Here is a 144,179-nt window from a genome sequence, read left to right on the forward strand (position 1 = left end):
ATCTCTTTCTGAACAAGCCCTTTCATCTCCAATGAGATATTACCCAAGAAGCTTGCTGGAATCTATGCTCCCTTTGATCAGAAACCTTTCTCAGTCAAGGCAACAGGACAAGTTTATTTCTGCCTGTGCCTGCCTGATGAGTTGATGAACTGTTATGGACAGAGATTGCACTAGCATAGAAGAATACTGAAGGCAAGCCCTAAGGAAATTAAGAGTTAAGAGTTTCAATTATCCTCCATATGTCCCGCATCCCACTAAAATGAATCCAACACGCAGGTCACTTGGGCAGAAGTAAATGAAGCTGCAAAATAAATTATGTTTAAAGACTTCACTCTATTTTTTACAATCCTCTATTAAGAGGTAATTGATACATATATACACACCAGGCAGGGTCGTTTGGAAGCCGAAGACTTTATGCTTTCATCTCACACTACTGTCAAGTTTTAGCAAATTAGGACAAGTCAGCAAATAAGAACAACTTTCGGTATCAGTAACTGCAACTGGTAACAATTCACTACCTTTGTACCAGAAGACAGGCGAGAGGTAGCAAATACATATAACAAATTCCTACAGGTAGTAGTTTCTTGCACCCAAGAGTATGAGAAACTGCTACCTGTAGGAATTTGCTGCATCAGCTAGGAGGTTTTTACAATCCCTTACATATGAGTAACGGCTGCAGGTAGCAAATTCGAGCACTGGGGTGAAGAGGAGCAGCCTGCCTGGGCTGGGGCCAAGGGGGAAGGGCAAGTAGGAGGAGGCTTCGGGGAGGACCGTGGGCGGAGCCATGCTGAGCTGTTTGGGGAGGCACAACCTTCCCTAGCCTATGCGATGCACCGCCCAGGTATTTGCCACTCCTTGCTTCCAGGGCTCCTAATGGTGGGACCGGCTTAGGTACTTGCGTGCAGTCCTGCCTCTGTCCCTGTGACACACCCAAGCGGGCCGGAATCCCAGAAATGTGCTTTCATCTTCACAACTTCTCTGAATTTGGGACCACCGGCTCTGCACCTCCCTCCCCCCATTCCCATTGGCTGGCTGTGCTGATTGCCACCATGATTCCTATCTGCGATTGGCTATGAGGAAGCAGTTCCCACTCCCTTCGCAGCAATGAGCTTCCAGACTAGTGCCTGCTGGGTCACTGAGGAGCCAGACGTGGGCGGGGCCAGGCAAGAGCCAGACAGGGCAGGGCCCGTTGTGAATTGCCGGCCCCCTCGCCTGACGGCAGGGTGTCTCCCCATGGGTAGCCCCACCCCCTTGCCCAGCTGTGCCTCTGGGAGCCTCTGGAGGGGGGAGGCAGTGTCTCACCAGGGCGAGGGTCGGGTCCTGGAGTGGCGCTGCAGCTGAGCGAGCCGGGGTCCATTGGGTGTCGCTGTGCCATGCAGTGGGTGCGCTGCTGTCTCCCTAGCCCGAGATGGGCTCCATGGGTGGCGAGTGAACCACCCGTTGGGGGAGGCTAGGCCCCTACCAGCTCTGCCCCCCTGACCAAGGACCCCCCCCCTCCTCTGCCGGAGCCAGGCCCCATGGCCACCAGCCCTGCCCGAGCGCCAGGCTGGCGATGCGCTGCCCCCCCCCCCCCACCCCCAGCTCCTGAGCACAGGGCAAGCCGGGGGGCATTGGCTGGGCACAGATCACAGAGCGGGCGGGCAGTGCATCCCCCCCCCCCACTGCCCTCCCAACCCGCTCAAGCACAGGGCAGGCAGCCCCAGCGCCTCTGGCCCCTTTCCCCTAAGCGCTGGGGTGGCATGGCCCCCGTGCCCGGGAGCCGCCCAGCGCTGGGCAGACCCAGCCACCCCAAGTCCCAGCCGCCCTAGCCCCAGCACGCTTCCCTGAAGAGGAGCAGCCTGCCTGGACTGGGACCAATGGGGAAGGACAAGCAGGAGGGGGCTTCGGGGAGGAGCATGGGCAGGGCTGTTTGGGGAGGCACAGTCTTCCCCAGCCTATGCGACGTGCCCCACCCATGATGGGCTACACCCTTCCCAGCAGAAGCAGATTTGCTCTTTGAACCATGAGGCCAGTTGCTGCTGGAAATGAGGTGGGGAGGAGCGTCTGGCATAGAGCACCGCCTGCTGGCTTGGCCCACTCCTTCAGCACCCAGGAGTCACAAGCAGAGCAGGATCCCACTGCAAGCTCTGAATACCTTGGGTAGTGGCCTCATCAGGCCATATTTTCTGTCTGCAAACCTACCCTGCAGCATTTACCACCTGCCCCCATTATTGGTAATCCCATTGAAGAACCTTATCAGTTTTAATTGAGAGCCACCACTGCAGACTAACCACTCAGACCAGCATAGGGGGTTAGCCAAAGCCTTCACAAAACAGGGGCTGATCTTTAATGACCCTGAAAGAGTTAAAGATCTGCATTCCTGTAACGTGTTCTATCAAGGAGCAAAAGAGGCCACTTTGGAGAGATCAGTTTGTAGAGCCATACATGCCTGACACAACAAATTCTGCATCTTTGCAGAAGGTTACACTAGACCCTTCCAGTCCCTTCTAACCCCATGAGTCTATACTTGTTAAACAACTAAACAGTAGCCCACCTATGCTGGTGCAATTGTATTTTAGTAATGGTGGTGGTGGAGGGGAATTCTGCAACCCTTTCCTGTGTCGACAGACTTATAAGAAGTACATTATTTTAGTGGAATGCATTAAGTCAGGAAATGCGAAAAGTAAGGTTCACATAGAAAAGTTAGCTCAATCATTTCACACATTTTGTATGGTGTACGTAGAACAAAATAAAAAACAAATTACATTTTTAACAAGAGAAGCAGAAATTGAAAATACTATATTTACATATATGTACATACATTTGTAATAATGGACATTAGGAACTGATATTATTATTATTATATGTTATGTACCTTATAATTTAAAATCTCATTAGATAATTTCAAGTAATCAGATTGTGCTCATAGCTGGTTTGTATAACCATGTGCTCCTGTTACTGTTACCTTCATCTTCCCCTATTCCCTCCTTTTTTTGTTACTTTCACTCATGTCTTGTCTTAATATAGACAAGCTTTCTAGGGTAGTGACTGTCTTTCCTTATGTTTGTATGTTGCCTAGCATGAGGGGGGCCGAATTGTGATCTGAGCCTCTAGGTACTACTGGACAATAAATACAATAACAAATATAGGAGATCCTGTAATTGGATCTGTGCAGATAGGCCCTTATTTCCATATGGTGTCACACTGAAATCATAGGCACCACAATCCATCTGCTATAGAATTAAGGCCTACATACATTATATGGCTAACTTAATGTTTCTCTAGAAACTTTAAATTTTGCATTTATTTGAATTATGTAACCTTAAAGTTGTATTAATGCAGGATTTTTTGCATGTGAAATGTTTAAATGTGGTATTTATACTTATATTAACAAGATGAAGATGTAATATAAAATAGATTACTCTGATTTTAAAATGCTGCTTACCTGACCCCAAAGTGTCATCCCTTTTAGAGAATTTCGGTGAGCAAGAATGTTTTTGTGGAGATTAAGGTTAACAATCCTGCAATGCTGCTGCTTTCCTTTTGTCCCCACAGCCACATCATATATATCTGGCATTTGCCCTTTGCATTATATTCTGTTGCCTTGGTAACACAATACTGGGTGCTGATTCTGTTGCACATAATTTATTTGATTAAACTTGCCTTTTTTTCTCTTTAAAATGGTCCACAAACAGAGCATGATTTGCACAAATGTATTTATTATCAAAATGATTTTCTCATTGAGTTCTGCAAATACTTTTTGGATGGCAGATAATTTTTAAATAGTCCTTTAACACATGCAATATTTAGTATTTGAAACTGAAGCTGCTTTGATTGGACATGTAGGTTTTCTCATTGGATTAATCTAGTTTCTGGTGTAAATACTTAAAATTAATTAAAAATTGCTTTTAGTTAATGTTCTGTGGTGGTAGCTCAAAATGTGTAGTTTCAGTGAACAATCTTGTGAGTAAACTCACTTGCTAGAATATTTGCAGAAAGCAAACACAGGAAGGGTATAAAGAATCATAATGTACTTCTTTATAAATTTGGTGAATTATTTCTGTAAAACTTTTGCATCATTTGCCCACTAAATTCAATAACAGAAAAATACATTTAAAAAAGATAGCATGGCAAAAGTCGGGCTACCAAGAGAGGATCACACTGGTTTACATATGTGATGTTGTGGCATTAATAAATGCATGCACCTAATAATACTGCATCATTTCTCACCAATGAACATATATAACATGACCAAGTTTTAACTGCTAGGTGTTATCTGTATATTTATAATGCCTTGAAACCCCATTCTGCTAGATGCTGTACAGACACATAGGGTGCCACGTTCCCATCCCAAAGACCTTCCAAACTATTTAAGACTAGATACAAGCGAAAATAACAGAAAGGTAGAAAAAGGGAGGATGTGGGTAACAGTAACTACACTCTGTTCTTCAGTCCATCTGTCAATTTGATTAATTGAATGGAGCATTGAAGATACACTGATTTGATTGTAAGGCACTTAGATACTAAGGTGATGAGGACCATAGAAAAGATGATAAATAAAAATAGCACATATTTGCATATAGTAGCTATGCACATAATTTAAAAGAGCTCTTTTCCTCAGAAACTGAATTTGAGCAGCTGCTGTGCCACCATTGTAGAATCATTTATATTAGCCAGTTGTGGAAGAAGATGGTGCCAGCTTTCCGTGTGTTCCACAATTGCCTGCCTTCAAACGTAATCTGCAGCCTTGCTGTGTATAGTACAGAACAGCACATTACCATCACTCTGACATTTTTTCTTGCCAAACTCAATGACACAGTCTTTAGGGGTGATTTTTAAAGCTTTCTGCATCTTTTCATGACTTTAATTACTCACATCTGGAGGCTGAAGTGAAATTTGAAATGCATTAAAACATGAACCCCTATCCGCCATTGAGTAACCTCTATATACTGGAAGCAGTTTATTGGAGTATGTTTAGCTATGTAAATTTAAAGCGTATTCAAATATCAACCACAAGGGGGGAAGGTTTAATCATTGAATAAGTGACACTGTTACCCTAAAATTTAGACGCCAATTAAATTATGTATAATCTACATATGATATAATGTTATCCTTATTGGGCATTTTATCCCACATCTTATTCACATGTGTATGACAAATAGCTGGTGAGTTATGAAAACCCTGGGGAGTTCTAGTGAAACAGAACTGTCGTCTAATTACTGTTATATGCAAACCAAAGTGTCCTGATACTGTCACCACTTTAATTATATCAATTAGGGGAAGTAAATTTTAGGGCATTTTTAAACTCCTTCGGAGGTTTTTCTGTAAGCCTCTATTAAGGTGCTGCAAAGTATCTCAGATCATTCAAAGCTAGATCTCCCACTATAACACTGGTACTTTCAGTATAATTTAGTTAATAGTTGTGACGTTCTGTACCTTGGGGGAACACCCTGCACCCCCACGTTCATCTTACAATATGATTGTGTGGTATCTAATGCAAAGTTTGTCATGTCAGGTGTGTAGTGCTGGGGAGGAGCCAGTGGTCGTGGTACATGTAGGTACCAATGACATAGGGAAGGGTAGGAGAGACGCCCTGGAGGCCAAATTTAGGTTGCTAGGAAAGAGACCGAAATCCAGGACCTCTATGGTGGCATTCTCAGAAACGGTTCAAGTTCCACGCGCAGGGCCAGGTAGGCAGGCAGAGCTTCAGAGTCACAATGCGTGGATGAGACAATGGTGTAGAAAGGAGGAGTTTAGATTTATTAGGAACTAGGGAAACATTTGGGATAGGGGGAGCCTATACAGGAAGGATGGGTTCCACCTAAACCAAAGTGGATCCAGACTGCTGGCACTTAACATTAAAAAGGTTGCAGAGCAGTTTTTAAACTAAAAGATGGGGGGAAGCCGATTGCTGCAGAGGCGCACGTGGATAGGACAGAGACTTCTCTTAGAGGAGAGTCTATTGATAAAAAGAAAAGGAGTACTAATGGCACCTTAGAGACTAACCAATTTATTTGAGCATAAGCTTTCATGAGCTACAGCTCACTTCATCGTGCATTCAGTGCATTCACGAAAGCTTATGCTCAAATAAATTGGTTAGTCTCTAAGGTGCCACTAGTACTCCTTTTCTTTTTGCGAATATAGACTAACATGGCTGATACTCTGAAACCAGTCTATTGATAGAGATTCTCTAGGTTTTAGTCAGGGGGAGAGGATGGAAGAGGACAAAGTACGGGCCAGATCAGATGAGAAACATAAAGAATCTGACACATCAGAAAAGGGCAGACAAATAAACAGTGACAAGTTTTTAAAGTGCTTGTACACAAATGCTAGAAATCTAAATAATAAGATGGGTGAACTAGAGTGCCTCATGTTAAAGGATGATATTGATATAATAGGCATCACAGAAACCTGGTGTGGACAATCAATGGAACACAATCATTCCGGGGTACAAAATATATCGGAAGGACAGAACAGGTCGTGCGGGGGGTGGGATGGGGAGGGAGTGGCACTATATGTGAAAGAAAATGTAGATCAAATGAAATAAAAATCTTAAATGAATCCACATGCTCCATAGAATCTCTATGGATAGTAATTCCATGCTCTAATAAGAATGTAACAGTAGGGCTCTATTATCGACCATCTGACCAGGACAATGATAGTGACGATGAAATGATTAAGGGAGATTAGAGAGGCTATCAAAATAAAGAACTCAATAATAGTGGGGGATTTCAATTATCCCCATATTGACTGGGTACATGGCACCTCAGGACGAAATGCAGAGACAAAATTTCTCGATACTTTAAATGACTGCTTTTTTGAGCAGATGGTACATGAACAAGCGGAGAGGCAACTCTCGATCTAGTCCTGAGTGGAGCGCAGAATCTGGTCCAAGAGGTAACTATAACAGGACTGCTTGGAAATAGTGACCATAATATAACATTTAACATTCCTGTGGTGGGAAGAACACCTCAACAGCCCAACACTGTGGCATTTAATTTCAGAAATTTAATTTCATTTGCAAAAATGAGGAGGTTAGTTAAACAGAAATTAAAAGGTACAGTGACGAGAGTGAAATCCCTGCAAACTGCATGGACACTTTTCAAAGACACCATAATAGATGCTCAACTGAAATGTATACCCCAAATTAAAAACACAGTAAAAGAACTAAAGAAGAGCCATCATGGCTTAACAACCATGTAAAAGAATCCCAGTGAGAGATAAAAAGGCATCTTTTAAAAAGTGGAAGTCAAATCCTAGTGAGGTAAATAGAAAGGAGCATAAACACTGCCAAATTAAATGTAAAAATGTAATAAGAAAAGCCAAAAAGGAGTTTGAAGAACAGCTAGCCAAAAACTCAAAAGGTAATAACAAAATATTTTTTAAGTACATCAGAAGCAGGAAGCCTTCTAAACAACCAGTGGGGCCCCTGGACGATTGAGATACAAAAGGAGCACGTAAAGACGATAAAGTCATCACAGAGAAAGTAAATGAATTCTTTGCTTCAGTCTTTGGGAGATCCCCAAACCTGAGCCGTCTTTTGTAGGTGACAAATCTGAGGAATTGTCACAGATTGAAGTGTCACTAGAGGAGGTTTTGGAATTAATTGAGAAACTTAACAGTAACAAGTCATCGGGACCAGATGGCATTCACCCAAGAGTTCTGAAAGAACTCAAATGTGAAGTTGCGGAACTATTAACTATGGTTTGTAACCTCTCCTTTAAATCAGCTACTGTACCCAATGACTGGAAGATAGCTAATGTAATGCCAATATTTAAGAAGGGCTCTAGAGGTGATCCTGGCAATTACAGACCGGTAAATCTAAATCAGTACCAGGCAAATTAGTTGAAACAATAGTAAAGAATAAAATTGTCAGACACATAGAAGAACACAAATTGTTGCGCAGAAGTCAACATGGTTTCTGTAAAGGGAGATCATGTCTTACTAATCTATTAGAGTTCTTTGAGGGGGTCAACAAACATGTGGACAAGGAGGATCCAGTGGACACAGTGTACTTAGATTTCCAGAAAGCCTGTGACAAGGTCCTTCACCAAAGGCTCTTACGTAAATTAAGTTGTCATGGGATAAGAGGGAAGATCCTTTCATGGACTGAGAACTGGTTAAAATACAGGGAACAAAGAGTAGGAATAAATGGTAAATTTTCACAATGGAGAGCGGTAACTAGTGGTGTTCCCCAAGGGTCAGTCCTAGGACCAATCCTATTCAACTTATTCATAAATGATCTGGCGAAAGGGGTAAACAGTGAGGTGGCAAAGTTTGCAGATTATACTAAACTGTTCAAGTAGTCGAGACCAAAGCAGACTGTGAAGAACTTCAAAAAGATCTCACAAAACTAAGTGATTGGGCAACAAAATGGCAAACGAAATTTAATGTGGATAAAGTAAAGCACACTGGAAAAAATAACCCCAACTATACATACGATATGATGGGGGCTAATTTAGCTACAACTAATCAGGAGAAAGATCTCGGAGTCATCATGGATAGTTCTCTGAAGACGTCCACGCAGTGTGAAGCGGCAGTCAAAAAAGAAAATGGGATGTTAGGAATCATTAAAAAAGAGATAGAGAATAAGACAGAGAATATCTTATTGCCCTTATATAAATCCATGGTGCACCCACATCTTGAATACTGCATACAGATGTGGTCCCCTCATCTCAAAAAAGATACACTGGAATTAGAAAAGGTTCAGAAAAGGACAACTAAAATGATTAGGGGTTTGGAATGGGTCCCATGAGGAGAGATTAAAGAGGCTAGGACCTTTTAGCTTGGAAAAGAGGAGACTAAGGGGGGATATGATAGAGGTTCTACAAAATCATGAGTGGTGTGGAGAAAGTGAATAAGGAAAAGTTATTTACTTGTTCCCATAATATAAGAACTAGGGGCCACCAAATGAAATTAATGGGTAGCAGGTTTAAAACAAATAAAAGGAAGTTCTTCTTCACTCAGTGCACAGTCAACCTGTGGAACTCCTTGCCTGAGAAGGTTGTGAAGCCTAGGACTAAAACAGGGTTTAAAAGAGAACTGGATAAATTCATGGAGGTTAAGTCCATTAGCTATTAGCCAGGATGGGTAAGGAATGGTGTCCCTAGCCTCTGTCAGAGAATGGAGGTGGATGGCAGGAGAGAGATCACTTGATCATTACCTGTTAGGTTCTCTCCCTCTGGGGCACCTGGCATTGGCCACTGTCGGCAGACAGGATACTGGACTGGATGGACCTTTGGTCTGACCCAGTACGGTTTCTTATATTCGGAAGGCTCATAATGCACTGAGCATTATTGTTATAGTAATGTAATGTTATAGGTTGTAATTTCATGTATGTAGTTATGAGGCTGAAAATGTGTCTTCATGGCTTAAAACAAGCCCAGGCAAAAACTCTCCAAGAACAGAGGGGCAGTTCACACCTCATCAGGGCATGTATGGGACAAACCAAGCCCAGCCTCACAGGAACAAAGGAGACTGGCCTAGGCAGCAACAAAAGAATCTGTTAGACTCTCAGGGAGTCACCCCCCTTCCTTTGGTCAGTTTGGGATTATGATAAGGTAATGTTCACCTGACTCTGAAGGGGGGGGGGGCGCAAAGCCAAGAGGGAAGAAAGAACACCATAAAAGGGAGAGACGTTTGCCATGCTCTTCCTCTCTCTTCCACCTCCATCTACAGACATCACCACCAAGCGACTGAAGCACTGATCAAAGGGGAGAGCCTGTCTGAAGGGCAATCAGCCAGCCTGTGGTGAGAAGCATCTAAGTTTGTAAGGGCACTGAAAGTGCTAAGATCAGCTTAGAATGCGTTTTGCTTTTATTTTATTTGACCAAATCTGACTTCTTGTGCTCTGATTTATAATTACTTAAAATCTATCTTTGTAGTTAATACATTTGTTTGTTTATTCCACCTGAAGCAGTGTGTTTGGTTTGAAGAGTGTCAGAGACTCCCCTTGGGATAACAAGCTTGGTACATATACATTTCTTTGTTAAATTGACGAACTCATATAAGCTTGCAGAGTCCAGGGGGCATAACTGGACACTGCAAGACGGAGATTGCTAGGGTTGTGTCTGGAACCAGAGACATTGGCTAATGCCATTCGGTTTCACAATCCAAGCAGCGGCTGGCCAAAAGTGCCCACTCACATAGCTGGGAGCAGCTTACATGCTAGAGGCTGTGCATGAACATCCCGGGAGTGGGGGTTCTCACAGCAGAGCAGGGTAAGGCTGGCTCCCAGAGTCCAGGATTGGAGTAACCTAGCAGATCACCAGTCCAGATAACACCAGGGGAATGTCACAATAGTTAATATATGTTTTTATTTTTTCACAAAATGTAAAAGCTAAAGATTCTCTGTAAAAACACAAATTCCACGTTTTTCTGCAGAAAATGGATTTGCAGGATCCCTGGTAATAACAGAACTTGTTGGGACCAAGTGTTATTGGCACATATAACATGGGGCGAGGGAGGGAAATTACTTTTGTACCTAAATGCAGAAGTGACAATAGCAGAATATGAAGGACAAGAGAAGCAGAACATAATGTCATTCCCATTGTCCAGCCATACGATTAAATGTGACTGAAAATGGGGTTAAAGACTTTAAGATCATAGAAATATTTGTCAAAAAAGAAAAACAAGGTTTTTAACAGTGAGAAAATAGTGCCAAAGCATTATCAGTGATGAGAGTAACTATTTCATTATTTCAAAGCAATTTGTAACATAGTACAGCAGTGCGCGCATCTACTCAGTGTCAAGGACATGTAAAGTCATATAGTCATGCAACAAACTGATGACAGAAAAGGATTGCGCTGTACCTAAATGGCTAACTTAATTAACTGTGTTGTAGGTTCTCTATATTCTGAGACGCATCTTGGAAGAAAGTCATACCAAAGGAAGATTCAAATGTTCAGTGCTTTTATTTCACAAATGCATGAATATTTCAGCAAATGTAGTAGCATCACTAAGGCTATGTTTTAGTCATGGGTATTTTTAGTAAAAGTCATGGACAGGTCACGGGCAGTAAACAAAAATTCAGGGCCTGTGAATATACCCCTGACTATATACTATATACCCCTGACTAAATCTTGGGGAGGGAAGGTTACCTGGGGGTGCCTTGGGTGCTGGGGAGGGCCGTCCGGGACCCCGGCGGGGACAGTTGGCAGGGCTGGCAGGCTCCCTACCTGGCTCCATGCCTCCCCGGAAGTGGCGACATCCCCCTCACTCAGCTCCTAGGTGGAGGCATCGCCAGGCAGCAACATGCGCTGCATCCACCCTGACTGCCAGCTCTGCAGCTCCCATTGGGAACGGTGGCCAATGGGAGCTGTGGGGGTGGTGGCTGCAGGTGGAGGCGGCATGCAGAGCTGCTTGGCCAAGCCTCCACCTAGGAGCTGAGGGATGTCGCCACTTCTGGGGAGCCTCCCCCCTGAGGAAAGCACTGCCCAGAGCTCTCACGCCCTTCTGTGCCCCAACCACCAGCCCCCTCCCACACCCAAACTCCTCCTGCTGTTTCGGGGGGGGAGTCGTGGTGACTGGAGACTGCCCCAGTAGCAGTCAGTGCGACTGGCCCGGGGGCCACCCAAGCTGTTCACGCAGCCCCTGGGTGAGCCACACCGGCCGCTGCAGAAGTCCCGGGGGTCCCGGAAAGTCATGGACTTCCGCAACTTCTGTGACAAACTCGCAGCCTTAATCATCGCTAATATTTTTTCCACACAGCAGTGAGGCCCGAAGAGCACATAAAACTATGGTATATTAGTGTTACTGACCTATACTCTTTATCAGATGTTGAAAAAGAATTGTAAAGTGAGAAAAAAGTTCAGATATAAATGTGTGCCAAATCTATTCCTGGTGTAACTCCATTAATTTTAACAGGTTTCAGAGTAACAGCCGTGTTAGTCTGTATTCGTAAAAAGAAAAGGAGTACTTGTGGCACCTTAGAGACTAACCAGTTTATTTGAGCATGAGCTTTCGTGAGCTACATGAAGTGAGCTGTAGCTCACGAAAGCTCATGCTCAAATAAACTGGTTAGTCTCTAAGGTGCCACAAGTACTCCTTTTCTTTTTATTAATTTTAACGAACACTGTCTCGAAGTCTTTCAATTTGGGTACCTAAAAACTCAAGACACCCAGAATTAGAGGCCACCTTTGAAAATCTGCCAACATACCTTCTTTGTTGTGTCAGTCTCCCCATCTATATACTGTGGTAATATCTACTTCTCATGGTAATGAAGGCTTAGTTCATGGAGTCACATGAAGGAAAGTTGACCCAGTAAAGCTACCCTGTCTTGCAAATATAACTAAACTTTAACCTGTAGTTAATGGATTACTAACATTTATTTATAATACAGAAAATAATATATAATTAAATAAATACAATAAAATACACCACCAAGTCTGTGCAAACATAATGGCTCAGTACAAAATAAATATTAAATTTTAATATTGACATTTAAGATAACCACTAAAATATAAACCCTTTTATGTTGCCAACATGTCATAACATTTTATGTAGCATTCCTAAAATATTAAGATGGTTCAATAAAATAACTAATAGATATTAAAGAAATTACATATATTAGCTGACTGTATATTATATTAATCATGCTGTATGTTAATTTATTGACATACAATATGTCAATATTATAAATTACTTGTTTTGGTTGTACTGTTTAATGTTAAATACAAATAAGACCGTATACATTTACATGCAATTTATATTCTTTCAGACATGATAGTATAATTCTGTGAAAATACAGGTAATGTTTATTATTCTTTAGAGCAATCACATTCTCCAGTTTAGTTCTGGGCTTTCTAAAAGAATGTGCTTTATTCATAATGTATTGAGAGTCTACAGAAGTCAAAAGAAACTAATTACAAAAAAGTATTCACATTAATTTTGTGATTTTTGTAATTAACAGTTTTATAAAGCATACTCTTACTCATACAAGTAACTCCTATTTGAGTAGTCTCATTGACTTCATTGAGATTACTCACATGACTAAGGACTACAAGAATTGCAGGAATGTGATCCCTTATCTTTTGAAGCCATGTTTTTAGTTTAACATGCCTAACCATTGAGCTCAATTCTGCTCTCAGATATAATTCTCTGAATGCAGGAATTGGGCCAATTTACCTTTTTCTCCCGTACCATTATAAGCCTAGTAAATTGTATAGCTACATATATATCATATCATATTCTAACAACTCTTTGGAGGCAATGGAAACTGTAAAGTAACTGATACTACCACATTATCACCTAATCATTGGATAATTCTGCAGTCCTTAGTCAGGCAAAGCACACATTAAACTCCATGGGAAATGTAGCTGATTAAGTACTGCCAGATCTGTTCCTTTGTAATTATTTGTCACCAATGTACATATATCAGGATTCTGTGTACCATCATTCCTAGTATCTGTAGTTGGGATTTGTAATACACATGACCACAAACATGAGTAGGGAATTGGATCATAAACACGTTATAAGTGAATCTAAATGTGGTCATGAGGAACACCTGTTATTTCTTTTATATGTTTTTAGTCCCCGGTCATTTTAATTACGCAAAGGGAATCACAGTGGTAGACAAATTCCATTTCTGGATGCACATAAAAAAATTGTACTGCCTCTGGAAAATTTCCTTTAGTTTGCCAGTCGCTCCAAAAATCATTCAAAACTTGAATTATATATCTCTTTAAAATAATTCTGCATTATGACAATAGTCATACATTAAATAATTGTCATAAAATTCCTTTCAGCAACTTCATTCTGTTTAATGCTTGATGTTGTGACAGATAAGGCAATTTCTTGCAGTATGCTTGGGGGACTTTACTGAATTAAGATTAAGTATTTTTGGAGTCCATTGTATTAAATGAATGGTTTATGTATTATTGTGGGCTGTGATTGTATGTAACCTCTCAAGGGGGGAGCTATGACAGGTGTGAGACCGAGGGTGGTGGTGGTGGTATCAAAGGACTATATTGAACAATGTGCCCGACAAAAATGGACTTTTGGAACATGTGTTAAGTTGTTTTCCTGGGCAATAGCTAGGGGGAAGTGAATGCAAATTCCCCACTTCCTGTTTGCAAAAACTCAGTCTTTTGAAGTCATACCCTGATACATGAGCCATTGTCTGCTGATTACCTGTTATATGAGGCCAAGATCAAAGGCCCAAGTTATTATAAAGGAAAGCCTGAACTATTCATGGCTCTTCTGGTTCTGAACCTGGGACAGTGATGAACTTGTAATGCACAGGGTAAACTCAGTTGTGAATTTTGAACATGTATATAGATTCTTTTATATTTTTATGTTTTCTCTGTAATGCTTTCACTTTAACAATAAATGTGCTTGCTTATAAAAAGCTGTATGGTAACTTATAATTTTGGACAATTATGCTGTTCATAGCCTCTGGAGAGAAAGCAAAGTGCAGAAGTTGGCCTTTGGCCTTTTAGGTGGTCTGGCTTACTGGTGATATCACAGTGTAGGCAGGGAACTGTGCAGCCTAGAAAAACCTCAGTCATAAGTAAGAGAGATGTGGGTCTTTGCCTGAGGAGCTGGGAGCCTAGAAGGGGAGCTCTTAAGGGTACCATGGAGGGGGAATACAGGTGCTGTGGTCCTGACCTGTGACAGATGTAGGATATGTAAACATTTTTAAATAGTTGTGTAGAAATGACTGAGAGAAATGTTGCTAATTCATGGGATAACAGAAGTGGGGAAATTAGGAATGAAGTCAAGGCATATGTTAAACTGACAAATTATTTTACCTCACACATCCATTTTTATCACTGAAACATTGGTGTCAGAAGGGCAGAACAAAAGTAACTGCTTAACCAAGCCACATGTCTTACATTTGTCGTCTCCATACCCTTGTGTAACACTGATGTACCTAAAGGTAAGTGCTACTCCTCTGAGAGGATGCATTGTGCAATTTACTAGTTGTTTATGCTTTAAGGACAGCAACGTGCTCTCCATAGATGAAGAAAAGTTAAAGCCACTTAATGCACATGCGTAAAATGCTTTATGATCTTTAGGCAGGACATAGCATTGTACATGGTTTAGCCTGGAACAGTGGGTCAAATCATCTGCTGGTGTAATTGCATTAACTTCAGTGTAGCTGCACTAGCAGAGAAATTGGCCTGCTATTTTAAAACAAACAACATTCAATTTTTAATGACTGCATCTACTACCACCTCTTTTTTACCTGTGCCTTAAATTTTGCTTCCCTCTTGAATTATAGTTATGAGCAAAAAAAAATCATTTCAGTCAGCTCTTTCACGTGGTTTCATTCTTATCAATTATACATGGGTTTTGTTTACAGATATTTTATTGGATTTAAAGACATTTCTTAGTCATTTTTAGATATGCAAAATGTAGCACGGCTTTAAGAAAATATTAAAGGAACGTATCTATTTTCAAATAAAAATCTGAGTGAAGCATCATTATATATATATTTGACAAAATACATATATAAATAATGGTGAGAGTTTTACCATTTGGGTTATGATTCCATCAGATGCCCAAAGCAAAACAGGATTAGGCCTAAACAGTACTTGGATAGAAGACCTCCAAGGAAAGTCAGATTGTTATATAATAAATACTATTTGTGATTCAGTTGGTGTCATTCTTTCCCCTGACTCAATGCTGACTGTAGCCCACCAAGTTGCTAGTGATGGTGATAGTTAAAAATACTATGGGCCTGATTCTCTATTCCCTTGAACCTGTCATTTACACCTTGATAAACTGCACATCCAACATGTCCTAGCATTTTACATCAATTTTACTCACTTTACATGGGTATAAACTATGACACAAGGACAAAGCAGTGGAGAATGAGGCCCTATATTTTTGATGAGAAGTGACAATTAGGTTGTAAAAACTCATGGTTAGTAAGACTCCATCCTAGATTTTGCAAGAATAGTAGTGTTAGCTTCAGTGTCCTGATCAAATCTGAAACTGGGTTATTATACTATATAGTTACTTATACTTTTTTCCTTGTGGTTTCATTTTGATGCTTTTCACTTTTCCTGAATTGTTCTGAACATTTGCTTTGCATTAAGAATCAACCGCTGTGTTCTAACCCAAGTGACAGTTGCTTTCACTGGGAGGATTGTGAAGTACATTATATTTAACCAGTTTGTAAATACTTTGGGGATTATCTAGGAAAAAAAGTAGTATAAAAGTAGATGTTACCTTCTTGACACTAAAACCTCAATACCTATAGCAAACTGTTTACTATTTTTTGTTAACAGAATTTGACCTAAATCTTATTACAAACTACAGATTTATTTAAAGAACAGTCTCTTTAAATTTACAAAATTTCATTTATGTTCTTATGAAAGTCATCTTGGTAAATATTGGCTAACTTCATATGGCTGTCTGATACCAAATTATTAAGCAGTGCTATTTTTGTTTTTGTCTTTATTTCCTTGTAATAGAGCAAGTAACATCTGAGAATACCTGGCACTGACTGGTGCAATCTTGATCTAAGACTGATATGATAAAAGTGGCCATTATGGCCTGCACATAGGGGAGACGTCAATTGCAGCTAGACTCACGGGGATTTGGTAGGTTTAACCATTCTATAGTCACATGCACTGTGTCTCACTAAAATCACAGGAATCCAACTGAAGAATTAAAATCTTATTTCTGCCATTTAAAATATTATGGGGTTTATAGCCAGAGAAAGACAGTGTGTATTAGGCACTTCTGGAAAACACTTTCAATAGGATGTGTGCATGAAAGCATAAGATTCTGCTTTTGCCCTCCTCTTTTTTGCAGTTAGCACTGCCCTAAAAATATTAATATAATTCTATGAACTACCTGTGTTAAGGCCCAATCCTAAAAGGCCCAGGTGGACAGAACCATTCACCAGCACAGAGCCCCACTGACTTCAATGGTGTGTCTGCATAACCAATTGCAGGATTGGGGCCTTAGATTGTATAGTTCTTGAAACAGAAATATTAGCCACAAAAAACAGCCACAAAGAGATAGTCAATTCCAGACATTAATACTGACTTGACCTTTCCAAAATGCCAGCCCAATGCACATGTGGTATTTTCTAAAATTATCCAGATAGTCTCAACTATCAGAAAAGATTTCTATAGCTTTTCCCCTGGAATTTTAATCTTTTTACATTGCTTAGGCAGGATACATGCTATAGCCAAATGCTTAGTATAATTCTGTCTAGCACAGCATGAGTTTACTGTTTCAAATATATTCTCACTATAGTATACATTATTCATTAGGGCAAATTCAAGTAGCTGGGCCGAGCACTGGGAAGAAAAGGAATCTTTCCCATCCAGGTTGTAGAAAATTACAGAACCCTTCTGTGAAGGCTACTTTCAGGCTAATACCCCTCCACAGGACAGATGTCTGTCTTCTTTCCTTATTTCCAGTCTTCCCGTGCTTGTCTCTGCGTGCAGCCCAGCAATGGGTGTGCACACCCTAATTAGCACCTCTTCCTCTGTGAAAGATCCACTTTGGAGGTGGGGGAGCTAAATTTTCCCCATGACCTATATGTAGATTAATAGGAATACTAAAAATCCATTGCAAGTTTAACATTCTTATTATAATAGCTTACTATGTTAAAAAAAGCTAAGCAATATACTTAGTCTAGTGGTTACCATATAGTATTTCTACACCTAAGGTGGATTGTGAAGTACAAAGGGAAAGTACATATCCTGAAGTGTCTTTTAATTCAGTTAAAACACACACTATTTACAATTTAAAAAAAAAATCAATTACTTGACTTTAGAAATACTTGTCCACTTTGATTTTTAAAGTGTGGGTTTTTTGTGTATTTTTCAGTATTGTATTTGGTATTTTATATGCACTGAAACACACACTCTTCCAATTCAGTTAATTTAAGCAATAATATCTAGAATCTGTGATACAAACTACTGCAGAGGCCAGCCCAGTGACTTAGGGCTGGTCTACACTAATGCTGTAAGTCAATCCAAGTTACCTTACTTCGGTTTCGTAAATTATATAACTGAAGGTGACGTAACTTAGATTGACTTACAGCAGTGTTTGCACCGCGCTATTGTTGATGGGAGATGCTTTCCCGTTGACGTAGCTTCTGTCTTTCGGGGAGGTGGAGTACAGACGTTGATGGGAAGGCACTCTCCCATGGACTTAGCGTGCCTTCACCAGGCTCACTAAATCAATACCGTGGCATCGATCGCAGCAATGCTGATTTAGCCAGTAGTATAGACATGGCTGTAGTATGTAGCACTATACACTTGACAGATGGAAGACCTAGTTATGAGAGCACCCTCAAGAATCTTGCTCTTTTGGCCTAGCTGTGTTTGACAACACTGCCAAGATGGACCATCTGCAAAGGTGCAGGAGGCTGCTGTGTGAATCACACACCATACAGCAATTGCTTACAAAATAGTGTCAGTCTCAGAGGTGTCTGACAACAGCTTCAGGATGAAGACAGACAGCAAGTACAGGAGTAGGGAAAACAGGCCACAATGAAATAAAACTGTAAAAAATCATTATTCCCTTCACATTAAAATACCAGAGTCAATCAATGCCTTGTGAATGTGAAGCCCTCTTTGGCATTTGCTCTTGTTATTGTCAATGCAGCAAGAGTAAACTGACACAATGATGTCTACAGCCCCTCTGCTCGGGTTAAACAAAAAATTCAGCATATTTCTACACCATAAGTTATGAAGGAAAAATATCAACACAATTTTCTTGCTCAGCGATTTGTCCATGGGGGCATTCAGGAAGATACAAGTAAAAGTGCATAGATATTACAAAATTAAACCCCTATTACTATACTTCTTGAAAAGTGATGTTGCTCTGCAAATTATTCAAACGACATCTGAAAAGAAGTTGCATATAAACCTACGTAAAAGTTGATATATATGATTACCATAAAAACAATCAATTCTACAACATAAGTTGTCAACAGAACATGTTTATAATATAATATAAACTATTTGCAAAAAACTATAGCAACAGCTAAAAATAATATGTTTTAAAAACTTGTGCATTTAAGTAGACTGTTATAACTCATAATGTTTCAAAATGCTCCAGAGCACACTGCCCTACAGATGACCATGGGTCTCTGTATTTATTAAACTGAATCGTCTGACAATGAAACTCAGTTAAGGCTCTTGGCATTGGTGTGACTTCTTCCCACTCAGACCTGTTGCTATGGTAGACTTGGACTTCATCTGTAATTTCATCTGGAGCATAATCACCACCTAGTATGTAAATTTTATCTTCTATTCCAACTGCTCCTGCATTAAAGCCAGCACATTCAAAAGATCCTTCCCCTTTCCAAACACAAGTTTCTGGACAAAAACTATAAACCTTGTAGGTGGAAAGGTCACATATATACAATGTGCAGTTCACTGGAACAGCTTTGATTAAAGTTGCATGAAAAAAACTGCCCAAACTCTGCTACAAGCTCAGACCATTGATCAGTTATAGCATTATACTCAAAGAAACAATCCAGAGATGGATTAAAGGCATCAGTAATCTCTACTTCAGCACCAAGGACATAAATTATATTTTCACATGCACTTGCTTCTGGATAGTATATGCCTCTTGGTAATGGACTTACAGATTTCCATTCTTTGGAGAGAGGATTGTAAGATTCCACATCCAAAAGACTTCTGATGTCTTGAGCTCCTTTAGTCTTTCCACCTATTATAAATAACTGATTTAGAGTCATGACAGATGTGTGCATAGTCCTTGGTTTTTTCATAGCTGACACTACGGAGAAATCATTGCTGACTGGGCAGTAGCACCAAGTCTGGTCAGTGGCATCATGAAAGGGTTCAGCAATATGAAGTCTAACAGTCCTACAGCAGTTCCCTTTGCACCCACCAGTTATAAATATTTTTTCTCCATAACTAGATAAACTTGACCCTGGCAGATAAATTATGTGTGTGTGAGGCAGTTCTCCTCCATTTATCAGTTTTGATGTCTATAGCAAAATGTGTGTCTGTTTCTCCATTTTCTTCAGTCTTGTGAACAAATATATATTTTTCTGTTGTTGAAGGACGAGCATCTGGAAACAGGCCACTGGAGTTTTGTACACTTTTTAATTGCATCGTTGATTATTCCTAAGCAGTCAGTGCTCTGAAGCAAATATTCTTCAGAATGCAACAAGTCCTTCAGTGTCTTTTCAGGTAACTGATGTAATCTCACTTTTTTAATCAAGTGATGGAGATGCTTCTGTCTTGTTTCTAAATTATGTTTGGTCCACTGTAGGACAGCTTTCAACACAGATTCTTCCTCCGGAACATATAGCTCATCTGCTTCAATACATTTTTGTAATATCTCAAAATTCATCTCCAAGAAATCACTTGATTTGAGTAGCAAGGAAAAGCAGTGCTGTGCAAACTCTAGTGCATGATCAAACAAATGAACAGAACCATAACTTTCTGATATAGACAACAATTGTAAACAGTTCCCAAGATCAACGCTTTCTATTAGAAAGTCACTGCAAGCTTTGGAGAGGTGTGAAACTTGAAGAAATGATGACAACTGGAAGAACATTTCCACATTATCATTTGTTATCTCAGTTTTTCCTGTATAGGCATAATCGAGAAAAGCCTTCACTGCCTTGGGTGATAAATTACTAATAGTAACATTCCCATCATCTCTTTCTTTCATGTTAACCTCAAACATGGCTCTGCAGTAAAATACAGGAGACATATACACAAATTAAATAACATTATAGATCTAGCAAACAGAAGACAAGAAAACACTATACTGAAAAAAATCTAGAAAAAAAATCTAGATCAGTGGTTCTCAACTCGGGGTACACATACCCCTGGGGGTACACAGAGGTCTTCCAGGGGGGTACATCAACTCATCTAGATATTTGCCTAGTTTTACAACAGGCTACATAGAAAAGCACTAGTGAAGTCAGTACAAACTAAAATTTCATACAGACAATGACTTGATTATACTGCTCTATATACTATACACTGAAATGTAAGTACAATATTTATATTCCAATTTATTTATTTTATAATTATATAGTAAAAATGAGAAAGAAGCAATTTCAGTAATAGTGTGCTGTGACACTTTTATATTTTTGTCTGATTAAGTAAGCAAGTAGTTTTTAAGTCAGGTGAAACTTGGGGGTGAACAAGACGAATCAGATTCCTGAAAGGGATACAGTAGTTTGGAAAGGTTGAGAACCACTGGTCCAGATGGTGCAATAAAATAATACAGCAGACAAGCTGAGTGGGCCTAAAATATGAAAGGCGTCAAAGGTCAAGACAGGAAGCATATATTAGATATGATGGAAAAGGAGAAGCCAATGGAGGAACAGAGAAGGGTGACCTGATCAAAGGGATTGGCTAGGAAAATGATCTTGGCAGCAGTATTTTTAATAGATTTATGGCGGGGGAGGGAAAAGACTGCAGCTGTCAAGGCCAGAGAGGAGGAGGAAGTTGTCATAGCCAAGACATGAGATGGTAAGGGCCAAGATGAGTTTTGACAGTGTGGACAGAAGGGAAAGGATCAATAGTTTAAATATTATGTTGGAAGAAGTAGGATTCAGGCAAAGCCTTGATGGCGGGTTAAAAGAGAGCGCTAATATCCAGGTTACAGACCTCAGCAACTGGGCAGATAGTGGTGTTGTCCACAGTTATAACAAGGGGTTGGGGATGGTGGAAAAAATCAGGAGCTTAGCTGTGGCCTTGTGGAATTTAAGTTGGCATCCACAAAGAGATGCCAGAAAACAAGGCTGAGATGCAGGATTGGATGGAGGGAATTAAACCTGGGAGCAGAAAGGTAGATTTTGAGTCAGTGTAAAGATGATAGTTAAAGCTATGAGCAGATATCACCAATCAATAGGGTATAGGAGAGAAAAAATGAAGGGACCAAGGGCAGAGCCTTGTGGAACCTCTCCTCTCCTCTCATCCCATGATACATTATCCTAAATGATTTAAACTTAAAATGTCACTGTGACAGGTGGAGCTTTTCTAGAACCCACACACTGATATACCCAGGAGCAAATACAATCCCAAAATAAAGCCCCTCTCTTCTGGGATACAAGCACACTCCCATTGTAAATGTTCTTATGCTAAGTTTCTGCTTGACAGTCTCCTGTAATAAGAACACCCTTTCCCCCATTCTGGTCCCTGATCTCTTTGTGCCTGGTTTATAAACCAACTGTGTCTGGCTGTCTGGCAGTCCCAAAATTTAAGCAACTTCCTGCCTAGCCCCTATATTCTGCCAAACAATGGAGAGGGAGAGATTTTTTGAATATGATTCTTGTGTGGTCCCAGTGTCCTGTGTCCTCTAGAGAGGGAAGCTACTATGCAGCCAGTCACAGTCACATCACAATAAGATCACAACTCCTGCACTGAACCCTCCATACACGCACACTTATTGTCACCAAGAGCATGTCTACACAGTAAGCCTCCCAGCCTGGGTCAACAGACTTGGACTCATGGGGCTTGTGCTACCATGGTCAAAATAATTGTGTAGACAGTTCTTTAAAGTTGCATCTGGAGCTCAGAAGCCCACACTGTTCCCTAGGCCTCAGGGCCCAAGCTGCAACATTTATGCAGTTATTTTTAGTGAAGTAGCATGAGCCTGAGTCTGTTGACACAGCCTGGGAGGCTCACTGCTGTGGGCTGTGTAGACATACCCCAAGAGGTTAAGTTCCAAGAGAAAGCAAGTAAGGGTTGAAGCACTCTGTGGCACTTCACTAAAGTGAAGAGAGTACACAACCGGCAATTATATTCAGACTTTTTATAAGCCATTTCCATTCCACTGTGCTATGTTCTTTCATTCTTGGGACAAAATTCAGCTCTGGTATGAAAGTGTGCAACTCTATTTCAATTACTCCTACTTGTGTCAAAGCTGAATTTGGCTCATGGTATTCTGCAATATTTAAAAATGACATTCTGCAAATTGTACTGTAATTTGCTTTGATTATGTTTGGATTACTCAATACATACTAGCTAGCATGGATTAGTGAGATGCTAAGGTGGGGAGCTTAGGATCAGTGACGTTTGCATTATAATAACTGCTGGTTATTAGACAATGCTGGTGACATCACATTTCCTGTAGACCAACAAAGAACCATAGAAATGTAGGGCAGGAACGTATCTCAAGAATAATCTAGTTCAGAGATTCTCAAACTCGGGGGCAGACCCCTCTGGCGGGGAGGCATGAGAAGCTTTAGGGGGAAAAAACATACAGTGCACATTTTACCCACAGCAATGAATAACTAGCAAAGCTGATTGCTCCAGACATACTAGACCCTCAGATGGCACGGTGCATTTGACTCTAGATGATGCTGTGCATTATGAGGGATATCTGTTAAGCTTGCATAGCATTATACAAAGTCATTGCATCTGTATGTTAATCCATTTGCTATAACATGGTGTGCACATTTCATTGTAAGCAGTGACCACAGTTGCAGTTTTGCTCTTTTTACTATGGATTGTTGGCTCTGTTTGAATCATTGCCTTACTGTTCTTAATATTTAGTGAGGGTTCTATGTTGATTTTTTTTGTATTGGTATATGTACTTGTGTGGCGGGAGGGTGTAAACTACTACATACACAAAGAAGGGAGGTGTGATCAATAAGTATGAGAACCACTGATCTCGTCTATCCCACTCTGCTGAGGCAGGACCAAGTATACTTAGACCATCCCTGACACACGTTTGGCTAGTACGTTCTTAAAAATTTCCAGTGAGGGGGATTCCACAACCTCCCCTGATAACCTGTTACACTGCTTAATTATCCTTATAGTCAGAAAGATTTTCCTAATATCTAACCTAAATCACCCTTGCTGCAGATTAAACTGATAACATCTTTAATGGACATGGAGAACAGTATAAACAAGTCATTGTCTGTATGAAATTTTAGTTTGCACTGACTTCACTAGTGCTTTTTTATGTAGCCTATTGTAAAACTAGGCAAATATCTAGATGAGTTGATGTACCCCCTGGAAGACCTCTGCGTACCCAGAGTGCAGACCTCTGCGTACCCAGCATGCAGAGCTGCCTGGCCATGCCTCCACCTAGCAGCTGAGTGAGGGGGATGTCGCCACTTCTGGGGAGCCAATCAGGAGTGCCGCCCAGAGCCTGCCTCACCCTGTCCTGTGCCTCAACCTCCTGCCCCCTCCTACACCCAAGCTCTGCTGCTTGCGGGGGCGGCGTGCGGGGGCCCAAGACTGCCCCAGCAAAGGCCAGTGCGACTGGCTCAGGGGCTGCCTGAGCTGCCCCTGAGCCAGGTACACCGGCCTCTGCAGAAGTCACGGAGGTCACAGAAAGTCATGGTATCTGGGACTTTCGTGACCTCCGTGACAAACTCACAGCCTTACTTATCACCCTATTATCTTCTAGGTGCTTACAAACTGCTTAGTAATTTGTTCCAGTATCTTTCCAGCAACTGAAGTTAGTCTGACTGGTATGCAATTCCCCAGGTCTTCTTTGTTCCCCTTTTTAAAGATAGGTACTATGTTTGCCCTGCTCCAGTCCTCTGGGACTCACCCATCCTTGAAGAAAATCACTAAGGGTCCTGTGATTGCTTCATCTAGTTCCTTGAATACCCCAGGTGAATGTCATCAGGCCCAGCCAACTTGAATACATATAGCTTATCTAAATATTTTTTAACTTATTCCTTCCCTATTCTGGCTTGTGTTCTTTCTCCTTTGTTGTTAATATTAATTGTGTTAAGCATTTGGTCAAAATTAACCTTTTTAGTGATGACTGAAGCAAAATGCATTAAACACCTCTCTTTGTGTTGTCCATTATTAGCTCTCCTTCCCCACTAAGTAGTGGACTTACACTTTGGACCTACACTTTGCCATATCAACTGCCTGCCCCACCTAGGTTCTAAATGAAACCATGAAAAACTAAGATATTTAGTGTTGCTCCTTTCTATCCAGGTCTACAATACAAACTTACATCGGTATAACAATGTTGCTCAGGGGTGTGAAAAATCCACACCCCTAAGCAATGCAGTTAAACCAACCTAACCCCTGATGTAGACAGCGCTCTGTGGATGGGAGAGTTTCTCTTGTCCCCATAGCTACCGCCTCTCATGGACATGGATTAACTACATTGATGCGAGAAGCTCTCCCATCGGTACAGTAGCATCTTCACTGACGCGTTGCAGCATTTTAAGTGTAAAACTGCCCAGGCTTCTACTGCTGAGAGGAGGTAGGATGGTTTTAGGCAGTCACTGCTCCTGTAAGCAACTCTGCTGTAGGAGTGAAGAAGATCCAGCTAGTGAAGTGAATAGAAATAAACATCCCCTCTCTTATCATGCCTCCCTTCTTCAACAGTAGTTCTTGAGAAACATGACTTCCTTTGTGCAGAATTCAGGGTATTTGAGGGAAAGAAAAATATCTTGAACATCAGCCTTATTTTTGCTGAAGTGGAAGAATGAACCATAGCTCCTTCAGCTTCTCATTCCCTCCCCATCTTTACTTATTCCCATCATTAGCTTGAATGTAGAGCAGTGCAGGGGTAGCAATCTTAAGAACTGCTGCAGAAAGAGGCGGAAGTAGGGTTATGGAGGCAGCCTTTCTAAAGGCCTCCTGCTACACTCAGTATGACCAACCAGTTCCCCTTCACTCTTGTAGGAGCTAGAATGAGAATTTTTTTTCTGTTAAAGGAGGTCAAGTGGAGAAACTGGGAGGAGGGACAATCAGCAGTAAGTATCCCAGGACTTGAGTTTATGCCATGGCAAGGCTGGGCAGCAATGTTACTCCTTTTTTGATCTCTGGGAAACGTAATCTCACTTGTACTAGTTTTGCTTTTCATAACAACAGAAGTACTGAAATTTTCTGCCTCAGTGAACAGTAAACCTAGAAATCTTTCCGTGTAGATTTGCAGGTTTGTGCTTTACTGAAGCACAGGTCAGCCAGGGTCTTTTGGCAATGAAGATCATCTATATTATAACTGAAAGGACTACATCCTGTACATAGATGAGTGTTAGTTATTCATTAATTAATTTATGGCTCCAGTTACCACAGGGAAGGCCACAAATTTGAGGCTGGATTTTGCGTTTAGTTGAAGTTTTTGAAAAATTGCTGGGATTTTTGTTTTTTCAGTCATACATATGGCATTTATAGATTCATTCATAGATCATAAGGCCAGAAGGGAACACTGTGATCATCTCGTATGACCTCCTGAATAACACAGGCCACAGGACCTTCCTGGATTAATTCCTATTTGAACTAGTGCATATCTTTTAGTAAAATATCCAATCTTGATTTTAAAATTTGCCAATGACACAAAATTCAACACAACCCTTGGTAAGTTGTTCCAGTGGCAAATTACCCTAACAGTTAAAAAAATTGAACCTTATTTCCAGTCTGAAAGTGTCTACTTTCAACTTCCAGCCATTGGATTTTGTTATAGCTTTGTCCACCAGATAGATGAGCCCATTATAAACATTTTGTTCCCCATGTACATACTTATAAACTGTGATCAAGTCACCCCGTAAGCATCAGTCTACTGTCTACTTATCTGAGAAACCCCTTGTGAAGTTTATTCATAGAATCATAGACTTTAAGGTCAGAAGAGACCATTATGATCGTCTAGTCTGACCTCCTGCACAACGCAGGCCACGGAATCTCACCCACCAACTCCTGTAACAAACCCCTAGTTTATGTCTGAGCTACTGAAGTCCTCAAATCGTGGTTTAAAGACTTCAAGGTGCAGAGAATCCTCCAGCAAGTGACCCGTGCCCCACGCTGCAGAAAATGTTATGGAAAAATGTATAATAATAAATATATTCATGATCTACTTGTGGGCATTCTACAATAAGAATGTATGAGGTATAGGGTTTGGCCCTCCCCACATTAAGTCAAACCATATTTTGTGTTGTGGACATTCAAATACAGATACAGAAGACATGCACAGTCTTCCCAGTGCACAATATTTAATTAGGATTCTACATTTACATTTTAGAATGCAGACTGCTGTATGCACTTCAGACAAAGGGTCACTCCATTTTTTGGTAATATGCATGACTGGACCTGAGTTTAATATGAATAATTACTTTGCTCAAAATGCTGAGAATAGATATGTCACTTTGATTTACCTTAATTTCTGTGGTTATATTTTCACACCAAGAATTTAAAAATAACCACTCTCTTCAAAATTACATTAACAGTAGGCTTACCTGAAAAAGTCACTGCATGCTGCTAGTACACAACGATGACAGGGGATTATTTCATCTTTCACAAGTATTTTAAAGTCAAAAAAGATATTATTTTCTCTGAAACTTTGCAGTACATTTAGAATTTGCTGACCATGATCTTCAGCTACTAAGGAGTTGATTTTCTTTTCAGGAACAGAAATTCCACTGCAAGTTGAGATGCTAATGAAATCCTGTTGATTGTCCATGGTTTCTTCAATACATTCCTAAAACTGAAATGGAAAAATAAATCACTGATTTTATAATGTTATTTCAAAAACAACTTAATGCCACAAAAAAATTCTGAATGAAAGATTTAATATGTAAATAATGTGCATCACTGCTAAGATTTGTCCATTAATGAACCTTTTCACTGGGTTTACATTGAATCTAATAATTTTACTCCACAGAGTTGATACATAGTTCATTAAATAAATGAGGCAATAGTTGCTACATGATTTTCCTTTGTATTAGTTTATAAAGTTGGAATTTTCTCATTTCTATGGCAAATGAAAATGACATCGTATGGCCCAGATCATGACTATCTGTGCACTCATGGAGTGGAATAAGGTAGCAAAAAGAGCCCCTTACAACCCTGCATTTGCTAGGCTTAACATGCAGGTGGGGGCAGTGAGCAGCTGTACCTAAGCTACTTAGTCCCCTCCTGCACATGCAGAGGCAGGGAGTGGAAGAAAACTTATTTTCCACCCTGCCCTTATGTGCTAACCCGGGGTAGGCAACCTATGGCACGCGTGCCAAAGGCGGCATATGAGCTGATTTTCAGTGGCACTCACACTGCCCGGGTCCTGGCCACTGGTCCGGGGGGCTCTGCATTTTAATTTAATTTTAAATGAAGCTTCTTGAACATTTTAAAAACCTTACTTACTTTACATAAAACAATAGTTTAGTTATTTATTAAAGACTTATAGAAAGAGACCTTCTAAAAATGTTAAAATGTATTACTGGCACGCGAAACCTTAACTTAGAGTGAATAAATGAAGACTCGGCAACCACTTCTGAAACGTTGCCAACCCCTGTGCTAACCAGACCCTGTTAAAATCATCTTGGTTTTTGATATTGTTCTTTCCACTCAGCCCTGAGAAAATTCAAGCAATCTTCATGGCTATTCAAAAATTTGTATGTCATAAGGTAATAGCTATACTCAGTGTTATGCCTGCAGAAATATACTAGGAATGGTATTCCAGATTTTTATTGCCATTAAAAAAACCACAAACAGGCCTAGCTCTATCCTGAAACAAACTTTTGATTTGAAGAACACAATTCAGAATGAAAAAGCTCCCTCTTCACCTCTCTACAGGTTTTGGAGAATCTGCTGCATATCCCAATCAAGAAATAATTCCTGAAGTTCACAGAGCAGAGGAAACATTAATTTTATGAACTCGCCTATTGCTGTCATCCAGAGTCTTTGCCAAACTGATTGTCACTCTGATCTCCAAAGTAAGGTCTGGGGCTACCCTGGAAGCTTACATCAGCATAACTATGTCTCTCAGGGATGTGAAAAATTCACATCCGTGAGAGACGTAGCTATGCTGACCTAAACCCCGATGTAGACAGCGTTAGGTTGACAGAAGAATTCCTCCTTTCAGGGAGGCGGTTTAACTACAGCAATGGGAGACTCCTTCCAGTCACTGTAGTGAGTGTCTAAACTGACGCTCTATGACAGCGCAGCTGCAGCGATGCCACTGTAGCATTTTAAGCATAGGCATAGCCTAAAAGATGAAGGAATACAGATATGCAACGACTTGAATGACAAAGGCCTGACCTACACACCAAGTTGCACTGGTTTAATCACAGACATGTTTTTAAACCAATTCAGTTAAACTGGTGAAACTTTGTGTGTGGACTTGCTTAGTCTATTTAAATCGGGTTCATATTGGTTTAGCTTGCACCTGTAAAATTTAGAGTTGCAAGCTAAACAGCTATCAGCAGTTCGAAAGTAACATAAGTACCATACATATAGTGGTTTGCATTGGTAAAATTAATTTAACTTAAATCAGTGCAACCTCTGTGTAGACAAGTTCTTACTGGTGAAAGCCCTAACATTCAAGCCCAGTGCCCTTAACACACCCTGGGCTTGATTCTCATGCAATAAGACCATTTTACCCCACTCTGGCAGTGTAAATGGTTAAATTATATTTATACCTACTTAAAGGCCTCTTTATGCTGCCAGAGAAGTGCAAGGTGGCCTTAGGGTAAGGGTATGTCTACACTACAGTGGCACAACTGCTGTGCTGCTATAGTATAAATGCTTGCTACATCAACGGAAGGGCTTTTTCCATGGATGTAGGTAATCCATCTTTCCAAGAGGCAGAAGAATTCTTTCATCAATCTAGCTGCATCTACAGTGGGGGCTAGGTGTACCCCAGGCCTAAATGAGAATCAGACCTCCTGTTTAAAGCTTAATGCTATAGATTTTTTCTTTCAAGATTCTGCAGGAGACCTCCACAATGTTGACTGAAAATGACAACAGATAATAGGCCACCTAAATTGCCACAGTGGAATAAAATATTCCAGACTAAACCCGGAACCCACAATAATTCTGAATATTTTGGGTGCAAGGGCTATCCATCAAGGTCATATATTCAAGCTAAGCCACCCAGCAGTCTTCTCAACAGAAGATGTCTGCCACAGAAGAGGAGGAGTTGGACCAATCTATATTTTTATCTACAGTCAGGTGGCTCCAACCACAAATAGATCTCTGTGGCTCCTGGAACAGAAGAGATCCACTGATCTTGCTCCCAGCACTGTCACCCTTGCACTTGGAAGAAGGCATCTTCTCCTTCCCATGGTTAGACAACCTTATGTATGCATTCCTTTCCATTCTAAGCCTGGGTTACTTGGAAAATATAGAAGAACAAGACCACTATTTATTCTGATAATTCAGAGACCCCAATGTCCACAAGCCATAGAGGCACTTTTTGTATGCTATGGCTCTGGATACCCAGATTGTTAGAGGCTGAGATTAACAGCCTGCCATCTGAAAGACTAAATCTTCAGGGATGCAGCTATTCCAGTGAAATGATAGACTTCCCATTCAAATGTAGAAAACCATGCAAGCAAATTTGGAAGACCTGTTTAGCCTGATATAAAATACATCTCTGAGGTTGCCTGGTTATGTTCCTTAAAAGCAAGGGTAGCATTCCTTTTGACAAAAAACTTTATCAAAGTTCTTTCAGAGTTCAGGCATTCACATTAGGATCCTTTCTCCCTCTGCATAAAGGAATTAGCCTCCTATTACACCCACACATACTTTAAGGCAGACTCTCAGCTACTGTTTTCTTTCACCAATAGGTAAAATATAATGGAGAATACCACTGGAACCAGCAGCAAGGAAAGGGAATATACACTCAAACTAGTAGTATCTTTTCTACTAACAAAAGGTAAAAGAAAATGTTTAACTGCACCCAATCCGTGTCCACTGATCAAAGATCAGAGGAAAAAATGGAACTCAAATACGGTTTTACAAGCAATGATTAAGCCACCATTTCAGCCCTTATAACAGCGGTGGGCAACTTGAGGCCCATGGGCTGCATGCGGCCCATCAAAGTAATCTGATTGCAGGCCGTGAGACATTTTGCTGATGTTGACCATCTGTAGGCACAGTCCCCCTCAGCTCCCAGTGACTACGGTTCACTGTTCCCAGACAAAGGGAGCTGCGGAAAGCGGTGGGCCACAGGTTGCCCACCGCTGCCTTAGAAGTACCCTTTTTTCCGTTGACACTCAAGTGCTCTTTTCTAAGCGGAATCACAACAGCTGCAAGAGTCAGTGGTTTGGGAGCTCTTTGTGAAAGAAACTTTATTTTCTATATTTCATCACATCACTTTGCAGACAATCACTCAGATGTTCTCCTGATTTTATAAATACGAGGAACACAGTTCTACTTAAATCAGTTTTTTCATGTTTTTTCTGTGTGCAGGCCAAAATACTAATTTGAATATCAACTTCATATCCTGGATAGGGACAGGCCTTTAGATTTTACATTAACAAAACTTGAATATGATGAAAGACAGACACAGACTTATACAGGAGTCAGAAAAAGGTTGAAAGGCATCCAAGACAACCATCTCCAGACAGATCACAATAGAAATGCATTAAAGTTACAATTCCTCCATCAAGCCTCCTGCTAAGAGCAATGTGATCCATTCCACAAGGTCTACTACAACAGTGGAAATGAACAGAACTTTAGAATGAATTTTTTGGGGATAGAAAATGTTTCTTATTCTGTTTGTACGGTGCCTAGTACAATGGGGCCTTGATCTTAATTGAGCCATCCTAGGCGCTTCCAAAATACAAACAAACAATCTGTAACTCAGTGTTGTCTTTCACACATACAGCTTTCAAAGGTTGGGCTCTTTAGGGTAGGTCTACATTACTATTAGACACCTGCAGCTTTCCCATGCCAGCTGACTCAGATTCATGGGACTGAGGCTAAGGGACTGTTTAATTGTGGTGTAGAGCAGACATTTCAGGCTCAGGCTGTAGTCTGAGCTCTGGGAGCCTCCCATCTCACAGGGTCCTAGAGCCTAGGCTCCAATTTAAGCCCGAACACCTACACTGCAATTAAACAGCCCCTTAGCCTAGGCTCTGTGAGCCTGAGTCAGCTGGCATGGGACAGCCATGGGTGTCTAATTGTAGTGTAGACATTCCCTTAGACCGCCTTTACCCTATAATATACTACAAACAAATAACCCCGAAGGAACCATCTTTTCCTTTACCCCAGATAATATTATAGCCTAGAATGTATTCTCTCTTTCCTGGTTGGTGAAAAAAAATCACTTTACTGCTTGAGAGTTCCCAGCAGCTGTCTGCTCCACACAGGTGGATAACTTCACTAAGAGAAACAAAATTTATTCACAAAGACACTTCCTCTGTCACTGAGCTTTCCACCAATCTGGGGGACCCTTCCTACCAGATATTAGTTTAATAAAAAAGTATTCTTAAAGGCTGATTGTGGCACTCTGCACCCTATATTCATCACAGTGGTATGATTATAATGTAATTATAATTATGATGCACCTTGTACAAAATGTGTCATGTGAGGTATCATTGGAAAAGTTATGATTTGCTGAATATGATTATCCTATTTGTATGCGTGTATCATTTTCATATCAGGAGTTATGAATATTGGCGATGTATCTGTATTTCAAATGTGGTTACACCTGGGTGACACCCACTAGGCAAGATGCTTTCAGTCTGGACAGCTGATTGTGAAGGGCCTATTCAAGGTAATGGGCCATTAAGGGAAACAATAGGCCATAGGAGAATCTTATCCCCCACCTGGTGAGCCTTTCTGGGAACACTTCAGACAGTCTATGGATAATAGCTGCTATGACTCAGCAAAGCATGTGACCAGATCACATGACACTGAATTCTATTTTCATACCTGTATTTTTTTACAAACTGGGCTGGGAACTTAGCTTGGAGGTAAGGGTTCCTGCCATATGGAGAGACTATAAAAGATGGGGCATGACATTATCTCTTGACCTCACTCGCCACGCAAGAGAACACTGGAAACACCTGAGGAACAATAACTGAACTGGGGGGAGTGCTCGTCCCAGGCTAAAGGCATTTCTAGCCTGTGAATGGGAACTTGGTGGACTGCTTTTATCATCAGTCAGGGTGAGTTAGTGCTAATTCAAATCCTATCTATCTAGTATATTAGGCTTTGTTTGCGTTTTTGTTTAATTTCCTAGGCTTTGATCTGTTTGTTATAACTTGATGATTACCTGTTCTGTTCATTCCCTCTGGGGCACCTGGCATTGGCTACTGTCGGAAGACAGGATACTGGGCTTAGATGGACCTTTGGTTTGGCTGTTTTTATGTTATCTCTTATAATCACTTAAAATCTATCTTTCTGTAGTTAATAAACTTGTTTTATATTTTATCTTAACCAGTGTGTTTTAAGTGAAGTGGTTGGGAAAATCTCAACCTGGTAAAGGAAAGGCTGTTGCACATATTTCCCACATCGGGGGGGGAGTGAATTAATTACTACACTTGCATTGTACAAATCTCTGTGCAGTGCAAGTTGGCATAATTCTGGGTTTATACTCCAGTCGGGGTTCAGAGCTGGGAAGTTGGGTAGGGGCCTCCAGTTTGTCCATGAGTGGCTTAGGTAAAGCACTCAGATAACGCAGTTGGGTATGTGGCGCCACCTACTGTCATGTTGGGTGATGATAAGGCCTGGAGAGGCTGTCTGGGTCACCAGCAGAGAGCAGTGTGAGAAAGGCCAACCCAGCTGAATAGTTAGGGGGCACAGCGGTTCCAACGGCTCCCAAACTTCACCCCCAGGGTCACAACCTGTCACACAGATAACTTACAGTTTTCTACATCTTAGGGGAAAAGAGATGCCACCAACTAATTGGTTGGCTTTTAGTTCATGCTGTAGAGGCTCATGCACTAAGCTCCAGAGGTCTCAGGTTTGATCCTGCCCACCAACGACTGAGGTCTGTCGGCATTACATTGGCATAAATTTTTTCGGGGGGGGGGAGGGATAGCTTAGTGGTTGAGCATTGGCCTGCTTAAACCCAGGGTTGTGAGTTCAACCCTTGAGGGGGCCATTTAGGGGTCTGGGGCAAAAACTGGGGATTGGTCCTGCTTTGAGCAGGTGATTGGACTAGATGACCTCCTGAGGTCCCTTCCAACCCTGATATTCTGTGATTTTGTGAAAGAAATATGCTGGGAATTTAGAGAAATATCTACACTTTATGTGGGATGGAGAGAATTTTAATTTTCTCTTCTTCTTGGTCCTCCTATTTTAATATCAAATATCATTGCAAAGTAAAACAAAGATTATTTAAACATATTTATTACCTTATTAAAGCATAACTGCCTTTGCTGCTGCTAGAGGTAGTTTTATAGAAACCCATAAGTCACTCTATGGGACTCCAACACTTTAAAATCTGACACTAAAAACAGACTGTTTCTACAATTTTACAGGATATTTCTCTAAACTAAAAATATTAAGTCATTTTTTCAAAATGTAAGTTTTTTAGAAGACTGATTTCCTTGTTTTGTGCCAAGTATTAATAATTGCTTTACCTTGGTGTGAGCTCAGTTACTTATATGTAAAAAAACAGCAAACGTCCCCATCATCTCTTCATAAATAACTGAACTTTACAGCTATTAATATTCTGTCAGTCATTTTTTTTTTCAGGTAACAAAACGTATATTGGTGACATTCTGAGATATTTGAATTCACAAAATGGCATTTATCAATATTACATGTTAGATTTAGTATTAGACAGAAGGGAAATAGACACGCTTTAAAGCTTTTGGTTATTTAGAACCGCTTGAAGAAAACAGCATGGTACCAGTATGAAGCACTGAAATTGCATTGATTCCTGGGGGTGTTGCAGAGATGGAAGATTTCCTCTCTGCAAGCAATGATCTTTAACTGCATATCCTAACATGATTATATTAGTCTACTGTTGGGGCGGCATTAATGCAAGTGTGCAGGGGCATTAATTGCATCCTGCTACAAAGGACCGTGACTCTTGGCTATGTGCATGAAATAGTGGATGGCTTTGCTGCAATGGGATTCCCTAACTGCGGAGGGGCGATACATGGCATGCATATTCCAATTTTGGGCCTGGACCATCTTGTGACTGAGTACATCAATAAAAAGGGGTACTTCTCTACAGTATTGCAGGTGTTTGTGGATCACTGTGGGTGTTTCACTGACATTAACGCAGGGTGGTCTGGGAAGATGCATGATGCACACATCTTCAGGAACACTGGCCTGTACAGAAAGCGGCAAGCAGGGCCTTTCTTTCCAGACCAGAAGATTCCAAGTGGGGGGATGTTGAAATTCCCAGAGTGCTCCTGAGAGACCCAGCGTACCCCTTACTCTCATGGCATGGGAAACCTGGACAGCAGCAAGGAGCACTTCAACAATAGGTTGAGCAGATGCAGCATGTGCCTTTGGCAGATTAAAAGTGCACTGGCACTGCCTTTATGGCAGGTTAGACCTAAATGAGGAAAACATTCCAATGGTCATAGCAGCCTGCTGCATGCTCCATAATATTTGTGAGACTAAGGGTGAAAAGTTTCCCCCGGGATGAAGAACGGAGGCAGATCACTTGGCTTCTGAATTTGAACAGCCAGATACCAGGGTTATTAGAGGGGCATAATGGGGGGCAATCTGAATTAGGGAGGCTTTGAGCCAACATTCTGACAATGAGCATCAGTAAAGTGCCTTTCTATACGGCACTCTGCCAGGCTTTGTTAACTTGCCACCTTGCATGAAAATTTTGATGATTCCTAACCATGATTTGTAGTCAGCAAATGATCAAATTGCCACTGTGTATTAATTACAGCCACAACCACTGTGTGAGGGAGACAAAGACTGGTTATCTTTCAGAAACTGTTTTTATTAAATAACAATTAACAACACACACACATAAGGCTTGGTGTAAAGGGAGATAATCGTGAAGGGAAGTGTAGCCAGCTATCATTTTGGAAGCTGTCAAAAAGACGGAGTGAAAGGGGTACCGCGGCAGGCCGGGTGATTGCAAGGAACGTGTAGGAGGAGTTTGGGGAGGGCATGGAAAGTGGTTCCATATCAGCTGCAGGAGGGACAAGCATGCATCTCTTCAGCCTGGAGAGTAATTAGGGACTTCAACATCTCTGTTTGCACCTCCATTACTTTTATCATCGGCTCCTGGCCCTTTAGAATGTGCTCCTCACTCTCCTTTCTATCCTGCCTTTTTATTTTAAATTTCTCCTTGAGGGTCTCTCTCCATTCCCTGCATTCTCTTTTTTTGCTCTCTAAGGATTGGAGTGCCTCTTGGAACATGTCCTCTTTGCTTTGCTTGGTCGCTTCTTTATCTGGCAGAGGCGCTCCACTGGTGCGTAGGGGGTTCCCCTGAAGGCCACATCTGCAGAAGTACAAGAAACAATACACAGAAGCATGATTGTTGGTTCATGCAGGGTATTCAATCATTTCTTGTTACATATCAATCACTTTCTCACTGTCCCTTTGTAAGCACACATCTCAGCAAACACCTGAAACATAGCAAGTTCAGCCTGGGTGGGGGTTGGGCATTCAAGATAAGGCAAATGGTCTAGGTGTTTTATTAAGTGGATCAGTGCAGGCGATTAGGGACAATATTGTAAATTCTACCACCATTTTCCACAGGCGGGAAGGTCACTGAAGCCGATATCTCACTCCTGAGGGTGAGCAAGGATGCAAGGGTGCCTCTACTGCATGCATGCGGCTTCAGACACGGTGCCTATGCTGCTCATCTGCGTGCCGCTTTGGTCTGTTTACAAGTGATTGCCAAGTGGCAAGGGAAATTTTCCTACAATGCGGGAAGGAACAAAGCAGCTCTGCCAAGGAACCTTTGGCAGAAGATTGGCGAGTACCACCAGGAAATTTTCCTAGAGATCTCTCTGGAGGATTCCAGTGAAATCTTGGTTTTAACAGTGCATTAACACATTGTTCCACTACACTTCTTAGCCTCAGAAGAGAATGTGGAGCACGCTCAAACACAGCTAATCTTGCACATTTGTATTCCTTCACCCACTGCTACAACATACAGAGCAAAGCACAGCTCCACCTCACATAACTGAGCAGCATCAACTCAAAAAGATTACTTACCAGGGCTCTCCTCTTCTGCATCACATGTGCCAGAGATGGACTGTTGGGGCTGCATAGACCCCTCCAGAGTGGAAAAGAGGTCCTGACTCACCCTGCCACCGGACGACCCTGCCGTGTGCTCTACGTTGTCCTCCAACTTGACCTCCTCATCCATGACTTTGTCCTTGGGGTTAGGTCCACTATCTGCCACCCCCAATCCTGCCGAAGTATCCACGGGGCTCTTGCAAGTGGAGGTGGGGGTCGCCAACACAGATGGCGTCCATCCAGCTCCTTACAGAAGCTGCAGGTCTTTAGCACAGCACCAGAATGTCAGTTTGCCCCCCTTGCTTTCTGGTACGCCTACTTCAGTTCCTTTATCTTCGCACAACGCTGCACCACGTCCTGTTCATAGTCCTTATCCAACAAATCACGAAAAATCTGCCAGTAGGTATCTAAGTTCCTATGGAGTGAAGCTAGGGCTGCACAGCCTCCTCTCCCCACAGTGTCAGCAGATCATACAACTCAGCTGTGCTCCAAGAGGGAGAGTGTTTGCTGTATGGAGCCATCATGGTCTGCGGGGAAGATGCAATATGAGCTCTATACACCCAGCAAACAGGAAGTGGAATTTCAAAAATTCCCAGGCCTTTAAAGGGGAGGGGGCGAATGCCTGTGTATCTGGATGCACAGCAGCAGATTTCAAACTGCTGTCCAGAGCAGATAGGATGGGTATTGGGGGACACCTCTTAGAAGCTATTAACAGCAACAAAACCAAGCGCAGTGTCTACACTGACACTTTGTCTATCTAACTTTGCTGAAAAATGCTCTATGCCTCTCAGGTGGTTTTATTTTGTCAGCAAAGCATGAGAGTTTTGCCGGAGGAAGGAGCATTGTAGCGTGTACACCTCCAATGTTTTGTCAACAAAAGCTGCCTTTTGCTGACAAAACGGTGTAGTGTAGCCAAGGCCTTAGGCTATGTCTACACTGCGCGCCTTACAATGGCACGGACGTACCATTGCAGCCGTGCCATTGTAAAGCAAGCTGTATAGCCGCTCTTCATCACAAGAGAGCTCTCCTGTCAACAAAATAAAACCATCCTGAACAAGGGGCGGTAGCTTTATCGCTGGGAGAGCATCTCCCGCCAGTGAAGTGCTGTGCACACAAGGACTTTTTGTTTTTTTAAAACTTTTGTTGTTCAGCAGGGTGTTTTTTCACACTTCTGAGCAACAAAAGTTTTAGTGTAGTGAACAGAAGTGCAGTGAAGACACTCTGCTAGAGATCTTGAGTGGGGAAAAAATGATCATGGGAAATGAAACACACTTTCACCTCCAGAGATAGATTGTGAAGGCCAGAGTTGAAACACACCAATGGAGCAGTTTGTTGCCAATGGACTTCAGTTTCTGGAGCTGTCAATCTGGACCCTATCAGAACTATTAAAATTCATTCATTTTAAACAAAGAAACATGATCTTGAGAAAGTAACAAAAGGTGCAGTCATTCATCATCCCTTTTCACAGGTACCTCCCTCCCACAAGTCTAATGCTGGCATTGGGCTTGACGAACACTGCTTTTCTGCTCTCTCAGCAGGATGGATCCTGCAATAGCAGCCACTCAGGGGAGGAAGCAGCTCTGGGATTATCCATCAGTAAGGTTAAGATTCTGTCATGTATATTTTTAGTAGAAGTCAGGGACAGGTCACAGGCAACAAACAAAAATTCACAGAAGCCCATGATCCGTCTCTGACTTTTACTAAAAATACCCAGGGCAGGGGACAACCAGAGCACTGCTGGGGTTTTCAGCTGCTCCAGCCCCACTGCTGCTCCTCCTGGCCCCCAGTCATCTGTTCGGTGGCTCTGGGCTGACCACTGGTAAGATGTTTGGTGGTCAGGGCTGACTGCCGGACAGCTCTTCTGGTGGCCACTATTCCAGCAGCACCGGGGCTGACAGCTGTTCCAGCCCCGCCACAGAAGTAGTCCCGGAAAGTCCCAGAATCAGTGACTTCCGTGACAGAATCATATCCTTATTCATCAGGAAAAACTGGTGGAGTGAAGCATTACAGTGTGAGATGGTGTGGGTGAGTGGGAGGGACTCTACACTTGCACAAAAGTGGAGTGTGAGGGTGGAGTGGGCAGACTAGGGACCGACGTCCCCAGTACTTGTGGTTGTGCCTCCCCCTAGCCCATTTTTCAACAGCACCGTGTCTCATCCCCTTCCCTGTCCGTTTGGTGCCCAACCCTCGGGGCAGCCATGGAGAAGGGCAGGGCTTGCACACCTGGCCATGCACCTGTGCTTGTGGTCAGCGTGGGAGGCGTTGGGGGATTTCCTAGGCACTGGGTATTCCTGGAGGAATTCGGCACCACTGTGCATGCACAGAATTTATGTCCCCTGCAGATTTCTCTGCTTCCCCTGCAGAAAAATGACTTTCTGACAGGGAAGCAAAGGGAAACCACAAAAGCGGTCATACGACCCTCCCCAGCAGTATGTTTCGGGTACCCAGGGCAGCCGGCAGAGTGGTAATTCACTGTGGGGTAGGGGGCAGGACTGGGAAAGATCTGGGTGGTGGTTCCTCCCCTGCGCTGGGCTCAGCTCCTAGTCCCGGCTGGGCTGGGGAGGATGGGACTTTCTCTTCCACTGCATGGCATTCGGGGCCGGGTCACACCCACCCCCAGATTTCTCCCCTGGCTGCAGGAAGCTCTTCAAACTGCCCCCCCACCCCCATGCTTCCTGCACCCATTGCTCCCCCAGTTGCAGGGGAAGGCATCACTGTAGAGGGAGCTGCTCCCCCATCGGCCCAACCCCCATGTATCCAGACCCCCTCGCACCCAGATCGTCCTACTGAGCCTCGCCCCCCAAACTCAGAACCCCCCCTTGCTGAGTTCTATTCTCCCTGCACCTGGACCACCCCGCTGAGCCATCCGCACCCAGATCCCACCCCATCATGCCCCAAACAGCTGCACCTGGTTTCCCACCCCACCACACCGCCCCAGCATCTGGACCCCCCACTGAGCCTACCACATCCAGACCCCCCCTGCTGAGCTCTATCCCCCCACACACCCAGACCCCCCACTGAGCCCCACCCACCCTCACCTAGACCCTCTGGAGACTCCCATTATGGTTGCAACCAGAACCCCACAACAAGCTCCTGTGCATCTGGATCCCCCCCCCCCCCAGCCACCCACACCCAGACTGCCCCACACAGAACCCTCTCAACCCACACCTACGATCCTGCCTGGTGCCCCTGCCACAGAGGGGACAGGCCCTGTCCTTGCGTCGTGTCGGGCTTGGGTGCAGTCTCACTGCAGAGCCCACGTCCCCAGGGGGAGCTGCACAGTGATCTCCCATCTCTGTGCCGACAGCGGCCTATGCGCCCCAATGCCATGCTGGAGCTGCCACATTTATTTGACAAATAAAATAGGCAGAATTTTTCAGAACTGTATATCATTTGGCACAGAATGCCCTCGGGAGTAACTGGTTAGTTGTGACTACAAAGCAGACAGCCTGCAAAGGGGGTGCTGCGGAGCCCCCGCCCCAGGAGCGTCTTTCCCCCCCACCCCCGCTTTGGCGGCCACTAGCTCAGCGAGCCGATTCTGACAGCAAAGCCGGGCGGGCTTCAGCAGTTGCCACTGCGCATGTTCGCACAGCTCGCGCATGCTCAGTAACAACACGGCGCTCATTCTGAGGGGAGGTAAATTCTGACACTACGGGCAGACTGGGGCTGACCGGGGCTCACCACAGGAGCCAACCCGCTGGAAGGGGTCACCCCCAGCGCCCACCCGCAGCCGCCGACCTTTCAGAGACCCGTTGCTCCATCTTCGCGCCTCCTTCTCACTAACGCGTAGACACCCACCTGCAGCCAAGAGCAGCAACGCTGCGGCCTGTCTTGCCGACCCGCTTATGCAGCCGCTGCACGCTAATTGGCTCAGCCGGCTGTCAGTCCCTCGATCCCTGTGCTCGGAGTGGCTTCTCGCGTTGTCCTGGGAAGTAACCCCGCCCTCCCGTCTTTCCTCCTCGCCCGCCCCATCACGGAGCAGCCGCCATCCCTAGTGGGCTGGTGATTGGTTCATCGTCCCGTCACTTACACGCTCGCTGGTGGATGATGTGTTCCGGAAACTCGCTGAGAAAGGGAGCTGCGCGCCCCGGGCGCTGGTCCCAGGGGCGGGAAGGCACGCGCCCGGTTGAATTTTTCCCCAGTACCAGGAACGCGCATTGCGCATGGCCCCGAGTCGCACGGGAGCGCGCTTGGTGGTCTGTAGGCGGGAGCCGTTGACGTCCACGTGCCGGGTGAGGGCGGGGCTAAGACGTCGAGCCAGTGACCCTGTCGCCTCCGCCCGCCCAGGGCTCCTGCCCCCCTTCATTCGGGGGGCTCACACCAGCCCCCGAGTGGGAGGCTGGGTCCCGTCCCCCCCCCGGCAGGGCTAAGGAGATTTTGCCCCGGGGTTTTCGAGGAGACCGTGACATTCCCCTAGCGGCCAGGCGCGCTCCCGGACCCACCCGCGGAGCAGCCTGGAGGCCTGCGGGCTCCCGAGAGCTGGGGCTCGCTCCCCTCAGCCGGTGGCTCGGGGCCGGTGGCCTCCGCCCAGCGATTCCTTATGGGCAGCGTGCGCTGGGCCTTCCCCTGCGCCGCCTGGGCCCCGCGCCGGGATGAGTGGCTGCTGGCCGCCCGCCTGGTGCAGCCCGAGGAGAAGGACCGCGTCCGCCAGTTCGCCTTTGCCCGGGATGCCAAGGCTGCCATGGTAGAGGAGGCTGCCGCGCTTTATGGCGATAGCGCCGGGGGAGGGAGCCGCGTGTAACAAGGGAGTTACGAGGGCAGGAGGAAACGCGAGTCGTGTATTTAACGCAGCGCCAGGTTTTGAGCCGAGTGCCTCTTATGGTTATTAAGAGCCCTGGACGTGCACGGTGCTTTGCCTGTGTAAAACACCAGGTCCCTGCCCCCGGCTGCTGGAAGATACGGCAAAACCTGGCTTTTCCTCCAGCTGAACCTGCGGCAGGGCAGCCGGAGTGTCCCGCTGCCAGCAGCCGTAGCCAGCACTCCAGGCCCGACACTGGCTTTCTGAGAGGAGTTCAGAGTGTTCGTGTTAATTTATAAAGCTCGACGGGCATGTCCGTACTGGCACTGCATTTAGGAGCAAACCTCCCAATCCTGGTCTATAGACTTGCAGTAGCAGCCCCCCTCCCTGGGCTTGAGAGACCCAGACTTAACCTGAAGGCAACTATACGCAGCTGTTTTTTAGGATGCTAGTAAAAGGCTTACAAGCCCAGGTAGCACAAGACTGTGGCCCTGGGCTGGGAGTCTCAGTCCCAGGTGCAGTATCCACATAACTGGCTTAGGTCCTTCATACCTGAGATACTGCTTGTCTCACCATGACATGCTGCCATAGTTTAAATCAGTCCTGGAAGTCCTGGAGACAGCTGCAGGCTGGGCTTTTGCTGTAAAAGAAAAGGGACTGCTGGCAGGGTGTTCTCTAGTTCAGGGGTACCTCTTTCCTTCGCCCTCCCCTAATCCAGAGTAGCCCAACTTTTGACCTTCAGTGTATGCTGCAAGGCACATCTTTTTTGGAGGCAGTTTGAGGAATCAAATACACCAAACCATGACCAGTCTCTGTTGTCTTACCGGTATTAGTTATAGCGGGGGGAGGGGTTCTGTCTGTGGACTATCCACAGACAACAGGTCACAAGGGATTGTGAAAGAATTCTCTCAACCTTGTTGTTTTATAACTTTTTTTCATGAAATAAAAACCAGCAAAAATGTGAGGTTTTATAACTAGGAAGCATACTGTGTAAGAATATGAACTGTGTATCTTTTAAAGTTCTGCAAAGGTGAAGTTCAAGCTTTATATCAACAATTTGAGTAATAAATTATAACTAATTGTTTTATTAATGATCATTTTTATCATTTTTAACTGTTCTACTTCCACAAGCCCTCCATTTACCTTTTAAATGATTTTTAACAAAAGCAACATTAATAGGAAAGCTGAGAGAGAGAGTTTTAAATAAATGCAAAGAAATATTCACTATTGCAGGCGGGGGAATAAAACATCCTCAGCAGAAAGGTGATGAGCTGGTGAAAGGAGGGAAGTTCTATTTCAGATAATACGAATCTTTAGAAGGGGGATTGCGTTGTATTGTGCTGCATAAATTATTGATACATCACAAATAAATGCATGTGTAAAATGTATCTGAGCTGGTGAACATTTTAGCTTTTTTATTTATCTCATGCTATGGTTTTTGTAAATAGCAAGTTTCTTTAAGTACATAACTTAGCCCTATTTGCCAAGTAAGTAAACTAGTTGGTATTTCAACAGTTATAAATTGTTCTTTGTACATGGCACAATGGTTCCGTATGCATAATTTTAAACTTTTTTTTATTTCATAGGCTGGTCGTCTGCTGATAAGAAAATTAATTGCAGAAAAACTGTGTATACCTTGGAATGAAATACATTTGCAAAGGACATCAAAAGGAAAACCCTTCCTGGCGAATGACATCCTCGGTAGCCATCCCAGTTTCAATTTTAATATCTCTCATCAAGGGGATTATGCAGTTCTTGCAGCTGAGCCTGAGCTTCAAGTTGGCATTGATATAATGAAGACTAATTTGCCAGGTAACGTATTACTGTTACCAAAGCAAATTTTAGAGAGTCTAACTATTGAATATTTTAAGGTTTCCATAAAAGTTAACTGAAGTCCTTGCAATTTAGTGTTGTTGAAATAGAGAGAGTTAGCCAGCACTTTTGATTTTTTTTTTTTTTTTTTTTTTAAAAAAAACATTGATTTATTTGTTTTATTGCTGTGAAATCTCTGAAGTATATATTGCGCTTTTTTGTTGCATTTCTGATTGTGGATCTTTCTATTTATCTTTCCAAGTTTGAAATACAACCATGGATCAGTAAGGCCTTGATCCTGCAATGAAATCAATAGGGGCAGGCATCTGCAGAAGCCTCATTGCAGGATTGGACCCTAAAAGATTTTTAAAATACTAAGCTTCATAGAAGCTTCCAGTTAGCTCATTCATTGGCATACATCTGAAAGATAACTGGGTTGTAGATTAATGAAATGCAGGACAAAACACTATAAAAGGAAACTGTCTCAATGCATTCCAAAAAAACATGCAATTTTATGAAGAGCACTTCATAAAGATAGCTCAGCTTTAAATATGACTGGATTAAAGGAGAGAGATACTGGAATTTACATCAGCAACTTGTTTTTCTGGCATTTATTCCCACTGTACTAAAAACTGCTTCAGAAAATTTACAAGCATAACAAAAGTGGTCTGAAACTATGGATATGTTGTATCATTTCTTGTGAAGAAAGTTTTTTTTCTGCAGTTTCTCCACAGTCTTCAGTTTGTCCAGTATTCTGTGTCACAAGAAATAAAAAATAATAACTTAGGTACAAGTGATCATGACATGATCACGTTTATAATATGTTAACAGAATAAAGTTCAGACCAGTAAAGCGCATATTCTCTCACCCACAGGTGCTTGGTGCTTTAAAAGGGCCAGTTTCATAAAGCTGAAAACAATTATGAGCCAAATCATCTGGGAGGAAGAATTTAATCAGAAAAATGTGAATGATGATTGGGAATTGCTTAAGAACACTTTACTAGATGCCCAAAAAGCCACAATGGAGGAAGAAGGCTGTATTGTTTGGGGTTTTTTTGTTGCTCTTTTTTTAAAAAAAGAGCAACTCTAGAAGGGAAGTGAAGGCAGGTGAAAAATAATATATAACAAATGAAAGAAAGGGGAAGTTAATAGTAATGAATATAAATTGGAACTTAGACACTGCAGAAAATTGATAAGTGAAACAGAGGGATTCAAGGAGAAATCTATGGCCAGCAGAGTTAAGGACAACGAGAGAGATTTAAAAAAAAGAAAAGTATATTAGGAAAAAAATCTTAACAATGGTATTAGTCCATCATTAGATGGAAATGGTAGAACCAGCAATAATAATGCAGAATATGCTGAAGTTTTCAATAAGTATTCCTTGTTCTGTATTTGGAAGAGGAACAGACTGCTTAGTCTCATCATATGATAACACTCTTTTCCATTCCAGTAGTGTCTCAGGTGGATGTTAAACAGAGGTTACTAAAGTTAGATATTTTTAAATCAGCATTTCTAGATAACTTCCATCCAAGAGATTAAAAATCAGCTCTTTTAAAAAAGTTTTGGAACACTGAGGAAGTTCCGGAAGGCTGTAAGAAAGCTAATGATGTGCCAGTATTTAAATAAAAGAGTAAATGGGATGACCTGTGTAATTATAGTCATGTCAGTCTGACATTGATCCTAGGCAAGATAATGGAGCGGCTCATACAGGACTTGATTAATAAAGAATTATAAGATTTTTATGGAACATAGATTTTTGTCAAACTAATGATATCTTTTTTTATAAGATTAAATTTGGTTGAAAAACACAACAGTGCAGAGGTAATAGTCTTAGATTTGTGTAAGGCATTTGACTTGGTACTGCATAACATTTGATTAAAAAACTAGAATGATATTAATTTGGCATATATTAAATGAATTAAAAACTGGGTAATTGATAGGACTCAAAACGATAGGGTATCGTCATCTGGTAGGATCCTGCAGGGATCAGTTCTTGGCCCTACTCTATTTAACATTTTTATCAATGGCCCAGAAGAAGACACACAATCATCAGTGATCCAGTTTGCAGATGCTAAAAAAAATGGGGGAGTGATAAATAGTAGAGGACAGGTCACTAATTTACCGTGATCTGGATATCTTGTTAAATTGGATGCAAGCAAACAATATGGCTAAGTGTGTGTGTAGGAACAGAGAATTCAGGCCATACTTACACCATGGAGGACTGTATCCTGGAAAGTGGTGCCTTTGAAAAAGATTGGGGGCTGGGGTGTTGGGGAGACACTGTGGACAAAAGGGCTAATATAATCCTTGGATGCATAAACAGGGGAATCTTGAGTAGGAGTAGAGAAGTTATTTTACCTCTCTATTTGGCAGAGGTGCGACTGCTGCTGGAATACTGTGTCCAGTTCACAATTCAAAAAGGATGTTGATAAAGTGGACAGAGTTAAGAGAAGAGCCCCAAGAATGCTTAAAGGATTAGAAAACCTGCCTAGCATTGATAGACTCAAGGAACTCAATCTATTTAGCTTAACAAAGAGAAGGTCTACCATAGAAAAGTAAAACATGATCCAGTGGAGCTATACAAATTCAGACTGGAAATTAGGTGTATATTTTTAACAGTGAGGGTAATTAACCATTGGAACAGTTCATCAAGGGTCATGATAGATTCTCCACCACAGGCAATTTTTAAATCAGATTGAATGTTTCTCTGAAATATATGCTCTGAAAGCTTCCCCAAAATAATTCCATGACCTGTGTCATACAGGAGATCAGGTTGGATCTTTTGGCATTGGAATCTGTGTTTATGTATGCGAAAATATTTTGTGAGAATCACACCATCTATGTATACATAATTTAATAATGTTTACGTAATATTTATAAATATGCACTGAGATTGGAGAAACAATTTATTACGATGGTCAGTTTGGGGTTTGACAGATCTGGCCTTGATATACAGAAACTTGAAATAAGGTCTGGCAATATCAGGGTTCTAACCCTGTATTTGCATGCAGCTAAGTCCTTGTTTGGGGCTCAGTTCAGTCTCTCAAGACCCAGACTGTCAAGGGGAGGAGAAGGTACAGTTCCTCAATAGCAGTAATTGGAGGCATTATGCCTTGGAAAGATATATTGCCTCCTGAGAGAGAAGGTGGATAGGCAGCACCTTGCCATGCCTTTTAAAAAGCCTTTCTGTTTCAAAAGGCAGGGGACAAGGCCCCACCCATACACCTTCCTCACAGGGCTAGCTTGCACTGCAAACAACATTAGTTGGCCCCTTTTCTTTGTACACAGGGAAGCTGACAGATTATATGTATCCATGAAGGCTATGGCTACACTAGCACTTTTGTCGGTAAACTTACGTTGCTCAGGGGTGTGAAAAAAGCCACACCCCGAGCAACATAATTTACACCTACAGATGCGCCAGTGTGGACAGCGTTCTGTTGGCAGGAGATGCTCTCTCACTGACATAGCTACTGCCACTCATTGGGGGTGATTTAATGATGTCAACAGGAGAGTGCTCTCCCATCGGCATAGAGAGCTACACAGGAGATGTTACAGCAGCACAGCTGCATCGGTACAGCTATGCCGCTGTAAGGTCTCTAGTGTAGATATAGCCTTAGAAGGAGCTGTGCAGGTGGGGGCATTCTGTCCTCTGCTGATTTTAACACAGTTCTGTAAAGCAGGCACGATTTACTGCTTGGCACTTTGAAAGATTTTCCTTTTAATGGCATAGGCATTCATGTTCTCTCTCCTCCTTTTTTCTCTCTCTGGTTTTTATGTAGATACTGGTGTATACTGTGGTTTACAGCCATTTAAAATCCCTGTTTGCTACCTTGTGTTTAATTGTTCAAAGCCTCTCCATTCTAGAGCAAAGCAAAAGATCAATGTGAATCACTAACAGATTGTTGAAGTCATTGTTTTTCCCTTCCCACATCCATTTCTAGTATGTAACAGAATAAAAACAGTAAAAGTATAAAAAGACATCTAGATGGCAGTTAATGTCAAGATTAAAAACCACACCCTAGACTTTCAGAAAATCGTTTTAATAAACGACATTAAAAGAGCAAAAGCCAGATTAACATGTACTGATTAAATGGCGTTTTAAATGCGTTTTTGTACTCTACCCAACTGGTCTTATGAAACTAATTGAACTGTTTTGTTCTAAAAGCAGCAGATCTTTGCCAGAGGGAAGATCGGAGGTTTAATTTCACTTTTGTTTCTCGAAGACTATCCTCACCATTTTTCCTGCCCTCAAATAAGGAGGGTATTCCAGTGTTTAAGGGAAAGTTTTATGAGCAGCTTCTCAGTTTAATAAAATTATATATTACTGTTATTTAAAACTGCAGGAGTAGCTGAAACTCCATAGTATCCCTTTACCATCTTCCTTTTTACTTTTATCTGTTTCCCCCCATCACCACCCTCCTTTGGATTTTGTGCTCATTTCTTCCCTAACCCATCTTGTTACCTCCTTTTTGGAAGAGTTTCCTAATTAATCATCTCTCCCTTCCCTTAAAAATATATGGTGAGGAATGTTCATCTGGTTATGGAAGGCCAGATACACCCTGGTCCATTGCTCATTTAATGAGCCAAAGCAAGTCACTTCAAAACAGCCTGAGGTGATCCTTTGCTTTGTGGCTGAATGTTCTGACCCATGTTCCTGCTATTCATGGGACCTGATATGTGCTTTCATGCATTCCATGTCTGTGCCTTCATTAAAGGGCTATACCTGTGATATAGTGTCAATGTCAATACTAATAGTGCATTGTATCCATATTAGCGACTCTGTGTTGCGTCCTCTTCTGCCTCATGTACACACTTGTGCTGTATTGCATCATTGCAGTTGCACTGCCTTTTGATTACCTGTCCCTCAGTTCCCAATATAGCAACATGAAGCAGTGGCTTGTGGGGTATTTTGAAATCAGGAACACTGTGTGAACCCTCGGGAATTGTTGGAGAAGTGGACAGCTTTCCATATGTTACTAATATACTCCTATAAATATCAAAGTAGTGGGTCCATTTCTTCTCCCTTTTCTAAAAATAGAATTTTTTAAATTTCCCTTTGGTCTTCTAGATGCTGAAATAATCTCAGAGGGATGTGAAGGAAGATCTGTTTGAATTATATTGAATAGAGTTCTCGAAGTGCTGTAAGGGACAATGCCTCATTAATAGGGAGATGAACTAGAGATAAATCTGTTTCTTTTTCATTCTAAAATTCAGTACAGTTAAATATTTATCATCTGTCTTCCTATAATAATTGAGCTGTCAATATCCTTTACACATTTCTTTTCACTGCCTCTCCCTGATAAAAGAAGAAAGCTTTAACACCTGCTTTGCTGTCAGCATTTAACTGAATAATAAAGATTTAATCAGTGAAAAACAAAATGTATTTTCATTTTACATTACAGAAATTACAAAACATAGCTCTTTTGATAGGAAATAATTTGTATAATATATGAGTTCCCACCTGGTTTTATCATATTTTACCACTATGGATTTGCAAGGGGAAACCATAATTTTCAAAGTAATTTAAAAATAAACAGATTATTGCTATATCACAGTCCTTTCCAGTAAACACTTTAAATCTCATTTATAAATAACTACAAAAATATTTGCAGAAAGAACGAGGAGTACTTTTGGCACCTTGAAGACTAACGTTTATTTTAGCATAAGCTTTTGTGGGCTAAAGCCCACTTCATCAGATGCATGCAGTGGAAAATACAGTAGGAAGATATATATACAGAGAACATGAAAATATGGGGGAAGAGTACCTAGAAGTCACCTACTACAGGACAGGCCCACCAAAGAAAGTAACAGAATGCCAATAGCTGTCACCTTCAGCCCCCAACTAGAACCTCTCCAGCGCATCGTCAAGGATCTACAACCTATCCTGAAGGATGATCCCTCACTCTCACAGACGTTGGGAGATGTTAGGGGGCTTATTCCTTCACCCACTTACTTCCCTGGTCCTTCTCGCATGAACAGAGAGCAACAATACCCAAAGTCCAAAGGTGCAAACAATTCGATGTTTATTGGGGTGAACTTCCAGCAAGCATGATTCCAGTTTCCTTCCTTAGTATCTTCCTTCCCAGCTCTGACACCACAGAGCCTTACACCTGTGTCCCTGTTCCCATTCCTGTCCTTAGCCAAACATTATTCCAGTTTCCTTACCCCCATTCCCTGGTCCCATTTCCCCCTTTAGCAAAACATGATTCCAATTTCCGCACCCCCATTCCCTGTTCCCATCTCCCGCACCCACACACCCATCCCCTCCCACCCACGCCCACTCACTTCCTCATTGACTACAGATTATATAGTAAAACTTGAGTTCTGCTTAGCTATACCTTAACCAATAATTTTCCTGAAATTTAACTAACCAAATCTAACATTGTAACATGATTATGTAACCAATTATATCCCACCACCTTAATTAGTTTACACCCAGCAAAATTAATTATACAGCAGACAGGAACAATCACAGAACCAGACAGAGATTATACAGACAAACAATAGCAAAGTGGAAACTATAATGACAAGACAATACAGAAGTGAGGATTTCACATCCCAGCTATTGATAAGTGAGTTCTTGCCAGACAGGATGCTATCGAACTAAGTTTTCTTTTACATTTTCTAGGCACTTCCCTTTCTCTGGAGGTGATCGGAATACAATCCTGTCCTGATAGTGCCTAACAGCCCAATAGCACCTTATTTCAATGTGACTAGTTTGGAATGTGAGGATGTGACTGTTCGCTTCCTAGCTTATGGCTGCCTCTGCTGCTTAGCCAAAGGCCTTAGCCTAAGAACAGGGCCTCAAACTATCACAGTAAGAGAAGGCCCTTACACCAGCAGACAGTGATTTTGATTCTTTCTTTTATACCTCTAGAACTAGCCAAGTGATAAGAATACCCCTAAATTCATAAAGTACAGGCCTTTGCAGACAGGCCTGAATATCTATAGCCTAACAGGAGACAGGCCAGTCCTCGCTTACAGACAGCTCCCCACCTGAAGCAAACACTCACCAGCAACCACACAACAACAACACTAACCAGGAACCTATCCTTGCAACAAAGCCCATTGCCAACTCTGGCCACATATCTATTCAAGGGACGCCATCATAGACCTAATCACATCAGCCACGCTATCAGAGGCTCATTCACCTCCACATCTACCAATGTGATATATGCCATCATGTGCCAGCAATGCCCCTCTGTCATGTACATTGGCCTAAACGGACAGTCTCTACGTAAAAGAATAAATGGACATATATCAGATGTCAAGAATGATAACATTCAAAAACCAGTTGGAGAACACTTCAACCTCCCTGGACACTCAGTTACAGACCTAAAAGTCGCAATTATTCAACAAAGAAACTTCAAAAACAGACTCCAATGAGAAACAGCAGAACTGGTATTAATCTGCAAACTGGATACCATTAAATTAGGCTTGAATAAAGACTGGGAGTGGATGAGTCATTACGCTAACTAAAAACTATTTCCCCATGCTAATTTTCTCCCTTCTGTTACTCACACCTTCTTGTCAACTGTTTGAAATGGGCCATCCTGATTATCACTACAAAAGCTTTTTTTTTTTCTCCTGCTGGTAATAGCCCACCTTTATCAGTTGGTCTCATTAAGAGTTGGTATAGCAACCCCCATTTTTTCATGGGGTGTGTGTGTGTGTGTGTATATACACCCCTACTGTATTTTCCACTGCATGCATCTGATGAAGTGGGCTTTAGCCCACAAAAGCTTATGCTCAGATAAATTTCTTAGTCTCTAAGGTGCCATAAGTACTCCTCCTTCTTTCTGCTGATACAGACTAACACGGCTTCCACTCTGAAACCTGCTACAATAATATTTATTAACCTCAGTGGTGTAGTATATTTCAGTGGACTGACCCACAATACATATTCAGTATAATTCAGTTCTTCTACAGTACATATAAAACATTAGAAGATAGTTAAATCAACAGTATTAAGGATGGCACTTGAAACTACAGCCACAGTACACTGAACCATTACTAATAGTTTTCCAAGTCACAGTTTGTCGAAGGACAATTTTCTTTTATCGGCATCACACAAGACATGTTGTTACTGCTCTCTTCTGTGTTATGAATATGTGCCTTTCTCTTTAGGGATTGTTGTAACTGAAAACTCCACAAAGTGGTGCTGTTGCCCTGTGATTGCCTTTACTTGTTCCAGGTTCATCATGTCTCAGAAATTGAAGTCTTACATGTGGCCATCTATAGTCTCATTCTCTTAGCTGACTAGGACAGAGGGTTTAATACATCTGTACAATGTACATGGAGTGTGTTAAGATGCTCTTTGAGAACTGTATACCTTTTAACTGAATATAAATTATGTCATTACTGCATTCTAGTGATTGCCATACAGAATCTTTTATGAGGTCAGTCGGTTGTCATTGTATTCAAGTTAGTGTTCCTATTTTTATAATATCCCCAGGTTGCACCAACCTGATAAGAGTTTGTTGTTGTACAATCACTTATTTTATATAGTATCTTTGTGCAAAAGTATCATAAAATGTTTGACATGCATTTTGAGAAATGTTGTACACTTAACATGTTACTTATATATGCTTAGGTATTACTTTTTCGCTGTTTTGTCTGTTAAGTCACTGGAATAACAAAACAGACCTTTTTCCTCCTTCTTACTCTTGCTACCTTGTAAGTATCTCTGAAATGAGACTATCAAAAGAAATAGCCTTGTTAGGGAGTGCAATGAAAGAAAAAGAAATAGGTCTGCAAATGCAGAATAGTGATGATTTTCCAGTACTTGCAGGTTACACAGGATTACGGAAGACTGATCTGCAGCTGTTCTATATCACCATTTCCTTCCTTTTAGATTTATGTGTTATAACAATGTAACAGTAGTGTTGATAGAGGAAATCTTTTCTTTATGCATTTTATGGGGTTTTTTTTTGTTAATCTGCCTACTGATCTAGCAGGTTATGGTTGTAATAGACTCACCTAGTCTAGACTGATAGAATGCAATTGTTTAACTTTCTAAGGTTCTTAGATTCACATCATGTTCCTAACTTACTTGATTCTGGACACTCACTGCATTTTATTTTGTTTAAGATTGTTTTAAGGTGAATTCTTCAGTCATTTGAGAGAAGGCATGCAGTTCTGTTCATCAGCTGATAGAAACGGAAGTAATTGCATACAGATCATATTCCATGAGAGGCAGTGCATCTCAAATGATTTTTAGAGCATGATAAGGGTTCTCAAATAGTTACTAACGCCTGTGAAGAAGTTACTTGGGCTCTTGACTTGCCTTTTAACCAAGGGGTATGAACTGCTACAACAGCGAATATTAGCTTGGTTTAAATAATGTGTGGGATGCTTATAAACTAGGGCAGAGTGTCACATACGTCAGTTTTTAGAGACTTTTAAAATAATCATACATTATTAAAGACCATGTTTAGCATTTGAAATATTCAGAACTTTATTTCCCTGCTGTGATAGTGAATTTATTTATAAGTATTGCCATGTATTTGGTTAAATGGAATTGTAGAAGTAGATCATTTATCAGTTTTTATTCCTGGTCTTCTCTGTGCTAATTAGAATCTTCCCACTTCTCTTAGCTATCACATAAATGTTACTTAGCTCCTGAAATCTTCAATCTTAGATTAATTCCAGATCCAGGTGTTTGAGTCATATAAAATTGTATCTTCCTTCTCCTCTTCTTCAATATTTTTGATTTATGTTGGTAAAGCTTATTAGAGTTCATGAAAAGCTAGTTTTTGAAGTTTGGTCAGCCAACCAGAGCAGGATTTGTAGTTTGTGAATTCTGCTGCCTGTAGAAATTTAATTTGGGATTAAAAGTATTTCTTGAGATTTTTCTTACAGTAGCCAAAGTGTCATCTGAGAATACCTGATATTGTGAAGCTTGCCTTTCTCTTGTAAATGTAGAGTAAAGTGAAATGGACACAGAATTAAATTAACTTTTAATGGGTTTTTTTCCTTCAGATTTTGTCATTGAGGTGAGACCACAATAACATGGATGTATTTTTTTTTTTGAAGATTTACATGTATCCTGAATAATGAATAAAAATTACGTCAAACTTTGTATAGAAAGAATACAGAAGAATACCTGACTTCCATTCTAACTACGAAAGGAAAGAAAGAGAGCTTTATATTCAGCATGCTAAAAGTGGATTTTTGATCCCTTTAAGAATCCTAAAGTAAATTCAGAGGGTTGGATGCACCTGCAGTGTGGTCAAGGCATTTGGCATGGGATCCAGCACTGTTAGACTTCTGTTGAGTTTTTTGAATTTCTAAAAAAATTATCACAGTTTTTCTTTGCTCTGGGTGTTCCTTGATCCTAGTAGAAATGTCAAAAAGAGAATTTTTTCTAAATAGTGCATTTGTCCTCCCTCTGACTTTGATTCTACCTTCATTAAAGTTTTAATTTATTTTAGGACTTATTGCCACGCTTCAGTACTTTCAGTTAGCATTTAACCTTTGCTGGAGGAGATCTATTAAAAAAATAGGTCAAACTAATATAATAGCAATGTATGCAAAGCTGGGTTATTTGGTCTCTTGCCTTAATAACTGGAGGGTTGAGTTGTAGAAGTTCAGAATGATTTATCAAGGAAGGAAATCAGAGCTTAAGAATATGTATGCAAATGATCACTTTTAATATCTACAGCAGCGTTAAATATGAGGCTCTTGCAGAGTGTCTGGAATGAATTAAAAAAATCATATTTGGCATGAGTCTTCTATTGAGTAAGAAGGGAGAAATCTGTTTGTTTCATTGAAGATACTGATAAACAGACATTTTAAACTATTGTACATAAGGAATATATATTGCACACTAGCGTTATTATTATTACCTCTTAGAAACTTCATCCTAGCTTACTTTAGCACTATATCTCTTCTACCAATGAAATATTGTTTTTAATTATGGGATTAAAAACAAATTTGCACATCATTTTATGTGATGAAGCCCGATGTCCCCGTATTTAGTAAAAGCAAAATATTCGTATATACCATGAAATGAAAAAAAAAGAAAATAAAATTCTGTGATCTTTTGTCTTTCTTTTTAAAGGCAGTTCATGCTGTGACTTTTTAATAGTCATGAACACTGAGTGCATCTTAAGATGTTTTTAGAGGGAGGTAACTGCATTTAAGAGATTGAAATTTGCTTATGGGAACGTAATTGCAGAAATAGTGGAATAATTGTGGAATAGTTAGGAGGGTTGAAATGGATATTTGGGGAAAGGAAATGTTGAAAATGAGGAGTGAAATAGTATTAAATAAGGTAGGAGTGGAGCTGATGGAAAAGGCATTGAGTAAAAAGAAGAGAGACTACGGGGATACTTCTGTTGATTGTTAGTGAGGTTTTTCTTCTGCACACTGATTTATAGTGATGATTTGTTGCCTCTAACTTGTCTTTTCAGTAATTCAGTTCTAAATGTTCAGATCACCAAAGTAAAAGCAAAGCTAGAGAGAACTGGCTCTGTTTTTTTCTTACAGAAAGCTAATAAATTATCAAATAAATAATTTAATTTTTGGTAAACTGTTGGCATAAAACTCTACTTGTGTATTTGGTGAAGTCTGCCTGATCAAAAAGATGAAACAGCAGAACCCCAGATTAACTCACATATGATACAAATTGCAGTTTTTGAACAATACAGTACTATCAGTTTCCACTAGGAATACTGGCTTCAGCTCTACAGACTTTATTTGTTGCAAGAAGTTTGGAAATAGTGAACGAATCTTTATTCCTGCATTGTTAAAAGCTTCCTTTCGAAGTGATCTGTCAAGAGAATACAGTTTAGGGCTGTGACTTATCAATTTCAAAGTTAGGACACAGTATTTTAGAGACAACTGCTGCTTTGCAGGTTGACTTGTGGAGTGGCAGGACCATATCTTAAAAGTGTAGCATCCCTGTTCAGAAAGTGAAAAGATTGAGCTTCAAACTGGATTCCCCTGACGTACTTCATCCTAGGGGAAACTTTGATTTTTCAACAAGGCAAAATGTTAAAAGCTTTCCTTGGAAGAGTGACGTGTTGCTACTGTTATGGTAGTTTTTCAGAAATGCTTACGATCAGGTAACCTTTTGATACTTGCATAATATTAATGTGCACTTTTATTTCTTATATGATCATAGTGTATTGGACAAGGCCATCTGTTTTGTGCATCTGTCATTGCAGTGTATAATGTAGATATATCTTGTAGTCATACAATTAGAATATCTAATCATGAAGTGCAAAAAGAGAATTGTAACTGATGCTGCATGTTTTGTAGTAGTTTCATTTGTTGGTTTGTTGATATATATTCAAGAGTTTTTCAGTAAGACTGGTTTAGTGAGGAAGCCATCTGGAGATAGTGTTTAAAAACAGCATTCTACCACTGAGTTGAGAATTTTTCCTTCTGTGCCATTGATGTGCTCCCTGAACATGTAGTATGTCTGTCTAGATTCTGCCCCTGTCACTGTGCTATTGAAGTGCTTTCCACAAATAAAATGACAATAATAATTTTCTTTCCTGTTAGCAAGGCATAGGATTGGGTTTTGTTTGGGATTTGGTGGATTAGTTTTTTGTTTGTTTGCATAGGCATGAAAGTGGGGGCATTATTGTGTAAAACCTTGGAGAAAAGGTGAGTTTTGCATTTAGCTCTAAATGCATGGAGGATAATGTTCATTATTTTTTCATGTGGCAATGAGTTACATATTCTTGGACAGGCTCCTATGAAAATTCTTACTCCTGCAGTCACAAGGCCCCCTGGAACAGTTTCATTGTTGTAGTCTAACATAGCTGCAGTGGAAGACCATGGTCCTAGTCAGTCTCTCTCAAGTAATTAGGACTTGTCTCATGCTGGGCTTAAAAAATCAGGACAGGGACCTTTACCTGGGCTCTGTACAATGGAGAACAAGTGGAGAGAGTGGCTAATCAACATGATATGTTGCTGAGCAGGCAAGCTGATGTGTTCTGAACCGCCTTGAGCTTTCTCATGGTATGGAACTTCATTCTTAATATATCTGGTAATCAAATAGATGTTACAGAAGCATGAATCCCTGTAACCAGATTTGGATGGGAATGAGTTTGGTAGATCTTTCTTATAGGAGTATCTTGGTGTTGGATGATAATGGTTCTGATAACTGTCAACATGTCTCTTTTGTGAGTATAGTAGATGTTTTTATTAAGGTTTTTATTTCTGGATGGTAATTTACCAAAGTAGTTTATCTTTCAGGGTTTTTGCATGTGTAGCAGGACTTAGTAGTACACAATTTCATCAAATGAATAAAAAGTTTGAGAGAACCTGTTAGCTTGGCAGAAATATTGTAGTGTAAGACTACAGTTCTTCAGCAATATCTGGTCATAAGTGACGGATGCCTCTGTCCTAACAGTATCTTACCTCCACACACACTCAGAGAGAGAGAGAGACAGACAAGGGGAAGGTCTTGCTCATCTAAGGTATGTAATGCTTCCAAAAACCTGTCATCCAGCAAGGAGTTCTGAGCATGTATGACACTTTTGACATCTGCAGTCTCCCCCTGCAACTACCACCATGTTGCTTTGGTAAAAAGTCTACTCCTTTAAATAAAATCAGCTGAACACCATTATATTTACTATAAGTGTTGAACAACAATCAGAGCTCTTGCTATCTTGGAAAAAAATGCGATTGCTCTAATCATGCTGTGGAAGATGCTAATTTATTCATAGAATTTAAGACCAGAAGGACGATCTTGATCATCTAGTATGACCTGCTGCGCGTCGCAGGCCACAGAACCTTGCCCACTCCTGTAATAGGCTCATAGCCTCTGGCTGAGTTACTAGAGACCTCAAATCATGATTTAAAGACTTCAAGTTAGAGAGAATGTACTATTTACTCTAGTTCAAACCAGCAAGCCCCACATTGCAAAGGAAGGCAAAAAAAAAATCCAGGGTCTCTGCCAATGCTATCTGGGGGAAAATTCCTTCCCAACCCCAAATATGGCAATCAATTTGACCATCAGCATATAGAGGGGACTCACCAGCCAGACACCTAGGAAAGAATTCTCTGTAGTAACAGTAACTTCCTTCTTCTGATGTCCCATCTTTAGCCATTAGAAATATTTGCTAATAGTAGTTATGAACGGACCTTATGCCATTAAAAGCAATTGCATCATACCATCCCCTCCATAAATGTATCCAGCTTAGTCTTCAAACAAGTTAGATTTCTTCTCTCTCCCCCTCGCCCCTACTCCCCTTGGAAGGCTGTTCCAAAACGTCACTCCTCTGATAGTAAGAAATCTTTGTCTAATTTCAAGCCTAAACTTATTCATGGCCATCTTATATGTGTTTTTTCTTGTGCTGGCATTGGCCTTTAACTTAAATAAACACTAGGCAGGGAGAGGAGTTATCCCTCTCCTGTATTTGTAGAAAGCAATCCTATCTCCCCTCTGCCTTTGTTTTGTTACGGAGCTTGGCTTGTTTAGCCTAGTCTCCTCTTGTAAGGTAGGTTCTCTATTCCTCTGATCATTCTAGTAGCCCTTCTCTGCACCTGCTTCAGTTTGAATTCATCTTTCTTAAATTATTGGAGACTAGAATTGCACACAGTATTCCAGAGGAGATCTCACCAGTGTATATATCATTAGTATAATGCTAATAACACTTCCCTGTATCTACTGGATATATCTCACCTGATTCATATGAGGATTGCATTGGTCTTTTTCACAGCCACATCATGTTCATGCCTCCTATTCATCCAATGAACAACCAGTACTCCCAGGTCTTTTGCTTCCTTTGTTGCTTCCAATTGATAAATCCCCAGTTCAGTCCGTAAATCCATGATTTTGCTTTATTAAATTTCATCCCATTTTTATTACTGCAGTTGTCAAGGTCATCCAGATCTTCTTGTTTGATATTCTGGTCCTCCTCTGCATTGGCAATACCTACCCAACTTTGTGTTGTCCTCAAATTTTATTAACGCACACCCACTTTTTGTACCAAGGTCATTAATGAAAATGTTAAATAAATTTGGTACCAAAACCAATCCCCGGGGAACTTCACTAGTAACCTCCATCTAGCCTGACAGTTCACCTTTCAAGATGACCTGTTGTCTCCTTTTTAACGTGTTCCTTACCGCCTTTCAATTCTTGTATTAATTGCCGTCTTCTCCAATTGAACTAATAATTTCCCATGTAAAATTATATCAACTGCTTTACTGAAATCCAGGTAGATTAGATCTGCTGCATTTCCTTTGTCTAGAAAATCAGCTTTCAAAAAAAAGAGATCAGGTTGGTCTGGCACAATTTACCGTACATAAAACCATGTTGTATTTTATTATCCCAATTATCATTTACCTTTGTCTCTATACTGTTCTCTTTCAAAAAAAATTTTAAGGCCTTGCATTCAACTGAGGTCAAATTAATGGGCCTGTAGTTTCCTGGATCACTTTTTTCCCGTTTCTTAAATATGGGTACTGTATTTGCAGTTCTCCTCCCACAGAATACAGCCTTGAATTTATGGATTTATTAAAAATCCTTGCTATTGGGCTTACAATTTCATGTGCCAGTTCATTTAATATCAGATGGAAATTATCCGGCATCCCTGATTTGGTCCCATTAAGCTATTTGAGTTTGGCTTCCACCTTGGATGTGGTAATTCATCTTCCATATTCTCATTCCCATTAGCCACCTTGCCACTGCCCCCAAGCTCCTCATTACCATTATTAAAAATGGAGGCAAAGTATTCATTTGGGTGTTGGGCAGTATCTAGATTATTTAAAATCTCCACCTCATCCTCTGTGTTTAACAGTCCCACTTCTTCTTTCCTTATTTTCTTTTTAGTTATATGGCTAAAGAACCTTTTACTGTTGGTTTTAATTTCCTTTGGAAGGCCCAACTCTGCTTGGTTTTGGGCAGGTCTGACTTTCTCCCTGTACTTTATGATCTCAAAGAGGTAGCTTTCCCTGCTGACCTATCCCCTCCATTCCTTTTACACTTTCTGCCTTCTCTTAATAACATGTTTGAGATGGTTGGCCTACAAGCCTTCCCTACCAATGTTTTCCCCTTGCTTGGGATACAAGCTTCAGATAGTTTCTGCAACTTTGACGTAGAATAATCCCAAACCTCCTTCTCATTCAAATGCTTGAGTTCATCTGTCCAGTCCACTTCCCTAATTCCCTTAATTTTTTAAAGTTTGCCTTTTTGAAATCAAGGATTCTTGTTGAAGACCTATTTTTATTTATCCTTCCATATAGTTGAAACTGAATTAACTCACCACTCGAAACGAGGTTGTCTTCTATAACTAGTTGGTCTATGAGATCCTTGCTACTTACAATACTAAATCTAAAGTGTTACTGGTTCAGTGAGTTTTTGGTGAAGAAATCTGTCAGCTGTTACATCTAGTAATATGTGGGCCTGCCATTATTAGTAGCGCTTGTCCTCCAATTTGTATCTGGGAAACTGAAGTCTCCCATAATCTCACAATTCCCAGTAATATTTTTTTTTTTTCATTAAAAATGTTAGAGGTCTCTAGCCAAATCCAGATCAGATCATCACTTGTGCCAACCTCTATCCCAGAAGTCTTTCCTTCTCTACCCAGGTGGAATCCATCCAATGAGAACAGTCCTCTGTGAATGCCTCCCGGTAGTTGAACATCCCTAAGCTCTCGTTATAGCACCATTGTCTGAGTCATCTGTTGATCATCATAATCTTGTTTTGCCTTCATTCTCCTCTAGGGACAGGTAGAATCCCACTTAAGATCACCTGAGCTTCCATTTCTTTAAGCACCTTCCCCAGCCTGGCATAGTCTTCCTTGAATCGTCTGAGTGAGAATCTAGAAGTGTCATTTGTTCCAACCTGAATAACAGTGAGTGGATTCTTTCTCATTCCTATTAGTATCCTCGTTAGCCTCAGGTCCACATCCTGTATCTTTGCTCCTATCAGACACCTCAATCTTTTGTTCTCCAGATCAGTTCTGGCGACAGTCCTGTCTGTTCTTCTTGGTTGGGAGTCCCTAATCGCATAGACCTGTCTCTTCCTGGCATTGATGAAATTCTGTGGCCTTCCCCCTTCTTTTCTCTCTGGCTGCAAGTCCACTTGTCTTCTGTTCTCATTTACAAACTTCTGCAAGTCATCCTCTATCCTCTTTGCGCTCCAAACTCTGGCTATCTCCATTGTCTCCTCCCCTTTTGTAGGACTAGCTGCGTTTCTCTTCCTTCTTACCCTCCCATCTTCTGTTACTGACTGCCTCTACCCTTAATTTTCCAACTCATCAACCCTGTTCCTCAACTCAATTTCTCCTTTTCTAGCCAGTCTTTTTTCCTCTGCCTTGTTCTCGTAGTTACATACCACTTTCTTCATCCAACCTTCTAGTCTCAGAGTTTTCTAATCCAGCATGCATCCAGAAGTCTTCAGGTTTCCCTTCAGCATCCTTTCTCCTTTCCTCCATCATCCATTCAGATCGTCTTCAAAACTCAACCATAGTTTCTAGCTGCATCTCCGAACTTCAGATCATGCTATCGTGTGCAACAATGTTCACGATGCAACATTTCCTCATTATATTACCTTTCTCCTGAAATACCCCATGCATACCAACCTCTACTGGGCTTGGCCTTACAAGCACTTGAAGGAAGGTTCTGGGAGAATTGTGCTTTTTACCAATGACCTGGTTACCAAGTTACCAAATCTCATATTCTATTATTGATCATTTGCCTTTTCTTTTAGTTATCCACTGTAAGCACAAAGAAAAGAAGAAGCATGATGGCTTCATGAACCACAAAAGGAAATAAAGACTTGTTTAAATACTTTTTGGAAAAGGGGAGAAAAATCACACTGGTTTGATCATTCCAGTAAACTCCTGAATTGTTAAGCTGCCCACCTGAAAGTATATGTTCCAAACAGATGTTTAGCATGGCAGGAACTAATAAACCAGACTACTACCAAAATTTCAGAGTATCTGGCATTTTTGAAAGTTTACTGCCAAGAATTAATTACACATAAGTGTACTCCTGCTGAAGCCCATACACCATGTTTAATAATTGGATGGTGACAGAGATATGACATTGTGTTGAGGTTAATTGCTTATGCCCTCTCTTCAGTGTTAGGAGGGGCAACGTGTCAAACTTGTCACTATGCCAGTATAATTTGAGGGGTGGGACAGTTCAGTCCACTATAATGTGGCCCTTCACATTTAATGAAGGCTGTACAAAAGGCTTGCTTAATGAACATAGATTGACTACTTTGCTAATGCTGGCTCATGAAAGTTTAACAGTTTGTGTGATATTACAATAATTATTCATCTGTATTTAGGATTATTAATTCAGGGCCATTGCTAACAAAAGACCATACGTCTTTTCCATAAGAATAATATAGAACAAATATGGGTCAACAAAATGATTTAAATTAGGTTAATGTATCATCCAGACCATGAGAATGACTAGGACAAAGAAATATCCCAGTTGATCATATTTTGACTGGTATTAGTAGGTTCTGTGCTAGTCTGGAATAGTTAACTGTAATTTTTTTTTCATTGTGTGGGATTAATCCAGTTTAGCATTACAGGCACCTGTAGCTCTAAGAAAAGTGGTCACTTGGTGTGTAATGTTTCTGGAAAGAAAGAAAAATAGCATACAGCATTTTCTCCTTGCACAGTATGATTTCCTTATTGGGGAGAAGTGTTATTAATTGACTTCCCAGTGAAAGTAAAGTTTCCTTATGGGAAACTAGCCTTCTCAAAAATCTAATGTATTTTCTTGGTTTTCAATATGCTGTTAGGAAGCTTGAATTTTACAAAACCTAAGTGATTGAGGCAGGGACATTTTATTTCCTCGTTACACAATTATCAGATGAAATTAATATTTCTTTCATTACCTTCTAGAAAAACCTATTCTTCTGGCCTAAATATAATGTCTGACTTTGTTACGAACTTTTTCAGTCTTAACTGATAATTTCCGAGAAGTCTGAGCAAAGATTATACAAGCCGTATTCTGCCAAGGAATACTCTTAAAATGTTTCTTTTCAGAGACTGGGTGGTTGGGACAGCTAATGAGATATAAAGCTTTTAACCTCTGGTTCTTTAGTCTGAATCTGGAACTACAATAAGTACTGACCCAAAATAGTTAAGCAGCTGATTAGCTGTGAAGTAGACTGTGGGAAATAATTTCATTTTTGTCCAGTTTTGAATGGTCAGGTATATAGCAATATCTTTCTTTCATCATTTGATTGAAGACTATTTACACTACATACCTAAAAGATTAAATAGGGACAAGTAGGATTTGAGCCATATTATCTCTGAAGTTGTTAAAATCATGCATGATATAGACCCTCAGATGTATTGTCATTGTCCTAAGTTCCAGATATTTTAATTAATGTAATGGAGATACCACTGTACATTTTCCTTCAAATCTGGATTGATGACTCTAAAATAACAGAAAATATTACCTTATGGGTGATTAGTAAAGAAAATAATATTAGGCTTGTACTTTTAACATTATAATCTTTAAAGAGAGACTGAAAGTTTGGGGTGAAGTGGAGAAGGGGGTTTTCTTCTCTGCTTATTTCTTTAAAACGTAGACCTATCTGGTAGATCACTTTTTCCTGGTTGTACTGCAGGACCTTTTGATCTCCTACAAAGCATATTTTTAGGGTGCCCTATCTTTTACAATGATTAACAAAAAGTTAATCTGTCATTGAAGTTAAACAGATGTTATCACAAACAGATTTAAGCACAAAGTACGTTTAAATAGTCTGATCAAATAAAATTCCTTTCTCCTCCCTTTCAGTTCCTCAGCTTTCACTCTTGCCTCTCTTGTAATGCTGTTGTTTTCACTAGTTTTTCCAGACTTCAAAAAGTCTTTAGGATAGCCAGAACCTGAATTGGTAATGTAAAAAATAAGGAAACTCTTATAGTAGGATTTAAAAAAAAATAAAAATGCCAAAAAAGGGCACAGGTTAATTAAAGAAAATTCTTTGCAGGTTACCTCTTATGAATCTGATGAACCTTAACATTACCAGGCAAGTGATGTTATACACTATAAGGAATTGATTCTCATCTCAGTTATTCCAGTTTTACATCGGGACCTCCATTAACTACATGTGACTTACAGTTCTATTGTTGTGGGAGGAGAAGCAGGCAAAAAATGTAGGTTAAAGAAAAGTTTAACTTTCTTTAAAAGAAAACAGAAGATTTGCACCATTTCTTCTGGGTACAGAAGTAATATCTGAGCTTCACCTCCTGGGTTTGCACAAGAAGCTAAATAATAAACCTCTTTAAGAACAGTTCACATTCTCAGCAAATAACAAAATGGAGCCCTGATGTCTTTGATCTGTTTGAAAGACAGGAGTAATATTTTCTGGATGGTAAAAGTTAAAGTGAGTTGGGGAAGACCTTTAACTTCCAAAAACAACGAGGAATCCTTCTGGTACCTTAGACTAAGGGTATGTCTACACTATAAAATTAGGTCAAATTTATAGAAGTTGATTTTTAGAAAGCAATTTTATACAGTCGATTGTGTGTCCCCCCACTAAGCGCATTAAGTCGGCAGAATGCGTCCACAGTACCGAGGCTAGTGTCAACTTTTGGAGCATTGCACTGTGGGTAGCTATCCCGCAGTCTCTGCTGCCCATTGGAGGAATACAGAAATCGATTTTAAGAGTCTATTAAGTTGACAAAACTAGCTTTGTTGTGTAGACGGGTGCCGGGTTAAATCGATGTAATGCTGCTAAATTTGACCTAAACCCATAGTGTACACCAGGACTAACAAATTTATTTGGGCATAAGCTTTCGTGGGCTAAAACCCACTTCATCAGATTTGTGGAGTGAAAAATATAGTAGGCAGGTATATATATTACAGCACATCAAAAGATGGGAGTTCCCTTACCAAGTGGGGGGGTCAGTGTTAATGAGGCCAATTCAATCAAGGTGGAAGTGGCCTATTCCCAACAGTTGACAAGAAGGGGTGAATATCAACAGAGGGAAAATTACTTTTTGTGCAGCTTCCGGATGCTTATCAATTTAACTCTAATTGTATTATTTGCAAACAAAAATAATATCTCTGAAATAATTATATATTGTAGGAAAGAAAACTGTTTTCTCCCTGAGATAGACAAGATGACCATAAAGGTCTTTTCTGTCTCTAATTTCTGATCCTGTGATTCTTGAGCAACTACGAATACATGAGTATCTGTCCAGAAGAGTTAGTGACCATTAGAGATGCAATTATGTTTTTCTAATTGAAGGCATCAGTAACACCCTCAGCTAGTATCTCAGCCTGACAGCTTCAGTTCTGTTTAATCATCCCTGAACCCTGAGAGAGCATTCCAAACTGAAACTCACGTAGAGTATACCCAGTGGCTGCAGCTGAGACTACTTGTGTGAGTATGCCTTGCAGAAATGGGCTCTGGATAATATATTCTGTAGGAGCTACTCACCTTGAGTAAGCATTGCAGAGTCAGGCCCACAAAAAGCAATATACCTAACATACACATGCATTCAGCTAATCCCTTAAACCATGCCATATATGGTACTGCTTTGGAATGGATTAAGAATTCCCCATGGAGGTTTATGACCTTGTTTGTTACTATTGCTTTAAATCTATGAGAATCCTTTTTCAGTCCTGCTTTGAGTTATGTAAGCAGCAGGAGTACTGTTGCAGCCTTGATAATGCAGAACTTTAGCATCACTTTGCTAGCCTAATTATTCTTCACAATCATAAAAAAATTCTCAAGAGGGTTTCTACTGTATTTTTGCAGTGTAAAATATTTGTGATTCCAAAAGGAGTCTGTTTTTAAGTTAAATAGCAGTCTCTTATTGTCACTGGATTCCATTGCATAGGTAGTAGATTTTGCCTTGAGAATTCCTCTATTTTTAGTCTGGATTCATTACTATCTTTAAAATATTTTATGTACAAAAATGCCTTATGCATACATACACATAGTGCTGCCAAATTTCATTTACAAAGCAGAGGGTTTTTTTTTAAATAAAAAAAGCAGATGTACTGCATGCATATGCAACAAACAGTCTCAAACCCTCAAATCGTGGCTAAATCAAAGGCAGCTTACACCGAAATATCAAGAGGAAAGGTGTTTTGGGCCTCGTAAAACCAGAGCATAGCAAAGCTTTACTGAAACATGGCAACATAAGGCTACGTTTAGTTAAAAATAAACTACCTGTTAATTAAATGGTCCCTACTGGAGGCTGAATTTTTTGTGGCTCTTTGTAATTCTTCATTTGAGCCTATAATCCTCCATTTGTGGAAGAAGGTCTTGTTAGAATTTTTACTTTTAAGGCACTTTGTCTAGTAGCTTCTCAAGTATCTGAGATGGTAGTACGTGCTTAAAAATGTATGTTTGCCTTGGTTTATTTTTATTTTCCTTTAAGGACAAGGTACCCTAAGTACCATACTATTCTTTGCTCACAAGCTCCCCACTATTTCCATCAAAACAAGAATTGCCCTTTCTTCAATATGTATGACTTCCACCAACAATGCTGAGTATGTCTGAAGTACCATGAAATTCTGTGTGAACAGAACTCAAATTTTTCAAGTGTAGGAGTTAAATTTATTTTGATGTAGCTCATGAAAATGTTTCCAAACAGTCAGGATTGTGTATCTGTGAATCAGATGGGGTCAGCCTTGTGCCCAGATGATTATAACACTTCTTGTGAGAACCAGCTCCACCTCCTGGATTGAAAGGAGCAACGCTTCCCTTGGACAAATCTGCAGAGCTGCTGTATGGTCATCTGTGTATACATTACATGTATGTAACAAGAAAAGGAGTACTTGTGGCACCTTAGAGACTAACCAATTTATTTGAGCATGAGCTTTCGCTGTAGCTCACGAATTTGGTTAGTCTCTAAGGTGCCACAAGTACTCCTTTTCTTTTTGTGAATACAGACTAACACGGCTGTTACTCTGAAACATGTATGTAACAGAGTAGATATCCATGCAGATTGAGCTTCTGGCAGAACTTTTCTAGCTTTATCCAGTATAGAGTAGGGTATAAACACTGCTTGTGTAGTAATGCAAGTCTAACCAAATAAAGAGCCTCTGTGCTGATCACACTTATTTAGAAGTAAGTCCTCTAGGAATCTCTGTTCTTCTATTGCTAAGTAAGAAATAATATGCAGCTAGAAAACCTGCTTAAAATGTACTATGCAGATGTGCAGTTTCTGGTCTGCTGTAAGTAATAAACTATCTGAAAATTTACTTGCAGGAAATAATTCTTTGCCTGCAGCAGGATCCCCCTTCTCACCAGTCTAGGCTGGGAAGGGCTTCTCCAAGGGTTCTTCACTGCCCTCTGCCCCTTCCCAGACTAGGTGTTGCAGCAAGGCTGGGGGTGCAGCAGAGGAGCTGTCATGTTACTCACAGGATGGGAAGAGTAAGACAAGTCACACTGAGCTGCCGGCTTCTTTCTGCTCCCCTCCCCCCTCCTGTCAGAAAGGTGGCAGGTTGATGAGGGAGAGAGCTCTGCCTGCATCCTGCAGCAACCCAGCCTGACCGGCTTCTCTATCTCAGGAGACAGAGCAGTGGGGCAGGCAGCTAGTTGGGGAGGGGTAGGGAAAGCTGCTAGTTGGGGAGGGATGCCCTCCTGACCCTTCTCTGCTCTCCTTCCCTCTCCCCTGCCACCCAAGGAAGAGATGAAGCTTCTTGCATCTGACTGAGACTGACTCCAACCCTGGCCAAAATCCCATCACTTACAAAATATTCTTGGGTTGCCAGCACTGACATAATGTTAAAATTTAGACAGGCAAAGTTAAGGTTCTCTAATTGTGTGTCTATAAATTAAAGTATTCATTGACAACTTTCCAAATTTCTGCATATTCAGGTGTTTTTGTAAATGGGAGATAGTTCAATGGCCTTAGATTTAAATCTAGCAGTGTTTTTGCTTTGGAAATTTAAGTTTCCATAAATTGTGGTTCTGTTTTTGTGCTCAAAGTAATGTTAAGGAGGGGAAGTATGTTTATTCATTAAAAGGGGAGAACACCTGCATTCTCTCATCCTCTGGCCCAGGCCCTGCAGGAAAGTGTGAAGAAACTGATTGGGACATGGAACAGTGTGATGGTGATAAAGAGCAGGGTGGATTTGATTTAAATCAAATAGATTTAAATCACTAGTCAGGAAGACTCTATTTAATCATGGATTTCTACATAAAAGTGCATTCTTGTTGGTAGTTATAACCTTAATACAACTCAGAGAGAGATGTAGGTTTCAAATTTAGAAGGTGTACACTATACATTTTTAAAGTTATTTTAAAATCACTGCTGGCATTATAGGTTTTCCCTTCTAGTGAGAGAATGGTATAGTAGATCTCAAATCAATTAAGGCTACACTCACGCCTCAAGACTTCTGGAATATGCTGCTCAAACCATTTCACTTCTGTTTCTACTGCCTGTCCCTCCCTTCTCACATTTATCTCCAGACTACTTCTCCTGGTCTAGATCTATTCCGCCCCCAACATTGAACTTTTTGAAACTTTGCACTTTTAGAGAGAGGTAAGGGATTGACTTTATGTACACAAATTTGCAGAGGGACAATGGGGTTGAGATCTGTTATTTCTCACCTCTATATATTTCTTTATTTATTTATTTTAAAAACTTTTTTTTTTTTTTTTTGCTGTTAACAAGCATGTTATCTCTGGAGAGACAAATCCAGTTTGAGAATTGCAAAACTAAGCATCTCTGATGGTATCGTCTAGACTGAGCCCCATTGGGTAGATAGAAAGATTAACCTAAATCTATACAGAAGCCCCTGGAACCCTATAAGATTGGGTCCCTAATCCATGAATTATTGGAACTCATTTACAAAACTTTTCTTAAACATTACATGAATATAGTCTCATACTATAGAATTAGAATTTATAATCCCTATTCCATGATGAGATATCTTTGAGCTATAATGTGTCTTAATTAAAACTATCTTTAGATAAGTTTTTTCCTCAAAAAGCATTTTATCAAAAAAAATCTAATTTAAATAAAACTGATTTTTTTTATTTATTTTTTTAAAATTATTGATTTTTAGCCACCCTGATTAAGAGAGAATGAAGGAGCCTGGCCCTAGGTAGTGTGGCGGGAACAGGACTGGGGAGAGGCCACCACTGGGCTGGTGTTAGGAGTGAGAGTTGACTCGGGACAAGGCAGAGAGGGAAATGAAGATGAGGAGGAGGAGGAAGGAAGCGGTATCTGGGGCTTGTAGAGGAGAGTGACAGGATTTTGCAGTGGAAAGGAAAAGATTGTTGAGGATGAGAGGCCTAGGGAGCATGTCAGGGGAGTGAAACTGAGGAGATGAAGGAAACTAGGACCAAAGAGAAGTAGGGAATCTGAGGGGCAGAGTGTGCATGGGGTCTGGATGGGGAAGGGACAAAAGGAGTGGGAGAGGGAATGGCCGGCAACAATCTGAAAGTCGCATGGATGTGGTGGCTCTGGACTGATGGAGGTGAATGAGAAGAAGAAGCTCTGAGAACTGAGGGTGATGTTCTGAGTAATCGGATTGTGAGGGAGCTGGAAACTGCAACTTCAGCAATTTCATGAACTCTATAGGGCTGGATTTCCAGCTGTGCAATTTCTGGGCTGTAGGGGGAGACTGCAGCCCAGTCCTTCACAGTTCTTAAACTGTGGAGTCTCTGGAGCTGGTATTATTGTAGTTTCGTGATCATGAAAGAGATAAGGGGAGGTGAGGGGTTGGGAAAGGTGGTCCATAAGACAGTCTTTCCCTTACCTGAGGTTTTCAGAACTCCCAGCAGGGGCAACAGGAATAAATCAACAGGAACACAGCAGTTCAGTCTGATAGAGCATGCTTAGTTGAATGAATCTTATCTAAAACTGTAGTTTTAGATTTAAGCACACACAAACATGGGCAATAGGTTTAGATGTTTACCTAATATCTGGAACGGTATTGAGTAATTAACAGCAGGTTTGCAGTGGCCAGTTGCTCACCCTCCAGGGAGAAATGGTGTCAGGAAAAAATCTCAAGATGACTTCAGAGGACTGCTCCCAAGTACAATCTATTAGTTAATCTTTTATAAAACACATAGGTCATAATGACCCCTACTAAGGCATCACTTTTCTAACTTTCAATAAACTTCATATCAGAGACATCTAGACTCAAGGTTTTCCAACCACCAAGGTTTTTAGTCTCAATTGTTTACTTGTTTGTCCTCTCCTCCTAGCAGAAACTATAGCTAGTTTTGACTGTGCTTTTAAAAGCCTGTCTCCAAATTAACCCTTAACTACTTGGTGTTCTATTTCATTGTTTCAGGATGGCTGAACGCACATAATATGGTTCCAATTAGCTTGATCAGATTCTTGGGTATACACCCCCCTCAAATCCAGGGCATCCGTCCATAAGACAGTCTTTCCCTTAAGATGTAGTCCATATTATTATTGTTTATTTTAATTGAGAATACAGTATCTGATCTAGGTGGATCCTTTGCCTGACGAGGCTTTTCACCAGCACATTAATTTGGTAGTATGGCACGCCTCCAGTTTTAACAACTCCCCCCCCCCCCCCAATAAAAGCAGGACTTCTGGCCTCCTTGGGTTGTTCTGGATCTTTTCGTCAGTTGGTTATTACAACTTCTATCTATCTGTCAGAGGACACTGCTGCTTAGCTATAATGTATTCTTGAACCTGGTTAGGGCTGCCATTATCACCTCCCATCCAAAATATCACTCCTATGTAAGATGTTTTGCAACTAATAATTTGGTTCTTGCTAAAATGGAAAGCAAAATAGGTCAGAAAACCTAAATGTGTGTTTTAGTGTGAGGTATACTTTAGCCATATTAATTAATTGAATACAAATTAGTGAAGACATTATGACAGTGCCATAGTATTTATTACTGGCAAAAGAAACCCCCAGAAATGAGGCCAAAATAAAAATGTGTATTTAGGAATATACAACAACCTGTCAAAATACCTTCAATTTGTAGAATTTTCTTTATGTAGATTTGGATTATCCCTGCTAAAGTAAATAGATTGCATTCTTCCATGTCCATTTACTCATCTCTAAGACCTAATGGGCAGATTGCTTGATTAATTATATGTGTCATGGGTATGTAGCTAACAATGCTGTGATGTCCGTTGCTTCCAAAATATCATTGAAGTGCTGTTAACCAACATAACTTGGGCCCTGTCAAATTCACAACTGTGAAAAACACGTTATGGACCGTGCAATCTGGTCTTTTGTGTGCTTTTACCCTATACTATACAGATTTCATGAGGAGACCAGTGTTTCTAAATTTGGGAGTCCTGCGCCAAAAGATTTTCAGGAGGGTTGCAAGGTTTAGGGGGATCATAATATTGTCACCCTTACTTCTGCGCTGCCTTCAGAGCTGGGTGGCTGGACAGTGGCAGCTGTTGGCTGGGCGCCCAGCTCGGAAGGCAGTGCCTCACCAGCAGTAGCACAGAAGGAAGGGTGGCAATACCATACTCTGCCACCCTTACTTATGCACTGCTGCCTTCAGAGCTGGACAGCCAGAGAATGGCAGCTGTTGACCAAGAGCCCAAATCTGAAGGCTGCAACCACCCCCTATAATAACCTTGCAACACCTCCCCCCTCCCGCCCCAGCTCCTTTTTGGGTCAGGACCCCTACAAATACAACACTGTTAAACTTCAGATTTAAATAACTGAAATCATGAAATTTACAATTTTTAAAGTTCTTTGACCATGAAATTGACCAAAATGGACTGTGAATTTGATAGGGCCCTAAATATAACTGCACATTCTGCAACATCTTACTGCAAAGTAAAATTAAGACTGGAATGTAGAGGAAAGTGTTTCAACCACGGGAGAACTGTTATTGAAATCTATGGCTGCACTGATTTTTAAATGAAGACTTTTATCATTTTAAATACATTTGTGAATACAATGTACAATACATTTTCACCCTCATGCTTGACTATTTAAACATATTTAAATGTTAACTTGAAGAGGCTTCTTGTTTGTGCTCACATAACTGTATCCTGGACTTAATAAAGTCTGGTGCAGAAGGCCTAAGTTAAAATTGATACAAGGTTAGCAGAATGCTCCTTCAAGTTGCAGTTATACTGCAACCTGCTCACTGTGCTCTGGCTACTATAAATCATCCTGTTCATTCGGAGACAGACATGGTGACATCAACTTCTGAATCCCACCGCCCCAACACACATCTTGTTCCTTCTAATGGAACGAGAAGGGACTACTTTTAAAATTAAATTTTTATATTTAACGAGAATTTGGAATAATGGGTCTCAGCCAGTGTGGGTACAGCATTTGCATATTGTATGGTTACTGAGCTATACCATACAATGATGATGCAGATCATACGCAGAGTGCCGGTGAATGCACATGTGAAACATAAGTGTGTAGTTGCAGGTCAGCTATTGTACAGCATCCCTGCCCTTCAGGTGACTCAGACCATCTCATTTTAGTACAGTGATAGGTAGATAGAAATACTGTGTAGCATATTGATTTATTAACATTACATTAAGGAATCAAATATAGAAAGCTGTGTGCCTATGCTGACTATTTTCACAGGTAACTAATGACAGGGTCAACAAAATGATTAGATGCTGTCATTTTAGACTGCTGAAGGTGTGGGATATTTTTTTATGGCTTTATTCCTCAAATATGCATCTTTTAAAGTTAGCACTTTAGCTGAGGAAAGACTTTTTTTTGCTCTTTTACTGTCCTTAAAATGTATAATTTGTCATAGTAGGCTTTCATCAACATCTGTACACTTTTAATATGTTGGCTGTATTTACATTTCTTTGTATTGACTACAGCTGCATTTACAGTCTTGTTTAGTTTTGAGATTTTCAAATAAGCTTAGTTCAGAAATATTTTTTCCTAATGAATGTTGTACTATGACAGTTATTTCTTGGAACAGTAGCATAAGGCAATTCATTTGCTTATAACTGTATTTTGTATTAAAATATTTGTTGTAAATATTTCTGATTTTACAGGGAGTGGTTCAATTCCAGATTTCTTTCGCATTATGAAACGACAGTTTACAGAGGCAGAGTGGAGGGCAATCAAGTCCATAAATAACGAATGGATTCAACTGGATATGTTTTATAGGCACTGGGTAATATATTTTTCTTTTTTTAAGAACACAAAGTATAATCTCTCAGAGAACACACTTTATCAAAGCAGTACTTAATGTCATGATGTAAAACTTCATCAGTTGTACACACCGATACAATTATCGTTAGATTACATCCTTGGTGGCTCAGGCTACCTATAGGCGTGTAAGGTGGTCTGTCCTGCAGCTGAAATTCTTAGGAAAAACTGTGGCTGGCCTTAAGCATACATGAAAGTATAGTAGAGAGATTCCTAGTTCATTCATCAGGGGACACAATCTAGCCCTTGATTATTTCAGAATCGTAGGTCATTTTGTGTGTGTGTGTGTATTATATATATGCATATGCATTACAGCACCATAGATTTGTACTGTTCCTATAGATGAGTAAACTGCCTGTGGATGGATTCTGCTCTTAGTAATTATACCAATGTAAATCTGGAGTAATCTCAAACTTACACTTGTCTAAGAATAGAATTTATTTGACCACAGTTTGTACCTTTCTACCTTTCAGTGTAGATTGAGTGATGCGCTACATGTAATTGTTGCAGGTAACAATTTTAGCCATTAAAAGCAACAAATGTGAAATAAACATATGTCATTCTGTATTTCAGGCACTAAAGGAAAGCTTTATAAAGGCCATTGGGATTGGAATAGGCTTTAACCTGCAAAGGATTGAATTTAATGCCTCCCCATTGCAGCTGGAGGTAGGGAATGTCTACAAGGAGACAAAAATGTTGTTGGATGGAGACAAGGCAGAAGGGTGGACTTTTGAGGTAAGAAATCTACCAAAAAAAATTTCTGTAATATAGTTCTATCATACTCTAGTGGGCAGGCTCCCATGCCACTACCCATTATAACTGCTGAGAGAGGAATCCATGCCTCTGCTGCTCTTGATCCCTGTAGTGTTTTCATGCTCCTAGAACCTCAGCAGGCTGCAGCACTGATTCCTTCCTTGGTCTCTCTGGTGTATTTTCTTGGCACTGACTGTCTGCTACCACTTCTTAGAAATAGGGCTCCTCCGCCCACCTATCCCAGGCTTCAGGACAAGCACTGTCTCCAAACTACCCCAGTTACTTCAAGATACTCCTCTCCCAGATTTTCACCCCAAAAGCGTGACACTTTTGGTTCACAGTTTAATGCTGTCTAGGGAATGCAGCTGTTGTGAAGCAGTTAATGTGCAGAGAGATACTTTGCTCAGAGTTTAACACCTTTGTACTTCAGTTATTTAGAGCACATGAGTACAGATCATACAAAACAATAAACATCTGAAATAGCAATATCCCTCACGTTCTATCTCACTCTTCCTTTGTCAGTCCTTGGGCAACATCTGGAAGGCAGGCAGACTGGGTGTTGTCTGCTCATGCAAGCTGTTGTGTGCTAGCTGGTCCCTCTCCTTCATGAAGCCCCTTCCCAGCTTCAGTGACCTTACCTTTTCCTGCCCCATCCGTCTCCTTTCTGACCCCTGTTCCTGTACATTTCTTTATCTTAAACCCTTTCTGGTCACCTGCCCTCCTTTGTTCTACTTCTGGTAAGTTTCCACTGCTCCTATCTTCCACTCTCTTTTCAGAGGAATCAACAAAACTGATTTTTCTAAGGATACAGCACATCCACTGTCCCAGATGTTTTCACCTGAACAGGGTCACTTGCATTATGGTTGCACTGCAGCTGAGACAGGCATCCCAAAACGGGCAGACATTCTCTCACTAGCTCTCCCAGTTAGCATGCTAAAAATAGCATTGTGGATATTGTAACAAGGGCAGCAGCTCAGGCTAGCTGCCTAAGTCCAAACCCACCTGACCCTCTGGGTCTGAGCTTGGGTGTCCTAGCCTGAGTCAATACCCATGCTGCTATGTCCACACCTAGAGCAGAGCTAGTGCAAGTCTGTCTACCCTGGATCGGAGGCATATTCCCAGCTAGAGCCCTGTGCAGAACTAGTGTAGAGCCCCACAGGATCCGCTGCCATAATAGCAGGAGCAGTGAGTGAGATTAAAGAATAGTCCCATTCAGGGTTCTACTCCCTGCTGCAGTGTAGATATACACTAAGTCCAAAGCTCCTTTTATAGTATCTGGTTCATACATGTTACAGGACTTGTCAGCAGTGCTGGACCCACCTGTATGTAGGCACTCATGACAGTAGATTTTCATACTACAACTTCACAATATCAAATCAAAATTCTTAAATTGTACAGATATAGCCTCAATTCGTCACAATATTTATAAACAATCTGAGACTGTACATTATGGTTGTGTTAGAGTTCAGTTTGAACTGGAGTTTTAAACCGGATTGAAAAGATAAAGACCAGAACATTAGAATATAAACTTTGAGCACTAATGGAATTTTTCATGGTAGTTTGAGGAAAAAAATAAATACAGAAAAAAGAAACAACTATTTTTGGTCATCCACTTCCCTCCCTCTCCTGGAACAAGAGAGAGACTTCCTCATCAAATACCCTGTTATCCTTGTGAAAAACTCCCTATGCTGAGAGGGGAGACCAGGAGTTCATATCTCACTTCTTGTAATACTTGAAATGTTTCCATTTTGAAGACATTACCTGCAGCTTTGTAAATCATGTGTGCTGGTGGAGTTTGCTTTAAACAGCGAACTTGTGATATACATCTGTTTTAAAATTTTATAAACAGAAATGAATGTACCAGTATAATTTTAAGCCTTGTGGGGTGCCAGCTGACCTCTATATTCTTGACATGTAGACAACTGTTTTGTGCATGTCTAATGACATTTAGGCTTGCACTTTTTAAAAACTCTCCTTTTGCCAATCTGTACCTAATGTATAGTGTGTCCTGGTTTCCAGAGCGTCATTATGTCAGGGATTCATAGTAATCTGAGCTTTATATAAATAGGTAATCTTGGAAAAGATTGTGACCAATTTTGTAGTATATAAAACTTCCATGGTAGATCTAACAATATGTAACTAGTGTAGTCTTTTCAGTCCCATTGGCTACTAATCCCATTAACTATCAGCATTAATTAAAATTAGATTGAAGGAATAGTTAGTTTCAACTACCAATCTCCAGCCTAAAGTTAAGCACTGCTTTTCCTTTGTTTTTTTCTTCCCTCTTGCACTTTTCATACTTTCTAAATGACATCTTATTTTTGTCCGCCTGTCCCATTCTCTCCTCAGCTTCTTTCTGTGCATTTTTTGCCCCATTTCTTTATAGATAGAGGGCTAGGTCTCCCTTTTTCTTGTGGCTATGGTAACATTTACTAATTATTTTTTATACTCGATACAAACTCTTAAAAACCTTTTAACTTATAGCCCTGTTGTATGGACTTGTGAGAAATCTAGTGTGATGTTCAAATCATTCAAGTAAAAGTCACCTTGCAGATGGCATATTGGTGAGATTTCTTACTTTGTGGCCTCTGTTGTGTTGTTAAAGTGAATCAACATCCTCTGTCAAATGACAAGATGTTTGTTAAGGAAATTATAGCTTATCTGATTTTCTCAGAGGAGATATATCTAGAAAAGCAAGCCTTGTTATAGTCTGGTTATTCTCATGGTTTGGGTGTTTATTTAGTCCCTTTTTATATCAGGTATAATTTATCAAAAATACAGAAGAAAAAGAAAGCTTGTTAATTTTTTTTCATTTTATTTAAATTGTGTGTTCTCTTAAAACATCATAAAAGTTACTTGGGAGCATAAAGTCAAGAACAGGTGGAGATCTTTCCGCCACATCACTCACACATGAATGTTAGAGAAAGAACTTAATCCGGCAAAATCTGACACCAAATAGGAAATATAGTTTTTCCATCTCCAAAAATAATGAGGTGTCCTACCCCTGTTGATCATTGTCCAGACCAGTGCCACAGAGAGATTCCATTTACATTACAGGAATAAACCTCAACCCAACACCTGTTAAATCTTGTCCCAGCTCTTCCTAAGTGGTAAACGTTAAAAGCACCAGGGCTTTTATTGACTGAAATAGCCACTGCCTCATGCAAAGAAGGATTTTCCCTTTCATCTTGAAATACAAGACAGACTGACCTACAAGTAGAAACCCACCCTGTTTCCTTGGGTCAAACCTTCCATTTCTGAGCAATGTCACAGAGAAGATAGCGAAAAGCTGCCTTCAGGTTCACCTTAGTGAAGCCAGTATCCTAGCTTGACGCACACTGGGTTCAGGGCATGGAATGGAAATCGAACTAGTGGCACAAATGGATGATTTCTTGCTGTTGATGGATAAAGGGCAGACAGACATTCTAATTCTCTTGGAACTCTCTGCAGCTTTCAAGGTGGATACTTCTTTGTAAGCAGTACTTCTTTGAAAACTTGATTTTTGTTGTTTAAATTTTTTCTTTTAAAAATAAACCTGTTTAAAACAAAATCTGAGTTTAACATGAAGTATGTTAAGGCCTAAACTACTAATTATAATCTCAAAACATTTAAATAAAAAATAAATAAATACACACACTGAATCCATGAGCCTCTTTTAAAAAAGTGAGTTAAAGGCTGCTGTTTTATATAAAGAAAGAGGCAGGGGAAAGATGTCTGAATTTTGAGGTCAAGCTTTATGGCGCAAAAGGTCAGTCTACTAAATTACTTAGGCTGTCTCATTTAGAAGAAGTTTAGATGAGTAGGAACTTAAATTCCAGTCACTCAGGAATATTTGACTATTTTCCCAGGCTGACCTGAAATCAGTTTAATTTACTAACAGTTAATTCCTCTGTAATAAGTCATTTATTTGTGAATGACCAACATGTTTCAATAAGATAATGTATCCAAAATATGTAATTTAAATGTTTATTTAATAAATTTATACTGTTGTGTATTTAATTAAATTCCAGTTACCATCCTAACGGAGCTTGACACAAATCATGAGCAAAAAGTTAACTATTTAGTAAATAAGCAAAAAATCATTTACCATAGTCTAACATACTGAAAATGTATCGTTAACAAGCATCTAAAAATATTAAGGTATATAATTGCTTAAATAAATATTTATAGTGTACTCTCCTAGATAGCAAAAAGTACCAAATCTAGTATAAAAACTGTTTATTTGTAAATCAACATGTTTTAATGGTTAAATCAGCCAATGAGAGTGCACCTTTCTTTAGAAAATAACTCAAGTACAAATGGAAATGCTGATTAGAATCTATTATTTAAAATGAAGCTTTCCACTTGGTGATTTAAAATGCCTTAATTTAAATTAATCCACTCTGGTGCATTCAACACAGTCAGTCATGAGTAAGGCTATGATTTAATCATGGATATTTTTTAGTAAAAGTCACGGACAGGTCACGGGCAATATACAAATTTCACGGCCTGTGACCTGTCCATGACTTTTACTAAAAAATATCCCTGACTAAATCTTTGGGAGGGAAGGGCGCTGCTTGTTGGAGGCCAACAAGCATCTGCTCCAGCCGCCCCAGGACCACCTGCTGCTGAGACAGTGTCCAGGCGGCTAGCCCTGGAGCTGCTCCAGCAACGGCTGGTATAGCTGACCCCGGGCCACCTGAGCAGCTGGCCCCAGAACCAGTTGCTTGGGTGACTGGTGTCAGCCACACTGGCCTGTGCAGAAGTCACGGAGGTCACAGAATCCATTACTTCCGTGGCCTCCCTGACAGACGTGGAGCCCTAGTCATGAGATACTGCTTTTTTCATGTGAGAGGGGTCCAGAGGAATTCACTGAAGTGGTTTGAGTCCTTTCTGGAAGGATGCACCCAAAGGGTAATGATGGCATTTGTGCTCCCTCCCTTATATCCCACAAGGATCAGTTCTCTCTTTGGTCTTATTTAAGATCTATGTGTAAGCTAGTAGAACTTGAGACTCAGGTGTCACCAATATAAAGATAATACAGAGCTTTTGCTATTTTTCAACACCTCTGATAATACTGGTATCACTGAATTGGCTCCGTGCTTGGCTAACTTTTGCTCACGCATGGAGAACAGCTGATTGAAGCTGAACCTGAGCAAGACTTGAGGTTATGCTGGTGGGGAGAAGGAAACACTGAAGAATTTGCAGTCACAGTGCACTCTCCTTTGGTTGAAAATGCACACGGATGCCCTGGGGGGAGGGAGAAATCGCACTCCAATCTTGCCTTCAATAATAAAATAATGTAACCGACATTAAATATTTTTTTTCAATTGTCACATACATTTCTCTTTGTGGAGAGGAATGGAGAAAGATCCACATATGACAGATGCTAGTTATGTTGCTTAATACTTGAGCTTTCCAGAGGATGAAAATTCTGTTTTGCAACAACTTCTAAAGCTTCAAAAAAAGTTTCACTTCTGCATTGTAATGAAAACAAAACGTTTGGAACGTTTTCACAAAATAAATTTCATAGAAATGTCTATTTTCAGGTTGAAAACCTCTCTCTCTGGTAAGAAGTGACCACAGAGCACTGAACGTCAGAGATTTTCCTGTCAAAAACTTGATTAAAATGGATAAGTCTCTGCAAAATATTCTGGCTTTGACAAAAAAATATGTTTTGTCAAAAATGTGCTGACCAACTCCAATGAATACACTGCTGGAAGACACTTTGATATGTACATACTACCACAATATAATAGGCAGTATCTAAGAACTAGACTAGAATGGGCTTGGGCTTCTGTCACTCAGCACTTCCTGCTGAATACATTCCTATGTTAACTTGTATATTTTATTTTTGTTTAGGGGTGAAAAATTAATCATGACAATAAAATCTCCTTGAGTTTTAAGAAAAATATCAAGTTACTTGTTCAAAAAATAAAATGCATTGCCGCCTAACCCTTTGGGCTTTAGACTTTTAAAAGCTAATTAGAATGTATACAAATATTTATCACTTTTGTTTTAAGAATATTTAAATTGAGCAAAGTATATTGTCTTGAATAATCATGCATATATGAGAATAAGTCAGACATTATAAAATCTAAACATACCCATGTTTCCTTTATATAAAATATAAGCAGTGAGCATTTGTTATGCTACACTTTGGTTGAAACTCTTGTTTGGTATTCTCTTTTGGTGAAATCTCAAGATGTACATTTGCATAAATAGTGTTCAAGAATTACTGAACTAGTAGGAAGTTATTCAGAACAACTTTTAAATATTTTCCCTATGAGCCTTCATTCTTGTAGTTTTTTAAAAAGGCTTCAGACAAATATATGCAAAAGGAGATGGATTTATTTTCTATTACATTTCATAGACATAAAAAAACCTTGAAACAAATCAAGAATTCTCTTAGAATAAAAGAGTGAGGGAGGATGTAATTGCTAAAAACTAAATCCATTAAAGACCAAAAATTTTGAAAATGGGATTGTCAGTGTGGAAAAACATGCCAACTAAGTCTGTGCTTAAATGTCTGCAGTGTCTAGTTCATCAGCTCTATGAAGAGATTAGTTCCCAAACTAATATTTTGTTACAAAGCAGCATTGGGCTACACAGGAATCACAAGCAAATATAAATATATCAATCTCAATGTGATTTTTGTGGTGGGCTTGATATATGTTAAATGTAAAATTTACATGCTTTAATCCCCAGGGTTTAAAAAAAAAAGTATAAGCTTAGTAAAAATCTGCACGTGGAAAACACAAATTTCCAAAGTGCTCCTTCCTGTTACTCTTACTCCAAAATGAAGCCTGTTATAAACACTCCATTTAAAAGTGCCTATAGACTTCACAGAGGATTCTGCTCTTAGAATATATGTTCGGATAATTTTCTAGATGTAAAACCCTTCCAGTTATGATGGAAAAAACTTTGTAAAAAGGGGAGTCTTGTATCAGACGTTGAGTAAGTATATTCCCTTGTTAGCTCATACTACAGCTAGGCTCCCTATATTTTTTCACCAGCCAGGAGTATTACAGATCTGTTTCACAGTTGATGGCTTACGTACATCTCAGGACTTCTTAAACTTCATCACAGGGCTGCACTGTAACATTCCCCAGGGCACACTCTAGATTGCTGTGCCCCTTAACTCTCCACTCTGGGATGCCTTTTACACTGCTTTGCTGTTGAACAGTAAACTCCTCCAGGTTCAGCTCACTCACAGCCACTAGCATGTACAGTCACTCCCAGCTGAGTATGTGAATGCAATGCCTAGCCATCCATGAATTACACATAGGGTGGCACCTGCATATCCCCAACCTCAGCCTTGCTCCCCAGAAATGTGTGTCTTATACTGTTCAGTACCCTCCTGGACAGTATAGACTCATAGATAGTCTGTCATTCCAACATTGGAAATGATTATGCACCAGTCTTTGTTCTCTCAAGCAGAGGTTTCCCTAAAGACTTCAATCAAACACACCAGTTTAGATAAAGCTATAAAACAAGTTTATCAACTAGAGAAAGATAGATTTCAAGTGATTGCAAGTGGTAAGGCATAAAGGTCAGAATTGGTTACAAAAGAAATAAAAAGGTAAGCATGCAAGCTAATTCTTAATCTTTACCAAGATAATAGGCTTAAAAGCAAAAGGTTTGTCTCTGTATGAGCTGAAGTACATTTCACAGGCTGTGTCCCTTTCCAGCATGGGCCCCACTCCCCTTTTGTTCAGTACTTTGAGTCGTCGTCATTATGAGCAGAGAGATGGAAGAAGAAGGGGGTGGCTTGGGATATTTTTTTCCCCTGTCACGGGGTCACTCACCCTACTGGCGCGTCCTGCTGGGTGTTTCGGGATTTAGCTCAGTCCCAACAGGCGCACCCTTGGATGGTGGTGGCTCTCCCATCCTCGCCTCCACCTGCAGACCCGTTATGGCTCCTTTCTCTCGGCATCTGCCTCGTGGCACAGCCCTCCGGCCATATCCCCATCCAGTTTCCCCCCTTTCCAGGAGACTCCTTCAAGAGTCCAGCCACTCCTCGCAGCGGCTTGGCAGTCCACAGCCAGGCTGCTCCTTCAGCGGCTAGTGGAGGTGGGCCCAGGACTGATCAGTACTCCGAGCCACAGCCCAGGGTCCCTGCAAACAGCAGCTTCTTGCTGCCTCTTCCTTCCAGCTCACTGAGCCACTTCCCTACAGCCTCAGTTCCTTCTGCTCCTGCCTTTGGCTTCAGCTCCTTTGCCCTCTTCCCAGGGCCTTGAGCCTGTAAGTCCTGGTAGCCCGCCAGGAGCCCTCTAGGAAGCTGGTGGTCTTCCTAGAGCTCCCTACAGCAGACTCCTTGCTCTCGTCTGTAGCTTCCTTTTATATGGGCTGGCTGGGCCCTGATTGGCTGGTCCAGCCGACATCCTAATTGTCTGCAGCCACTGCCCTAATTGGCTGTTTCCCCTGCAGCCACTCCTTTGGCTGCCTGCTGCTCAGCCTCCCTAGGCTAGTTTTAACCCGCTCAGGTCTGGTCCTACTGGATCCCGGGAAGTGGGCGGGCGCCCCGTCACATCCTCCCCTTCTTATACTCCAACGCTTTGTGCTGGAATAATTCTTGCTGGGTCATGCGGGCAGGCAGTTCTATTTCGCATCTGAGCTCCAAACTGTCCTTCAGATGAATTGTAAATTTCTTGTTTACCTCCCCCCTGCTGGTGAATGTCCGATTGAGTGATAGCCCACTTGACTTTGTTGATACCTGTCTGGGATTGCCAGTGTCTTTTTGTCTCTGAAAACTAGTTTGTGGGTCTTACCCATAACTGCAACATGTTTCAGTAACAATCATACAGCAAAATATTGTAATTTTACATGCAGTGATGTTACACACATGTCAACAGGATAATAATATTCAGAAGATTATGAATTTTCAAATGATACCTCACAAGGCGTAATTTGTACAAAATATAACCATATGAAAGTATGGGGTACAAGGTGTCACATGCACACAGGACCAATTTAGAATGTTCTGTGTTGGTGGGATCTTATTAGGTTAGTCTTATCTGCAAAATAGTCTGAGAGCAACCAAGGCTTGGATTATGCCGTCCAGGTTAATTAGTTGATTTGCTATTGAGAATAGCTCTGTAGGCTGTGGTTTTGTGGCTGCAGTGACAGAGGAGAAGAAGGTTCACTTTACTTCCCTTGGTGTAGTGGCATATTCATTGTGCTAGTGGTACTGTTTGGCAAGTGGGTATATGGTGAGGTTTAACACTGAAACTCTAGCGTTCTGCCTGTGCACTTCAGCTAATGTCAAACATTAGTGAACCTTTTAGTCCATACACCAGAGATGATGACTTGGGACCGAAGTGTCTGCAGTTGTGGTCATCAGGTGATAATTATGTATTGACAGTTTGTTTTCATTTTGGCCTTGTGGTTGTGTAGTTTAGCTTTTTGGGTCCCTTTACCCAGGATTTTATACTATTTATTGAGGCCCTTTCTCCTATTTTGTTGCTTTTTGGGAACAAAAGTACTGAGGGATAACGCCTCGTGTATGATGGAGTGATTTAGCTTTTGTCATTGCCTTCTACTGTTCTCTGTAGATTGCTGCCCAGATCCCCTCCCACTGCTTTAAGGACAGTTCGTCCAAGAAAAAAAAACTATTTCTTACCTTACCAGTTTTCCCACTGAAACTACCTGTCCTTTAGTTAGATATTAGCAAATGTGCTTGTTTGTTCTTTTACAAGGTAGATTGATTTTAAATCAAAGTGATTTAAATCACCAGTTTTAATCATAATTTAAATCAACAAGCAGGAAACCTTGATTTAAATAATTGATTTTAATCTTGTTTTGCATTTGTACTTTTTAGTTATTTTCCAAAGAAAAGTTAATTTTCATTTGTTGGTAACCATCAAAATATGTTTATTTGCAAACAAATATAGCCTTTACACTAAATTTGGTACTTTTGTGCTAACTAGGAGGATATGCTATCTATTTATGCAACTATATATCTTACATGTATACATTAATTATGAGCTTATACATTTATTTAAGCAACTATATAGCTTAATTTACATTTATTCGGATTCTTAATATTTACTTGTTAGAAAATGGTGAATGATGCATTTCTCATTTACTAATTGATTTTTTTACCTATGATTTGTGTCAAACTATTTGGATAGAATTTCAAGTTAAATTAAAAATACACACAAAGAGCACTTAGTGTTATTAAATAAAAAAATATCTTAAATGTCCTGGGCAGATAAAACGGTTTATCAAAAATGGTTTGCATTTAAAACTGATTTATTAAGCAAAGGGAGCATTATCTGTAGTTAATGAATTGAGCTGATTGTTTCTGGTCACCATTTCCTTCAGGATTTTAGACCTAGCAGATCTCACCCTCTCACGCCTAGTTTTATTCATAATATGGAAGAGGAAAGCAAGATTTCCTGTTTTTTCAGCTCTCAATTGGTTTCTTAACTTTGAATGATGAACTAGTCATTAAATTGAATTAGCTGAATAAACTGAAATGAAAAAAATATTCTTTCTGCACCTGCAGAAGATGCTACTGCTGTCAAAAGATGGATTAGCACTCAGCAAACGGTGGTACCATGTGCTTAGCCAGTGACTTCCACCAGTTCAGTAGTTTGACTTTCTTTAAAACTTCAACAGCAAACATGTACTGCTTAATAATAATTTTGTATTTAATTTAAACTATTTAATGTTTTCTAATGAATAGGATTTAACATAGGTTGTCAGTTTCAACTTCAATTTTAAATAGATTTATTTAAAGAAAACCCCGGTATTTAAAAGTAAAAAAAATCTGATTTAAATTAAATCCAGTTTGTTTTTTTTAAAAAAAATCATTGATTTTTATCCACCTTGTCGTTTTTTGTTTTTTTTTCAGTTAACCAGAATTTAAAGATACATTTTTAAAGTGCTTTCTGCATGTGGGAAGAGTTAGAATGTTTTCAAACTCAAGTACAGAGGGGGGAATTCCCGTCTGTTTGCACAGATGGGAAACCAAAAGGGAAAAAAATAAAGCATCAATTAAATTCTCTTTTGAATCAAGCCCTAGTGTTCTTGGTAAATTCAGAAATGATGTTATGTGTAATAGAAACAGCAACCTCTTTAGGGAATAAGTAAACATAAATTAGGGGATTAAGAAAAAAATTGTTACAATAGCATTTGTTTAGAACAAAAGCCCCATTCTGCCATTCTTAAATTGAATAGTACTTTGTTGCAGAATTGGTCCCATTAATTTCAGTAAGATTGCTTGTGTTAGAAATTACAAGTATAACCAAGATTTTTTTTCTCTAACTTTCCATAATTGTAAAAATGTTCTTGTATTTTATATTTGGTGGTGAATACCAGGTTGTGCCCGCTACAGATACTCATCCCCAGTTCCATCTGCCTTTAATAAGGAATTCACTAGAAAAAAATCACTACATTTTGTAGTGATTATTTCCCAAGTGCATTTCAGATATGTGGATGATGGATTTTTAACTGTGCTGAACTGCAGCATACAGAAAATTTTATATACTAAATATTTAGTGATCATCCTTCTTCAGTCTTAATTCACTGTATGTGTGATACCAAATTCTGAACTTTGAGCTGTGTTTAGAAGCAAGATAGAAACTGCAGTGAAATGTTGGGTTTGAATTAAAATAATAAAAATTTCTGATAATATTAATTCTGTTGATTGTATAGAAGGCATAGAATTCAGCTCGCTCATTATTGTGCTAACACAGGTAAGTATCAATGACAAATTTTCGTTGCTAAGGTAATCAGATATAACAGAATACACATAGTGAGCAGTTCTGTTGGAACAAGATGCCATTTTTATGTAAGCATTTTTCAGAGTAGAACTGCATTTCTGATTGTGCTGGGAGTTGGGTTCAACTAACAGGTTGTGGTCCTTTTCAAGCCCCAGCAAGCACTAGAGTCAGAGCAATTCAAGGAGCACTTTGCTTTTGCTCAGAGGTGCAACAGATAGTGCTCCACAGCACATCTCCTGGTTTGTCAAGAGGAATACTGACCTGCACTAGTAGGAGCTCTGTTGCAGAGGGGTACTCCTTTGCTAGTCTCCCTATTCATCCTTGTTTAGTTTCATGGTTTCATGCCTCCATCAAGGCAGGATTTAGCCTATAAGTTGGCTTCCTCTTCATATGCATTAAGTGAGGTAACAAAATAAGAAAAGTATACATATTATAGGTAATACAGGTGGCACTGGACATCACTAACAGCCAGTTACACAGACAAGATACGGTAAATTCACATGTATTCACTGAGCAAAACTTAGGTTGCTGTTCATTTGTTTTAAAACTACAGTGCGTTAGATTTGGGATTTCCAGTGGACTAGAGGGTACTGGTAAATGCATTCTGCCATGTGTTCTAAACTCATCAGTCTTTCCCTCAAGGACATGTAGGAAGTGAAAGGGGGAGGGGTTCGAAATGCGGTGATAAAATCTAGACATACAGTAATTTAACAGTCTAGACAAACATGAAGCTTTGCTACCTTATGGAGCCTTATAAATTCTTGAGCAGAAGTTGCTCAAACAATGAATTCTCATAGACAGCCATTTCACCTTTCCAAGAAAATTACAGCTGTGTGTGCTGATGATAAGGCCTGATACATCTGCAACAGAAATCCTTCTGCTTAACTTATTTTTGGGTTTTGTGTTCAAGAAGGGAGTAGAAAACAGGAGAACATAGTATAGCACTTCACTGTAGGCAAAATGGATCAAAATATGGTGTTTTCATTCAAGAGGGCAAATTTCAAATATGCTACAGCTCCCTCACTGTTGTATGTACTATTGAAGATTGGTAGCTTTTTTTTTTTTCTTCCATTTTAATCGTAGCCAAAATTAAAGCTTTTATTTTACAGGTGAGAACAGCGGGTAAGCAGATGCCAGTAATTTAGTCTTTAGGCCAAGAGTGGGAGGTTCCGTAATTCCTACGTATCTGTTAATAGAAGACTCTGTTTTCTCTGGGAATATATCTTTCAGTTTATGCCATCTCTACTTCAAACAACTTGAACTCTTATTTCACTCTGAAGTATTAAATTTTCAATATGGGTTTAGACCTTAGCCCTATAGTTTTGAAATGATTAATTGTATTATTTGTTGAAACATAAATACTTAAATTTACTTTGAAGTGTAGATTTTGATAGTTTTTTAAAAGAAGAAAAATGTCACCTTGAAAAGCATTTTGTGAATCATATAAATTGGAGTAATCTTGAAATGTACTCTGTCTGGTCCCTGTGTGAAACATTTAATGTCTGAATTTGAGGATCTCTCTAAAACAATGGTTTTCAATCTTTTTTCATTTGCAGATTCCTAAAAAATTTTGAATGGTGGTGTGGACCCTTTTGGAAATCTTAGACATAGTCTGCAGACCCTCAGGGTCCACAGACCATAGGTTGAAAACCACTGCTCTAGAATAACAAACATTTTGATTCTGCATTCGCAGTTTATATTGGGACATCATGATGTGTAAAACAGAGTTAATTTAAGTTACTGAATAAAAAATTTGCAAATTTCAGTCTGAAATTCTGAACTCTGCTCTGATAACAATGTTTAAGTAGACAAAATGAACCAGTTTCTAGAAATCAATGTCTGATTGTATCCCAGTCATTTATTGGGACAACCAAAGTGGTTAAATTGAGTAAAGGTTTTTTGACAGAACATACTGAATAAGAGATTAATTGTTAAAGCTTCCTCGGTAGCTCTTTCCCATTGTGCACATGTATTACAATATGGTCTATTTGTCATCTCATTGTCTATTTGCAGTAATGCAAAATGGTAATATATGCTTCCACAGTTGTAGAAAAATGGGTAGTTTCTTTGTGGTCCATTCTGTTTTTCTGAATAGCATTTCTGTTCTCCAGTGTGGTATGTCATCAAACAATGAAAAAATGTTCTAATGCATACTAGTAAACAGACAAACTTAAGCTGACTGAACTTGACTGAATTTTCTTACCTTATTCAATTTCAAACTTAATACTATATTGGCAAGTATTTTTGCATACTGTTTCCTTTAAAATATACATAAAGGAGAAGTTAAATATATGAAAATATTTAAGTGAACTTACGAACAGGTTTTAAAAAGCGAGAAGTCTTGTAGAGACAGAAAAGTAAAACAAAAACCTTATTTCAGCCTTTACTTACAGCATTGTTACTATAACAAAATCATTCTAGTAGCATTGGATAGTGTCTGAGATCAAGGGTGTTGCTGCTTACATCTACTCCAACTAATAAGGAAGGCAAGCATCTCAACTTCTTGGGAAGGAAAGTCTTTTCTGTCTCTTGCCTGCAATTCAGGGTAGCCAACTATCAAGTACGGATGCCTAACTATGGCTTCCTGAACGATGCAAAATTTGCAGACTTCACTGACAAGCTTCCACATCAGGACAGAGCTCAGTTCCATGTTCTCACAGAGGAAGGCCACATGGTTGCCAGGCACATTTCAATAGCAGCAGATACATATTTCAATAGCTACCACCATTGTAATGTGCAGGGAATCATGACTTCATGCTTTGGGGTTTCCCAGGGAGGGTTCTGAACACCATGGAGGACCTGCCCTTCAATGAGACTCATCTGTTTAACCACAAGACAGACAAGTCCTTTACACACCCTGAAGGAATCCAGGGCCACCGTCCACTCCATGGGAATACATACACCTGCCTCAAAAAGAAAATTTCATAGGCAAGTCACCCCACTAGAGACAGAGGATTCAAAAGTCTCATTTCCTTGCACATTCCGCAGTGATTTCTTCATATCAATCCCAGTTCTTGGCTAAACATTATTTTTGACAGGGGCGCAAGAACTGCAAAACAGACCTAACAATTTGCACATACCCTTTGGGGATTGTCTAGCACTCTTTTTCCATACCTGGAGTGCAGTAACAGACACATGGGTGCTAAACATCAGCCATTCTTGCTATACAATAGTATTTACATCTCTCCCCCTCCAAATCTCCTCATGAGAGTGGATTGCCACTCTTGTGAGGAGATTCTCAAAGAAGAAGTAGAATCCCTATTGCAGCAAGGAGTGATAGAGCAGGTTCCTCTTCAGTACCAAGAGAAAGGTTTTTACTCAGTGCACTTCCTATTACCCAAGAAGGAGGACTGCTGGAGACACATTCTCGATCTTCACCATTTGATTCACAAACTCAGGTTTCACAAGGTCACTTTGGCATCTGTAATCTCATCCCTAGAGAAGGACATGTGGTTTACAGCCCTTAACATGAAGGATGCAGTCATATTCATGATGGACTCCAACCTCTTTCAATACAGAATACTCCTTTTCAGCCTTGCTACCGCCCGAAGGTCTTTACTACGGGATTCTCTATAGTAGCACCAATATCAGGCATTGTGGCTTCACTGTCTTTCTCTGTCTTGACAACTGGCTTCTCATCACCAGGACACGCCAAGACGTCAGCTTGTCAACTTCAGAAATGCTACAACTCCTTTCCTTCTTTTGAGCAGCATAAACTCTAAAGTCCTCACCCCAACGCAGACTGTGGACTTCATCTGAGCATCCTTAAATTCAATCATGGCAAGGACTTTCATGCAGATGGACAGAATCCAGGCGATGAACAATCTCAGACCAAGTCAAAAGCAGCTGTTGAGCACATGTCAAGATTTGTCTATCCCTCTGGGTCATATGAATTCACACATTTACATCATGCTGTTTGCCAGGCTCCACCTTCTTTGCCTGCAGACGTGGCTTCAAACAGTGTACTCACCAAACCTTCAGTCCATGACCACCATAGTAACTGTCCCTGTGAAAGTTGTTATCTTTGCCACAGTGGAAGAATCTCCACTAGATATGTGTGAGCATTGCCTTCCTTGCCTCTCCACTGAACAGGATGATCATTACAGATGTGCCTCCCTGTTGAGTTTGGGAGCTCACATGGACAACGGCACAGTGCAGGGCACCTGGACATCTCAAGACTCCAGGATTCACATCAGTATTTTTTGAATTTGCAAGCTGCTCAAAGGGCTTGTGAAGCCTTTCTCTTGTTCATTCAAGGACACCATCTCCTCCTAATGTTGGACAATATCATGACCATTTTTTACATGAACAGTCAAGAAGAAGTGAGATCCATCCCTTTGCGTGCAGAAGCAGTCAGTCTATAGAACTGATGCATCAGCAATCAAATCACGCTCCTACTAGTTTACCTTCCAGGGAACCAGAACATGCTAGCAGACTCTCTCAGCAGAAATTTTTGCTGTAGACTATGCTTGGGAGTTGCACGATTCTGTCTGAACAATATTTTCCCCCTGTAGGTGACCCCAACAGGGACCTGTTCGCCTCTCAAATGAACAGGAAATGCAGTGTATACTGCTCCAGCGGGGCCTTAGGTCCCCACTCTCAGGATGATGATCTACTTTTTCCATGGTCAGACTATCTGAGATATGACTTTGTTCCATTACCACTCCTTCCTCGAGTCTTACGGAAGATTCGGCCCAACAGGGTACAAGTCACTTTTAAATGAGTGATGGCCCCATCTTTAAATTACTCTTTGTTTTTGCCCTAAATTCCGATATACATATATATCCAGTATATATATCCCTGTATTCTATTTCAGACATATAGTAATGAAAATTAATATTAATATACTATCTTTTTTTTTCTTTTTTAGGAAACCCGATTGGATGATCTCCATCATGTTGCAGTAGCTCTGGGGAAACCAGAAGTATTTGTACAGAAGGATTTTAACGTAAGATGTTTTGAGTTTTGGTCTCTAAAATAACTTGCCGTATGAAATGAAATAAAGGTGTTACACAATTTGAATAGAATACTAAGTATTTTGGTCATAAATGTCATTTTTCCCTGTCCTAAAGCACAAGCTTTACAATGAGCATAATGGCTCTACCTATCAGGAATCATGGAGAACAGCTAGTCAGCGTCACTCCAAAGGAGTTAATCTGCCAATTTCACTTCATTTGGTTCATTCATCCTGGAAACAGAATTCAGCTCATGTGGCTTCTCTAGTCTGACTCACCTTTCCCACCTTCAGTGGATGTCCTAGAAGTGCAACTCTTTGGAGCCTCATACTTTAAAAATTCAGCCATAAAGGGCAAACGACTCTTCCCGATCCACAGCCTGTGGTGTTTGTGGGTCTGGTCTCAAATCTCTCGCAGTCATCACAGTGATAAAGAGCAGGGATTGTATGGTCTTTTTTGGTGCTCACTCAGTCCACCTCTTTGTTTCTGTTTAGACCAACAAAATTAAAGGACATTTTATCTAGGAACAAAGATTGTAGGTCACAGTTATAAGATGAGGGCTTGTATCCATGAATACAGTTACCCTGAAAGGGAGTTAGGGGTCATGGTAGATAACCAGCTGAGTGTGAGCAGTCAATGCAGTGCTGTAGCTAAGAAGGTGAATGTGATGCTTAGATATATAAGCAGAGGAATGTCTAGTAAGAATAGGAAGAGGTGGTGTTACCTCTGAGTATGGCATTAGTAAGGACATTACTGGAATACTATGTCCAGCTCTGATGTCCGCATTTCGAAAAGGATGTCGTGAACTTGGAAAGGTTTCAGAAAAGTGCTACAAGAATGATTTCAGGTCCAGAAAATATGGTTTATAGTGAACAGCTAAGGAAGCTCTCTCTGTTTCTCCAAGAGAAGGTTGAGGTCACTTGATCAGTCTACAAGTTTTTACATGGGAGAGAGACTTAGGATAGTAGACAGACAGCTCATTAATCTATCAGAAAAAGGCATAAATATTGAGTGGTTGAAAGGTGAAGCTAGACAAATTCAGACCAGAAATAGGTGCAATTCTTTTTAATAGGGCCAATAATTAACCATTGGAACAATTTACTTAGGACTACTTACCTAAGGATGTGGTGGATTCTCCACTTGAAGTCTTTCAATCAAGACTGAATATCTTTCTCAAAGAGATGCTATAGCTCATGCAGAAGTTAAGGGCTGTTGCAGAAATTATTGGATGAGGTTCTTTGGTCTGTGTAATGCAGGTGATCACAATAGATGATCATAATGGTCCTTCAGGCATGTATGTATATGCCTCATATATATGACATTGGATTCTTTTGAAAAGCAGTGTCAGTCGGGGCACATATGACACACTGTGCCTCTTCCTCCTCCCATGCAAGGGCATAAAGGGTGGAGCATCCGGAACCTTCTCTTCTTACTGTCCATGACAGAAGAATGGAATCTAGTGAGTGTTCAACCCACTACTTATACAGAGCTTCAATCTCACCCTTTTCTTGACTGATTTGATGAAGAGAATCTATAGTCACCTTCTTATCCCCTTATTAAATTAATTTGGACATTCCATTTTTTAAAAAAAAGTCCTCTCCCACCCCTCCACACACCCCTTTTGTTAAGCAGCATGATGTGTTTCATGTTAATATGGCAGACCCTAAGCCATTAGGTTTCAAACCCTGCTTGTCCTGTGATGTTCTCATCTCCTCTGCTGATGGACACAACCATTACCTCTTCTTCCCAGGGGTGTAGCCACAAATGGGCCTGGCCCACCCACTTAGCATCCAGGCCCACCTATGTCTGAGCAGGGGTGTAGTGCTGCCACAGTGGCCCAGAGCATTACTTGGGCACCTGAAATCCAAGACAGAGCTATGCGCCCACCCTTCAGAAAGCTATGCTCTGGCAGCTCTGCCATGCCGTTTTCTGAGCTGCCCCATGTGCGTGCCCAGCTCGGCAGGTGAAGCCCTTTGTCTCGGAGCACTAGGGCTAGGGCGTGGCATCAGGGGAGAAGCTGAGCTAGCAGAGTCTGTCATTGCCCGTCCACCTGAAAGTCAGGGCCCACCCAAATTTCCACTTCTAGCTACGCTACTGCTTCTGCCTGGGGGAGAACCACATCTCAGACAGGTGAGAAGTGTGTCAGTCATTTTCTTCCAGGATGCGCAAACCGAGGAATGTGAAGCTCAAGTTACATCTTCTTGAGCAATCCAGGTGTGTCAATTCAGACCCTGAGGAAATGACAGCTGCCAAAGTGGAACCAAAAGAGTTTGGATCAGAAAGTGCTCCCTGGAATAGGCACCAGAGCCTGGGATCAGGCAGTGGAAGAAAGGCAGTGAAAAGGACACTGGCAACCTCAGCGCAGGCAACCTTAGTGCTTTGGCAGCCTCAGCGTCACAACTGGTGCCTACACCCTGATCGTGGGCGAGTGATGCCAAGAAACAGTCCCACCTGGAGCATAAGCACAGCTCTGAACAACAAAAGGACCATTGCACAAGGAGCACATAAAATATCACTCCTCCAGGGGCAAAGCCTCCAAATCCTCCACCAAGGCAGGAATAGCATAGGGGGGAGGAGCCCTGGTACTGCTCTTGGTATCCTTGACCGAACCAATGACAGATCCAAGATATACCTCTGCAGAGACCCATAGATCCAGTGCTCCTAAGTGGTGATCAGAATTAGATATGATGCAGAGGCCACATCAGCACATGGCACTGTCATTTGAAGAGGGTGATTCATTGTCACCCTTACCAGTTTACTCCTCCTCCCCAGCTATAAGCAGGGTTGCCTCTCCCTCGCCTTCGGAGAGCAACTCCAGTTACCTGAGGCAGAACCCCCTTGCCAAATGCTCTGCTTCAGGTAAAACAGGAGTAGCACTGAGCCGGCTGATCAGCTGGCACTGGGCCAGTATCCCCTTGACATGCTCTCTGGGCTTCACAGGGGACTATTGTTGCATATGTCTCAGAGCACATCTCCCCATTTGTGCATCCAGAAAGAGAAGAAGATTTCACTCTCCGACGACATTGGCCAGATCTCCAATACCAGAGCTTGATGTCAGCCACCAGGAGATGGAGAAAGTGGAAGGCCAGCACCAACCCCTTGTGACGGGTTCCCTCCTCCCCCTACCCCCAGGATGCCACCTGGAACTGGGGTACCACTGAGCCACCTGACCCACCAGCCTGGGCTCCCTCTCACACCATACTGCTATGACAAGCTGCAAAGCCCTCCAGCCTGCACTTTCACCAGCATTCACACAGGTAAGGACACACCCAGCTGCAGTTACACACAGACTTTCTAACCACCATCTTCCAAGCCAAGGACCCCAGAGCAGTACCATCCTGCCCTGGTCAAATCTAGCCAGTATATATACCCCACCTCTTCTTCAATGCGAAAAGAACAATGCACGCTTGTGGTAACCAAGCAGAGATTTTCCCCAAGCACTCCAGTCAAAGCTCACTGATTTAGATTAAACCAAAAACAAGTTTATTAACTACAAAAGATAGATGTTAAGTGATAAGTGATAGCAAATAGATCAAAGCAGATTACCTAGCAAATGAACAAAAAACGCAAACTAAGCTTAATATACTAAATAGATTGGATATGAATTAGCAGATTCTCACCCTAACTAATGGTACAGGCAGACTTTTAAATTCTTAAGGCACAAGCTACACTTGCTTTGCAGCTTGGAATCCCCAGGTGTTTCACAGGCTAGAAGAATGGGGTGCAGTGTCACACCCCTTTCTCCATCTCAGGAGTCATCTTCATCATGAGACAGTAACACCAGCCCCTACCCCAGTGGTCAACAACTTCAAATGCTTCCAGGAGTTCCTAGCAGACACCCTGGACATCAAAACAACAGGCAGACCAAAGAAGACCCTTACGCTGTTTTGATATTCTCAATATAACTACTGAAGTCAGAATTGCCTTTCCCATCTATGAGAGCGTACTAGAACCAGCTAAGGTACCCTGGCCACTCTTCCTGCCTCCTGTAAGTGAATGGAGAAAAGAGATCAGGTATCCTCAAAGGGCTTTGAGCATTTTATAGCCACCCAAACACAGGGTTCCAAGTAGTGTCTGCAATCCAGGAGAAATCAAAAGATACTCCAAAAAACAAAAACCCAAAGAAATTCAACCTGTTTATGTTTAAAGTGTACTCCTCATTTCAGCTCCCAGTGGTGAACTACCAGGCCTTGTTCATGAACTATGACTTTCTCCCCGAGAGGGTGTCACTCCCTTCCTATCAAACACCTTGCAGGAGCACAGGGAATAGCTAAAAGGAATAATAAAAGAAGGCCAAATTGTTGTGAGGATGGTACTACAGCTGGCCATGGATGCAGATGACATGGCAACAAGGTCAGTGGCCATTGCCATCACAATGAGATGGACATCTTGGCTGTTAGCTTCCAGGGTACCCCAAGAAGTGCAAGCCACCATCGAGAACGTGCCCTTTGAGAGGATGGAACTCTAAAGACTCAAAGGCTGTGTTAAGGTCCTTTGGGATTTGCACCCTGGTTCCTTACCAGAAATTTGATTGTCAGCCCCGGCAGGGACCTCATACTCTCATGACCACAAGCTGAGTACCTGCCTCAGAAAATATCCAGGTATTCCAGGAGAAACCCATTGACCTCCTCCATCACACACCTGACACAGTCACAGAGCCAACAGGCTTGACAGGAGTGTTGAGAGTCCCACTGGAGTTGATCCTTGTCTGCCTTGTCCATTTCCATGGGGCTTGATCGACCATTACATTAGACAAATGGGTGTAAGACATCATTGCCCTCGGCTACTCTGTTAATCTTCACACATTTCCCTACTTCTCCTCCTTCCCCATCCCTCTTCCAGCATCATTCTCACAAGATCCTGTTGCAAACAGAAGTGTCCTCATTGCTTCATCTAGGAGCCATAGGAGCGGCTTCTGCTCTCCATAGTTCTTTATCCGAAAGAAGAATGGGTGTCTTCATCCTTTCCTAGACCTGAGGACACTCAACTAATATGCTGCCTCAGATTCAGGATGGTAATGCCTCCATCATTCCATCTCTGCAGGTTGAGAATTAGTTGATGGCTCTCGACTTGCAAAAGGCATACTTCCACATAGCCATCCATCTGGCCCAAAGGTAGTACCTAAAATGAGGCCCAACCATTAGCCAAAAAAGGTACTGCCATTCAGCCTATCCACTATGCTGACAATCATTACAAAATGCCTAGTTGTGGTTGCAGCACACTTGGGAAGGCAGGGCAGTCATATCTACTCTTACCTGGATGACTGACTGATCAGAGACAGGTCCCAGCAAGAGGCAGCAAGGATCCCACTGTCCCTCCTGGTGAAATACAAAAGTAAAAATAATATTTTATCCTATTGCAAATGATAGACTTCATAAAAGCTACAGTAGACTCCAGATCATACAGAGTGTACCTGCGTGAGAACCACTTCCTGTTGTTGCAATCACTGCTACCTGAGATAAGATCCAGTCCATCTACAATAATAGGGATGTTCCTTGTGGCGTTCAGCCATATGTCGGCACATGTATGTGCCCCTGGAGCTCTGGGACAGGCATGTTTACTCCCCAGCAAGGCACCAAATGCATAGGAATGTTGTGGTGCCAACTCATGCCCCACAAGGATGGTCTCCACTTCACCACCACGTGTGATTTTTTTCATGGGAGCATCAGCAGACGCAGAGTGCACATATTTCCATGACCGATACTGCTGTTTAGAAGAATCTGATCTCTGACGTATGAGGCATATACACACCTACAGTGGGATCCACACGAATGACAACATTTCAAAGAACCAGAGTTACTGAAGGATAAATAGCCCTTCTTTATAGGCCTTAATATTTATGAATCTTAGATTCCCTGGCACTTTTTTCCTTTTCCATTTTATTCTTTTATTTTATTTTATTCACTAAAACGTCAATCTCTAGGACTATATTATCTGCATCCCCACTTCCTTGCATCTTAACGTATTTAAGGTTAATTTTTTTATCACGTCTGTATCAATCTGAACATTTTAAAATTATTCTTTTTAGTTTTTACAACAGTTTAAACTGGTTTGGGCGGGGGAGAGGGAGAGGAGTGAAATTTGTCCGTGCTTCCGACTTACACTAAAATGTATTTTTTCCTTAGGTTCTTTCTAAAGACCTGACCCAGCCACAATTCCAGGTATTGACTTTTGATGATTTAGTTGCCGCTGGTGTTCCTATAGCACCTGAAGACCCTACATACTGGGATAACTTTTGTTCCAAGCAGGAGTGCCCAGCACGCCAGAGTACTCATTCAAGATAAGACTGTGTTTCCAAGAAAAGAAACTGAAATCTTTCAAAGACCACACATTGTTAGTCTGCGAAGCTTAATTTGAGTGTGTGTATCCATTTCCCCTTTTAGACCAAGATTTGGTTTCCCAGCCTCACAAACCTGCCACCTTTTACCCCCTTTCCCATATGCTGAGATCATGTCAGGCTAAAGAAACTGTGAAGTAAAAGATCTAAATTGACCCTGCACCTTTTTTTTCATTGTGTAATTTGCCTCTACCTCTGTGATTCTCATATCTCTATGATTACTCACTGCCAATAGCAGTGAACAGAGCTGCATTAATGCTGCTCTTGATGAGGAACAAGTGTTTAATATTTAAAGAAAATGTGTTTTCATACTTAATTTCTGCTGATGTTTAAGTGATATTATTGCCTATCTCTCATGAAATAATAATTTTATTCCACAGTAGCTGGGCAAAGCCAAAGTAAAACAGTTGGTTAATGATGATGGCACTATTACTTCATAGCAAAAGTTCTATGTAAAATTATCAAACTTATTTGAAGTTAATGGATCTACAGCTGTGTAAAACCAGTTTGAGAGTGTTCTAAGTCCTGGGCTTTTGGTGAGGTATGTCTCACACAGTCAGCCGCCTCCTCAGAATTATCTGTACTGATGAATCTCTCCACTAATAGTATATAGGTTTTTTGCATCTCCTTTAGATATCTCATTCCTCAGAAGTGGATACATGTCCTGCAGTAGTTCTGCGTTTCTGGACCCATATTTGCATCTATGTTCTCTTTATTTCTAGGGACCGCTATTTTTTAAATACATAAGCACTGTCTGCCCTTTTCCAAGCAGGGCTGCAGAGCTGGAGCTGGGGGATGTAGAGTATTGCATTGTCATATAGACTTCAGAGAGACTTGGGAGAGAGCAATAGGTGCTGAAAGACAGTTTCAGACTATTTGTCTTGTCCTTTCCAAAGAATACTTTTTCCCATTGTGTATCCTCCTTTTTAATCTATGAAGTGTGGATATTAGAGGTCATTTGAAAGGTGCAGGGAATGGATACTGACCAGAATCATTACTTCAGAATAAAAGGCTCATTTCTCTTCCCATTGTAGTCAAACAAAATTCATGTTGACTTCAATGAGAGTAGGATTATGCCCAAATTGGCTGTTGCCCTGCATTCTGATTGGGTGAAGGCCTGCTTGTATTATAACCTTTAAACTTGCATCTCTGATATAGGATTTGAGGCAGAAAGGAAATGGGTTTTATGGTCTTACAGAAGCTCCCATGCTGCTGATGCGGATAATCACTTCTTCACACTCAAATAATACCTGTTAAAATTATCCTTTTGCTTGCTTTTACAGCACACTTTTTAATTGAGCCATTAATTAATAAATAATTACATAATTCTCTCTCAGTCATTACAGCTTTACCCTGTAGGTAGGCGTGAATCTGAAAATTAAGAATTTGTAGTACTGAAAGTGTAATGACTATTGGATCTTGGGTTAGGAGTCCCCCAGGGGCCAAGGTTATTCTGTTTAAAGTCAAGGGAAATTTCTTAATGGAGAAAACCAGCACTAAGTCCATTATACCCTGCTGATTGTAAAATTTTAATTTTATTTGCTAAAATAATAGCTGTCATAAGGATTTGTTGATAGATGGTTTTTTCCAGACTACAATAGATGTTTAAAAATAATCCTGTTTATTAGTTGTTGGTCTTAATTGTCACTGCAGCTGGTGTTTCAGACCAAACTGAGAATCCAGTGCTTTTTATCAGTCTGCACTGCAAACACTAAGCCCCATTGGCAAGTGCATAATAAATTTTATCATCTGCAGTGAAATAATGCGCACTGTTGTAGGTGATCACATTTAGGCATGGGAGTTAATCCTGATAACACCTCTTTTGGCTGGCTAATAACTAATAAGGTTGTCCATTTTCAAGGCTGTATCTGTAACAAGAAAGTTTAGAAACTTAAGGGTTGGTACTCCTCCAAACTCTCCCACCACTCACCCCCCAAAAAAGCATTGATTATGAAAGACCAGGCAGAATCACTAGGAAGACTCCAAATCCTCACAATACACAGATTTCCTTTACATTTGAATTTCTGTTGCTCTGGGTAAAAAAACAGGATTAATCTAACTTTTGCAAATTTTATCAAGCAGTAATGGTAAGAGGTAGTGTTGGCTTGTGGAAACTCAAATGAGTCATATGTACCTACAATTTCAGCTCTTAGCAGTATTGATAGAATTATTTTACATTCATATGCACAGAAAAGGAGCAGTCATAAGGGTATAAGAGTTTCACATGTCTATACACTAAGATCTTCTAATACCCTGGGTATGTGAACAATTATTCTCACAATCATAAGAATAGCTTTCTGAGCATATACTACTGCTGTAAATAATTATTTAGAAAATAAACTGAATCTCTTCTTTAAGCAGTGTTATGCATGTGGAGCACACATTCAAATCAACATGGTCATGTATAGAAGAGTTAGTGTAATTGAATATCCAAGATGAAATCCTTAATATTGCTGTAAATGATCTATCTATTTAATGCTTTAGGGCTAGATTTTTTAACTTCGTTCTTTACAGAAATACCATGGTACAAATTGTGATAAATGTGTTTAACTTTGGCATATGTCTGTGGTTTTAAAGTATCTTATGTAAAGATTATAGTTTAGTGACAGAAATACTTTTAAGACACCTTGCATCTATGTGAAAAGAGCGTTATGTTGTCGTTTGACATGAGTATATGGCTGTACGAAGTAGGTCATATGACTCAAGCAGGCTTACGCTATCAAGATTTATCTTCTTACTACATTACAGAAGCAAATGGGCTGAAATGATGAACACGTTAGCTAAAGCTAACATTGGTTTTCAGTTTTTCAAAAAAAAAAAAGGTGTAAAGCACTGATATCGTTCACAGCTAACCACATTTAACAAATCAACATAAAAAAGATGTTGCTAGAAAGACCTGGATAGGAAAAGAAATATAAGCTAGAAATGAGGCTACAGATATGCACATGAGCATCATCTCTCTTGGAAAAACTACCTGTTGGATGTTGCTTCCCAGCTTTAGTGACCATGCACAACTCTGTTTACTTTGATGGTGTTTGTTCATGTTGTTTTTTAGTTTGTAACATCCTTGGGGAAGTAATCATGTTTTTGGCATATGTCATGCACATTCTATACAAAATTTTAATATCCAAATATTGTAAATATTCTACATTGTTATTTACTCTTACATTAATGAGAAGTTCTAAGGTTTTTGTTTATTGAAATAAAAACTTCTTCTAAAATTGAATTATTGTTCTAGCATTCTGGATCTGTTCTGCTGTTTTTAAATAATAAAGGTTGTTTGCTTATAGCCAGACACCTTTTTGAGGTGACCTCTCAAGCTAAGTAGGGTTTGACTTGTGTTGTTATTAGATAGGAGGTTTCCAAGGAACACCAAGAACCTGAGGCAAGTAACATTAGTGAGGCAATAGGCATAATGCTGTGCTCTTAATCAGTATTGAATCTATGCTAGAGCACAGGACAGTATGGTGCTGGAGGTGGCATCTTGCAGATGAGGCATAAAACTAGGATTCTGACCACTTGTGGTCATTAAAGCTTTCATATCACTTTTCATAAGAGTAAGCATGTTATTCCCTTTCTTCTGGCCAAATACCAGTAGGATAATTACATTCTGTCTACCTAACTTTCTTTTGCAGCTTTGATTGGGTAAGGTACAGTATTCTTCACTTCCTGCCTTAAACTGTGGCAGATGTGTGCTGTTGAACAGATACTGTTTTCCGCATCAGAGATAACTGCATTTTAGTGGTGGGAGAAGTAAGCCCCCATAGAGCCCTTGTTTAATTTGCAAGAAGGCTTAATTTATTAATGGTGTAAGGAGCTTTGAGTTCTTCTTTAAGTAATATGTATATGGAATATATATATATACACAGAGTGTCTTCAACTCTTGGGCTATATGGCAGCTTGCACCTTTGTAACCAATCACACCTGGCTACACCTCCACTGCTTCCAGGGTTGATACAGAACAACCTACTGTCCAAGCAGGGACACCTGGGACAGGCAGGCAACTTGCCCCTTGCATGTAAAGAACTCCCTAAACTGGTGAAAAGAGCAACTCAACATCTGCGTGGGTGTCGTTTTCTCTCGCCCAACCACATCAGTGTCTAACAACCGATGGAGCCCACCTTGACACCCTCATGGTTCAAGGTGGGTGAACAACCCACAAAGCCAGTCTTCATATCAGCCTATTGGAGCTCAGGGCAGTCAGGAAGACTTGCCTCCATTTCCTGCCCCTCATCAGGGACAAGTCAGTCAGGGTCACAGTGAACAATATGTCCTGCATATGCTACATCAACAAGCAGGAAGGAGCAAGATCCTGCTCCTTGTGTGCCAGGAAAGACATAAAACTCTGGAACTGGCGTATAGCCCACCATATCCAGATTTCAGTGGTCTACCTCCTGGGCATCCAGAACACCCCACCTAATGTCCTTAGCAGACATTTCTCCCACAATTATGAATAGGAGTTGGACACTCGCTCAGGTTCCTCACAACATATTCAGGAGATGGGGGCTGCCAGAGATCGAACTTTTTGCCACCTCCGAGAACAGGAAGTGCCCTCTGTTCTGTTCAAGGGGAGAGTGGGGGTCTGGGTCACCACTCCCTGGGGGACACTTTCCTTCTACCATGGAAGAAGAGTCTGTTCTATGCCTTTCTCCCAGTGCTCCTAATTCTAAGGGTACCAAACAAGATAAGGCAGTACAAGGCCAGAGTTATTCTCAAAGTACCTACCTAGCCAAGACAAGCTTGGTACACTTGCTTGTTTCAATTCTGTGTCCAACCATTGATCAAGCTCCCCACCATTCTTCATCTCCTTGTTTTAGGATGTGGGTGGCGCTCGTTACCCCAACCTAGTGGTTCTATGCATCGGCTTGGTTCCCGGATGGTTCTTGGGAATAGAGGCTTCCTGCTTTCCGGAGGTATAGTAGAAAAACATCAACCTACTTACCTGCAGAAATGGAAAAGCTTTGTCCATTGCTGTGGTTGTCGCTACCTCCACCCTGAATTGGTTCCCTTTTCCCTCATCTTGGATTACCTGCTGGATCTGAAGACATCCAGCTTATCTATCAATTCAGTCAAGATACATCTGACTGCCATATCAGCCTTTCATTGCCTGGTCAAGGGATTCTCCATTTTTGCTCATCCAGTATCATCCCAGAATTATTAAGGGTCTGGATAATCTCTTCCCCTACATTAGACACCCCTCCTTGTCTTGGGACCTCAGCCTGGTTTTGGCCCACCTCACAAGACCTCCATTTGAATAACTGGCAACCTGATCCCTATTTCAATTATCTAGGAAGATGGCTTTTTTAGTTGTCATCATGTGAGCCCTTAAGGCCAGGGAGATTGGAGCCTTGATGGCAGATTCCCCCTGTACGAAATTCTTTAACTATAAAGTCTATTTCTGTCCACATTCTAAGTTCCTACCGAAGGTTACATTGGATTTGCATCTTAACCAATCTATCCATCTACTAGTATTTCTGAAGCCTTATAGTTCTCAGCAGGGATTCTATTCCCATACCCCGGATGTTAGAAGGGCCTTGGCCTTCTAACTGGATAGAGCTAAGCAGGTTAGGAGATCACCTAGACTCTGTCTCCTTCGCAGATAGATCGAAGAGGACTCCCATATCTGCTCAAAGACTTTCAAAATGGATATCAAGTTGTATCTCTACCTGTTACGTATCTGCAGGTCCTTGGCGCCCTTCCCCCCCCCCCCTTCCCCAGAGGTTAAGAGCACATTCAGTCAGGTCACAGGCAACCTTTACTGCATTTGTGAAGAATATTTCTGTATCTGAGATATGTAGAGCCACTATCTGGACTTCAATCCACATGTTTTCAAAGCATTGCTCCCTGCCGTCTGATGGGGCACTTGGCTCTGCAGTACTATCTTCAGTTCTGTACCCTGTTCTGAAACTGCCACCTCTTTCTGGGGATACTGCTCAGAAGTCACCTGAAGTGGAGCACAAATTGCAACAAATCTTGTACAAAATATATTATGTAAGCTTTCAATGGAAAAGTTATGATTTGCTAAATAAGATTATCTTGTTTAAATCCGTGTATCATCACTAGGGCTCCGTGTCTGTCATGGAGGTCACGGATTCTGTGACTTTGCATGACCTCCCATGATGTCTGCAGGGGTCAGTGTGGCTGATCCCAGGGCCAGCTGCTCAGGTGGCCCCCAGGACAACCACACCAGCTGCTGCTGGAGCGGCACTGGGGGCAGCCATAGTGTGCGGCCCCCAGCAGCTGGTGCCGCTGGCTCCAAGTGCCACTCCTCCCCCAGCAGTGGCCCTTCCAGCACCCGCCCCCCTCAAGATTTAATCACGCTTATGGACAGGTCACTGGCCATGAATATTTGTTTATTGCCCATGACCTGTCCATGACATTTACTAAAAATACTCATAAATAAAATTGTAGCTTTAATCATCACTGTATCTAAAGTTAGAATATTGGCTAAATATCTGTTTCCCAAGTATGTTTGTTCCTGGGGTAACACCCACCAGGTGAAATCTGCATTGAAGCCAGACAGCTTTGTGTTGATGGTCCATTAAAGACATTTAACTCTTACAATGGGTCATAGAGGAGACTCATTCCACCAGGTAAGTCTTCCTTTGGACTCCTTAACACAGATATGGCCAATGGCTGCCCCTGTGAGTCAGCAAACCATGTAAGGACATGTGATTTGCTCATGTTACCCTGGACTCCATCTTGTGCCAGTAACTTTTCACAGACGGGCTGTGAGTTTTGTTTGGGACAGTAAAATTTTAAGCTCACGGCAGAGGATATAAAAGACCCGTGAAACATCTCTGTGTTGCCTCTTTCCTGCTCTGATTCTCTGGAGTGGATTTACAACTAAAAGGAACATATTGGACGATTGACTGAGGAGCTTCATTACTACAAACCTGATATAAGAACATTGCCATTATTTTATGTACATGGTTTATTAACCATTTTAACTCTTTTTTTCTTTACTAATAAACTTTTAGCTTTTAGTTACTAAAGGATTGGCATGATTATTGGGTAAGATCTGAATTATATATTGACCTAGCTAAGTGCCTGATCCCTTTGATGAAATAGGTTTTCAATAACCACTCATCATAAAGGCTAGCGTCTGGGTGGTGAAATAAGGGCTGGAATGCCTAAGGAGACTGCATTTTTGACTTCTTGTTCACCAGTGTGATGAGACTTACTGGTGTGGTGTAATCTAATCATAAAATAACCACCAGGTTGGAATGAGTCTGCCCTATTTCTCAAGAATTTCTCCTGAATCTGGCATTCACAGTTGTGACCAACTGAGGCACGGTGACACTTCTCTCCCCCTCTGCCTCGTCCCGCCTCCAATAATTGATGTTCAGGTAAGAAAACGATAAATGAGCAGCTCTTCTTCTGACTTGCTTTTGAAACCACTTTGTAAAACAAAGACAGGAGCTTGAGAGTTTTGTAATGGATATTCATTCACCACAAAAATTACATGAAAAGAATGTTATTTGTGAGCAATATCTAGGAGATGTATCGTTTAGCTTTACAAATGCTGTTTGTCCTGCATTACCTAAGGGATACCTATGCACCACATCATAAAGCCATGAAGGGAGCACAATGCTGTAAATAGATATTAGAGAACCTGCCTAATATTCCACTTTATAAAGTTTAATTTCTTGGTCACATTCTGAACTAGAAGAAGAGCTAATACTGGACAAATAGATATAATTCATCAGATAATTTGCTTTTGATGTAGGAAATCTGCTTCAGCAAGGACAAAATCACTTGGTGGGGGATCCACGAGAGACTTGGGCATTGTAACGCTGAGCATCACAGCGCCTAACTTTTAGGCACCTAGGAAATCACAGTCACAACACTGTGATCCTCAAAGCCAAGTTAGGCACCTAGGCTCCTTATACAATGAATGGGAAGAGAGAGACACCTTATAATGTGATCCACAAAAGCCAGCCCACTAGGTGTGGAGCCACCTAAGCTAACCAATGCAAGATGCTGACAAGAAGAGTGTGTTATAAGCTCTGCCCCACTCAGAGATAGGCTCCTAACTCCAGGCTCCAGGGAGGCTCCTAGCTCTGAGTAGCAATTCAAGAATTGGAACCAGTCTCTTGTAGTAAGGCACCTTAGGTGACTCAGTAATTTTTTGTGGAAATGACTTTGGAGCCTACCTCATTCCACACAAAACAGCTGCAAGAGGAGGTGGTGGTGCTGCCCACCTTATAAACTTATAGCCCCATGGTTACAGCACCCCTGCCTCCCCTAGGATGTGGGAGACCCAGGTTGAATTCCCCACTCTGCCAGAGGGGAAAAAAGTATTTGACCATGGGGGTCTCACTTCTCAGGAGAGTGCTCTAGCTACTGAGCCATGAGACAGTCTGATGTGGGCTCCCTCAATCTCTGATTTTGCATTTAAATATTTTTTTTAAAAAAAGTGGTTGAAGCAGGGGACTGGACCCAGGGTCTCAAACCTCCCAGATGGCTACCCTAAACACTGCATTATGGAATCATTCTCTCTCTTTCTCTCTCTCTCTCTCTCTGGCCCTTGTAAATACTGAGCTAAAAGTTATAAGGTGGGCACCACCGCCTCCAGCTGGATTTTGGCCTCAGAGGCGAGGTACAGGATTTTGCCCAGCACAGGACTTAGGTGGCCAAATGCCTCTTCTGGTTCATGGATTGCTCTGGACTTAGGCAGGAGATAGGTGCCCATATGCATAGAGGGAGGCAGCAGTGTGCAAGCCCAGAGGCAGGAACAAAGGCCCCTAGTTAGCTTTTACTCTGAAAAACATCGGCACCTACAGGGTTCAGTCGGTGTTTTGTCGATCACAGTGGAGCCAAGACTGGGACTTAGGCTCCTAAACCCACGACTTGGTACTTTCGTGGATCCCATCCTTGTTAATTAAAGAAATGATCCATGTTTCCCTGCAACCTTTAGTTATGATACATGTGCTGTGAATAACAAACAATTCAAAAACATTGTTTCAGAAAGTAGTGGATACACTTCAGTAGCTTGGGAGAACATGCCTAGGAAGCCCTCTGATGGAAAAACTGCTCCAAACTGTTTGTTCTTTAACAGCAAAATGGATCTTCTATGTTTGCATTTTGATTTGATTTTAATTTAGGCACAAATAACTTTGTGAAGGGTTATATGAATTACAGTCGTAGAGACTTAACTAATAATACAGAAAAATTCAGTTTACAAGAGTTGTACTGTCAAAAGGAATAAAGCATATTTTTTCCCATGATGAATAACAGCAGTTTTGCTTCAAATCAGTTTCTTTTTTCATGTGGCAATTTCTGTGACATTTGAATTGATCTTGAAGCGAAGTGAGAACAGGCTGAAGTGCAGCTAGGAGACATGAATCTATATTTCTTAATCCCGGGGAACTAAAACATGCCCATACACATGAAAAGATTAATTAAGGAGACAGGATGGGTTCAGATCACTTACAATAATCTCTTCTGTGACATGCATCAAATATTAATTCACTTGTTCTATTCTGATGAAATCCAGCCCTTGTGACAGTTAAGCAGGCACCCTTTGAAATACCATGGTTCTTCCAAGACGTCTACATCCCGGTTAGATACGAAATGAGTCTTTGTGGTCAAGTGAAACGTGTTCCACTAACAAAGTTTATAAATCTGAGGAAAGAAACTCCAAAGAGAAATAGCATTTACCTAAAATACATGAAAAGAATATACAGACAACCCCTGAAAAATAATTTTAAAGACAAGGGCAATAAAACCTATTCTGCTGTGCAGATTTTACATTTTCAGCAGCTTGATAAGGGGAAGGTTGCACTTAAATTTTCTGTTAACAGTTGTGTTTAGCCCCAATCTGAATTCCACAAAAGCATTGAGATTTGCCTGATTTTGGACTTCAAGATGCCTCTGGTGGCAGCATGTAGTATATGTGGACAGGCTGTGTCCACATTGTTGTGTGTAGCTCTGTGAAAGGCTCTGGCAGGGGACAGACAGTGAGGAAAGACTCCGGCAGCTCCCTGCTGCCAGTGCCTTTCATGGCAGCTTCCTCCCAGCCAGAGCTTTTCCCTACTAATGGGGTCTTTCCCTGTGATGAGGAAAGGCACCCTCAGCTCTCTGAAGCAGAAAAAGGCTCTAGCAGTGCGGAGCTACCAGACCCTTTCCCTCCTGCCTCCCTCCTGCCAGAGCCCTTTCCCTTTCCTGAATGGGGACAGACTGGTGGCAGGGAGAGCGTGACTAAAAATAGCAGGGTAGATGGGGGAGGCACTGCGGGGGCATGTAGAAAGCTGTTTAGGGCACATACCCCCATTGTTCAGAGTGTCCTTACTTCCTTAAGCAGTGCCTCACCATCTACACTGCTATTTATACCCATGCTAGGGGGGCATGCAGCATATGTATGAGGGATGGCCAAACTTATTGATGATCTGAGTTGCATGTGACAATCTTCTGACATTGGAGGGCCAGAGCGTGCCTGCTGGGTCTCAAGACTTGAGCCCTGCTGGGGGGCATGTCTCAGGCTTCAGCCCCTTGGGAGGTGCCTGTCGGGGCTCAGGGCTGAAGCCCCACTCCTGCCAAAGTCCCAAACCCTGGCAGATGTACCCCACAGGGCTGAAGCACCAAGACTTCCCTCTCTCCACTGGGCAGAACCAGAGCTGATGCATTGGGGGGGGGGGAGCACATGGGGTCATGTGCCCCCCCCAATTTTTGCCAGGGTTTGCTGGCCCCAGTTGGTCAGATGCACAGCAGCTGCTGGAGCCAGCAAGCTGGGAGCTGCTGCGGTGGGAACTACAGGGAGAGCCACTGCTTTTGCTGCTGCCTCTCCCTAGGAAGCCAACGCAGCAGCCCCTCCTTGCAGCTCCCAGCTGTTTGCTGCTGCCTCTCCATGCAGTGCTAACACCTAGAAGCTACAGGGAGGGGCTGCTGAGGGTAAGAGCAGGGGCATGACTCAAGCTGTTGGGGGAGCTGAATCTTTAAATTGTGCCCCACCCTTTTCAGCAGGTACCAGTCATCTCTGGTAGAAGCTCCTAGTCCCACTACTGGGCAGAAGCCCTAAGGTCTGCTCCCCCAGTCTGGTAGGTGGAGAATCGGTGGGTGTGGGGGGCTCTGTGAGTCACACTTTAACTGTAAAAGAGCTGCATATGGTTTGTGAGCCACAGTTTGGCCACCCCTGATATATATTCTATACCTGCAGTAAGGAATGTGCAGAATAGACATACTCTTTGGGTGAAATTTACTCCTATGCAGGGAGCCTGCTCAAGTCTTATGCACCATTTAAACTGTGATTTGGAGCCTTGGAGGGCATAAATAGGGCAAATGCCTTGTGCTGTGTCTGCTGGACAAGGGTGAATATTAGCCTGTCTGTCAGATACCTTTCATAGCAGTAATTAACACAGACTGTTCCCAGGGCTTTGCAGATTCCTGCCAATTAAAATAAAGAATGCTGATTTAGGCATCCCTGCAGAAAGTAGCAGAATGTTTCCTTAAATGACTGGGCAAAAACAAAACGGGAAAAGGACTTGTACTGTAAGACTTAAAGGTTGTACTGTATTACAAATAGTAAATTAAACAAGGCATTTAAAAGGCAAGCAGAAAGTGTTACTATCTTCATAACTCTGGAGGGGAAACATTTCAGGGCTTAGGTTTTGTTTTGTAATTAATTCATACAAAGCTGAAATATTTTAATCACTTACTTTTTTGTTAGTTTGCTTTTCATTTAAACAGAGGGGCTCATACGTGCCTTACTCAGGCATGTCATTAAAATTGTTGTAGGACTCCAGCTTTGGTTCTGTACTCTTTAGCTAATTACTTCACTTTTCATATCTTGAATGGGGTTGAACTTCATGCAAATGACTGGTCACTTCCAACTTAGCTGTTATGTCCATGAACGTATTTTTAAAAGACAAACACTGACCTGGATTGGAAGCCACAGGAAATGTAGTATTTCTCCATGCTTATGTTTGCCTATGCCCTCAGTGTCTATCATCTCACATCTGCATGGGAATTGTCAGCTGACCAATTAGGGCATATTTATAGCCCTTTGTGCTGTCAGAGGAGTGCTCCAGGACCACAGGGAGGTCTAGGATCTGGTCTAACTGTGGTGCATCAAAGAGGATCCATAAACTGTGCTGGACTTTTGGATGACTGTTGCTCTACATGACTATTTGCAACTGTTAGCGGTTATTTGGTTGTTCAACAAGTTCCCATTTTCCTAGAAGTGGAGAGAATGTGTTTCTTTTCTCTCACCTGGCTGCTTTTTAATTGCCTGATTATTTCTTGGAATTTTTTTTAACTTGTTGAACTTGCAGATATTTCATTGAAATATCAACTATTAATTGCACTTTTACAGATAATTAGTTACAGCCTTTTGAAAATGACATCAAATTAATCTAGGGATGTCGACTGGAATGTGCCAGTTTCTGAAGGTTGTTGCAATCTCATATCAAAGATGCCTTTTAACAAATAACCTAGCGGTGCAGCAGCTCTTTGAAATATTGTATCCTCACAATTTGTATAATGAAAAATTGATTTATTTTACTTTGCCCATAAGAGACTTGTGATGGGGTGTCCACTCCACAAAGGACTGGAAGGGGTTAAGATGGCCAGGTAGGCCTATTAACTCTACAGGCTGCACCTGGAGAGAGAGTCAGGAGAGGTAAGAAGCAGTTTAGGAAAGGAGCAGTGAGGACTGGTAGAATCAATCCAGCAGTTCTGGGCTTTAAGATCCCTGGACTGGAACCCAGAGTAGAGGGCGACCTGCGTTCCCCTACGAGCCACTGAATGAGTGGCACCTGAGGCAGTGAATGGACAGACAGCCTAGGACTGTTGAAGGAAAGACTTTGGTGTCCTGTGGAAGGGGGGAATTCTGGCTGGAGGGCTGAGTCATGAAGAGGATGCTGTGGTTCCTGGAGTTGCTGCAGAACAGAGAGAGAGATGGTGTTATGGCAGACAACCATGGGAAGGGGTGTCGGCCTTGAGAGCTAATCCCCAGAGTGATATGGGGAGGCGCCAGACAAGCGGTGAGTGGTGCACCCTGTCACAGGGCTGAATACAGAACATAAAATAGAGCAGGGGTTCTCAAACTGGGGGATTGGGATCCCTCAGGGGGTTATGAGGTTATTATGTGAGGGGTTGCAAGCTGTCAGCCTCCACTCCAAACCCCGCTTTGCCTCCAGAATTTATAATGGTGTTAAATATATAAAAACGTGTTTTTAATTTATAAAGGGGGGTCACACTCAAAGGTTTGCTATGTGAAAGGGGTCACCAGTACAAAAGTTTGAGAATCACCGAAATAGAGCCTCCATGACTTTGGCAGAAAATCCCAATGTGCCATTTCCAGCCTCTTTCTCATGTGGGAAAATCCTGTTTCTGAAATGAACATTAGCTTCTCTCTGTGATATAGCAACTGGGAGAACTCCTCTCCTAGTGCAAATCAGCCCAGCTCCAAGATAATATCAGTGGAGCTACACTGACTTACAATAGTTGAGGATCTAGCCCGGGGTGGGCAAACTTTTTGGCCCAAGGGCTACATCACCATTGCAAAACGGTTTGGAGGGCTGGGTAGGGAAGGCTGTACCTCCCCAAACAGCCTGGCCCCCACCCCCTATCCACCCCCTCCCACCTGACTGCCCCCCTTTAGAACCCCCAACCTATCCACCCCCCCTGCTCCTAGTTCCCTGACTGCCCCTCCCTGGGACTCCCCTGCCCCTAACCACCCCCCTGGAACCTCACCCCCTATCCAACCCCTGAGTGCCCCGACCGCTATTCACACCCCTGCCTCCCCAACAGGCCCCCTGGGACTCCCATGCCTATAACCAACTGCTCCCCACTCCCTTACCATGCCACTCAGAGCAGCAGGAGTTCACAGCCCTGCTACCTGTCCGGAGCCAGTCCCGTGCCGCACTGCCCAGCAGGAGCGGCAGGCCATAGCGCTGGTAGCGCAGTGAGCTGAGGCTGCGGGGGAGGGATGACAGCAGGGGAGGGGCTGGGGGCTAGCCTCCCTGGCTGGGAGCTCAGGGGCCAGGTAGGATGGTCCTGTGGGCCGTAGTTTGCCCACCTCTGATCTAGCCCTAAGGTTTTTAACCAAGTATGGCCCATTATAAGCCTACGGTTGCTGGCAGTCATTTCACTGGGGATTCGGGGTAGGGAAAGACATTCATGTGGTCATTGTGCTGATGAAAGAGATCATTTTAGACCTGACAACAGAAGAAATTAAATACCATGCTGTCAAGGTTCCTTCCCCACTCTGAACTCTGGGGTACAGATGTGGGGACCTGCATGAAAACCCCCTTAAGCTTATTCTTACCAGCTTAAAAACTTCCTCAAGGTACAAACTTTGCCTTGTCCTTGAACCCTATGCTGCCACCACCGATTGTGTTAAACAAAGAACAGGGAAAGAGCTCACTTGGAGACGTCTTCCCCCCAAAATATCCTCCCAAGCTCTACACCCCCTTTCCTGGGGAAGGCTTGATTAAAAATCCTCACCAATTTGCATAGGTGAACACAGACCCAAACCCTTGGCTCTTAAGAACAATGAAAAAGCAATCAGGATCTTAGAAGAAGAATTTTAATTAAAGAAAAAGTAAAAGAATCACCTCTGTAAAATCAGGATGGTAAATACCTTACAGGGTAATCGGATTCAAAACATAGAGAATCCCTCTAGGCAAAACCTTAAGTTACAAAAAGACACAAAAACAGGAATATACATTCCATTCAGCACAGCTATTTTACCAGCCATTAAACAAAAGAAAATCTAATGCATTTCTAGCTAGATTGCTTACTAACTTTTTACAGGAGTTCCGAAGAGCATTCCTGATCTGTTCCCGGCAAAAGTATTACACAGACAGACAGACCCTTTGTTCCCCCCCAGCTTTGAAAGTAACTTGTCTCCTCATTGGTCATTTTGATCAGGTGCCAGCGAGGTTACCTTAGCTTCTTAACTTTTACAGGAGAAAGGGTTTTACCTCTGGCCAGGAGGGATTTTATAGTTCTGTGTACAGAAAGGTGGTTACCCTTCCCTTTATACTTATGACACATGCCTTGACATGATTGAGGAAAAGAAGAAAAATGAAAGCAGATTAAGACATAAAGGAATTGTTTTTAAAAAAGTAATATTACTATAACAAATGTTAAAAGGTGTCAGTGGAGTTAAACAGTGTCTAGCTTTTCCTGTTGTCATTTGATTGGTTCCCAGTACTAGCCAATTTGTAGCAATAGAAACCAAGAAAGAGGATTGAGTTTGGGTGGTTGTGTTTTTTTTGGTTTTTTTTTGTTTTTTTGTTTTTTTTTTGGAGTGGGGGCATAAATCTTTAGTGCTTCTCAGACATAATGTACAGTGTGCCAGAGAAAAATCAATAGCATCATGACAGTGCATCCTTAAAATATATTTAGGCTCGCAGTTCAGAAAAAGAATCCAGATAAAATAAGTGCTTTAAAAAACAAAACAGAGTATTTGTGTTTGGTGGATTGGTAGGTGGCAAGAGAGATACAATTTAGAAAATCTCATGAGTTGCATCACAGCCAAATAACCATCCTGAAAATGATACTAGGAAGATGCTCTGCTCAGAAAGGCAGATCTCACTGCCCTCTTTGAAAAATATGGGATATAATCTTCAGAAATCTTGTCTGAATCCCTCTCCTAGTCAATGCTGCTGCCGGTCACTAGACATTCACGCTAATATTTCTGACTACCCATAGAAAAATATTACTGGTGAGTGGAAGGAGTATAAGCTTTTTTAAAAATTACAGAATTTGAGCTCCTCTGAACCACCTTCTCCCATGATTTGGAGATCCCTCTAAGCCTGCCAGAGAAGAATCCCTGCTCCAGGGGAGCTGCTGATTTCTGCAGGGCAGACTCCTCCCCCAGATGCTTGCCTGCTAAAGAGTGCAGGAGTGAAACTTCCCTCCTGTGCTCCTGCCAGGGCCACAGCTATGAGAACTCCTGAGTGCCCCTGGGAATTTGGGATCAGAGCAAATCAGGGCAGATGGAGGCCAGGATTCAGTCCACCACCTGAGATGTAAATTGGTACTGACCTTGAAACTGAGGAAGGACAGTTTACACTTGCTCAGGGAAGAAAATAGCAGCCAGTGGAGAGATTCAAAGAGGAATCCGTGTACATCAATATTAGCATATAACAATTTTGCACCAAGTACCTGTGTATATTCTTATGTAGAACAATGTTGTGCCAAGTATAGGTGGTGTTACCTGTATACAGTAATACCACACCTAAAACCTCTGTGCACCCTCTGTGCATTGTACATGTACATTTATGGACATATTGTAGCAAACTGTAAATATTCCTGTAAAAGTAACCAAAAAGGAGACAATAAATACCCCTATTTACTTGGGAGGCATGTACATCAGATCATTAGTCAATGTCAAGTACATTGCCTAAGGGAGAATTCTGACTATTGATTTTTCTGTTTTGTTGGAGAAGGAGGAATTGACTCATGGTGGATTTGCTATTTTTAAGATTTATATATAAACTGAGACTTTTTACAGTTCTATTAGAATGCCTACAGCTGTCGGTTAGGCTTTCTCTGTACAAATCCAGAGGAAAATATAAACATTAAATAAATATAATGGTTATGGTACAGAACTGGGAGCCTGATCTTCTAGGTTCTATTCCTGGCTCTACTAAAGTCATACTGTGTGACATAGGCAAGCGATTGAAACTCTGGCCTTGATTCTCCAGTGCTTTGAATCTAATGTTGCCATTTACACCTATGCAAAGTGAATGATTGGGTAAAGTTCTGATAATGTATTGTTTTACACCAGTTTGCTCAGGATACAAGGTGAAGCAATGTCCCAATTCCCATCTGTGTAAGGGAGATCATACTTCTCAACCACACAAGCGTATTGGATCGGCTGTGTTTTACGTAAAACGTTTTGTGACCCCTCTGATCAAAAGCACTCTAGAATGCAAAGCGGTAGTCTTAGCATAATCATTAAAGGAAAAGCTATAGTTATGAGAATAATCTGGTAATAGATCATGTGCCATAGGAAAATGGGAAATCATCGGCCTTAGAGAGATTCAGGGATCATCTCTCAGGGCTGATATAGAGAGCGAGTGTGTGGTCTAGTAGACAGGGAACTAGAGTGGGAGTCAGGAGACCTAGGGTATGTCCACATTGCAATTAGACACCCGTGGCTGGCACATGCCTGCTGACTCAGGCACACAGGGCTCAGGCTAAGGGGCTGTTTAATTACAGTGTAGACGTTCGGGCTTGGGTTGCAGCCCAAGCTCTGGGACCCTCCCATCTTGCAGGGTCCTAAAGCCCGGGCTCCAGCTGAAGTCTGAACATCTATACTGTAATTAAACAGCCCCTTAGCCTGAGCCCTGCAAGCCCGAGTCAGCTGGCAGGGGCCAGCTGCAGGTTTTTAATTGCTGTGTAAACATACCCTTAAGTTCTGTTCCTGGCCCTGCTGCTTAGGACCTTTTTATAAAGTCACTTCATCTCTCTGTCTCTGTCTTGTCTGTGTAGATTGTAAGTGCTTTGAGGAAGGGACGATTTCATATTATGTTTGCATCACAACTGATACAACACAGCCCAGATGGAGCCATCAGACTCTACAGAGATAAAAATAGAAATAATTTAGGGATAATAAAAACTATCTGCAGCTCCTTCACGCTGAAATGGTGTTCTGTGGTGGAGGAGATCACTGTATCTCATTGTCATGATATTAAAACATGTTTATTCATAAACAGGTAATGTGCTAAATGGCTCTGTACTTCCACTGGATGGCTACAGTGTGTAGACGAGCCATTGGTAGATGGTTTTGCCATTACACGCTGCACTTCTCTGTATAACCTACAAATGGTTTTCAGTTGGCGTTTGTAAGTAGTTTCATGCTGCCTGCTCCTCCATTCAAATTAGTAGCTCTAATAAAATTATGGATTATGCAAGCCAGAAATGTTTACACAGTGGGAAGCATGCCAAAGGCTCAACAATAGTATCATAATTTCATTAAATCAGGAGTGTACTGTATGGCCTAAAAGATGATTTGTTTGTGCTACAGTATGTGGTCCGTGTTTATCTTGCATCCCGTTTGTTTAACATACGGCCTCTCGTCCATAATGCTTTTCTCCTTTGCTTGTCAGGATCATCCATATGTGGTCTGGGCAGGAGCGCAGAGCATGACAGACCCCGATCACTGCCCTAGGCTGGCTGTGTGTGTGACACCCCTGCTGGTCCACTAACCTCCATAAGCAGGCATGACCTCCGCTAGGAGGTGGAAGCGGGGCTGCTGACGCAACTTTGCCTCCTCTCCATCCCAGAATTTTTCTGAAATGATGCCCCTGGTGACTGAACATGTTCCATCGCCTCAGAGCTCCTAGATGCCCAGTTGGTCAGTGTTTTCCCCATACAGCGACTGAGCTGGCTCCATTCCCTCACAGCTGCTAGTGCTGACCAGACTGTGCATGCATCATCCCCACAGAATGACTGAGCGTACTCCATCCCAGGGCACAGATGGGGGCTCAGCAGGACCTGCACTGTAATGGCTGTTCTCAGCTGCTCTGGGCCAGGGACAGGGTAGGGCTAGGCACCAGAACTGACAGCAGGAACCTCTTTCCTCTGCTCTCATGACCCTCTTCTGGGTCCAGGCAGCACAGAGGAGGAAGCCATCTGATTCAAATGTGGAGGGGGAAAAGCCAGCTGGGGAGGAGGGAAAGGAGTAGATTGGGACAAGGAGTCTGGTGAGATGTGGACTGGCGAGGGGGGGAAAATGTGGCTAGGGTTTTGAGAGGGGTGACTGACACTGGCTGGGTTAGGAGTCTGGATCTGGAGGGGAGGGGAGGCTGGCACTGGGAGCTGGTGGGGAAAATAGGGGGTGAAGATACTCAGATCGGCGAGACTGGAACTGGATGGTCAGGGAAACCGACAATAGGAACCATTCGGGGCGGGGGCGGGGGGGGGGGTTCAGGGCAATGGGGAGGAGAGAGAGATCTGAAAAGCAGCTGGCATGCAGGTCCAGAACTAGAAGTGACTGGGCAAAGGGACTGGGACTAGAAGCCAGGAAGGAGGTCTTGGGGGAGACTAAGATTGAATGAGCAGTGCAGTGAGGGAGACTGGGACAGAGAACCAGTGATGGGGAGGAAGGGAGAGAGTGAGATGGGTGGGGAGGGGTAACTGGGACTGGCTAGGTAAGGAGACTAGGGCTGGGCATGGAGAGGGGAAGAGACTGTAATTTGAGGATGGGGGTGGAGACTGGGATTTGGACAGTGAGCCCAGAGTGGGACACTAGGATTGGCCAGGTAAAGAGAATGGGGCTGGGACAAGGAGCCGAGAAACAGAACTGGGCAAGAACAGATTGTAGGGGTCAAGCTTGGGAGGAACAGGCAGAAGAGTCTGTGCCTGCTAGACACACTCCCCTTGAAAGCCTGAAATGAAACTCAAGATTCTTGAGTCCTACCATTTCTCTGCTGTCAGCTAATACCTGTAAAACCCACTGGCCAAGTGAGTGTCTCATTCCACCTCTAGTGCTGATCCACAGAAAGCACTAGTAGGTTGTTATCCTGTATTAGCTCAAGTGGCATAGGTCTGTGTGGTGGACCCAAAGGTTCCAATCCTGCTGATGACCCATGTGGGTGTCAAGATGATACCACATGAGGGAATTTTTGTTTTTTTTTTTCCGTTTGCTTTTTCAAAACAAGGAAGTTGCATCCAAAAATGTTAAAAGAACATTACTAAGGTTGCAAAGTCAAGCATTCAGAAGTTAGGAAATGCCAGAATTAAGATTGCCTGTGCAACCTTAACTTGGCTTCATTGTGCATTGTGATTCAGTCTCTAATTACATGATGAGGTACTATTTTTTTCCACAGGACTACTACCTCATTCAGTGCACAGGATGGACTTCCTCTGGGGAAGAATCGGTTGTGTAGTAAAGAAGGTTGTTGTCTGTAGGATTCCCTACCTCATTTGTTACAGAATTTGGAAGCTGTGTAGCCAATGAGGTAGGAAGAAAAAGACGATGTCTCCACAGAATTCCTGTGTGATTCTGCATCGGTATCTTAAACCAAACTTTTCAGAGGTGGTTACTAAATGTTCCTCATGTTCTGGGTGCCCAACTTGAGACCTTGAATCTGAATTGCAGAAGTGTAGAGCACTCACAACTACAACTCAAGTCTACAGGAGTTGTGGTCAAACGTATAAAGTGCTGTATAATGGGAAGTACTCTGAAAAATCACAGTCCAACCCTCTCAAATTGGGCACCCAAAATTAAAAATGGAGACTTTTGATCTCAATCCCTCTGTACCTCAGCGCCCTATCTATAAAATTGGAATAATCCCACCTTCTCACGTCAGAAAAGTGTTGTGAAGATATTTATTGTTCGTGAATCACTTGGGTATTATAGTGATGGGTGGCATAGAAAAAAGCCTATGAGGAAATTAATAATTCTGTCTTGGCAGGACTAAGTATTATCTAGACCATCCCTGGCAGGTGTTTGTCTAACCTGCTCTTAAAAATTTCTAATGATAGAGATTCCACAACTTTCCTAGGCAAATTATTCCAGTGCATAACTACCCTGACATTTAGGAAGTTTTTTTCCTAATGTCCAACCTAAACCTCCCTTGCTGCAGTTTAAGCCCATTGCTTCTTGTCTTATGCAAAGAGTTTAAAGAGAAGGATTTTTCTCCCTCTTCTTTGTAACAACCTTTGATGTGCTTGAGAACTGTTATCATATCCCCTCTCAGTCTTCTCTTCTACAGACTAAACAAACCCAGTTTTTTCAATATTCCCTTCTAGGTCATGATTCCTAGACCTTAATTCATTTTTGTTGCTCTTCTCTGGATTTTCTCTAATTTGGCCCCTCTTTCCAGAAATTTGGCACCCAGAAAGGACACAATACTCCAGTTGAGGCCTAATCAGTGCGGAGTAGAGTGGAAGAATTACTACTTATGTCTTGCTTACAACACTCCTGCTAATACATTCCAGAATGTTTGTTTGTTTGTTTGTTTTCCCCCCAAGAGTGTTACACTGTTGACTCCTATTTAGCTTGTGATCCACTTTGGCCCCCAGATCCATTTCTGAAGTATTCCTTCCTAGGCAGTCATTTCCCATTTTGTATGTGTGCAACTGATTGTTCCTTCCTAAGTGGAGTACTTTGCATTTGTCCTTATTGAATTTCATCCTACTTACTTCAGACCATTTCTCCAATTTGTCCAGATCATTTTGAATTTTAATCCTAACCTCCAAAGGACTTGCAACCTCTCCCAACGTGGTATCATCTTCAGACTTTACAAGTATACTCTCTATACCATTACCTAAATCATTGATGTAGATATTGAACAGAACTGGACCCAGAATTGATCCCTGCAGGACCACACTTGATATACCCTTCCAGCTTGACTGTGAACCACTGATAACTACTCTCTGGGAACAGTTTTCCAACCAATTATGCACCCACCTTATAGTAACTCCATCTAGGTTGTATTTCCCTAGTTTGTTTATGAGACAGCATCAGAAGTATTACTAAAGTCAAGATATACCATGTCTACTGCTTCCCCGCCCCATCCACAACACTTGTTACCCTGTCAAAGAAAGCTATTAGGTTGGTTTGACATGATTTGTTCTTGACAAATCCATGCTGACTGTTACTTATCACCTCATTATCTTCTAGGTGTTTGCAAATTGATCGCTTAATTATTTACTCCATTATCTTTCCAGGTACTGAAGTTAAGATGGCTGGTCTGTAATTCCCTGGGTGATCCTTATTTCCCTTTTTATAGATTGGTAATATATTTTCCCTATTCCAGTCCTCTGAAATCGCTCCCATCTTCCATGACTTTTCAAAGATAATCACTAATGGCTCAGATAGCTCCTCAGCCAGCTCTTTGAGTATTCTAGGATGTATTTCATCAGGCCCTGGAGACTTGAAGTCATTTAACTTGTCTAAGTAATTTTTAACTTGTTCTTTCCCTATTTTAGCCTCAGATCCTACCTCCTGTTCAGTGGCATTCACTATGTTTGATGTCCAATCTCTTCTAACCTTTTTGGTGAAAACTGGAGGAAAAACAGTCATTTAGCACTTCTGCCATTTCCACATTTTCTGTTATTGTCTTTCCCCCCTCATTGAGTAACAGCCCTACCCTGTCCTTGGTCTTTCTCTTTCTTCTAATGTATTTGTAAAATGTTTTCTTGTTGTCTCTAGCTAGTTTAATCTCCTTTTGCCTGGCCTTTCAAATTTTGTCCCTACATATTTGTGTTATTTGTATATATTCATCCTTTGTAATTTGACTTAGTTTCCACTTTTTACAGGACTCTTTTTTTTTTCAAGCTTCATATAATTGAAGATCTCCTGGTTAAGCCAGGGTGGTCTCTTGCCATACTACTTATCTTTCCTACTCTGCTTTATTAATTGAGTACCATCTATCCTCTGCAGCAAATGATGCCGGGGTCCTGTGGAAAAAATAGTATGTGATCATGTAATTAAAGACTGAATCATAATGCATACACACTGGCAATCTTAATTCTGGCATTTCCTAACTTCTGAGTGGTTGACTTTGAACTTTAACAATGTTCTTTTAACATAGTAATTTTGTGTGTAATATATACAAAGCGCATATACTGGTGCTAATGAATAGGCTGATTTTAGGTTGCTGACATTTTTATATTTGTAACCTTTTTATCAATGAATTCTATGAACAATTAGTGAACTGACTGAACGGCACTGATTCTGTTGAATAACTTCATCCAATGAGTTTAATATTTTTCATGTATGAGTATGAAGGACGACAAGACAGTTTAACGTTTACGTTGGGCATGTTGATCCTGGTTGAAGGGTTTCAAGTTAATTTAAAAAAAAAACCCGCTAGTGCCACAGTGTGTCAAAATGAAAACAAAGCTGCATTCAGTGTGTGTATGAGCATTTTGAATATAATTAGAGCATGAGATGAGGTTATTCAACATTGGTTAAAATGGTACGTGAAGCGTAATTATTATTATTTTAATAATTCATGCTCTGGAAGTAGAAAGGTTTTGTTTTTTTTTTATAGAGGGATCAAAGTATAGCTGATGGCAAGAGGCCAGGGCTGCTAACCTGCAGTATTTGGATAAATCCTTAATTATCTGGCAAATAAGCAAACTGTCGTTTGTGAGGTAAATGGTTTTGAAAGACTGTGACTTAATTACTCATAAAAGAAGAAAAACTTCATATTTCACTGTTTTCTTTAGAAAAGAACACGTCTAAAGCATCTTCCAGTGAAAATACAGCTCTTTAGAAAATGTACAATGAACATCTGCTACTCTGACTCCAATATCTATCTAGTAAAGTATGTACATAATTATCCATGCTATCTGTGGTGGTGGATTCTGTGATATAGACACTGACCTACTGAGAACTGAATTGAAATCAAGGCTTACTTCATATGGACAATAAGCAACATGATGGTCATCCGTGAATGCTTAAGGTTGCTTTAGAGCTGAAATGCTGTGTACCCCATTGCTGATCTCCTGAGCCTTTTAGCCTCTTGACAGTTAATCTGCCCCTTACTCCTGTTTTAAATGTTCAGTATTAAAGAGAAATTGGGTAGTACCAGCAGATGTTAGGGGGATTAAGGAAGCATGTGTTTGTGTGTATACATATGTATATCTATCTACATATATAAATATATGCACTAAGGATCGGGCGCTTTACTCGGCATCTAATTTTGAAGCATTTCTGAATGCTTGAAGCCACCCCTTGGCTTCCTCATTTACAGGAACAGTATTCAGGTTAGTCCGTAGTATATTCTCTGCTCCTGGGTGGAGACAGAGAAAGGAGGACATTGTACAGAGGGGAAGGTTTCAGAGTAGGGAAGATGGGATGGTATAAGCAGGAAAGTCTTTGTACGGACTCTGTTAGGTGTGATACAATCTTTAGTTTATACAGCTGTCCCTGATTCACAATGGGAAAGGACTCCGTCCACAAAGACGTCAGAACACTCACCTGACCCACGTTTGCAAGCTAACATTCCCTTTGATACTTTCTTCCTTTGGATTACAGTGGGGTTTTTCTGTCACTACTGGGAGTCAAAATCAAGAGTTCCCACATTAAGCTGTTGTACAAAAATCTTTATTTTTTTTAAAAAATAATCTTCCTGACTTGTCTCAGTTGTAAAAGGAGAAAACAAAACCAAACTAGACTTCTCTTTAATTTTTGTTCGAGGCTCACAAGGGCTTTTCCTCTCCCTGACTCACATCAGATATAATCACAAAATCTTAGTCTCTGGAATGCTTTCTGGACAAAAGCCACCTAAAACTGCTCTCCTCATTCCATCTATTAAGCTCACAAGAATTTTATGTCTTCAACTTTTGTCCTTCATCTGCTTTTTGTAAAAAGTTCATACAGTTGATGTCTCATCAGGCCAATTGGCTTCTACACCCTCCAGTGCCTCAGTAGTACAGGTTATTTTTAGGATGACTCTTCATTACCTCCATGTGTGTACATTCTATTCAGACTCTTCTTGAAAAGCAAGTTTACAGAGTTGATGCCAGATAAGCCTCTCAAAGCTCATAAGTTATGTGAAGAGTGCTTCCGAATAAGGCTCCAGTGCTGCAGAGTGAACCGTATGTATGGACTTGTTTGCTGACATAGAGCCCACTGAAGTCAGTGGGGCTTTGCGCAGGCACAGGGGCCAGCCCACACAGTTCTCATTGCAGGATCTGGAGAGACGCGTATGGATAACATAGGCCTGCTCCTAAGTGCATTGAAATAAAAAGAGAGACACCTATTGACTTTAGGTATCGGCTCAGATAAGCTGTGTTATGCTTAAAATAGTGTTTATGGTTTGGGTTCAAATTGAAAGTACGGTTTGGATATGATCGTGCCAAAATCTTGCAATCTAACTTTCTCAAGATTTCAGTCTAAAATGGCAGAAATCTCATGAGATAAACTGATGAAATGAGATCTCTAAAATGTGTGTTGTCTCCTGTAGACTTCTAGTGCAAGCATTTACATAGAATAATTTCCATTTTGTCTGACTGTAGTAGTTTCATTTAAAAAAATACTATTTTTATGGTAATTCTCCCCCACCCCCCCCAAGGTTTAGGTTACTTATGTATTTCCAGTCTTCCCACTCCTCTCTCTATGCAATTTAATGCTCTTTATTACTATTTATTTTGTGGAACTACAGAATGTTTGTGTGTGAGGCTTGTTTTCCTTGTTTGGGGATTTGTTGAAAACTGGTCCTGTTTTCTCATTGTTTTCTTTTTCAAACAAATGAATAAATTATGTCCAGATTCTTAGATGGTGCAACTTGATGTAACTCCATTACAGTCAATGGAGCTACACTGAATTACACCAGCTTAAATCTGGCCCTATATTTCTTGAAATAATGACTTGGTTTTAAAACCAGCTCCCTGTTCTGACACTATTCAGATGGCCTTGTTTTGACTGAAATTACAATATGCCCATCAAAAATCAGAGGCTGACTTAAGTGATAGGTTACATACCACAATTAGCAGTTCTGTAACTTTCATATTTGATTTTCCTTCAGAATTCTTGGGTGAATACCATCTGGTCCTGGTGACTTAGTGCTGTTTAATTTGTATATGTTTGTTCCATAACCTCCTACTACTAACACCTCAATCTGGGACAGGTGTGGGAATCTCGCATCTTCTGCAGTGATGACTGATGCAAAGAATCAATTTAGCTTCTCTGCAAGAGTCTTGTCTTCATTGAGTGGTTCTTCTGGCACCTTGATCATCCAGTGGCCCCACTGATTATTTGGCAGGCTGCCTGCTTCTGATGTACTTAATTTTTTTCTTTTTTGCTGTTAGTGTTTCATTTTTGTTAAATTTTAAATCATTCAGAACAGCTGAAATACAATTAGATTATTTCCTAAAAAGTATTACTTGCTGGGACTAGGTGAAATTAAACAAAGCATGTCTTCAGCTGATATCTCTGACATAAGGAACCATTTATGCTGAAATTATAGGTAACGTTTCCAGGCAAAGGTATCGCCAGTTTTGCAGTGAGAATTAGTGCGAGGATTAGCACCTGGCATTCAGAGCCATGGCTATAGGAGTCTATTCCCAGTTCGTCTACTGCTGTGTGACCTTGGGTGTACCAGCCATAACATGCAAGTGCCCTGAGGAGCTGTTTGACTGGGGGCTCACCGCCCATATAATCATCTGCTCTCCCCCAGCCCATGCTTTTAAATAAACCTGTGAAGCGGTAGGAACAGACACAGGTGGGAACAGGGGAAGAAGAGGCCAGTACAGGAAACAGGCAGCATGTAGATTGTAATCATGATCGGGCAGTAGCACAATCCAGCCCACAGTAGCTGTGTCCCTGATTCAAGGGAGGGAACCAGCTGACAAAGCAAGTAGGGAGGAAAGTACCCTAATGACAGCAGGTCAAAAATACTCTGTCAGAGCTGGTTTCTGACAGAACACTGAGTTTTCAAGAAACAGGAAGTTTCCCATGGGAAACTTTCTGTGGGGAGGGTAATAACTGAATAAATCATTCCAGCCCCAGGCAGTCCTGTTCTCCCCACCTGCACAAAATAAATTCTCCCTTACCCCTCTGTACAGGAAAAGGCACCTTTCTTGCTACTGCTGCCTCCCCTGCTCCCTGCATGCAGAAGGCCCTTAGCCTCCCATCTTCCCCCTCCTGCACCTGGGACTTCCACTCCATGTTCTCTCCTACCTTTTCAAACATTCCCCCCCATTGCTAATAAACCAGTTCAGCTCCACCAGTATCAGCAACATTAGGAGGCCCTAGTGTAGTCAGGCTGTGGCCACTCTTTTAAACAACATTGGCCGGATTTTTCAGAAGGGCTGAACTGCCTCAAATCCATTTCAAGTCCAAGAAAGCTACAGCTAATCAGCACATTGGAAAACCAGCCTATGTATTGAGAACAGGGTGAGATGACATGGTGCTTAAAAAGGTGTTGGTGGCCAGTGCCCTGTTTACATTAGGGCTCTCCGTGTGGCTAGCACCAGCCTTCAGCGGTTTCCAGGCACACCCACACTGTAAGAGCACAGATTTGTGGTCTCCCTGCACGCTAGCTCTTAGCCTCCATGCTTTGCTCTTGCTTCTTGGCTGCAGAACGAGGCCACACCTGTTGCACAAGGAGAAGGATATTCTTCTGCCCTCTGTGCTTTCACGTCTCTGTGGCTGAAGATTACTTTGACTGATTTTTTTACAGGCCCCTAGGGAATGGTCACTTTTTGGTACCTACAAGTGGTGCTCTGGAGCAGGGAGCTACGTCCACAATGGCTTGTTTTTGAACTTTGTTGGAGTCCAGTGTTTTTCAGCTCCTCCAACAATATTGTGTTATGTCGGTCATCCAGCTGACCTCGTTTTGGAACTCTGACGTCCTCCCAGGACATGAAAGAACGCCACTTGGAAATCAGAGTTCCAGTTAACACTCTGCAGTTGAGGTGGAAAGGTACTCAAAAGGGATTTGTACTCAGTTGTCAAGGAAAATGAGAATGCAAAATATCCTGGAAGGAACACAGTGTCCAGCTCCTCACTGTGAGAAATATTTCTCAGTTCAGAGTGCTAGCCAAGAGAGGTAGGGCAGCGTGGGGGCAAGGATCTATGGGGTAGGAAACAACAAGCTCTGGGTTCTAATCCCTGCCCAGCTCACTGATTTGTTGTGTGCCCTTAGGGAAATTGCTAATGCCACCACCTTCACAGTCGGATGCCTAAAGTTAGGCTCCTAATCCCATGTGTAGGCAAATTAAATGTTTGTATTGCTGTAGCATGTAGGAGTCGCAGTCATTGTACAGTGCGTAGCAGCCTGGTCCAACACACAACAAAAGATGGTTCCTGCCCCCAAAAGCTGACAGTCTAAGCAATATGTGTTCCACTGAAGTAAAATGCTTCATTAAGTGGAAGTTGTTGGTGCTCAGTTGCTCTGAGAATTAGGACATTTATTAAGGTGTCTAATTATGGATTTAGGTGCCTAATTGTAGGTCACGAGTTTGCTAGCGTTTGGCTTAAGCCCTCTGCTGCAATTTCCCCATAGATTAAATGGAGAGAATAATATTGTTAACCCTTTTGGCCCCTGCAGTTTAGCCAATATTTGGGGGCTTGAGGGGTGTTTCCACTTGGAGGAGAAATTGATGATGGAGTCAGGTATTTCTTTGCTGCAATTTGCTTAATTACAAAGAATGCCTCACACAGTCCTGTTTCCCTGAACACAGTAGCAATTGAACAACAGGAGCCAGTTTCCTTGCTTACTACTCCAAGCCTTTCTTTCCAGCCAAAACTCTACCCAAAAAGCTCTCTCTCTCTTAGCTTTCTCTAATCATGCGACACACGCTTCTCTGGCTGGCCTTGCTTTTCTGCTGCTTTTTCTGCCAGCTTCTGGGGTGTTTCTGCCTGTGTATGCTCACACACCCAGTTCCACCAAAACAATACCCAGCAAAACTACTCCACGGCTTGCAAAGTTTCTGACTGGCCTTGCACGTGGCTTCTGTTTTAAGTGGAGGCTCCTATTGTTTCAACTATCTTACTCCAAAAAGGAGCTTAACTGCTTCGTACATTTATCCCGAATGAGGGACAGCTATTATGCCCACTAGTTTCAACAATGTTTCACTCAAACCCCAGCATAACAATACTCAATTACTTCCCTAAGAGGGGTTCTGGGTACTCCTCTGAGCAGTTAAAGAGTAAAAGTTCATACAGCCATTTGAACATGTAAAATACTTAGCATTATTAATAAATACTTTAATGTTCCAGTTGAGTACAGTAACTAGATATGGGGAAAATAATTGTTTTAAAAGCCATTTTAAATAAAAGACTTTAAGTTGCTTACAATATATTTAAATCTATTGGATAATGCTGTAAATTATCCAAGATTCCGAAAATAGACTGAGCAATGGATGGAAGCTTATTATGTAGTCATCAATGTTTTAAAAGGCAATGATTACACAAGTGGTATCTTTTCCCTTGCCTAGCACTGCATTTCATAAAGGGCATGTGATGAACTGTCAGAGGCATAGCAATAAAGAAGCTTCAAAATCTGAACTTGTTCAGATATTAGAGTGAATTGCACATGATGATGACTGAAACGGGACTGAGGTGACATGATTTCACTCCTACACTTCTGAAGGTCTGCATGCTCCAGGTTGTCCTGCTATGTATTCCATTGCTGTAGGAAATGAGTTAGCTCTTAGGCTATGAAAATTAAGGTCCTGTAAATGGAAGTTTTGTCAGTGAGTGCAGGAATGGGCCCTAAATTTGTATTCAGCCAGCTTTAAGGCGTAACTGGATTATCATCAGCTGCCTTAATATAAATTGATCCCAGAACTGAGAATTAAGAACTCCCTGATTTCTAATCCGAACTCAAATGCTGATTGCCTCTATGGTATGGGCAACACCTTGTTACCCAAAAAAAATTAGTTTTGGGGCACTGCTACGCTAACCTGCCAATTGCCCCATTACTCTGTTTTTCCCAAGGTAAAAGTGCCCGGGGTTGCTAAGGTTGCTAAGACACCCTAACACAGTGCATCCTAAAAATCCTAAACAAGGCACAAAAATCACTAAGACACAAACCCCTTATTGCAAATTAAAGAACACTTGAACTATAATAGCATATAGTCAAATGATACTATACTAAGTGAAGCAATTTGTTGCAAGTGGCCAGTTTGTAACAAATTGCCCACAGCAGATCTTACGTGGCTTTAAAATTAGCATAGATAAAATACAATTCTCACACACACACACACACCTCAAGCATACACATCTTAAATACTATAAAAACAATCCTAAACTAATAATAAAACTATTATTAAGCTTACTCTGTAAATCTGCCGCTTTATTTTAAAAATTAAAGCATGGCTGCTGTTCAGCTCCTAGTCAGTCAGCTGCGTTCCACTCCAGCTTTCTTCTCTTTCTGCAGCAGTTTGTCTTTTTGGCTTTTCTTGCTGGCTCTTTGGCTGCTCCTGCACAACTCTTGCCTCTTCAGATGCAGCCTCCAGACTCCCAAAAATGTTACATGGAGCTGTCCTTCTATAGCTTCTTATTCTTGGCTACAGTCAGGGCTGGCCTTACCATGAGGCAAACTGAGGCGGCCGCCTCAGGTGCCAAACTGTAGGGGGGGCACCACTAGGACCCAGAGTGTAAAAAATTGTGTCTGCTGCTGGGTGCATGTGTATTCTCTCTGCTCTAGATGCACAGAGATGGTGGAGTGCTGTGCTGGAGGAAGGAGGACACAAGGGACGTAACAGGCAGGCAGGAGAAAAGGTGAGAGGGAATAACAGAAAGCAGCAGGAGCTGCAGGGAGAGCGAGGAGGAGGAGCCTCTTATCTACCTCTCTAGCATCCCCAGGAGCCTGGACTGATTAACTTCTCAAGAAGCTTCCTGTTTCCTGCTGCTTCCCTAAACCCCCTTGAGGAGAACAGGCAGTCAACTGAAGTAGTAGGAGCCAGTTAGGCCCTTAAGACGCTGATATCTTCCCTCATTCAGGCCCTGCTACCAGCCTGCTTATTTGTCCCCTTCAACTGAGTGTTGAGAGCCACTATAGCTGGCACAGAACAGCAGTCATGAGTAAAAGAAGAAAACGTCCCTCTGGGGCAACGTTCAGAAAAAGCAAGCAAACAAAGGAAGCTTTTCTATCTAAGCAGGAAGGAGTCTCCTGAGATAGATAGACACAAATGTTCACGGTAAGCCTTCCAGCCCCAGTGAGGATGTGAGGGGTGAGGAGATGCCTGATCTTCCAGTTAGTCGGAGTGCAGGTGACCTGGCAGCTACTGCAGCATCCATATCTCCTTCTCAAATGGATGTAACCATGCACATTCCTGAAGAAAAGTGTAGATCAGAGAAGAGTTTGGTGGACACACAAACAGCTGCTGCTGAGTTTAGTCTAGATGATCCAGGACTGTGGACACACTTGAGCAGTCGCCTGAGGGACTTCCTTGTACTGCATGGGCCACAGCAAGTGAAAACTTCATGTTCTCCAAAGACAATGAATATAGAAATTTCCATCCAACACATTACTGGCGTGAAATCCCCAATGGTGACAAAGTGGAGAGGCCATGGCTTATGTACTCAAAAATCCAGAATGCTGCATGCTGTTTTTTTTGCAAACTCCTCCAGTCTAATATTCCAGCCACATTGGGTTCTACAGGAACAAAGGACTGGAAAAATCTGGCTAGAAATCTGGCATGCCACGAGAAGGCAGCAAATCACCAGAGAGCATTCCATAGGTGGAAAAAGCTTGAGATGAGACTAAGGTTAAAGGCCACCATAGATGATCAGCATCAAGAGAAGATTGCATCAGTGTCTCTTTACTGGCAAAATGTTCTGAAAAGGCTCATTGCCATTGTGAGAATGCTTGCTGCCCAAAACCTAGCACTGCGTGGCACTTCAGATCAGCTGTATGTGCCAGACAATGGAAACTTCCTTAAAATTGTGGAGCTGAGTTTGATGCTGTACTACAGCAGCATCTAAGAAGAGTCACCTCCCAAGAAATGTACCCACACCACTACCTTGGAAAAACCATTCAAAATGAGATCATACAGTTACTGGCAACAAATGTCAAACAAAAGATTGTGGCAGATCTGAAGTTGGCAAGATATTACTCTGTTGTTCTGGACTGCACACCTGACATTAGCCATACAGAACAAATTACTTTAATGGTGCGTTTTGTAACAACAACAGAACCTAGTAAAAATGTCCCTGCAATGGTCACTGTCAGAGAGCATTTTCTAGAATTTATTGACATTGATGATACTACAGGAGCTGGTATGACAAATGTGCTTCTTAAAAAGCTGGAAGATACGGGAATTGCGATAGCTGACATGAGAGATCAGGGCTATGATAATGGTGCCAACATGAGAGGAAAGAACAGAGGAGTGCAGACACGGATCCGAGAGTTAAACCCTCGAGCTTTTTTTGTCCCATGCAGTTCTCATTCATTGAACTTGGTGGTCAGTGATGCAGCATCAGCTTCTAGTGAGCCTGCTGAATTTTTTTAATGTAATTCAAACCATCTATGTGTTTTTCTCTGCATCAACTCATCAATAGCAAATTTTGAAGCAACATCTGGGAACATCCTCTCTGAGACTGAAACCACTGAGTGCCACACGATGGGAAAGTCGAGTGGAGGCAATAAAGCCTATCAACACCAAATTGGGAAGACAGATGATGCCATAGTTGCCATTATGGAGGATAATGCTATGACAGGAACTGTTCGTGGGAGAACAGTGGCAGAGGGAAATAGAATCACCAGAAACATACATAACTTAAAATTTCTGTGTGGCTTAGTGTTGTGGCATGACATACTGGTTTGAAATAAATGTTGTAAGCAAGAGACAGCAAGGTGTTGACCATGATATATCGGGAGCAATGGAACAACTGGACAAAGCCAAGTCAGACCTACAGTCTTACTGGTCAGATGAGGGATTTCAAAATGTTCTGAAGAGTGCACAAAAGTTGGCAGAGGAACTTCACACTGAAGCTATTTTTCCACCCATTCAAGAATACAAGAGTCACCGAAGAGGAAGACATTTTGATTACGAGGCATGGGATAATCCTATCAGAGATCCCAAACAACAATTTAAAGTTGAATTCTTTAACCAGGTGCTAGATTGTGCAATACAGTCAGTTGAAGAACATTTCATGCAGCTCAAGGAACACAGCAGTATATTTGGGATGTTGTATGATATTCCAAAACTACTTCTTACTATACCTGAAGAAGACCCACACCAGCAATGCAGGGCACTAGAGACAGTGTTGACACATGTTGACATGCGCGATATTGATGCGAGTGATTTTAGGTGATGCTGAAATGTATCTTGAAAGGGCTTTCAGTTCAAGATCAACTCCAAAGGCTGTTCTGGAATGTATGTGCACAAATAAGATGACCACCATCTTTCCAGATGCTTTTGTTGCTCTGTACATACTTCTCCACTGGCAACTGTTACAGGAAGTGTTAGAACGCAGCTTCTCCAAGCTGAAGTTAGTAAAAACACATCTACGCTCCACAATGACACAGGAGAGGCTGGTCAGCCTTGCAACCATCTCAACAGAGCATGAGCTGGCCCAGACTGTGGACCTTCAGGAAGCAGTCTTTGCAACCAAGAATGCACGGAAAGCACCACTTTGATTATTCAAACAGATAAAAATGCCAGTGTTTACTATGCAGACAAGAAAAATTACATTTGCTGTTCAGGAGTTTGAAAGTTAAGTGTTACTTAAAATTTTTGAACAAGGCATTTTAAGTTGTTCTCCTTTATTGGGGTAGGTAGCAGAGCAGTACCATGAGAGGAGTAAATCAGGAAGAACTGAGACCTTTCAAAGTTTTGGCCCAAGTGAGCGGGCATGGGGGCATCATTTGAGCTCCCCACCTCAGAATGTTGCCAAAATGTTGTGGGCCGGCCCTGGCTACAGTTACCTCATTTGCATATCCTCAGTCTTGACCATTACCTCAGAATTCTGATTGACAGCTCTGACATTTAAAACCAAGTTGTGGCCAGTATGAGTGGGTTCTGACCAGTTAGAGGTTTAACAGCCTGAACTCTGTCACCCCATACTGCACATGCTCAGTAGTACTATACTACTGAGCATCAGGTCTTTGCCTGGACATGTGCTTGCACGTGTTCAGTAGTTGCCAATCTTGCACATGCTCACTGATGTCCTTTACTTCAAAACTGCAATTCTTCTTAGCCACACTCTCATACAATTGACTTTTTGCCAGGGCACATTTTTTTTTTTCCCCCTCGAGAAACCCTAAGTTTTCACTGAGCGTGCTCAGGGTCAACAGCATCCATCTCAGAGTAGAATGATTTTTGCTTATTCAGAACGGAGATCAGAAATACGAAGTAGAGCCTGGAGAGTTTTTCTCTGGTAATAACCTAACCTCTCTTTTCCAGTCTCCCCATCTATCAAATAGGACTAATAGCCCTTCATTCAGAATAATGTAAGAAGCGGTTAAGCTCCTTTCTGGAGTAAGGTAGCTGAAACAATAGGAATCATCACCCAAAATATCTACTTGCCTAACTCTCTGTGAGAATTCATTAGTTACCTTTTGTAAGGTGCATTGGTATAATGATGGATTCAGCAAGGTCCTTAAGTGTGTGCATAACTTCAAAGATGGGTATAATTCCACTGATTTCAATGACACATTTCTGAAAAATGTATACTGACTTCAGTGGGACTACTCACATGGTTCAAGTTAGGCATGTTTGTAAATACCTTGCTGAAGTGAGGCCAGATGTGCAAATCCCTTTGGAAGGTAGAAGTATCCAGAGCAGCACCATTGATGATTTGTGTAATTGATCTAAGTCTTCACTCTACCACAGGGCTAATGTAAAGGTTTCGTGGCACTTCCTTTGTTTACTTCTAAAACCCAAGAGATTTTCACATGTTCCTTTCAAAATTGGGGGAAAGCAACACAGGGACTCAAAACCACTCAGGTTATGTCTACATTGCAAATTCAGATGTAATTGGAGTGTAGGCAGCAGAAGTAGTGAAGACACTGGCAAAGGCTTCAGTGCAAGCCTGCTGGGGAGCCTGGGTACATACTCGGGTTGCTAATCCGCACTGAAGCCCATGCTGCCACATCTTCACAGCTATTGTTATCCATGGTAGCTAGATTAAAGCTAGTGCAGGTCTGCTTACCCATGTTACAGTCAGACCTTCACTTGCTGTATAGATGAACCCTATGACTACATTGTTCAGGGAAGTGGGGAAATTGCAACTTTTCATCATTAATGGAGAGTATTTCAATATAAATGTTGGACAGTTATTGTTAGTAACTCACTATTAAACCCTAGGACAAAAGAGTTGCCATGCAGATAGCAGTTTATGAAAATCTATGAAAATTAGCTTATTTTTTTTTATCTGCTTCTAAATTACAGTACGTGGCAATTTTTTCCGCTGTGCCAAGGTAAGGCTTAAATAGTGGGTCCTCATCACTTCTGAGAATCTGGCTGTTAAAGACTTAAAGCTAGTGCCTTAAAAAATCCTGAATCTGCGTTGCAGATATGGTGTGATTATTTCTTTGAAATAAAACAGAATTTTCACTGCAAACTACTCAACTTCAGTGTCTTGCATTTTCAGATTAAACCATAGCACTTCATAATAAGAGGATTGTTCCCATAGAACTTGATACAAAATGTTTCACACTGGTTTGAAACCTGTTATTTCTAAGACTGCACCATCACAAATACAAAACTTCATGACCCATCCTCTGACTTAATCTTTTCTTGGGCATAACCAACAAATTTAGTTATTATTTATACAATGTTAGAAATAACATGAGAGAAAGAGTTGGTGTTGATTTAGTTAGTGTTGATCCTGCTTTGAGCAGGGGATTGGACTAGATGGCATCCTGAGGTCTCTTCCAACTCTGATATTCTATGAAAGAGAGAGAAGAATTCAGAGCAGTAAGGAGCATCAAGAAAATCCACAGATTTATATGTTGCCTTGAAATAATTGTACTTCCTCTATTGAGCAAGCAATGGCCAATTCAAGGAAATCAAAATAGTACAATGATTAAAAATAAATTGCAAATCTTATTATAAAAGATATCTAATTTAGCCAACAAAATTGAATGTGCTTATTTGTAAACAGTATCTCCATAATCCAATATAAGAAACAAGTGGCTGCCCAACTTGTAACACTTTCTGGCAGGCGGTCTGGGTTTAGAACTGCCAGAAACACTCTGTGTTAAATTTTGAATGTGCAAGATAAAATTGAATGATACATCAAAAATAAACCTGATTATTAAAATCTCTGCGCACTTCTGGATGAAGTTTACTATCTGAAATAAAACTCCATTACACAGGAAACCATGTGCTACAAGGTAATCCAATGAACACGGTCATGGTGTTTCTTGAGTTTAGCTGGTGGAGGCTGGTGACCTTTGGAAATGAATAGATAACCTCTGGGAAAAGCTCACCTAAAAAATGTTTGGTATTTTTCATGAACCTTAGTGCAATGCTGCTCATTTTAACTATATGTTAGATATTATTAACTATTCATATGGTGATAGCCCTAGTCATGGGCCAGGACCTCACTGTGTTAGGAGTTGTACAAACACAGAACAAAAAGACAGTCTCTGTTCCAAAGGCCTTATAATTCAAATGTAAGAGACAGCGGATGGATACAGAAAGACAGACAAAAGAACAAGGAAACAATATTGGTCAGCATGAATCCGTACACATCAGCATAACTAATTCTTGGCCATGCCCCTCATATATATGTGGTACAAATTGGGCCTTCATGGCCCAAGGAACAAAAGGCTTGCCAGGCTTTCATTCATGGGCACTACCACAATATAAATATTAAATAATAACCATAATTGAACAGAACAGGATGCTTGCTCATTGATAGTATGGATGTCTTCAAGGAAAATATACTAAAGTAGAACCCATGGATGTAGATAATATTCAGTGATCCTTAATAATCTTTGCTAATAGTACAAAGTGGGCCAGATTCTGGGGTCTGGGTGAAAGGCATGCAACTCAGTCGGGGTATAGGGTGTACGTGTGCGAATATGACATTAAAGATCGTCTTTGTACTCCCCCATTCCTGTCCAATTCTCTGCTAAACTAGGCTTCTCTCCTTGCTTTACCTTATGCCAGCCAATCCAGTGGGGGCTGAAATGGCAATCAGCAATCAGTCTGTCAGAAGGAAGCCTCACCCATACCCCTTTGTCCCAGCCATGCTCCCTTACACTTGTAGCATAGACATCTCTGTGCCACTCTGTTCTGGGGTGACCTTTCTGTCACTGGTTAAGCCAGTTTTATCAGTATATCCTTTTGACAATGTAAGACAAGCTGGCAGCACCACTGGCCAAGGTCTGGCCCTCTGTGTCTGGATTTGTTTTGTCACTCCATTTGTTTATCTCCATCTCTTTCTCCCGCTCCATCACTGGCTCGTCCCAATCCCATCTCCAGTTTAGTCTTCCTCTCATTTCTGTCTTGTCATCTCTGTAGGTTTAGAATTTCCTCTTTTCATTGTCACCTTTCTCTTATTTTCTTTCTTTGAGGACAGCGTCTCCTTTTCTGTCCTCTTTCTTTGTCTCCTTTTTCTGTTGCCAACCCTTTTGCTGATTTAGGATTTCCATTAAATAGACCAGATTGCAGTTGCCTGCCACTTTCATATGAAAGTGTGGCCCATGGAGTAGTGTGACCCCTATAGCTCTAGGGTACATCTACACTGCAATGTAAGCCCAGGCTCAAGCCTAACCCCCTCTTCCATCAACACACAAGTTGCACTAACCTAGTTTCAGATCCAGGGTCCCAGGACTCCACAGGGATAGAGGGTCTGAGCCTGAGTCAAGATGGGACCCCAGGATTCGAGCCCTATTGTTTTGCAGGGTAGACGCAGCCCAACTGGACTTATGCACTGTTGGTCCACCAAACATATCTCACAGTTTTACAGGCCTATTTTCTTTGTCCTCTGGACAGTCAAGTATGGTGGATAGTCAGGTTTTCCCACACTGCACTATGAACAAAGGGCTAGAGTGGCCACATTTTGGTGAAGGTGCTAGGAAGTCTCAGATATAGGTGGTTGGACTCTGGCCTGTATAATGCAGTATGGATGCTGGCGCCCCACGTTGGGATCCAGGGTTCCACAATTACTAACCTGGGGTTACAAATAAGTGTAGACACTCAAGCCCTAGGTGAACAAATCCAGGCTTGGTCTACACTACAGAGTTAGGTCAATGTAAGGCAGTTTACCTCAACCTAATGACATCAGTGTACACACGACAGCCTTGCTCCCTCTGATGTAAGTGCCCTATTACACCGACATAATTACTCCACCTCCACGAGAGGTGTAGGGCTTATGTAGGTGTAGTTAGTGTCAGTGTCGACACTATATTACTTACATTGGCTGTTGACTGTCACCAGGGTGAGTGGGGGGCTTTAGCTAGAGCCTGGCTGTCCCTGGGCTCTCTGCTCCCAGCTGGGCTTTGCCCACCCCACTTGGAGCACAGCTGCTCTCCCTGCCCCCAGCGCAGCTCCTGCTTAGGCTCCCCACTCCAAGCTGGGATACACCTGCCTAGCTCCCTGCTGCCAGCCGGGCGGCTGCACTGAGGCTCCCGGCTCCCTGCAGGGAGACCAGCAGCTGCACCGAGTCTCCCGGTTCCCCATGGGGAGCTGGGTTCTGCCTGGACTCCAGGCATGGAGTTCACAGCTGGGAGCCTGGCTGTGGCGGGGAGCTGAGAGCCCGGGTTGGGGGAGCAACTGGGCTCCCTGTGGGGAGCTCGTATGGAGCTGAGAGCCCACCCTCGCAGCCCTCCACACTGCTCCTCTTAAGTCAGTGAAAGCGCTACTGTTGAGTACGCACACTACCGAAAGAAGGAGGGTAGTGTGGACATGAACCACCGCAGTAATTTCTGCAGTAGTGGTAAGTCAACCTAACATAGGTCGACTTATATTTCTAGTGTAGTCATGCCCCCAGGGTCTGCTAATGTGAGTGGAGATGTGTGTAATGTGATCTCTCCTCTCTGATCAAGGTGAAGTGTTGCACCCTGGGATCCCAGGATCTGTACCTTGATATTAATGAAAAAGGCAGTAACAGGCCAGATTGTAGAGCTCTCTTGCATTTGCTGCATGGTCTGTGCTTTGGCCAACCACTGCCCTGTGTACAGTAGATGTGATATGGATGTTTACAATCTTTTTTTATTTTTTTACACGCTGCTTCACTTTTGTATTCACTTCTGTAGTCCTGCTGCCCATGTTCAGCATAAGAATTTCACTGATCCTGGATAAGTTGTATAACATTGTATTGATTTATGTTTGGTGCTCAGTAAGAAATTGTACTTTGTTGTGTACATTCTTTTCATTTTGGGGGGACATGAATGGATCTGTAAAATATAAAAGAAAATGACCCTTGGAAAGGCGTCAGTGGAATTCTACTGCAAAGATGAATGCAAGCAGCATCTTCATTCTCAGTAGCAATCACTATTCGTTTTGTATTTTTTTCCTCTTGTGAAAATGTCAAGGGTCTTGGTTTTCATTGTTTTCGTGGCTGTTTTGCATTCTGTTCAGTAACACATTTACAATTTCCCATAAAATCCAAGCTATTCTATGTTAAAATAAACATAAGAGTCAGGTTGCAGCCCTGAAGTGAATGAAAATGGACATCTCCGTTAATTCCCAGAGAAGCAGTCAAACAGCCTGTAAGCTGCTGACAGTAGCTAGTGGCACTGAAACAGATTATTTTAGATTTTAGGAAGAGTGAATTCTGTTCATTTGAGGGGAATGATACATTTTTCACCCATTAAAAATCACCTTTAAGATGATCTGAAGTGAGGACTAACTGTCCCTCATGCCAAAAGCTAGACACTCCCTCCTGGCTGTATGTAAACTCTTAAGTTCTAGTCATGGAGAAATTTGAAAAAAAAATGTGAAGATTTGGGCATCTGTAAACTACAAAGGATTCGATTATTTCTTGACAGAGGCATGTTGGGCTTCTGCTATTCACTGAGTAATACAGCAATCAGTGTGTGATACATGAGCACCTTCCAGGGCTGAAAAAAATACTCAAGGTGACATAAGTTCATCAAGTCGTTTTCTCTCCCTCCCATTTCATCCCACCTGCATTCCTCCCCGGGAGAGTAGGTTACATGAATTAAGTAATTATATATAAAAAGGCAAATGGGTTATGAATTGCTGTGTGGGACAGCAAGGTCCAAGGAGTGAATTGTCCATGTAAACCTGAAAATGATGAAGTTTGTAGGCATTCTTAGTTCCTGTGGGAGTAAACTCCGCAGTCTCAGGCCAGCCTCTGAGGAAACCTTGTCTCCAGTGCACAGGAGCATTGCCCTTGAAGTCCATAGTTCTGTTGTTCCTGAGGAGCAGAGCTGTTGAGGCTCCCAAGGGTGAGACCTGGGCCTAGGCTACTGAAGTGACCTTAACACTTAAGAAACCTCAGTGTTCAAGAAGGATTCAGTAAAGTGAGTGAGGTATAGGGGGGATGTACTCTGGTGACCAGTGTTACTGACAAGGCATGCTGCTGCATTCTGACTCAGTTGTGGCTTATTCAGGGCTGAGGCTTATAAGCCTATTCTGAAGGTAAAAAGGCATAGGATGGAGGCACCGTAGGTGGTACAGGAGTTTTGTGAGAGTCCGGTGTCAGTGAGAATTGGCGAAGTCCAGAAGGACTCCTAGACTGTGGACTAACTTGATAATTTGGAGACATATATCCTTGACTCTGTTTCATCTGTGTGCTGATCACTGCCAGACATTGGGATAACTGGGTGATAGTGGTGTTACCGTATCCTGTGAATGACAGACGGAGCTGTGCACTGCATATTGTTGACATTGGATCACAATGGAGACTCAGTATTTCTCCCACCAGCTACACGTAAATATTGAATAGAACAAGAGAGAAAACTGGATGCTGTGATACTCCACAGATGAGGACTTTCCTAGCAAATGTGCAGGTGCCCATCACTACCCTCAAGATGAGTCAAACTATTTTAGAGAGTCTCCCTTGACACCCAATAGTGAAAAATAGAAAGTGACCACTGGAAAGTCAAACAATAATATTACTGTAGATTCCAGTAGTCTTGTTATAGTCCTTTGTGTCACAGAGAGAACAGAGCCTCTTGTAACATGTTGATTATTGTTTTCCTTTTGGACCAGGAAATATTTGATATCTGAGAAATAGCATCTAGAGCAACACCCAGAATCTTTAAATTTGGACAAAGTATTAGAATGGGTTATTTCTACATTAAGAATAAAAGAACATAAGAATGGCCATACTGGGTCAGACCAAAGGTCCATCTAGCCCAGTATCCTGTTTTACGACAGTGGCCAATGCTAGGTACCTCAGAGGGAATAAACAGAACAGGTAATCATCAAGTGATCCATCCCCTGTTGCCCATTCCCAGCTTCTGGCAAACAAAGGCAAGGGACACTTCAGATCATAGTTTTGCCTCTCTGCCCATCCTAGTTAATAGACATTGATGGACCTATCCACCATGAACTTATCTAGTTCTTTTTTGAACCCTGTTATAGTCTTGGCCTTCAACATCCCCTGGCAAAGAGTTCCACATTGCTAGAAAACTCAAGGACTTCTAACAAATCTCCTGTGGCTGAGACACACAGCCAGAGAAACCCTTCTGACTCTGCTGCAAATAGGATATTGTCTAAGAAAATTTTCTCTTAAGGTCCTTAGGAGATAAATCATGAGTCTAAAAACCATGGTAAATATCCTTGGGGCAATGCAGAGCCAAGGACCATACCCTTCCTCTGTTTCAACATTCCTTTCCCAGATACTCTTAAGAATTTCTTGTAGTTTAGAAGCATGAGAATCCTGAGGAACGCTTTGCTTAGGTCTATTTTTGCAAAGAAATTCCTTTTGCTTACAATAATTTTTAAGTCTTGCCAGATGTTTATGTAGATAAGATGTTCCTTTATGCAAAAGTTAGTGATTTGAGGTTTAGAATGAGATTATCTCTAGTGGGTTTGGGGACGGAACATGGAGATTATTCATCCTTTGGAATATCTCTATTTTGTACCAGATTGACCTGGGCAACAGTAATCTATCAATATATTTGACCTTCCATTAGGCTTAACATTCATCCATGCTTCATAAAAGATAATATTCTTCCTTTAAGCTGGGATTCTTCAGAGATACTTAGTTTTCCACTAGAGTTATAAGCAAACCACCAGTCTCACAAAGGGCCCCTCAGTCCATACCTTCTACTGGAAAGCATGCAATATGCTATCTTGTCCCAGAGGTTGGTGTATATCTTCTGTTAGGCATTATCTTTCTGGAGATTAGAATCTGAACAAACTCCTCCTCTACATAAGGGGTATTAAGGCTATCTAAATCCAGGGTGCCCATTGTGTCTTTTATCATCTTCTAGGGTGACCAGATGGCAAGTGTAAAAAATTGGGAGAGGGGGTGGAGGGTAATAGGCGCCTATATAAGGAAAAAACCCCCAAAATCGGGACAGTCCCTATAAAATCAGGACATCTGGTCACTGTATCTTTTTCTCATGAGGCTTGCCTGTCTCCCATTGGTGTTGTGAGGCTTGATTAACTAATATTAAAATACTCTGAGAAGGCACAATATTAATGCAAAGTATTATTTTAGAAAAAGCTCTTGTTCATACCTTAAATTACCCAGATAGTTAAAATTCATGGTTTTATTCAAATCGTCTTTAGAAAAAATTATCATATATATCTTGATGTAGTATGCGTCAGTAAATCATAACACACTGAAGTCACTCCATTGTGAATGCATTTACATTTTCTATCATCTTCCACATAAAAACTCCATATATTTATTTTCAGTTTTCAGAACTATAGAATTAGGGCATATTTACATGGGCATTTTCAAGATGACCAAATAGCATGTCTTTCTGATTCTTTTCAGCAAAACAAGGAATATTTTCTTCTTAGTAGGCTCTCTATGTGGGCTTTGTAAATACCTTTGATACACCCTGAGAAAGCTTAGTCTGTGTTACATCTGCTTAGAGAATTATGAAATTGCATCCAAACTCTGGACAGTTGTAATTTGTTGTGTAAACTGGACAGTGACTGAAATCCACCCTTTAGAACATGATATGATCTTGTAATCAGATCAACTGCATTAGAAGTGGTTTAGAGAAAAAAATAAATTTAATGGCAAATGAATTAATTGTCACAGGAATGTGAATATTTTCTCAAACTAAGGTCAGTGGATGTTTTCTGACGTGGCTCCATCTACTGCACCTCAACCTCTATTTTAATCAGTGGCCCTGACTGTAGACCGTGTTGTGATGGGTTCGGTCACAGAGACCCCCTTGGGACTGTTACCTGATGTGCTGAAACTACCACTGAGCCCGTTTTCCCTACCAGCTTGGGACTCCAGAACCCTGCCTTGTTGAGCCAGACACGCTAGCCTGCTGCAACACAGACCCAGGCCTGGTCCATGCCCCCAAAGCTGCAGACTTTCACCAAAAACTGCTCAGCAAGTCACCTATCTTCAGCACCCAGACACCCAGTTCCCAATGGGATCCAAACCCCAAATAAATCTGTTTTACTCTGTATAAAGCTTACACAGGGTAAACTCATAAATTGTTCGGCCTCTAACACCGATAGAGAGATATGCACAGCTGTTTGCTCCCCCAGGTATTAATCACTTATTCTGGGTTTACTAATAAACAAAAGTGATTTTATTAAGTGTAAAAAATAGGATTTAAGTGGTTCCAAGTAATAACAGACAGAACAAAGTAAGTTACCAAGCAAAATACGCAAGTCTAAGCCTAATTCATTTAAGAAACTGAATACAGGTAAATCTCACCCTCAGAGATGTTCCACTAAGCTTCTTTCATAGACTAGACTCGTCCTTAGTCTGGGCCCAATCCTTTCCCCTGGTACAATCCTTGTTAGTTCCAGCTCAGGTGGTAACTAGGGGATTTCTCATGACTGGCAACCCCCTTTGTTCTGTTCCACCCCCTTTTATAGCTTTGGCACAAGGAGGGAATCCTTTGTCCTACTCTGGGTTCCCACCCTTCCTTCTAAATGGAAAAGCACCAGGTGTAAGATGGATTCCAGTGTCAGGTTACATAATTACATGTCCTGTGAGACTTCATTACCCACTGGTTGGCACCCACGTATACAGGAAGGCTTACAAGTAAACAGAGCCATTTACCACCAATTGTCCACCAATTGTTAACGGGAGCCATAAAGATTCCAAGCGACCATTAATGGCTCACACTTTGCATAGTTACAATAGGACTTCAGAGTAATACTTCATATTTCTAGCTTCAGATACAAGAATGATACATTCATATAAAGAGGATGAACACACTCAGTAGATTATAAGCTTTGTAATGATACCTTACAAGAGACTTTTTGCATAAAGCATATTCCAGTTACATTATATTTATACTCATAAGCATATTTCCATAAACATATGGAGTGCAACATCCCACATGTTCCAGCCACTTTGCAGTGTTCCACCAGCACAAATCTGCCAGTAAAGTGGAGGATCTCCCTTGTATAGGGGAGTCCTCTAGTGGCACAAAGTGCCATCCCTCCTGGCAGTGGTCAGTATAGGCGGAGGAAAGGAGCTTTGTAAAGGCTTCCCTAGATCTCTAGCTGGCCCCTTGGTGTCACTGGCAGCTGACACAGGTAAAGAAGCCATCAGTCTAATGTGAGGTTACGAATATTCCTTGTTGCGCACACACACCTTCCATCTGCCCAGCCCAAACATGCGCTGGGCTGGGGGAATGATCAGTGCAGGCCCTGGCTTTGGGGAGTGCAATGTGCATGTTCTTCAGCTGGAATGGCTCACAGTAGAGGATCTGGCTCCTTGTCTTTTCAGATGATTTCTGGGAAATGTTATCTGCCTATCTATCCTTAATAAAAAATTCAAACTGCTCACACCCATCATACATTCTTAAGCTGTCTGCCAAAAACCTGATGCATGTTTGGTGACTTTGTTTTAATTTTGTGACATAATACACAGCATATTCATTTTCCCAGAGCTGTTCTTCAACATAATAGCACTGGTTGCACTCACACAATTATTAGGCTTTCCCACTATGAAGCTCAGTTTTCAGGTTTTCTTAGCTGTTTCACAATGTATTAGGCTGAAGCTTAGGAGATCCAGAGAGTTTGTACTCGTGATTCCGTAGGTGCCTCTCTTCCTTCTCAGACCATACTGAACAAATGACCAGTGTGAGGACACTATACTGCTGGAGATGGCACATTTCAAATGAGATCTAAAACTGTAGTCATTAAAATCCCATGGAATGTTTTGTTTTGCAAGGGTAGGGTCCTAGCCCAATTTCACGTTGGGAAAGTTGTATTTTGTCTACCTAAGTTCCTGTTGCAGTTCAACTTCTTGTCTTAAAATGTGTCTACACTACAGAGATTATACTGGCATAGCTATGCCAACATAACCCTGTAGTGTAGTTGCAGTATACCAACATAAGGGTTTTTTCTGTTGTTGTAGGAACACCTCCTCCACAGACAAAATGAGTTATGTTGACAGAAGCATTCTTCCATCAACCTAGCTGCATATACATTGGGGGTTAGTTCAGCATAGCTGTGTTGGTAAAGAACGGGGTCTTTTCACACCCCTGACTGACATCGGTCAACAAAGCTAACTTTTAAGTGTAAACCAAGCCTTAAATTGCTGTATAGAATTGTTAGTGGGTTTTCATACATTTGGCCTAAATTCTCAGTTTCACTAAGATGCCTTCCCACCATTTTGGCATTGTAAAGTGGCCTTAGACTGGATGTCTACTTTCAGACTCCTTTCCACTACAGTGGTCATAAGTGATTAGGTAGGTAGGGTTGATTCAATGGAAAATTTTCAAAGTTTTTTGATGGAAATTTGGGAAATCAACTGAACAAAATGTTCACCAAAAGTATCTGCTTTCTGCAGAGAACTTTTGTTTGTTGGTTTGTTTTTGTTTCTGGTATAAAGATTTTTCCCATAATGCACCATGATCTCCTATCTTGGCGAAGAGAAGCTATGCAACATGGAATCCCTGGTTGTGGTGCATTATGGGAGAGGCAGTTCAGCTGGGGATCCAGGACCAGTGAGGAGAATTTGGACAATAGGAGCAAACTACAACTCCTGTGAAGCATTACAACTCATAGTTTCAGTCAACAAGTTTTGGTTTTCAGTTAAAACCCAAACATCTGTGGAGAAAAATAATTCATATTAGCTCTTATTATGCACAGGTGGGGGAAATTAAGGTTACACAGGCAGCTTTAATCCTGGCATTTCCTAACTTTTCAGTGCTTAACTTTGCAACTTCATTTGTGTTCTTTTAACATAGATTTTGTGCATATATGTGTGTGTGTGTGTGTGTGTGTGTGTGTGTGTATACACAAGCACAAAATCTGTTAAAAGATATGTGTATATGTATATACATATACACATAATATATTAATTATATATGTATAGTCTGCTTGTTCACATATAACATATAATTGCTATTTTGAAAATTATATAATTGTAATAAGGAGAGAAGATACTTTTTAAAAGCCTGATAAATATGGGTTAGAAAATGAGTAAGTTGCAGAAAGGAGGTAAAATGAGGGAAAAATATAGCAATATAAAAATAATACTGATAGTCAAAAACTGTAGTTCAAAACATATCCCAGTGACTCAGCAGGCATTGGCAGCATGTATACTGTTACTAATGAAGCTCAATTTGGCTGACCTTTAGATTCATATTCATTTGAAATGAAGTATTTTGATTTGATTTTTATATTTTCAGAATGGAACATTTCAATTTTTTATTTAAAAATGATTTGTTGTGAAATTTTATTTTATATTATAAATTATAATAAATTCCAAATAAAGAGTGTCAACATTCCAAAATTTTTAAGATGACAGTCAAAATATAATTTCATGGGCAATTTCAAATTTCTTTGTTTTTCGTTCCAATTTGGAATGAAAACAAATTTCAAAATTGTGGAATTTCCCACAAAACGGAAAGACCTGTTCCTTCTGGACTCAAGACCTTTCCTCCGTGACAAGCTACAAGCTTCTTCTCTTGCCCGTCTTGTTCTTTGGCCAGTTCTGATGTCTGTAAATTCACTGTAAATTGGCTGAGTTACTCTGGCTTTACACTAGTGTAACTGAGGTTAATATCTGGATCAACTATTTTTCTTTATTAGCATGAAAATGACAATTACTACTCATCTGTATATGCCTTCTGACACATTTAATTCCTCCTTGTCTATACATTCTGCCTGCACTGACCAAGCACACCTGTGGCTTCATCTCAACCTTGATTAGCAGAATATCTCCAAAACAGAAGAAGTGCTTGCTTCTCTTGGCAAGAAAGAGACTCTGCAAGCACAAATCTTTCCTTTCACCTCACTCCTCAGCTCTGATCTCTTTTCCTCCACTTTCCTTTACTTCCACCTCATCCTTGGCTGTGAACTCTGTCTTCTCTCACAGTTCATAAACCTCCACAACAGCACCCGTTTGTAATCTCACTATCAGGCATGCCTTTACCTCCTCTTGGCTTCACTATGGAATGCTACACCTCCTGTCAAGGTTCCTTCCCCACTCTGAACTCTAGGGTACAGATGTGGGGACCTGCATGAAAGACCCCCTAAGCTTATTCTTACCAGCTTAGGTTAAAAACGTCTCCAAGGTCCAAACTTTGCCTTGTCCTTGAACTGTATGCTGCCACCACCAAGCGTTTTAAACAAAGAACAGGGAAAGAGCCCACTTGGAGATGTCTTCCCTCCAAGGCCTACACCCCCTTTCCTGGGGAAGGCTTGATAAAAATCCTCACCAATTTGTACAGGTGAACACAGACCCAAACCCTTGGATCTTAAGAACAATGAAAAAGCAATCAGGTTCTTAAAAGAAGAATTTTAATTAAAGTAAAAGAATCACCTCTGTAAAATCAGGATGGTAAATACCTTACAGGGTAATCAGATTCAAAACATAGAGAATCCCTCTAGGCAAAACCTTAAGTTACAAAAAGACACAAAAACAGGAATATACATTCCATCCAGCACAGCTTATTTTACCAGCCATTAAACAAAAGGAAATCTAATGCACTTCTAGCTAGATTACTTACTAACTTTACAGGAGTTGTAAGGCTGCATTCCTGATCTGTTTCAGCAAAAGCATCACACAGACAGACGAACCCTTTGTTCCCCTCCTCCAGCTTTGAAAGTGTCTTGTCCTCTCATTGGTCATTTTGGGTCAGGTGCCAGCTAGGTTACCTTAGCTTCTTAACCCTTTACAGGTGAAAGGGTTTTGCCTCTGGCCAGGAAGGATTTTATAGCACTGTATACAGAAAGGTGGTTACCCTTCCCTTTATACTTATGACACCTCCTATCTCCACTAGGGGGAGAAGCACAGAACTGCTAGATCTCCAGGCTAGGATCCCAGAGGAGAAGGTACTGGGAGAAAGCTAGAGGGGTGGGTGGGTTGTTTTTTTTTTTTTGTTTGTTTGTTTGTTTTGCTGTCCCTTCAATCTTGCCACCCTATGCAGATGTGTGGTCTGCCTACACAGTATGAATGGCTTTCTGCACCAGTTCAGCAGGTCCCACACCTGTGCTCTCACTAGAGAGCAAATGGTCATTATTATTATTTATTTGTATTACGGCAGCACCCACTAGCCCCAACTAAGAATGGGGCTCTGTTGTGTTAGGCACTGTATAAACACCTACTGTGAGGCAGCCTCTGTCCTGAACAGCTTACAGTCCAAACGGACGAGACAGGCAAAGGATGACAAGGACACCA

The 144,179-nt window shown here is 41.4% G+C and overlaps 2 protein-coding genes and 1 long non-coding RNA gene across 6 annotated transcripts; 1 reads left to right on the plus strand and 2 right to left on the minus strand.

The window, feature by feature from the left end:
* Window positions 1-12,382: 12,382 nt before the first annotated feature.
* Window positions 12,383-40,918, minus strand: KBTBD3 (kelch repeat and BTB domain containing 3). Its single transcript, XM_037890041.1, is given in 6 exon segments — window positions 12,383-19,365; window positions 19,367-19,885; window positions 19,887-20,027; window positions 20,029-20,620; window positions 27,095-27,342; window positions 40,783-40,918. Coding segments are annotated over 5 exon segments (1,854 nt in total). The 5' UTR covers window positions 27,319-27,342; window positions 40,783-40,918; the 3' UTR covers window positions 12,383-18,987.
* AASDHPPT (aminoadipate-semialdehyde dehydrogenase-phosphopantetheinyl transferase) lies at window positions 40,847-99,320 on the plus strand. Of its 4 annotated transcripts, none has more exons than XM_027822158.3 (6): window positions 40,847-40,984; window positions 43,077-43,302; window positions 72,185-72,306; window positions 72,915-73,076; window positions 89,673-89,750; window positions 95,883-99,320. In XM_027822158.3, the coding sequence occupies exons 1-6, from the start codon at window positions 40,916-40,918 to the stop codon at window positions 96,039-96,041; spliced, it is 816 nt and encodes a 271-aa protein (XP_027677959.2). In that variant the 5' UTR covers window positions 40,847-40,915; the 3' UTR covers window positions 96,042-99,320. The 4 variants fall into 4 exon arrangements, with proteins under 4 accessions (XP_027677959.2, XP_043385685.1, XP_007059742.2 ...); XM_043529750.1 differs by lacking the exon at window positions 95,883-99,320 and adding an exon at window positions 92,750-93,914; XM_007059680.4 differs by lacking the exon at window positions 40,847-40,984 and adding an exon at window positions 41,225-41,436.
* Window positions 99,321-100,704: 1,384 nt separating this feature from the next.
* Window positions 100,705-108,047, minus strand: LOC122463071. Its single transcript, XR_006286051.1, has 3 exons — window positions 107,752-108,047; window positions 105,531-105,734; window positions 100,705-101,036 (listed from the first exon to the last, which is right to left on the minus strand). It is a non-coding gene; the product is annotated as an uncharacterized LOC122463071 (long non-coding RNA).
* Between the last annotated feature and the right edge of the window lie 36,132 nt (window positions 108,048-144,179).

The sequence above is a fragment of the Chelonia mydas genome, chromosome 1 (genome assembly GCF_015237465.2).
Source record: "Chelonia mydas isolate rCheMyd1 chromosome 1, rCheMyd1.pri.v2, whole genome shotgun sequence".
In the NCBI taxonomy this organism is placed as follows: domain Eukaryota; kingdom Metazoa; phylum Chordata; order Testudines; family Cheloniidae; genus Chelonia; species Chelonia mydas.

What these genes read in the sequence shown, in the direction of transcription:
- AASDHPPT (XM_007059680.4), top strand. Translation starts at nt 41,293, where the DNA reads ATGGGCAGCGTGCGCTGGGCCTTCCCCTGCGCCGCCTGGGCCCCGCGC. An exon ending in ATATGTTTTATAGGCACTGG is followed by an intron (nt 72,307 to 72,914) that starts GTAATATATTTT and finishes TCTGTATTTCAG; the next exon opens with GCACTAAAGGAAAGCTTTAT. An exon ending in TTGTACAGAAGGATTTTAAC is followed by an intron (nt 89,751 to 95,882) that starts GTAAGATGTTTT and finishes TTTTTTCCTTAG; the next exon opens with GTTCTTTCTAAAGACCTGAC.